Source organism: Xiphias gladius, chromosome 11, assembly GCF_016859285.1.
Source record: "Xiphias gladius isolate SHS-SW01 ecotype Sanya breed wild chromosome 11, ASM1685928v1, whole genome shotgun sequence".
NCBI classification, from domain to species: Eukaryota; Metazoa; Chordata; class Actinopteri; order Istiophoriformes; family Xiphiidae; genus Xiphias; species Xiphias gladius.
The window spans coordinates 24858346-24983057 of NC_053410.1; the positions used below are offsets into that span (position 1 = coordinate 24858346).

At 40.6% G+C, this 124712-nt stretch overlaps 7 protein-coding genes and 1 non-coding gene across 17 annotated transcripts in view; 1 reads left to right on the forward strand and 7 right to left on the reverse strand.

Annotated features, from left to right (window-relative positions):
• Positions 1-4448: 4448 nt before the first annotated feature.
• Positions 4449-4530, reverse strand: trnas-cga. Its single transcript has one exon. It is a non-coding gene; the product is annotated as a tRNA-Ser (tRNA).
• Positions 4531-8673: 4143 nt separating this feature from the next.
• On the reverse strand, positions 8674-37940 carry ncapd3 (non-SMC condensin II complex, subunit D3). Its single transcript, XM_040139880.1, has 35 exons — positions 37847-37940; positions 35140-35312; positions 34319-34481; positions 33238-33404; positions 32661-32825; positions 32525-32586; positions 32352-32439; positions 30824-30957; positions 29815-29887; positions 29468-29593; positions 27326-27578; positions 26984-27022; positions 25777-25869; positions 25533-25606; positions 25210-25344; positions 24750-24970; positions 24417-24608; positions 24229-24326; positions 24033-24142; positions 21616-21723; positions 20952-21066; positions 19898-19996; positions 19505-19743; positions 18727-18806; positions 15798-15935; positions 15497-15630; positions 15009-15217; positions 14204-14314; positions 12871-13038; positions 11786-11898; positions 11276-11340; positions 10415-10462; positions 9999-10061; positions 9823-9871; positions 8674-8930 (listed from the first exon to the last, which is right to left on the reverse strand). Exons 1-35 carry the CDS (start codon positions 37896-37898, stop codon positions 8861-8863), a joined length of 4227 nt encoding a protein of 1408 aa, XP_039995814.1. The 5' UTR covers positions 37899-37940; the 3' UTR covers positions 8674-8860.
• A 643-nt stretch (positions 37941-38583) lies between these two features.
• LOC120796802 (calcium homeostasis modulator protein 2-like) lies at positions 38584-44389 on the reverse strand. The gene is made up of 3 exons (XM_040139881.1): positions 44226-44389; positions 43309-43921; positions 38584-39674 (listed from the first exon to the last, which is right to left on the reverse strand). The coding sequence occupies exons 2-3, from the start codon at positions 43858-43860 to the stop codon at positions 39261-39263; spliced, it is 966 nt and encodes a 321-aa protein (XP_039995815.1). The 5' UTR covers positions 43861-43921; positions 44226-44389; the 3' UTR covers positions 38584-39260.
• Positions 44390-49869: 5480 nt separating this feature from the next.
• On the reverse strand, positions 49870-53870 carry calhm3 (calcium homeostasis modulator 3). Of its 2 annotated transcripts, XM_040139603.1 has the most exons (5): positions 53774-53859; positions 53264-53599; positions 52801-52928; positions 52537-52664; positions 49870-50950 (listed from the first exon to the last, which is right to left on the reverse strand). In XM_040139603.1, the coding sequence occupies exons 2-5, from the start codon at positions 53548-53550 to the stop codon at positions 50501-50503; spliced, it is 993 nt and encodes a 330-aa protein (XP_039995537.1). In that variant the 5' UTR covers positions 53551-53599; positions 53774-53859; the 3' UTR covers positions 49870-50500. The 2 variants fall into 2 exon arrangements, with proteins under 2 accessions (XP_039995537.1, XP_039995536.1); XM_040139602.1 differs by having other exon boundaries at positions 53264-53870.
• A 769-nt stretch (positions 53871-54639) lies between these two features.
• On the reverse strand, positions 54640-81523 carry hells (helicase, lymphoid specific). 4 transcript variants are annotated; one of them, XM_040139574.1, is made up of 24 exons: positions 75309-75815; positions 74869-74886; positions 74686-74783; positions 74239-74357; positions 73223-73345; positions 73060-73101; positions 72939-72972; positions 72694-72752; positions 72563-72604; positions 72237-72464; positions 70711-70893; positions 67376-67519; positions 66129-66325; positions 64505-64598; positions 64129-64290; positions 63324-63466; positions 62841-62985; positions 62443-62526; positions 61095-61214; positions 60246-60362; positions 59983-60142; positions 59735-59831; positions 59532-59608; positions 54641-55746 (listed from the first exon to the last, which is right to left on the reverse strand). In XM_040139574.1, exons 3-24 carry the CDS (start codon positions 74705-74707, stop codon positions 55658-55660), a joined length of 2481 nt encoding a protein of 826 aa, XP_039995508.1. In that variant the 5' UTR covers positions 74708-74783; positions 74869-74886; positions 75309-75815; the 3' UTR covers positions 54641-55657. The 4 variants fall into 4 exon arrangements, with proteins under 4 accessions (XP_039995505.1, XP_039995508.1, XP_039995507.1 ...); XM_040139573.1 differs by lacking the exon at positions 74869-74886 and adding an exon at positions 74936-74966; XM_040139571.1 differs by lacking the exons at positions 74869-74886; positions 75309-75815 and adding an exon at positions 81407-81523 and having other exon boundaries at positions 54640-55746.
• Positions 80336-91257, forward strand: LOC120796580 (ras-related protein ORAB-1-like). The gene is made up of 6 exons (XM_040139575.1): positions 80336-80793; positions 84283-84355; positions 84758-84853; positions 85990-86085; positions 87417-87548; positions 90245-91257. Exons 1-6 carry the CDS (start codon positions 80780-80782, stop codon positions 90443-90445), a joined length of 612 nt encoding a protein of 203 aa, XP_039995509.1. The 5' UTR covers positions 80336-80779; the 3' UTR covers positions 90446-91257.
• A 16577-nt stretch (positions 91258-107834) lies between these two features.
• On the reverse strand, positions 107835-122301 carry cep68 (centrosomal protein 68). Of its 6 annotated transcripts, XM_040140191.1 has the most exons (10): positions 122006-122301; positions 117129-117220; positions 116683-116993; positions 113612-113978; positions 112935-113494; positions 110158-110356; positions 109689-109888; positions 109366-109488; positions 108892-108988; positions 107835-108780 (listed from the first exon to the last, which is right to left on the reverse strand). In XM_040140191.1, the coding sequence occupies exons 3-10, from the start codon at positions 116959-116961 to the stop codon at positions 108599-108601; spliced, it is 2007 nt and encodes a 668-aa protein (XP_039996125.1). In that variant the 5' UTR covers positions 116962-116993; positions 117129-117220; positions 122006-122301; the 3' UTR covers positions 107835-108598. The 6 variants fall into 6 exon arrangements, with proteins under 6 accessions (XP_039996125.1, XP_039996123.1, XP_039996122.1 ...); XM_040140189.1 differs by having other exon boundaries at positions 112935-113978; positions 116695-116993; XM_040140188.1 differs by having other exon boundaries at positions 109689-109885; positions 112935-113978.
• Positions 122302-123178: 877 nt separating this feature from the next.
• The window catches only part of sdhaf4 (succinate dehydrogenase complex assembly factor 4), a 1867-nt gene continuing 333 nt past the window's right edge, over positions 123179-124712 (reverse strand). The window contains exons 2-3 of the mRNA XM_040139418.1: positions 124546-124659; positions 123179-123679 (exon numbers count right to left, since the gene is read on the reverse strand). Of these exons, the coding sequence (XP_039995352.1) occupies positions 123570-123679; positions 124546-124659 (224 nt within the window). The 3' untranslated portion in view covers positions 123179-123569. The remainder of the gene's footprint in view (positions 123680-124545; positions 124660-124712) is intronic.

Here is a 124712-nt window from a genome sequence, read left to right on the forward strand (position 1 = left end):
AGGGAAAACCAACACAATGTGACTGAGGTGATGGGCCACCACGTGCCACCAGAACAGCTTCAGTGCACCTTGGCTTTGATTCTACAAGTCTCTGGAACTCTACTGGAAGGATCGGACACCATTCTTCCAAAAGATATTCCCTCATTTGGTGTTTTGATGCTGGTGGTGGAGAGCGCTGTCTAACACGTCAGTCCAAAATCTCCCGTGAGTGTCCAGCTGGGTTTAGATCTGGTGGCTTGAAGGCCACAGCGTATGATTCACATTCTTTCACTATTCATCAAACTATTCAGTGACCTCTCGTGGCCTGTGTGGAGGCATCTGCCTTTGCTATTTTTCTCCACTCATTTATTAAGATTATCCTTTAATTTGTCACCCGTTCGTACATGCTGACAGTGATATACCCTCATACCCTTACACACACATTCTCATGTTATGCATGCATGTGAATGGATGTATGTTTATGTATACGTACTGTATATACTGTACGGGCATGCCTGTATGCATGAATGTGAAAGTGGAGTGTTAAGTTGGGCCTAGATGGCTTCTCATAACTCAGCTCTGTTCTCTTCTGAGGAAAAGTCTTAACGAAACAGCTGACATTTTTCAGAGTTTACCCCTTTCCCTCTACCATCCTGCCTGTAAAATGTGACACTGTTACAACATTAAATGTCCAATGTGGCTAATCTTCAGCAATTAGGCCCTTACCAGGGAATTTTAACCGCCACAATCATGAATCAGAGAGTACAATGAGCCGAAAGGAGCTGAAACACGAGGGAAACTGCAGAGTCACGTGACAATTCTCTGTGAGTTCATCACTGCAAGCAACCCCCTTCACATACGTATCGTCATTTGGCTTACTGATAATATACAGTATGTTTAGCTGCTTCCCTCTGCTGCCTTTTCTTTTCATCTTCACAGATACGGTGAATTTTTGGGTAAGTGAAGAAGAGTCATCATTTGTCAAGATCATATAACCTGCATTCAAACGCACACAATTGCCTGTGATTTCCTGTTTGTTTGTTTGTTTCTTTTTTACAGAGCAACCTGTCCTGGTTGTCTATGAAGAAGTGATCTCTGGGAAAGAGTTTTACCAGTCCTCTGCTTTCTAGTAAGAAATACTCACTTATCAGTCCAAAAATACTGAATTGACCTTTAATGAACAAAATAAAGAAAATGAATATTTTTCTAATGAAATCCCTTTAAACCAGGCAGCCACTGTTACCGGTTTGAAGTTTTCTTTTTTTATAGTTTAAATGTCTCATATTGAAATGAATCTCCCAAGTTTGTCCCTAACCCCGAAGTCTTTATTTCCTAGCAGGAGAAAAGATCGCTCACCTGTTGTTCTGAAGATTCTCAAGAAAAAAGCTGACTGTCTCTGCATGCCATGGCCCATGATGATAGACTAGTGAGATTTTTTTTAAATCTAATTTACTTGTATACACATAGCAAAAACAAAACACAGAAACACAAAGGGACAAGACTAATGTAAAAAAAAAAATAATAATAATAATTATAATAATAATAATAAAATCCCTGGGTTAGGTAGTTACAAAAAGTTTTAGCTTCAACCTACACCTTTTCAGTCTGAAGAAAGAAATCTTTCTGCTATGTTGCATTTTTTTCTACTGTTCTACTGTACAGTTTTGTCCCTAATAATTTTTACTTTTTTGTTTGTTTCATTTTATCCCAAAGTGTTTGTGAAATTATTTACAATCATTTACAATCATTTCACTTATTGGATTATTATTAATGATTCATTAATATTAAAGCAGCATTTTAATGTTGGTTGCTGGTGGAGTTGAAGCTAATAAAAGCTACTGCTGAGCAGTTTTATGTGTATTTATACGTCATATTTTGTAAATTAATAGTATTTTTGTATGTGAAATCGTAATTAACAAGTAGCTTCATGTCATGGTTTATGGGGATGACTGAATAGGACAGAGCCACTGTTAATGTCATTAATAATCCCTGTGGTTTTCCTACCATAACAAGTCAAAAAGCCCTCAAACACTCGCTGCATTCACAGTGAGACAGCCCCGGACCCTCATGGACATCAAAGTCACAGTCTGTGAATGTGCAAGAGCGGACACTGGGGCTGGGTCATAGTTTGTAACAAGAGGGAGAAGGTGTCACCAGTTATCAGTTACAACACCTGCGGTAATTGAGCACCTGTAGTAAGGTCCAACACACTCCAATCTGGTAGCTCATGGTCAGATCTTTTATCATGTGGCGACAGTGCAGTGTTGGTGCTGTATTTGATGTTTGGGCTCCGACCTCAACAGTCCCCAGCGAGGAGACACAGAGATCCTGCAGCGAAAAAGCCAGAAAAAGGGGACATGTACATGTAAAGTCGGCCCTGCAAAGACAGATCTATTTTCACCCGTAAATCACCTTTCCTTTAGTGCTACTGTGATACTTAAATGCCCTCTTTGTCCACATGAATGATTAAAATCCAAGGGGAAGATTGTCAAGAAATTCTCTGATCCCTTTTCCGCTCTCCAAAGGATGAACCCATTTTAATGACCTTTCCTTTAGCACCACTCTCTGGATAAATGTTACATTTTTAGCTTCACTACTTCTAAGGATTTAAGAACAAGTAAATCACCAATACATTGTTCTGTTCATCACTTTCATCTTGTGGCTCTATTTAACATTGTAGCTTCTAGCGGACTCTAGCGAGACTCCGCAGATTGATAGTCTGGCTGGTTTTTGGCTGAAATGAAAATATTCCTCTTAGAAATTAAACTGAAGCACTTGATGTGTCGTGTGACTTTGAACACAGTGTTTCTTTGCCTCCAGGAGGAGCCAGCGGCTCAATGTGTTAGTGCGTTTGAGTTCCGCTGATCCTGGGGATAAGACTGTGGGAGCTCTGGCTATTTTTGTAGTCTGGTATGTGTATATTGCAAGGGTTGATTATGGGAGCCGTTTAGGCCAATAGTGAATTCATCACTTGCACAAGTCATGCATATACAGCAATACATACGTATATACATGCATATACAAGCGTGCAGGCATGCTAATACAGTATATACAGTATATATACATTAACACTACCATATATACCAGAGGCGTCCGGTGACTCAAAAAATTGGGGAGGACAAGAGGTAAAACAACCAACAGTGTCATGTTAATTTACACTAGTTGTCTACTTATCTCTACTTTCTTACGTATAATGAAAAATTAAGCAGTAAAAAAAATGGCTTACAAGATTTCTTAAAAACACTCACTGTGGGCTCTAGATGGGAATGAACCTCATATGTGTGTAATGTGTCACTAGAACCCTTTAAGTCCAGCGAGGGGTGACACGGCACCCAGTATGTAACAGTGGGGATTTTACCCAACACTCTCTGATTTAAAAAGGTGAAACTAAAACAATGAAAATCAGGAAATTTTAAAAACAAAGCAAAAATTAAGTGTGTTATGAGTTCTGTCTGTGGGAGGGTTCCAATAACTTTGCATTTTTTTTCATAGCTGCTGTGAGGCCTGTTGTTGCAATCCAGTCGGTCAAGAGCAAGTGAGAGGTAAAGGCTGGCTGTCGTCTTTGGTTGTTTTTAAGGCTCACTTGACTCACTTGAACATCCCCCGTGCCATGCAGCCCCTGCAGCAGTCTACCACCCATACTGGGATCGAGTCTCAGGTGAGCAGAGCGCACCGGCACGTCAGACTGCTGCTGCATGCCACCACGGCCTTACCGTGGTTGCAGGGAAACGTAAATCCGAAAAAGTAATTTTGGACTCTGTTGAAAAGACTTAAATAAAAATAATATTTTATAGTTATGTGCTTAAAAGCAGTTCATAATTTGCACATTATACTTTCTTTTGTAATGTGCTACTCCTATGAATCGAGCATCATTTGGCGTGTTTTGGATAATAAGAGATTAACATGAAAGAATATGAAGTACATTAAATTGGTATAAGAGATCCTGCCCTAAGGAGGACAGCAGCCCGTCCTCCTCTGCCCCCCGCCAACATTTCACACAGACTGCCCTTTCCCCTCTTGCCTGCCCTGCAGGTGTCACTGTTGAATCATTTTAATCAAAATATTTTATAAATTATACTGATATTTGGTAATGGTTTATTTCAACCAATGACGATGATTTTTATATATTTTGATTTCTCTCTTCCCTCTCAAAACTCGAGGGCAACCTCCTCTGCCTCTATGTACCAGCCTCCTCTGATACTTCCATACGCATGCATAGTATGACAATACGTGTGTATGAATTTGAGTATGTATGTATGGGGCTTAGTATGTGTGTGTACATAAGTATGAACTGTATGTATATGTGCGGTTGAGTACGTATGTATCCAGAAGGCATCCGGAAGTTGAGAGAGGTCAGGATCCTCGTAGTGGAGGATCCTGACAGCTGTGCCTTTAAGATTAATACAGGGTTGGGTGGCGTGTAGACTTCCAAAGTGTTGACTTGCAAAGTCAAAGGTAACCTAACCACACGTTGTCGGCAGGATTCGAACCTGCGCGGGGAGACCCCAACGGATTTCGAGTCCATCGCCTTCACCACTCGGCCACAACAACCACATGCAATGCCACTGTTGCATGTTATGATATTTGTGGACCACTTTCACTCCTGATCAAGACGCAGTACAGAGAAAGCTGCACTTTTCTGAATGGTTACAAGATTGAAGAATAGCCGCCTCTTTCCAGAGTAAGAATGTAAATAAAGCTCTTACTGTCCTGATTTTAAACTGTCACGAGTCAAAAAAATTGTAAAGCTGTAGTTATCAGTAACAAAGCAAAGGGGACCAAGAGTTTTACGTCTCTTGTGCTGCATGTAGCAGGGTAGTGGAATGAAGGAGCTGGATTTCTTCCATTTCCACATTCAGCAAATTTCTTCAACTGTATTCACCCTCCAAACATTCTGCTGATCCTTTCTAAAAAAAAAAACACTTAGAGGTAGCCCGTAGTACCTGTGCAATTCAAGGCAATTTAAAAGAAGAGAACAACACAAAGCCCCCTCTGGAAAATTAGATGAAAAATCTGTTTCAAGACCGACACACACACAACTCTGACGTGACCTAAGAAACAGGACACAACTACGATGGCCAGAAATCCACCCCGGGTCAACTTCTTCTTCTACCGTACAAGCAGAGTGACCTATCACCAGCCCCATCCCTTGCCTGCTACTTATACAAGCAGAGTCACTTACCAACGCCCTAATCTCCTGCCTCATCCTCGTACCAGCAGAGCCACCTACCACCAGCCCCGTATCCGGGCTGGCCTTTGCAGCCGCAACCACCTCCCTCTCAGCAATACTACCCTTCAGCCTTGTATTATCAGTACAACATACCACTATCACCAGTATCTCAACCAACAGCAACAGCGCCGTTGTCAGATCAGTCATCAGTCCACTTGAATCGTCACCAACAACGGAGGCAGCAACAGGCAGCAACTGAAGACCAGGAGTGTGTGGCAAGAGGGGAGCCACCAAAGAAGCAGCACAGCAAAGAGGGCCCACCGTTATCAGTGTAGAACATGTGGTCGGTCCAACAGCATAAGCACTGGCCAGGGAGAACTCAATGGATTTCTAGTCCGTCCATTACGTCAGTTTAAGACTGGGGGATGAGGAGAGTGAGAAAGAATGACGCAGGGGCAGAGTAGAAGAAAAAGGAGGTACACAAATGAGAAGAGAAGACACGAGAAGACAAGAGAAGGATGCAGTACAACATGTATTTAACTAATAGGAATACTACTGCTGACTTTAGAACCTGTACTGCAAAGTCTAGATGATTGAAGCACTAACAGATTGAATACTTAGAGTATATAAAGGCAAGAAAGATGTAACGGTCAAGGTTATAGAATATTTAGAGGTACTAAGTAAAAGGCTGCTGGACTTGCTGTTTGAAGACATTTCACTGAACACACGAAGTTTAAATATTTTTGGAATTTTTTAACTCTACCTTTTAGATTTTTTCCACTGGCTCAATCAGTTTCTAAAACTTGAATCTTAGTTTCTCATTAAGATACTTGCTGGGCCAGGTTGCATATGATTACCTGAGATTCGTCATCCTACACAGTTACTGTCAACATAAGAACTGCTAAAGATGCCCGGGTTTGAATCCTGGGCCTCATACATGCAAAGCATGCACTCTACCGATGAACTACTTCCCCCATGTGTCAAAATGAGGTATAAGACACTACTAGTGTGGGGGGGGTGTGGGAAGAGAGAATGTCTGTCTCTAAAAATTATTTTAGAAAACAATTAAAGTTGAATCTAAAACGCAGTTCCATTATTAATGTGTCTTTGTTATAATTACTATTTTTTAATTGATTAATTACAAAGGAAGCATTCAGTGCAACAACTTAGTGGCACAACAATGCCACTGATATAGAAAAGCAAACTGATCAGTTACATAAACTGACAACTCCATGTTATAGTCCTACTGACAGACGGAATTTATTTTAATATTGCAGAAAACAGTCCTTTGGAGAATTTAAAGTAAAAGCATAGACGGTCATTTACTGTCAGTTTGAATAATTATTGATTCACCGCTGTGCAAATCATGCAGAAAATTAGACAGAGCGCATTACAATGCATATATTCCTGTCAATGATGGCTGAAGGGTTTTGACTGTAAAAAAAATAAATAAATAAAAAATGTCAGTGGTTTCAATTGTTATCTTATTCAAAATCTGCTCTACATAAAAATGTAGGTCGATAAGACTGAAAGTAAACTTTAAATGTAATGAAATGTCAGTGAATACACTGGTAAATGCTGAAAAAAATGCATAAATAATTATTTGTATTTTAAAATGAAAGAGTAAACAAATACATAAATCCTGAAAATAATATACAAATAATTACATTAATGAATAAAAGTTGGTAATTAATCCAGAAATAGGCCTAAATAAGTCATTCTTTCAGGTATTACTACATTTCTACAAATTTACATGTATTTATACTACATAACTAACCTCGCTAAAGGACTGGTCACAGGGCCTATTCCAAAGCTGAGATGACTGGTTACCTGCTAACTGTAGGATCTGCTAGGATCTTAAGCTTTTGACTGGTTTGCCCAGCTGAACGTGTCAAAGAGAAGACTCTGCACACCCTTTCACCCAGTTAGGCTCTTACAGTGAGGTTGGAATCACCTACCTCTCTAACGTACAATCACAGAATTACAGAATTAAACATAGAAATACACAACTACTCATAAGCTCTGCTGTCCTGCTGAATGGAACGGGCTACTGAATATCAGTATCAGACTGCTGATGTCCACGGTCTCACAGCCAGTCTTGCATGAAATAACAGGAAATATTTCATGATAACCAACATGCATTTACTGAAAAGTTACATTTTTTTTCACAGCGTTGTCTGCACAAAAAGGATGATTATAAAAGAGACAGAGTTGTGGTGAGTCGTTGAATTCAAGTTTTGTCCTCAGTACAAGTCCTGTTGTAATCTTGAAAGACTGACTCACTGATTGCAGGCTAATGCCATTGTGATACTGATTTACTGCACATAACCTTCACCTTAAAGACTGGGGATTGAGCCTGGGGCCTCATACATACAAAGCATACACTTTACCACTGAACTGGACCCCCCCCCCTGCACGAGATACATTGGACAACACATATCCATAATATCAACTATAGCTGGTACATAAGCCGAACGTGGAAGTTTTATTAGATTTACTATGTAGTTTTTATTTCTAAAACTTATGATATATGATTTAAACCCCTTCTTTCTAGAGTAAGAATTTAACTGGCGAAGGTCTTTATTGTCCTGGTTTCAAACTGGCAGAGAGAGGCTGAATGATTTTCTCTTTAGAATAGTGAAGCTGCAGAATTATGTGTGCACGTTTAGAGATATCCACTGTGACAGAAAAAGCAGGTCAGAGTTCAGTCAGTAAGACTGAAGGTTTCCTACATGGAGCTGGTTTGATAGGCAGCGTAGCCACGCCTCATTAGAGAAGTCCGTTTCAATGAAGACATCATCACATTGATGGGAAGATTCCGACCCAATTGTCTCAACCACTAGAACAGCCTGGATACTCTGATGCCCAATCAGAAGATTCAGCTGCTATGGTGGCTGGCCACCTCACACTACTTTTGTCATTAAAGGAAACATCTTCATTTAGTGTTTACAGAGGTGGTAAATGAGAAGTTAAGGTTTTGTTGTCTCCACCCTACTGCCTAGGACAGACACCCTTCCCCATGTCATCAATGACATTAATATGGAGTTTGGAAGAGGATGTGCCACCTTACCCAATGTCCACCTGGCCCTCCACACTTGTGAGTCATGTGACCTCAACGACTCACCTGATGGCAGGGTGGGTCAACAACTCACTTGTAATCCTAATAACCCTCAAGGTGTTAGAACCCGTCCACACCTTGACCCATAGGATCCTAACGACTCACGTGATGACCAGGAGGGTCAACGACTCAAGTGTTGCTGATCTCACCAGAGGATGTTTACCGGGAACTCCCCACTAGTCAGTTAGAACTGAAGAAGCCTTTCGGATGAGAGGTGAAGCGTTCTCAAGAACTTCAAGCTATTTTAGTTGCCTTTGCATTGCACTTATAGAATACCACGACTTGGATGACTGAGAATCTTCACAGACAGTAGAAATAATAATTTGCCACATAAGTAGGAAATTCCCCAGACACAAAAGATTTTGTATTAACAGTGTAGTGAATCTGGCCAAAAAAAAAAACAATCTGAGGTCAAGGACACATTTATTACTAAGAAAATAAACAACAAACAGTCACACAAACAGATTCAAAATAAACATGTCAGAATATCAATCAACATCACATAGATGAAAATAAAGATATAACAACTACCAAGGCTGGTAGATGTAGTACAGACATAAACAGAAACAAAAACATAAAGCTGTATATATCAGCTAAACTTTAGATGATCTTTTCTTCTGGCGGAGAGGAGACTGCACGTTCCACTGCCGCAGTCGAGGAGCTCTGAAACACAGAACAGACCGAATTCTAAACCACACCTTCTCCACAGCATGACCAAGGGTCCAAACATACAGCCAGAGTCATAAAGAACTATCTTCAGAGAAGAAGAATAAGGAGTCAGATGATCTGGCCCCCACAGAGCCCTGATCTCAACATCATGGAGTCAGCATGGGATCACATGAAGAGACAGGAGACACGGATCCGCGGATCAACTGTGGCAAATTCTCCAAGATGCTTGGAACAATCTACCTGCCTAGCCCTTTTTGTTTACTTCACTTTGTGTGAAGTTCATAAAAACAACTTATGACATCATTTTTGAAAAAATCCCAACTATACTTTTAGTATCTAAAACTTTCACACAGTATTGTATACATTTTATATGTGATTTGGGTGACCCGACTGTTTAAAGGATAAGGATGATTATATTCCATATTTTTCTTAATTGTCAACAATCCCATATTAACAGCCAAATAAACAATGTGTTAGGCGCTCCGTGCGTGTTTATGGTAAAGAATGAACATGTTACCCAGTACAATGGTACGGCTCAATGTTGTGTTTTAGCAGTTATTCAGCAAAAATCTAGCTCTATGGCACAGAGGAATAGACTATATAAAGCTTTGATACATGCGCAGTACTTGCTACTGAGAGACACTCAGTGCTGTCCTTTAAGGATGACATTAGAAGTTTTCAATATACCATAATGGAAAAGAAAATCTCTGATCTACAGTAAATGCTATATGAATGTGTTGTATTTTTATTCAGGAATGCAGGTTTACATGACTGAAAGGATCTAATTAGATGAAACTGCGGTTACTGTGCACCCAGTCGAACTACATGTGAAAGCTTGACTGAAACATGGACCATGTGGAACCAAAGACAAAAGTAGCTGACTTACTGCTGCTCATTTGACTGAAAGTGAAGAACACTGCTCTCCCCAACAAGACCTGTGAGAACACAACAGATTAGTTCTTGAGGAATTGAGGTTGATTTCTAACTAGAACAGAGGTTCTCATACTCTGATTATTCTGATGCCCGATTAGTCAAACTGAGTGAGAAGTCCGACTAGCTTACTTGTTCCTCGGTCACTGAAGATTGCGCTGACTCCCTCATCAAAAGTTAAGTTGATGTTGACACCTGGATAACGGGGTGGAGGACAGATGGACAGGTGGGGTTGAGGGTTAGTGTTGGGCAGGAGGGAATAAAGTCAGTTAAAGATAATGTAAAAAATAATTCAAGAAATACGTCCAGCACATAACTCCACCTAAGACCATAGATTGCCATTTTTACATTTCTGTTTGTGTACAGATTAAACAAACAAGAGACAACATGTTCATCAGTGAGCTTTAGTGGTGCCGTTGAGTGTATTTTTGACAGAGCCAGTCTACCTCTCTCCCCCTGCCCCAAGTCTCCATGCACAGATAAGCTAACCATGTCCTGACAACACTTCTGTGCTTAAAGCACACAGACAGGGTCGGGACAGGTCGTACCTTTTGGTGTGCTGATGGCTCTGCTATTCACAGCTCCTTTAGTCATCACTGGAAACACACACAATACAAGTCATTCAGGACAGAGCGCTGTTGCTGCCTAAGATACTAATTTTTCTGATAGAGAAACAATACAGAAAATATCATTCCCAAACAAACAACATATGCTGCGTAATGTACAGTTGTATTCATGCCCCACCCCATTTCTCAAATGGATTTTGGAGGATTGCAGAAAATGTCTGGATTTAAAAACTGATTTAACTCCTTCAGAAGTGCTCTATACCCCATACATGTAAATTAAACCTGCAATGACTGATATTTTTGCCACTCGGTGCCAGCAGAAACAAGTATTGAACACAACACTGATATATCACCACCTTTGATCTGGTAGCAATTACCCCTTTACACATCCCGCTGACGAGGTGCATTATAGTACAGGTTAGTATCCATTTGGAGTGGTGTTTGTGTCCACCTGATGAATCTAAGTCCAATATTCACTCTCCTTTATCTCTGTTTTTGGCCTCTCACAGCTCCTGAGGGAAATATCAGGCTCTTTAGCTGCTAAATGCTCCACTGTGTTCACCAGCTGGTTTCTAACTGTGCCTGTCTGCTGTTTGCTGCTGAGCAGGTAGTGGACTTTTTACAGCTTTTTCTCTGAAAGAAGCTGCCTGCTTTTTGTTGGAAACCATGTTGGTGAGATTTGTGCGACTGAGTCAAAACAGTAAAAAGAGGCTACAAATTTCTGTAGAACCAAGGGGAACTGCAGAGCTGGCAACAATTCTCTTCACCACTACCAGTGACACCTAAGCTTCAGCTGAGTTTCCTTACACATTTAAATCAGTTTTAATTTCAGGGATGTCATACCTGTTCCTTCCAGGGTGATTGACTTAGATTCGACATGTTGCTCCTGCTTTGATCTGTATGTACGTCTGATAAAAAAAATAAAAAACACACACACAAACACAAAATTGTCTCTTTTTCTCACTGATACAACGAGGATGAAATTGTGCATGCATACTGTGCTGAAATAAAGTAAAGAAAGGAAGGAAGAAACCATTAAAAACAACACTGGGCATCTGCGGACATAGTGGAGATGCCTACCATACAACTGCAATTTCTCTGAATCAGTCTCTCTCCCTTGCTCTCCTTCCCAGTGTTTCCAATGTGTTAGCATTCTGAACTATCTAATAAATGTCACAAAAAAAAATAAATAAATAAATAACTGCAGCTGAATACACTATTTTAGACTGCCCCAGTCTGAGCTATGAACTGATTATTGCACAGATGAAGATACTGGACGTTATCAATGAAAAGAAAACAACGGTGTGCCTTGTGAGTCCCTGGTGTTGATGAGCTGTTGTGATGGAAACCTACCTGTCAGTCTGTGACAGTCTCACAGACAGGTGGTTTGGACGTGGCGGCTGCGGGGTTGCAAAGCTAAATGGGTGGAGCGGCCTGGACCTCGTAGGAGAATTCTGGACTGAACCCTGAGGAAAGACCAGGATCACCATGACACCTTGACTCACTATGGGGAACTCAGAGACACTGTCCTGCACATTATTAATTTAAGAAAATAATTTTATTACAACAATTTCTTTAAAAAAAAAAAATAAAAATAAAAAATATAAAAAAATCAAAGTCAATAATTATGAAACGTTACAAAATACTGTTAACAAAAACAAATTACAACAGTAATGATAATATTTTTATGTATTGTATTTCTTTTTTAATCTATTTAAAGTTGAGAAATACATTTTTGCATTAATAGTTAACAAACTGAAAAGCCAGGACAGACTGGTTGATATTCTTACTAGAACATTTACAACATTTAAAAAACGATTTTTTCCAGTCTCAAACTATTTTAGGCTTTCCAGGCCCTACAGAAACCCTGTCACTGCACACTTAGACCTGTTAGCACTGGCCATTGGTCATTTTGGGTCATTTTTCCAGAGTCCAGTGATGTCTGTCAAACAGCTCTATTTTAATAAAACTTACTTAAATACTTTAGTCAAGTCAAACATTAAATATTGTTTAAAATTAGAATAACATGATTAAGAAAAATCTTTTTTTTTTTTTTTTAGTATTTACAACAGTTTTTTACATATTCATCGTAATACAGTCCATATCTGATATTATATTCCATTTTTATTAATTCAAATTTTGAAAAACATTTTTAGGATTTCCTTTCAAGCCCTTTGCAAATTTTAAAATTGTATTTAATTGCAATGAAAAATATGTTTGGTTGTTTTAAACTGTCAATTCAATCACCACATTCATGCTAAAAAGAATTTAAATATTGTTGAATAACTGAAGACAACCCTAACCTTAATTTTGTCAATTTTTGTCAATTTTTTTTAATCAATATTATTTTGATTATGTTTATTATATACATATTTGTATTTAAGCTGCACTCAGTATCCTAACTGTCTGTGTTTTTTGGGCATGTAGTGTATCCTGACCTGTGGTGTTCGAGTCCTAGCGCCTCCTGTCAGGGTGCAGTTGACCATCTTTTGCTCCATCTCTCTCTCCCTCTCAGCCGTCTTCAGAGCAAACTCCACCTCAGCTGCCAGCTGTTCGTCTCCAGAGAAAAACTCCTTCACCTCATTGCGGTACTCCTGCATTGTCACCTGATGGGAACAACAGCGTCATGTCATACATGGACTAGTGTCACTCAGAGGTTTGATGTTCTTACCTCAGGGCCATGCATAACTCTTTCCTTTTTTTTTTAAGTGACTCCATTCTCCCTCAACCTGTATTTGCAATAACTGCTAAAGAAGCAGGGTTTGGGCCGACCTCAGCAGAATTAGGGTTACAGTCAAACACTGCAGAAGTGGGTTATAGATTAGAGGTTAGGGTTAGAGTTATGGGGTAAAAACTCCTTCCGGTACCCTACCGGACTTGAATAACTTTTGATAGGAAGGTCCTAGGTTAATGGGAGTCGGTGCATTGGACTCATGGGACCATTGAAGTGTGATTTGGCGGGCTTTGGTTTTAAAAAAAAAAAACAAAACAAAAAAAAATGAAATTTATCCCTTTAATAATAAGGGATAATAACCAGTATGAAGTGAGCCTTTCTTGAATAACAATTTTTCTGCAGTACTTAGAGACTCCGAAGCAAGTCCTTGGGTTTCAGGTACCCCCGGAGCTTTTGGTGGCACCCCTGACCTTCTGCAACCACTGGAAGGGGGCTGAATCCACAAAATGCACAATGACCCAAGAACTTCTTTTGGAATAATTACCCGGGGGGTGTTCCCAGGGGGGTGTAATCTGGTGTCTCTGTGTGTCGGGGAACCCTTCACACTTCCTAGAAGTTTCAAGTTGCTAGATGCTTGCTTTCCAGAATTTTTCAAAAAGGCAAAAATTAAATATTGCAGTATTTTGGATCCAAAAAGGGAAAATTGGGCTACCCCCAATGGCACAGGTTCAGGCACCAGGAAGGGAGTAGTTGAGGTCAGGGATAGGGTTGGAGCCAGTCTGCAGTAGGTATTCGAGGTGAACATTTGGGTTAGAGGGTTAGGGTTTACTGGTTTGTTTCTTAAGAACTGAATGAGTGGAAATGTGAACATAATCTATTTTGTTGCTGCATCACATTGTGCTCTTCAGGAGCTGGACCCAATAACATCTAATGCAACCCAGTACAGAAGTCCTACAATAATTACTCCTTACTCTCTGTAAAATGTACAACGTTTGATATTTTTCGATGATGCATTTCAGCACACGGCTTACCGATTCTCCCTTGATTAATCAAATGAATATGCAGAGAGCCTCCACATGTCCATGTTGTGGTCTCACCTGAAGGTAGGCCATGAGGTCCCTTTGGACAGGAGAACGTTTCTGCTCCAGCACACTCTTCAGGCTGATGATGAGAGGAACCGTGTTCTCTATGAAGGCCTTCTTCTGGACCTGTGGATCAAAGCAGGAAGCTGAATGGAGCTCACCTGACTGCACACTTTCAAGTTTATGATGGTATTTAACAGCTGCTACTTTCTAATCGGAAACCTTCATCATCAGACTCATATTGTACCTTTGGTGAAATATTGACTCCACCCATCCACCTGCAGTGTTGGGCAGTAATTAATTACTTAGTAACATGTTACAGTAATGTGATTACTTTTTTCAGTTATGAGCAGTGTAAGGGATTAATAATACAATTAATGACATTACACTCACTAGTCCCACTAACACTCACACTTACTTTGACATTTGGGGGTCGGCTTGTTTGCTGTCTTAGTTAGATGGAAGATTAATATTAGTTTGGTCTCTCCATGTTCAATGGGCAGACTGGTCTAGGACATGCTAATGTTAGGCTAAGCTAGCTGCTGGATGGTCAGTAAATCCCTCTAAATTGTAGGTGGGCTGCTCTTTAAAATTCAATGTGTCATTTTCTGTTTTTACACATAAAAGAAGATGTGACATGTGTGTGAAGAGGAGTTGGAGTTGTTTAAAGGCACCTTTGACGGAGCCCGACTGAGAAAAAAAAACGTAAAGTAACGAATAATGTAACACATTACTTTTGCTGCTGCGTAAAGGAATGTAATCATTTTTTCGGCTGAATAACTGATTAGAGTGTTCAGGTAACTTGGCCAGCATTGCTTACCTGGGACACCACCTTCTTCTGAGCGGCCTGCAGGACAGCCTTAGCCATGGTGGCCATGTTCTCCTCCTCTGGTTCCTCCCCTGCCATGACTCCTGTTGGACTAGATATGGCCTGCAGCTTCATCTCCTTCAGGCTCATGATTTTGAAGGTCTCCGACAAAATTTCCGCACCGTCGGCATCCAGAGGCAGCTCTTCATCCGCAAAGCATGCTGGGATAGGGTAAGTGATTACAAGGGGTTTTTTTCAAGTTTAAACTACTCTAGGCCCACATTGGTGCTTACCAGCAGTCCAGAATTCACAAAGAAAATCTGTTCCCCAAAGATGTTTAATATTCATAAAAAACCCTTTCATGAAGAAGAGCTAGAGTTAATTTTATCATACAAGTCATCACTAGAGAAAGAAAAACATTTAGACTAGACAGATATGTGGTTCTGTGTACAAGTGGTTTCTGTCTTTGGTTGTACCTCCCAATTCAAACACATGCTCACCTAAGACGGTCTGGTTGATCTTGTTGGTGATGTTGAAGCGCTGGGCGTCTGTGAAGTGCTCTAACATGAAGCGGTAGATCCGAAAACGCTTCTCACGGTACTGGGCTCCTTTCAGGGAGAATCTGACCTTTTCACTGTATAGATATTAAAAAAACAAATCCATGAATGAAAAAAAAATACCTTAATTAACTTTACACATAAATCTTGCATTAATTGTAACACAATACATACTGTACTGTTTCAGTGTGCCATCTCTGAAAATATCAAAAGAGACAGAAATTATATCCCCACAGCTTCCTACCTCTCAGTTTGAGGGAACTTGTTGTAGGACTTGTGTTTGCTGTAGGAGTTGAAGTGGAAGATGCACTCGATGAAGTGCTGGCTGAACATTTCTGGGTTCTTTTTCAGCAGCAGGTGGAGCAGGCAATATTCACACAGACTGGGACAGGAAACAAGAGGCAGTTAGGTTTGATATTATGGTGGACTCCTTTATTAGTTTCCAAGGTCTATGTCTTTGTTCATTTGTTCATGTGCAAATGTGCAATGCATGGTGAGACCACATCATGCACTCATATAGCTGGTAATTTTCTAAGACTGATATGGAGAAAAAATGTGGGCAACATAATGTATAACCTTCATCTGGGACATTATAATAGTGATACAAAGATTTAGGTATACAGAGTCTCTTTGTACTTGTACATGCAACCTACATCCAAAAATAATATCGTATGTATTCCCTATTATCATGTCATGAATACTCACAAAAAGTGCCACTGTAATTGTGATATTACAGCCCTTTGCTGTGTTTATTTTGTAAAATCATACATACATCATGCAGCCCTGGTAGAACTAGATACTAAAGATCGACACATCCTTGCTGCTGATTTCCCAACACTGCTAGCCCTTTTGTGCCGACAGATTTGTGATACAATCGGCTGGCCTGCATTATCATCCTCTTCAACTCCTGTACAGAGTAGGACACAGCCATGGACAGCTGTGAAAGGGAGGACTAGCAACAAACCTACCGAACGACCAAGTTTGCAACTAGAGAACAGATTTGCTCCACTACTGCAGGATCCTGTATCTCCGTCTGATGACCTGGATAATCTTTCCTCCTCACAGAGAAGGGAAAGGACTGAGAGTAAATCAGAAAGTAACAGGCTAAAGGAAAAGCCAAAGACTTGGGCTCAAACTCTGACTGTGGGTGACGTTGCTGTAAAAGATGTGAGAGGCATGTGCAGTAAAAACACCCAAATTCTCTGTTTTCCCAAGAATATGGTCCCTGACATGAACGAAAACATCCTGCATATTGTGGCTGCACATCCCATTGTCAAAAACATCATTCTGCACACAGGGGAAAATGATGTTGTATAGCAGCAGCCTGAAATGCTGAAATGATACTTTATCAATCTGTTGAACACAGTCAGCTCTCTGAATGTCTCCATGGAGAAATGCTACGCTGGTCAGAATAGAATAAAGAGTGTCAAAAAGCTAAAACGCAGGTGGCGAAAAACAAATCTCCAGGTTCAATATGATTATATCTATAAAGAGGGACTTCGCATTTATAATTTGGAACGGAGAAATGCAAAGCGGGCCTTTTTCTCTGACATCATTGCCAAAAACAATAATCGTACACGTGCTTTGTTTGCTACCATTGACAGGCTAGCAAACCCTCCTGTGTCAGTAGCCTCTGAACTTCTATCCAGCAGGGCATGCAATGAACTTGTTTCTTTATTCACTGACAAGATTCAGAAAATTAGACAAGTAGTCAGTGGTATTAGGTACAGGATATGTGTTGCCTGTGTCCACTTAAAATAAATTCAAGTAGCATGACACAATTTGATCCTATCAACTAAAAAAACTTGAAAGACATTATACAACATCTGGAATGCTCCTCCTGCTGCCTTGATATTCTGCCAACATACCAACAGGGTTTTTTCTACTTTCATGGACTCAGATCTTCTACAAATTGTCAACATGTCTCATCTCTCAGGTGTGTTCCCACAGGGCCTGAAAACTGCTGTCATCAAGCCACTCTTAAAAAAAAACAATGTAGATACATCAATAATGAAAAATTAAAGGCCAACATAAAATCGTCCATTTTTGAGTAAAATCCTTGAAAAAGCTGCTTTTCAACAGCTGAATAACTACTTGGCACTGAAGAACTGTTTTGATTTCTACCAATCAGGATTTCGACCACACCACAGCACTGAGACTGCTCTTGTTTAAGGTCTTCAATGACATCCACTTAAACAAAGACAGTGGCAGAATTTCAGTGTTAGTATTACTTGAGCTCAGTGCTGTGTTCGACACAGTCAACCACAACATATTACTAGTCCAACTGGAATACTGGGTGGGACTTTCTGGCATAGTACTAAACTGGTTTGAATCCCACTTCAAGGACAGGAACTACTTTGTGTCTTTAGGTAATTACACATCTGAGCGGACAAAAATAACATGCAGTTCCCCAAGGCTCCATTCTAGTGCCTCTACTGTTCAACATCTACATGCTCCCACCAGCTCAGATTATGTAAAACAACAAAATATGTTACCGCAAATATGCAGATGACACTCATATTTTACATAACCATATCACCAGGGGACTATAATCCCATACATATCACATCACTCTAGTTCTCAGATCTTTACACTGGCTTCCTGTCTGTCAAAAAATGTGTGCTTTATAAAGCACTGAATACTTTAGGGCTAAAATACTTTTATGATCTGCTGCTACATTATGAACCATCCAGACCCCTCAGGTCATCAGGGACAGGTCTGCTTTCTGTCCCCAGAGTCAAAACTAAACATGAAGAAGCTTTGTTCAGCTTTTATACTCCACATATCTGGAACGAACACCCAGAAAACTGTGGGTCTGCTGCAACTCTCTTTTATATCAACGCAGAAGACTTTCCTCTTAGCCACTGCTTTTTATTAAATCAAATAATTACTCATACCTTACACTGCACTGTAACTTTTACTCTTGTATTTCTTATTTTTATTTTTTATTTAACTCTTTTAAACTTCCACCTAAATGGGTTTTTTTTTACTGTTTTATGTTGCTTTTACATTTTGTCTTGATGCCTTTTATGTAAACCACCTTGAATTACCTTGTCGTTGAAATGTGCCATACAAATAAACTTGCCTTGCCTTACGAATATCTTATACTCAACATAGTTTTATCAGATGTTTATTAGATTCAGTCATCTTTCTATCTATACAGTGTGATTTACCTGGCGATGGCAGGGACTGGGTCAACCAGCGCCACCATGAAGCGGAAGAAGAGGGACCCCTTCCATTTCACAAATTCCTCCTAGAAAAAAGAACAAAGGTTACAAGAAATAGACATTACAAACCTTGCTTAAAGATTCCCAGAGAACAGCTTAGATACAAAGAAGGAACAGAAGGTCAATTGGTATAGAATCTTCCACCAAGTCAAACAAGATTAAGTGAATAAAATTAGAATTACAATTAAAATGAAAACCTTTCTATTTCTAATCAGTCAACTTGGACGACTAAAAGCTGATTCCTGGTTGAGCGTTTAATGAGCAATCAGATATTACTCAAGCCATTATTTTCATTCTTAGGTAAACTGTTGGAAGAAAAACTGCATAGTGCTCATAATAAAACCATTGTCTCGTGGTGGGTTTTTTTTATATTGATGTAAAATTTCAAGTCCAGTCCATTTAAACTGAAGGTGGACAAAAGGCTAGTAAGCTGAAAATGCCTTTAATATGTGAAACTGAATCTAGTTTTACATGCCCATACAGTTTAACATTACCCTGTAATTTACAATTTGATATTTTTTCAAATAGCTTTTGTTGCTTTTAGATTAACTCAACTGGAGAGAGAAGAAAGAACCTGGTCGTTATTTCAGGCAGCAAAAATTGGCTTGGACTTTTACATGTGTTGATATCTTCCTATTTCTTTTTTATTAAACAAAAATACTTTTATTATTTTAATTCAATTTTCAACCTGTGTATCATGTAGAATGTATAGAACAATCCCCACCTGGAGCAGGTTGGTCAGCATGATGAGAGTCTGCTCCCTAATGACAGCTTCATTGTCACGCAGACAGGCGGAGATGTTGGGTATGTAGTGATCCACGATGTTCGTGTATCGAACACACAAATCACACATAATCACCACCACATTGTTGCGCACGGCAACCTCTGTGCCGACCTCCAGCTCCCTGGCAAAAACTGGCAGGTACTTCTGGACTAGTTCCTCATGCTGTAGACACAGTTTACCTGAACCAGACAGATACCAAAAGAGAGGAAACATTACATGTATAATAAGACAGCAGGAATTCATGGAGGTCAAGACTAAAATTTCCCATCATGAACAATGTTTCTCAGACATTACTGAGAGAGACACAGAAACTGAAAGAAACTCACGCATTACCTAAAGTAATGACTCCATGGGCTCTGACTCTGGTAGGCAGAGAGTTTGCTTTGAACTGAGACAGCAGAGGCAGCGAGGCTGGCAGCTCCTCCTGGCACTCTGTCAACAACCAACATAAAGAACAAGTCAGCCATGTAAACCATGTTAGCACAGAATACAATGATTCCTTTCTTATGTTATGTACATTGTTAAAGTCTCTCAGAGTAGAGTTTGAGTTTAATTTTTTTTTTTAATTATGGCTACTACTAGGGGTAGTATCAAAAAAGACAGTGTGGCACAGATGCACTCCTCCTAAGCAATATACTTTTCAATATCAGTTTCGTATATAACACTTACTGTATGCAGAAATTAGAACTTTTGGTCAAGAACTAGGTCTGAACTAGGTCAAAAAAGGAAGAGATCGAGTTGAATCTTTAATGTATGCATGATTCACAATGTTAGATTTGACTATTTAATCAATTCTGTGGCTTTTTAATGCCAATTAAACTAGGAAAGAAAAAATAAAAAAATCAAAGTAACTCTTCAACATCAGATTAAAGTTTGCATTAGAGCTAAACCAATAAATCGTCCAGGCCGATATAGTGGCTGATAGTAGCTTATGTCACATATGGTGGTATCAGTGTTTAAGGCAGACGATCAGTAACAGTCAATGTACAGAAATGTTAAATTAGGTTTGAGGTTTCCACTACATAGTTTGTCCCCCTATTGATTTTAAAAAAAATACATAAATCAGAGGGGTCCATATCAAGATTGTTTATGTTATGTGTTTATGTTTTGAAAAATTTTAGTTAAAAAATGATCAGTCGGGCTATAATCTGTAACAGGCTGAGGACCTCAAAAACTGCTTCTACAAAGTAAAGACTGGCAGGCTTTTTAAGTACAAGACCGCCATCAGACAAACAGAATCCGTAAGTGAAAAAATGCAGCCCTCTTAATCGTTTGAATGAGTCAGTCCCCTGATGTACATGTGTGCGTGGGTGGTTGTGTGGGTTCAACTTTTGCTGCAGCACAACATCCTCCGACAAGGTGCTGCCTTGCCAACCATCCTCCGTACCTGCCAGTTTCTCAGAATGTGCTGTGAGGACAGATTCCACTAGCAGCACCGTCCTTTTGCCAACCTTGGCAGGACAGTGGAGTGAAACCACACCCAGAGTGTGGAGGTGTTTTATCTAGAAGGGAGAACAGTTTGAGTTATATGAAAAGCACAGCTATACAGGTACAGACCTGGGATGGTGGTGCATATTAGGTCTTTGATTTTGACAAATAAAAACAGTAATGTGACACTTTGAGTACTTTCAAATTAAGCCTGTTCTTTTTTTTCCCCTCGTTTTAGACCACTGTCCAGACCAAAACAGCGTTTTTTCCCCAGATCCCCAGTTTTTTTTCCAAAATGACCTCCAGAGTGTATGAAGGTAAACTGAGACTTTAATAAACAATGCTGTAAGCTGCTCAGTGGGGGTCGGAGCTGTGTGACAGTAACGTTAAGAAGACAACCTTTAGTCCTCTCTAACTTCCTCATTCTTTTTAAGTATCATTATACCTGAATACACAGCAGAGCTGTTGTCCTTAACCTGGATTCATGTTGATTTTATCGGACACCACAACATTTGAAAATAATGAACAGCAATAGCAGCTTACAGCTGAATCCTGTCTTTAACCTGCATGGTAAACAAAGTGTTTGGGTAAGAAGGAAAAGCCAACAAAGGGTTAGGTCTCACCATCAGCTCTTCATTGAGGTTTTGGGCTCCCTTGTCACTCAGGATAATGGCGGCTAAATAAGCCTCACAGACAGACACCAGCTCACCACAGTGCTGGTTCAGAAAAGCCTGAAGAGAGCAGGAGAAATGCCATATAACATGAAAGAAACTACAAGTTGGAAAAGGGGATAAGTCATGTTTTGATTAAATCATGTGATGGACAGACGTTGATGTGATGGACATCATATCGGGAGAATATGTTTAACATTGGAATTTTACGAGTTCACACTCTGTAGAACATCCAAAATTATAAAAAAGTAAAGCCACAGAAAACATTTGAGGAGCATGAAAACAATAAAATTTAAAACACACAAAACAAACAAGAGCATAATTTTAAAATCTATACCTATCAATATCATATTGACACAGGTCAAGCCCCAGACCATGAAAATTTAAAGTCTGCCACAATCTTCATTTGTTTCTTTTTATTAAAGGCCCAAAAAGTCATTTTAACAATGCACATTTACACTCACTGAGCACTTTATTAGGAACACCTGCACACCTGCTTTATTCATGCAATTATCCAATCAGCCAATCGTGTGGCAGCAGTGCAAAGCATAAAATCATGCAGATACAGGTCAAGGGCTTCAGTTAATTTTCACATTAAACATCAGAGTGGGGAAACAATGTGATCTCAATGACTTTGACATGACCATGATTGTTGCTGCCAGACGGGCCAGTTTGAGTATTTCTGAAACTGCTGCTCTCCTGGGATTTTCACACAGTTTACTCAGGATGGTGTCAAAAACAAAAAATATCCAGTGAGTGGCAGTTCTGCAGATGGAAACGCCTTATTGATGAGAGAGGTCAGAGGAGAATGGCCACTCTGGTAGGAGCTGACAGAAAGGCTACAGTAACTCAGATAATCACTCTTTTTCTTTGCACAAGATGTTGAACCGTGTGGAAGATGGGCTACAGCAGCAGAAGACCACATCATTTATCACTCCTGTCAGCCAAGTACAGAAATCTGAAGCTGCAGTGGGCACAGGCTCATCAACACTTGGCAGTCAAAGGCTGGAAATACACAGCCTGGACTGATGAATCTGGATTTCTGCTGAGGCACGAAAATGGTAGGGTCAGATTTTGGCATCTGAATCAATGGACCCAAACTGCTTTGTGTCAACAGTCCAGGTTGGTGTTGGCGGTATAGTGGTGTGGAGACTGTTTTCCTGGCACACTTTGGGCCTCTTAATAACAAGCAGTCATTGTTTCAATGCCACAGCCTATCCAAGTATTGTCGCTGACCATGTGCATCTCTTTATGGCCACAATTTACCATCTTGTAATGGATACTTCCAGCATGATAATGCACGTGGTCACAAAGCAAAAGTCATCTCAAACTGGTTTCATTAACATGACAATGAGTTCAATGTACTTCAGTGGCCTCCCTAGTCACCAGATCAGATATGGTAGAACAGGAGAGCATTAATGTGCATCTGACAAATCTGCAAAAATCACTTAACACAATCATGTCAACAATGACCAGAATCTCAAAGGAATGTTTCCAACATCTTGTGGAATCCATGACATAAAGAACTGAGGTACGTCCTCACTTACCTTGGGAGGTAAGTGAGGACGTACCCAGTATTATTGTGGTGTTCCTATTGAAGTGCTCACTGAGTAACTTTATTGCTTATACAAGGCTTTCTTATTTAGGAATGTTTTCTTTTGTATTCTTGATAAGTTAAAGCTACAGTATATAACTTTTAAAAAAATATTTTTTAGTTGAAATATGCTCCATAAAACGTATCTTAATGTGGAGAGGTACTGTCAAAGGCCTCTGAGACCCAGACTCAATGTACAGCCTGGCAGCAGTGCAGAAACATTCCCTCCTAAAGTTTTTGAGCGAGCTTTGCCTTTCTAACCAATTAGAAAAGGCCAAAGTCAGGGATCGGAGCTCACGGCTGTCAATCAATAGGTGAGGGAGCTTCTGGTCTATTACTTCTCTTGCAGAGTGGCTTCAAGCTAGTATTAGTTGCTGATAGACGTCCTTGTGGCTGATTCACAGGCAAGCAAGCTCCCAATTCCTGCATTAGCTGAGACAGCGAACAAGACCAGGATGTAGGTTAAGGTCTAGGCGAGCATAGCGAACAGGAGGAGGGAGGGGTGGGAGGAGCAGCATGGTTTGCTTTCAGGTACACACAGGGTTCTCTGATTTTGTATTTCCCATCTTCTTAAAAATAACCATTTAGGTCTCACACTCCTATGAGTATAAATTATTGAAACAACAGCATCAGTAAACATGAAAAACTTTAAATGTCACACATCTACTAACAGAGCTGAAGTTTGAAGTTTGGCGAGGGGGGTACCTCTGGTTTACATTTTGCTCCCTAACATTTCTAATTACGAAACACTGCGTGAGAAAGCAAGATCTCCCACCTGAGTCTGTTTGATGTCTTCACTGCGGCCGAGTTGATAAAGAGTCTCCACAGCAGCACTGATCACATCCAGAGACAAACTAAAAGTCTTCAACCAAGACATGAGATCACCTGGAGAGAGAGAAAATTGACAAATTACGACAGTTCCAGACTCTTCCCTTTGTGTTTTCCCATTATCTCATACCACAATCACTTACTAACTATCCTGTCTTTAGTATCTTCATTCAAATGTGCAGCGATGTCTCCTATCACACACAGGACATGACAGCAGGTTGCCACACTTACGTCCTTTGAACTAAGAGCAAAAATAAACAAATAATAAATCTATGTACCCGAAAACATGAGCTCAAAGCATATGTAAATAAATATTGTGTGTCCCCCACACCTGACCATGCTGTCCCAGGCATCCAGGATCTTGCCGTAGGGCAGTTTGGGAGAGGAAGCGACAACCTTGGAGAGCAGCAGCCAGGCCCCGGCAGCGTGATCTGCCTCGGTGTGTGAGATCAGGTTGGTGATGAACGTCGCTGTGAACTTGTTCTGTTTGGACCAGATGGCGAAAGCCCTGCTGAAATATCGGCTGGAGACCCAGGACAAAAAAGAAAAAAGAGAAAAAAAAATGACTTAAATGAAAGTATTTGGTATTTCAAACAATTACTGCTGTATGACATGTTCTTCTTTTGCATGAAACATAAACTGGACTGAATGTAGTAGGTCCAACCTGAGGTTCTGGCAGTCATGACAGAGCAGGCCCAGCAGGTCCCAGGTCAGCCTCTGACTAGCATCCACGTGGCGGCTGGCAGTGTACGGCTTGACCTGGCTGAGCAGCACCTGGTCCAGAGCCTCCAGGGCCTTGTCCTGCACAGAGTTCTCAGAGTCCATCACAGCCGGCACCACACCCTGCAGCCACGCCTTCTGCACCACACTGCACCCTGGTTTGGCCTGACGGTCAGAGCAAAAAACACTTTTAAAATATGTCAGGCAAAATCTATTACATTTTCCTTGTCACTAGATTTCTTTGGACAAGCAATCAGCATGCAAATTGTTACTTTATGCTGCAGTAGAAAAAATATACAGTTTTATTTGTCTTTTTCACACTGTTACTGACAGCCCCATCAGTGTTTTTTTCAGTTTTCCTCTGTCTTTTTTACTGTCTCTCAGAGCTGCTGGTTGAGACTCACGGTGAGCAGCTCTCCCATGCACTGCAGGGCCTTCTTCTTCACAGACACAGCCGGGTCTCTGCAACGCTCCGACAAAATAGCCAAGTTCTCCCAGCTCGTGGGGATCACGTCATGTTTCAGGAGACCCACCAAGGCCTGTGCAGGGACGGCAGAGCATAGAGGTTAGAGGTCATCTGTGCCTCTTTTGGTTTACCACAAGCATACCGCACAGAGAGCCAATGAAGGGGTGAAAACACATATAGTGGTGACTGATCATTTGTTATACTCATCATTATGATTGGATTTAAAACATGAAGCATCTGAGAAAGCTCAGTTCCAGATACCTGCAGTGCCGATTTCCTCACGTTAGGCTTAGAGTCTTTTACACGCCGCAGGAGAAGAGCCAAGTTTTCTTTCACTGCATTGAAAATATATATTAACTCACAACTCAGATTTTGAGTTTATAAATAGAATATAAAAGAACAAATGTGTAAACAGTGCTTGCACATCTATTTACAATAGCTGCCCAATAGCCAATGTGGGTCATAAAAGTCGTCTGAGTGACACGCTGAGGGTGGTTTGTCTCACCGTCACAGCCAGAGCTGTCCGTGCTGCTGATCTCCACAGTCCTGAACGGCAGAGTGCGGTAGGTTTTCTGAGTCTGCTGGGAACTTAGACTTCCTGAAACACCAAGTCAGATCTATTAAAACACAAACACTTCAAACAACGTGCACTACAGTGAACCAAGCATCGGTATCAAACTCCACTTCATTTGAAGGCTACTGACTGAACTGTATCCGTAGAACACTGTCAAGAACCAAGAGCTAGAAAAGAAAAAAAAAGCAAATTTTCGTCTCGTTTCGTCAGGTCAAGAAACATGAGCAGTCAGACTAGGGCTGCAACTAATGATTATTTTCATCATCAATTGATCGGCAGATTACTTTGTCGATTAATCAATTAAAAAGTCCAAGGTGATCATCAAATATCTTTGTTTTGTCTGACCAACAGTCCAAAATATGATTTAAAACACAGACCTGTTTCGGACTCATCAGGTGTTCATCAGGACGGAAATAGTAAAAACTGATTATTTATCAGTAATAATCAGGTTCAACAAATTGATAACATCATAAAATCTAATTGGGCTATACTCCAGAGCGACCCTGTGCTCAGGGAAGTCTTTTCTGAACCTCCAAAAATATCCTACAGGCATGCCTCTACCATCAGAGACAAATTGGTTCACAGTTATCTGCCACCTGAATGGGGAAAGAAATGTTTAGAAAGCGCCAAACATAAACATCGCCCCAATGAACTGCAGAAGAAAGATTTAAAGACAGCTAAAACATACAAAAACAAAACCCTTCTTTAATTGCAACACCAAATATGTAATGCATTACCTCTCTTGTCCCTGTAAATGTTTCCTGTTTCTGGTCATTCTCTCTTTTGAATAATTTTGTTTTTGTGTTTCCAACCTCTCTGGTCTTCTGACCGTTGTGTTTCTTGAGCCATCAGACTTCTTTTAACCAATCTCACCTTGTTGACAGACCTCAGATTTTTTACTTGTTGAGTACAAAGTGATTATTACACATAGGAGTGGTGGCCAAAACTTCAGAAATAAAACTGAAGTTGTAATAAACCAGAATTATCCTTTAAAAGGCAAGGTGACAAGAAATATGTCTGTTAAAATAAATCTTTTCCACCCCCTGTGGAAGGTCTCCATCCAAACTCCTATTTTGAGAAACAGTCGGTTTGGTAAGTCAAACAAAAAACTCTGTAATAAAGAAACAAAAGAGTGTACCTTCTGTGATTTCACCGTCCAATACTGTCTGGGTTCCAGCTAAACAGAAGAGTAGACAGGTTACTTTAGGGGGAATGTTCCCACAAAAACAGGTTATGATGTTAACACAGCAGTTCTTAAAATATATTTTCTAACAGTTCAAAGCATTATGTGATCTCCCCCCACATGTTTTGATGCTTCAGCTCTACTGAGTGCATTGTCAACTGAAACAGTTCCTAGATTCAGATCCAAAATCAGCCCAAATACTTCAAATCTAAATAACAAAACACCTTTTTCCTGTGAAGTTTAAGTGTTTTCCTCATTAGGTCCAGTGCGTGTGTGCATGTGTGCGTGTTTTCTCACTGGCAGAGAAGAGGTTGTGGACTGCCCGGGTGACGTTGAGTGACGGCAGCTCCAGACAATGGGCTAGACAGGCAAGGGCGTGGCCTTGGACTGTGGGCGATTCGTCCATCCGCCGAGCGAACAGCAGGTTCTGGATCAGGAACTTGTGGGGCAGGAAGCAGGCAAGCTCCGGGTCCTGACAGTCCTCCGGCCTCCTCTCTGGCTGCTCCAGGAGAACCATCACCACGTCCACAGAGAAGAGCCGGCACACCATCTACAGAAGCCAGCATAACAGACTGTACACTCTGGGATTTCACTGATAGGAGATAATGAAGCCTGATATTTAGACTATAGCTACTGATTAATAACATTCACTTTCCAATATATGCAGCCCTTCTATAGGATTTAAACTGTCCCATTTTGTTTGTCCATATGTACTAAAAGGCTGCGCTGAGGAAGCTGAACTTGCAGTTATTTTTCTGTTTTCCCCAGTGGCCTCCTGCTTGGATACATATTTTCCTGTCTCTTAATGGCTTAATTATAAGCATGCATGTTATATTTTTGTTTGTGGCAATAATCAAGTCAGAGACCTCCAGTGGCTCAGTGGTAAACTGGTGTTTGTGGCCAATATTGCCGTAGTTGCGTGCGTGCATTCTCTGGTTTGTGCTGGCACACACTGGCAGGCCGGGTGTGGTGATAATGCGGACGAGCTGTTTTTCTGCCTCCTCTGTTCAGCGCTGACCGCTGCAGTATCATGTGACAGACAGCCCTCCCTTTTATCTGGAGAGCCCGTGACAGGATGTACAGACTGACACTCTCTACAGTAACTGTACTGAGAAAAATATTCTAAACTCACTGCTGAGTAGCTGAATGCATGTTTCTATCATATGACAAAGTAGAACTAGGGTAAATTTGAATTGAGTCAGAAAATACTAAACTGAGCAGAGAAATATCATAACTAAGATTTAAAACATTTTTAAGATTTTATTTATATTGATGTTAGAAATTACAAAGAATAATGTAAAGTGTCTTAAATCACTAAACCTACAGACCTGCTCCAAGTCCCATTATGTTCTTTTTTGTTGTTCTTTTTTTTAACCTTTATTTATTTAGGGTAGTTTCACAGGAACGCCTTGATCACATTCACAGTTGCACAAAGTCACACCTAGAAGCTGCCCACTCTGACCTGTCTGCCACTGAGCAGCTCTACTGGAGCAGTCGGGCTAAGGGCTTTGCTCAAGGGCAACACAGGGGTGTTGATGAGCGAGGGGGTTAGCGCCGCCAGACTTAATCCTGCCGGTCCAGGGATAGAAGCGGCGAGGTTTATGACAAAGCAAGGGAACTAGGACTCCAGGTTTTTCTTTTATGTTTCACTTGGTATCATTTCCCCACCTGCATACTGCTTTCATTTTTCATGCAGTCCTGCTGAATAATATAACACATCTCCTGCTGCCTTCACAAAATGTATGCAACATAATCACTGACAATATTCAAGTTTAGGCTCATTTCTTTTACACACATGGATTACATTTGAATAAATGAGCAACTGGTTATTCTTAGCTGCTGGACGTAAATATCAGTTTGTCTGATGGATCTCCGGGGTGAACTGAAACGTTACAGATGAACGAATGTTTAAACTGTGACGACGTTCATGATACCGATAGCTGAGATGGGACAGCTCAGTATTTTTAAGGAGCTCCATCTTTTCAGGCTTGATATGTCCGATGCCCTGAGTTTTCAGAACTCCCAGATTCATCCACATCGATTTTGCATGACTTCTGGAAGCTTTTTAAAGTCAGTCACTGATCTTTTTGTTGGTCTGACAGCACTAAGCTATTTGTCTATTATTTCCTTACATAAAGCCTTCCTGTTGTAAGACCAATATTCAACTGGAGCTCCAAAATTGTCTTCTCTTACACCAGTATTTTAAGGCCAGTAGCAGAAAACGCTTTGCTCTCCATTGCTTTCCAGAAAAATGTGTCTTCAACTGCCCAGAATCAGATGGTTTTATCAGCACGTCATGCAAATCAGGTGAAACAAGCAAAGTTAAACAAGTACTGAATCCCGCAATCATCAAATATTTGTGTCTGAATCACGACAGAAATATAAAATACAGAATACATCAATATTTAACGTTAAGAGGTGACCACTGGGATGCCTTACCTTTGAGTGTCTGGAGAAATTAAACAGCCACTTGATGAAACAGGCGTAGTCTATCCCTATCATCTGAGACGTCAGCATACCCACAGCCTGGGCTCCGTGGCTTCGAAACTCGCTTTTCTCCACCATCTAAATATCCACGGCACAAACACTATATCACAGCTATGCTAATGCATCATTAAACAACAATGTAACAGCAAACTGTACTAGTAAAACGATCCAATGTGACTGCCCTCATAACCTTAAGACTGAAACCGCTCAGGCTGACTCTCTGAACTTTAACACAAACAGTCCTCATTTTTATCTTCCCAGGGAGTGTGCCACTGCTGAGTGCCTGCTGGAGGATTCACCTGGAAGCAGATATGCTGCAGGAGGATATGCAGGAAAGGTTGCGCCAGCTCCTTCAGCTCATCCACAAGATGACTGTAAACATAAATAGCAGGTGCAAAGTAATACATAGTTTTGTGAAATGTCTGCAGTTAAACGGCTAGGCATACCCCAAATATTCAACAATCAAGACATCCTGATGTGAGGCGTTAGCACCAATCTTTATACTCCATCCACCAACAGAAAATTAAGGAACTATTAGGAAATGGGGTTGCCTCATTTCACCATCTTACATTATGCTCATGACAGTTGCAATGTATGATGCAATTGATTAAATAAAGACAGGCATGAGTTCCACAAAGACATTATGTAGTGGTGGCTTGTATAATACAAGCAATGACACAATTCTGTAGATTTGTAACATTTGAAAATTGTTTTCAGCCTATATCAGATTTTTATGTGGGGGAGATACCGATCAAATCCAAGATGGATAAAATCCAGCTACACATCTTTGTATATCCAGCAGGTGGCAGTCAACGATTTAATAAAACAACATAATGATTAATTATGTAACTGTCGTAAAAATCATTTTTCCCCCCGTTTAACTGTTTTTGAGTTTGTTCTAAATTATTTTCTTTAATTAGTGAAGCATAGATTTTTCTTCTCATTGTGACAAGTGTCACACTTTTTTAACAAAGCATCGCATTTTTAAGTTAAGTATTGACCCGCACTGAATCTCTCATAGATATAGATCTTCTGATCTGGCTCCAACAAGTGAACAAAGGATGATGATTTTACGCCAATCACACATCAAGCATCTGATGCTATAATGTGTGTCCCAACTTTCCTTCATTCTCTGCAGTCTGGTGGAGTCAAAGTATAGTACCAGTTTAGTGGAAAAACCGTGAAATGAATTAAAATATTTTAACTTTTTCACTCGGTTCAACTGTCGACAAAATTGCTGTATACCACATTCAAATTTAGATGGTTCTACAGTTTGCTTTGTCATTTGATCAAAACATAGCTGTTTACCACACAAAATGGATGGCCTGGTCACGCGTGGAGAGGATGGCCTGGCTGGGTACAAGAAGGGAGGGCTTCCCTCTGTTGCCTTTAGTCATCATCAGGATCACGTAGAGAAGCCGGTGGAAAACCGTCCGCAGGGACTGAACAGACACATCAGTTTAGATTAGAAAAATCCCTCTGTTACGGATAAATAAGGACAAATAACACTGTAGATATCGCTCTTGCTTTATGTTTAAACAGAATAAGATCACAATATTTTGCAATTTTGAAAGCTGTTAGAATATTTTATTTAGACATAATGGTTTTAATTGTGTTGACTTCTAAAGTTTGTGTGACATCAATGTTGGGGCCTATATTTTTTTATATTCTACTTAACCTGTCTCCAAACTGTGAATTCAACCAAAAAATGTTTCCTTCACACATTGTTTCACTTGAATAGTTTTAGAGGCCTGAGGAGGTAAAACTCTCCAGTATTTGACAATAAAAAGCAAAGACTACAGAAACATCAGGAAAAAGAAATTTCCTGTCTTGTTAATGATGTCAGTTTTTCTTGGGGCCCCTTTTTACCCCAGGTTACCTCCAGGTTGGGAACCCCTGATCTACTGGTATCTAACAAGGCAGATATGTGTTATGTGGAGGTTTGGAGATATTCACGTCTGAGATTTCTGCTGCCTCTCAGTACAGTTGAGGTCTTTAAGTCTTGCTTGAAGAAATAGTCAGACACTTAAGAAAGAATCTCAAAGAAAACTGTTGATAGTGAGGTCTGTGAATTATCCAGAGTAGCTTGGACATATTTTGCGGACAGCTGTGCTTGAGTTCTTCCCGAATGTAGGAAAAAAACAGGCAGATATCTCAAAACCTGGGCAAAATAAAACTTTTTGCATGGCTAGTTACAGTACTGCAGGTAATGAGTATTTAGGCAGAAAAATATGTTTGTCTTTTTCTTTGTAATTTTGGTGTCCCTCATCCCTTTAACTCTGGACTCTCTTCTTTACCATCAACAATAAGATTTGTTATTTACCCACAGCCCGAACAAATAACTGTTCAAGCAAGAGGGAAGATTTTTTTGGTCATATACAATATAAACCAAGCGTATTCTCTAAGCCATTAGAAGCACATGACAGTGTTTTTAGCTGTAGTTGGCTTGAACAGTGCCTGTACACCCGGACTAGCACGTTCTTCCCCCACTGTCTGGACCATCATCTTGGTCAATTCAGGCTTGATAGAAACAGGAGTCGCAGGCACAGAAAAAGGGACTGTACCACTTAAAGCTTTTGTATCTATGTCGGTATGAGCCACTATTACAGTGTGTGCAAAGTGCCGTCTAGTCCAAGTCTTTGGGAAGGATGTGTGGTTTCTATGTGTCACTACAAAGAGAGAGAAGGCAGGGAGATTCCGGCCACTGTGGTGCATGCAGAGAAAATGTTTCTCATTTCTGCAGGTTGAAGATGGTATTTAATGAGATTAGGTAACACAGTAATCCAACAAGTCTGCATAATGTTGGCCCCCATGGGCCATGATTATTGAATCTTACTTCTCTCTGGTCTCCATGTTTTGGCGAGCAGAGCAGCTGCAGGCCGTAGAAAGCCATCTCGGGAACACTCCTCAGCTTGCTGATCTCTCTGTGCAGAAATAACATAACTGTCTTTTCTTTCATGTCCTGGATAGATTTCTCAACATGACAGAGCAAGACATCAGAAAACTCACTGTTCAGTGGCAAAGGTCAGCTCTCCAACGACGGGCTCAAAGTAAAGGAGCTTAGTGAAGATCTGCAGAGAAAAAAGAAACATGTCACCTGCTTAGTGTAGTATGAAGTGAGCGTGATGGTAGAATTAGTAGTTACCTGTGTGCAGTTGCTGGCAATCTGTGGTCTATCTTTGAGTGTAAATGTCTGCAGGAGTCTGAGGAGGCTTTGAACCAGGAGAACCACAGCGTCTCTGATCTTCATCAAATCCTGGCCAGAGAAATGAAGCTCCTCTTCCTCCTCCTCTGCCTCCTCCATTTCCATCTGAGGAAAACAACGACAGGCACCTCTGAGGTCATTTCAAGAATTCATTATTTTGTACATCTCCATCTGTGTTAGATACAGTATAATGAAGCTAAACAGATGTAGCTAATCCATCACAGTGATTTTATTTCCTCAAAGATACATTATGGTTGCATACCAAAAAGTCCCAGTAAAGGGCTAATTTGAAAATCTGTCCTTGGTGGTGCATTCATGATTAACGGTCGCATCATGGCAATTCATTCAGAAATTTTTCAGACATTTTAATCTGAATCTAAAAAAAAAAAAAAAAAAAAATCAACCTGCCAGGTAACACTAGATGTAAAGTCAGTGTATGAAAGTCTGCAGCAAACGTTGTGCCATTATATCTTGTAACGGTCCATGGTTTTGAGTGATTTCTGACAGAGGACCTTACCTCTGGAGTGTCTCTCCGCTGCGGTTTGGAGCGTTTGCCCTCTGCCTGAGAACTCTTCAGGCCGTCCTTCTTGCGCTTTTTTCCAGCGTACTGAGGCCAGCAGTGAGAGGTCAAGTCGGAACACGTGTCCAACAAAACCTCATGGAAAACCTTGTTGGCAATGCTCCCTGGAGGCAATAAACACACATAAAGGAAGTCATCTAAAAAAAAAAAAAAAAAAAACTGCAGACAAACACACAAAACACTCAACTGTACATCACTGCCAACCTTATATGGAAACGGTCAAAGAATATGCTTTGTATTTTACAGGTGGACTGTGCTAAAGCACCCAGCAGGCACGCCAAACTTAACACATCATCAACAGAAGAGTCTTATGTCACCTTGGGGAACTAGACATAAGCAAAACAATACTACAAAAAAAAAAAACAACTCAGCGCTTCGATGGAAGGATGTAGATGATGACATTAGAGTGAATGATGTTCTTACTGGCTGTGTTATGGGGATAACTAAGGTGAGCAGTAAAATTATGACCCCTTAACTGTCCATTATAAACCTTAATTTTATAGACCCACTTTCTCCTGTTGATTTGTTTCCAAATTTTCTGAGTGCCTGGCTGCTTGCATTTCTTGACCTCTTGTACTTTGTTGTAGTGTTGTCAACGTATTCCCAGATCTCACTTTGTGAGTACAGAGGTTACCATAACGAACAGAAATGGTGACCAGAGCTACAATAGTCACTGTAATGAACCAGAATTATCTGTTAACTGTTAAATCCAACCCGCGTTCTGTGAAAACGTCACAGGCACTAATCGCACACTTTCCCTCCCTAAAATGAACTTCTTTTGTAGTTGTAGTATTTTCCATCAATCAATTATACATCTTCGATAGAGCAGGTACTGATTCACACACAAGCGGAAGCGCAAGTGAGAAGACAAGCTATACAGTATTTACTGTTTCAATAGTCCAAAGGAAATACATGTTGAAACCTTACTGCCACAGTTTTAACAAATGCTACTTTGTGGCTGCACTGAAACTACATGAAGATCTTCTAAGGTATATGTATATTTCTCAGATTTCTTCACCTGGGATTCCCAGCAGCAGCAGGTAGAGTGAGGCAGCGTGCAAGCTGCTCACTCTCTGCTGGACATTGGCCGCCTTGGCTTTTCCCCCCAGGACAAAGAAGGACAGAACGGCCACCAGAGACTTGACTGACACTCTGTTCTCCCCCAGAATCGCCCAGATACTCTGCAATGCAACATGGGATACACTCAGCGCTTACTGTTGCTAATAGACAGGAAAAAAACAAAGATACCCAGCAGAGCAATGTTTGGCATCATTAATGCAAAAAAAAGATTTAGATTGATTACCTTCCTCTCAGGGAGCCAATAGTTTCAGTACATTTCAATACACTAATCAATGTTATTTTTTTATTTGTTTATTTTTCTGCAACTATTATGAAAGACACACTTGCACGTACATATATTCTCACATATACAGTACGTGAAAGTAAACAAAACCCCTTTCAGGAGAGATAATGAGCTGAAAGCTTTTAGAAATACCTCTCCTAAAAACTCAAGCCAAGAGAGACGAGATTACATTCAATTAAAATGATCAGCTGCAAAAACCAGTGTTTGTTGTAGTCAGTGTTATGTGAGAGTATAGTGCCCACTAAAGTTTTAAGTCTTTGCACATTAATTTTTTTGCAGAAAAGTGAAACCAACGACAGGCTGTAAAGTAGGAAGTTAGTCTAGGAACTTACAGGCTGATTTGGAAAATGAGCAACAGGAAAGTAAAATATACATATTTTCAAGTTCACAGAGTAAAAAATGCTAAACTGCCTGTATAGCCCTGTAAATAATTCTTGTATTAGAGTTCCCTGAAGCAGAGGACAGATCAGTTTTACCTGTGAAGCTCCACCTCGTTCTGCAGACTGCTGTTGCTCAGCAGCATGGGCCAGTAAACACTGATACAGGTTCCTGAAGGCCTGGTCTCCACTGGCTGTCAATTTTTCTTCTACAGTATCATCCAGTGGTTGTCTTTCTGTGAACTCTAGGTCCCATACTGAATCCACCCAGGCTGAAATCACAACAGTTATCACATTACCTGCAGTTTTTCAACACAACAACAGACGAGATTTCAGAACTTGGAGAACTCTGTTGGTAAATGTGTGAGGGCAGAAACTCCAATTCCTTATTTCTTCCATGTAAGAATGTATCTTCATTTAAAGCCACATTATTTTCTTCACGACAATGATGATTGAGCCTTGTGAATTAAACTACTTTGGAGCTGTAGGGAGAGCTAGTAATATTTAAAAGGACCATACCATTGATTTTCCATGTTTAAGCCGAATAAACTACACTTAACTTTCAAAATGAAATGTTCAGTTGATACACCCATTTTAAGATTCAGTGATCTGCATTACAGAACACATGTCCACAATTATAACTCACGGTAATCATGATTTCACTCATAAAACAATCTTTTAAACCGGGTCTAGTTTCCATGGCGGAGGTATACATTCCTTCTGTGTAGTTCCGTGTTCGATCGGTTAGCAGGACAGATGTCACATTGATGAGTAGGTCTGATAGGACAGACTCTGCTCTGTGAAGCAAACCACGTTTTCTGACCAAAACATTCTAGCTCATGGCAGGACGCACAACTGTGTCAACCTTACCGTGAGCTTGGTAAGAGAATGCTCATGAAACCATGAGGTGTGAGGTTCCTGGGTATGAATAACGATATTGTCGCTACACATTAAAAGAACATTTTCACTGTTTTCCCACTAATCCAGAGCAGCGCGGGTTATGGCTCATTGCAGTCCAACATCCAGAATATTGCAGCAGGTAACACGTGCTACATGTGTGAAGTGACCATTTCACTGTAAATGACTACTTAAGAAAGAAATCCCAATACCAATCGGGATGGCTGGTCATACATGCATCACTGCCTCACCCCAACTCCTCCAGCAGTGGTTACAATGGTCCCTTTCATGGCAGAAAAAAAAAAACACTGTTTGGTATGTGTTACAGCTCAACCGTCACCACTATCAACGGCTATTTATGTGCTATCTTGTATCTAAAACTGTCCTCCACTCTGAGATCAACAAAGTAACTTTCATACATCATTCATTCATCATACATCATTAGTTTCCTAACATCACAGCTTCTGGATGGAGAAGCTCTGTCATCCGACCTTCACTTCCGCACATGAATGCTCCGCCAGGAAGGACTCGAAGATCTCTCTACCATTTTAACACCGTTCAAACTCTAAAATTAAGTAACTTTAACAGAAACCAGTGCAGGCATGTGTTTCATTATGATGCGTCAGCTGTATTGAGCAAGTTTCAAGTCTCTGTGATTTGATTTTGATGATTTTGAGTGCACTGAAATGAAACCAATGAGCCCCTGGAAGGTAGGAAAACTCATTTAAAAACGATGGTGCTGCTTGCTGTCGGTAACACCACCAAAAAACACCGTCAGCACACTCTCAATGACATCTGTCTAAATGCTGTTTAAGTAGGGTGGCATCCAGTGATTATTTCCACGATCTAGTAGTTTGCCTATTATTTTCTAGATATATTAATTACTTGTTTGGTTGCTAAATGTCAGCAAAGCCGACTGCAGTTTCTCAGACAACAACGTTTCATATTGAATGTCTTTTTTTTCTCCCCAACAGTGTGAAATGTTTGGTATTTTGCTTGAAAAATGACTGAAACAGTTAATCAGTTATCAGTTGCCAATTAATTCTGTGACAACTGACTAATTGGTTAATTGTTTCTGCTCCTTAGAACCATTGAACTCAGACGAGGAAAAACACCACGGTAGATCCTTCCAAGACAGATGGACATGTAATAGACAGTGTATGTACAGATAAGGCAGAAATGTCAAGAGTGAAATTGAAATTCGGATTAATACAATAACTATATTTAGGTATATAAAGTACAGACAAAAAGTAATTACGTAAAAGTTAAGTGTATCAAGGATATATTCAGGTCATTGTGATCAAGTAAGTAGGGCTGCAATTCTGATTTGTCTTTATATGTTGGGTTCATCCCACCAATGCTGCATACTGAATTACTTTCTGGAATTTCTGTATTTGTATTGTTTACTGTTCATATTCAGTGTGCATTCGTGCGGCTCTATATTGAGAAGTAAAGTTACGCGGGGAACCTTGAACCAAACTCCCTTTTACGAACTTGTCAGTTTAACGTTGCATAGTTTCCGCGTTCTTTATGCGTAACAACAAACCTCAGATAACTGATGCCAGGGCTAGCTTAGCTAAAAATCATACTTCATAAATCGGTTCGCGACATTTTTTCTGTGACCCAGAACGCAATGGGTCACCACGGTGACAATTTGTTAGGTATAAAGGTCTGACGTTTGGATTTAACTGCGTTTTGCTTTCAAACCGGGCGACAGTGACTAACTTGGAAGATGTGTGAATGGGATTTGGATGCTGTTCTCCCTGTAGACCAGAGCAGGGCACATAACCCGGGAATTAGCGATGTTGGCGGCCGGGGGCGGCCAAAAGTATCCCAATTTGATCAATCCGCGTTATTCAATATAATAGAAAAGGTACGCGGACAACATACACGAAACACAAAATTTTACCTCCTGGGATTTCTTGTAAGTTCAGAAACTGCAGCGCAGAGATCAACTCCATCTTGTTTATGTTTTGAATCAGCCCGCCAGAAAACGCAGACTTTTACACATGCGCAGTGAAAATGTCTTCATCCCTTACTCCTTTTTTTAAAGTTAATTCTTTCAGCTTTCATTGCCGCCATCTTCTGGTCTGGAGGACCAACTAATAATATATGCATTATATTGACACCAGTAATGAAAATCTTTGAACCATACCCAGGCCCGAGTGAGACCATGTGAATTTAATACCGCATGACCAAAGTCCATGCTCATTTGTAATCAAGTTAATGAAAGAGATGAAAGGGCCTGAGGTGGTTTCAGGGACCTGGCTTGCACAGCAGATGTTAGAGTTGGAAGTTATCACCCTCATATAACCCATTGCTTATACAAAGGGTGCTTATTTGACTTAATCAGGGATGGATGTGGACTGGGCCCATACACGGAGTACTGACGGACTCTTGTTTCTGACTGCTTTGTGATCGCAGTCAGTATGCAAATTAGGAGAACAGAGCTGGTGGACTTGTCAGCAAACATGGTAAACATATCAAGAATACAAAGTGTAAATGGGATCTACAGTATATCTATTTTAGTCACAGTTCTTCATCAGTGAGAATCTGCTGAAAGATGACCTTCCATTTTGTTTTGTTTTTTAAATTTTATTACATTTATTTATTTATTTATTGTATCATCTTGCAAAGTCAAAAAAAGGTGGTAAATTTTGCAATTATTCTTCCAGAGAATATTAATGACAAAGCAACTGAGATATACTGATATGAAAGCGGGATATTTCTGTCATATCCCGAGAAGTAACATTTAGATTACTGTCAACCTCTTGAACCCAAATTTTCTCCCTAAAATTCTTTAAAGCTAAAACATACATTTGGAACAGAAATCATTTCCCACACTATATGCAGGACAACATCTGACAGTATAGACTCCATATTTGCTCTTTCCAATGCTGAAATAAGACATGACTTTAAAACAGTGGTGGGAAATAGTGGGCACCATAAAATCAAAATTTTCTACTGATGGTAAAGTCCTACTAATAAATTAATTACATTTCTGATATCCTTTGTCTGCTCTTCCATCCAAGTTATACTGATGACTTAATGGTTCAGTATCTTCAAATGAAACATTTCTTATGAAGTCTCCTCCAAACACGTCACAATGCAAAGTGGCAAAAATACTGTGCATGATTTTCAGATTGTTAGTTTCAGAAAGTTAAATAAATAAAGAAAATACTATTGTCAGACAAAGCCCACTCAGTTCTGAAATGGTAAAGGAGTTGAGGGAGGGGGCTGTGGACGCTTTTTGACGATCCACCAAGCACTCCATTTGAAGCATAGTGGTCGCAGTCACTTGGCCACTTTACTGAGGAACGCAGTCAAGCGAGCACGTCCATCTCTTTCTCCATGGCTTCCACATTATTCTCCAGACTGTACGTGGCCCATTTGTTGAGCCTGCTGTACAAAGGCAGTCCATTCTTTTCCCTGTAGAGGTAGACACCAGTCACTCTGTTCCAGTTGGTGCTGCAGATCGGACTAGCACCCTGGTGTTCAGCCAGCTGCTCCTTCTCTTCCTGCTCCAATGCCACAAAGCCAAAGAAGTTCTTGATGTTCTCTGCAGCCAGGAGGCGGGCATGGACTGCTGCTGTGCGTTGGAAGAGGGTCTTTTCATTAGAGCGGTACTGGGACCAGTAGTCCTCCTGCTGGTAGCCAAGTGGAGAGGAGCAGCGCTTCAAACACAGCAACAGGAACACCATCAGAGACATTCCGGCCACCAGCAGCCAGCCTATCAGCTGAAAACAACGGACAGTTGTAGAGTCAACACTTTGTTTAGGCTCGAAGGCACTTGATCAGTTAAGTCCACCAACAACAGCAGAGCGGCTGTCATCAAACATGACTATTATGCATGGCTGCGGCTTTTTAAAGCACCTGTTATTATCAATAATTCATCACATGTACTGTACCTGTTTACCATCGTCATCAAATGTCAGAAAGGTAATTGATGACTACAGCTAATTCATAACCTTTGTTGCACCTGTCTTTGTCTTTTGCCATCACACTCATCTCTTCTGCCATTCGCTCCCTGTCCAGCTGTGTCCCAAGTGTTTTCCAGCCTTTCTGCATCACCTGTGCTCTACATCAACCTGCACACCGGCTCCCAATTCCCTCCTCATCTCCGCAATACCTGTCCCTTGGCCACAGTTCTTTGCTAGATCATCTATTTTGCCCAGCCCAACTGTAGAGATCCAGTCGTCCTGTCCTGTTATCCTACCTGCCTTGTTTTTTTAATCCTTGTCTGCCATTTTGGATTTTACCTGCTTAGTTTGCCTTGTTTTTCACCATGTACACCTTGTTTTTACTGCACCTGTGCAGTCTGTGAGTTCTGGTTTTGAGTTTACACCCTGACTGAGCTGTCACAGATCATTTATACATCTGTCCCTTTCATCTGTCCTCCTTAATAACAGAGCCCATGTGAGCATCAGCTGGACCCAAACCAAGTTAGTCCATCTCTCAACACTTTCTGACTCGTCTACTCTGTGGTTCTCATCTCCAAGCCCATTGGTTTCTACTGAAGACATAAATATTTTAAAATAGCTCACAAATATACAGCTTAATTTATAAAAGGCTCAGTCATTTCCTAAAAACAGCTGCTCACTGTATTTTTTAGTCAAATAAACAAAAGAGCGTTGGTTTGAGTCTGAACATGGGATTCGTTGACATTAAGAAAATTATAGAATATCACCAGACTTATTATTCAAAGGAACATGTTTGTTAGCTGTCTTACACAGAGTCAGATTGAGAACATCACTACCACTTTTATAAAGTGTGACTGTAAAAAATGGACGCATATCAAGTCAAGTCAGTATGTTTTCCTTTGAAAAAATATGCCTTCCAAAAGCTCTAAAGTTGTATTGTTTGTACAGCTTATCTTTGTCATCATCATGCTTTGTAATGTGAAAGGAATGTTTCTTCACTAGCTTTGTGCAATATATTCACAGCATCATATCCTCATAATGAGGCTGCCACATCCTAACTACACTTGACCCAGTTCGGTTCATCTTATTCTCTCAAGTGTCTTCTTCATAGAAGTGACTTGTTTTTAATGTGTTTCATCTACAGCATGCTTAATAAGTCATTGCTTCCCTAACAAGTAACACCAATGGAAAAACAGTGTCACATTTGTTGGAAGTTGTTTGTTTACCTTCTGACTGAGCTACGCTTCCTACTGCTTCTAGGCTAAACATATCCTGGACCAACTGGACCCAGTGGACCTTTAATTGGGGTAAAACTAATGGATTGATCTTCTCAATGTGGATTTCAGAGACATCATGAGCAGACGTCTGAAGACACCTGTGTGGGTGTGAAAACCCTTTAAAGAAAGTTCCCTAACCAAAACTTTCTACAGACGGAGATGCTGCGCAGAAGAGCTGGGTGGATGAATACGCTGTTGTTAATCAAAAAGTAGTTCCAGCACAGCACATAACTACACCTAATACTACAAACTGTCATTTTTTCATTGCTGTTTGTCCATCCATCTGTCTATTAACTATACTGCTTTTCCTTTTGAGGGTTGCAGGGGGCTCGAGGCAATCCCAGCTGACAATGGGCGAGAGGCAGGGTACACCCTCGACAGTTTTCCATTCTATCGCAAGACTGACACACAGAGAAAAAAAACCATTCACACCGACAGGCAATTTAGAGTTGCCAATTAACCTGCATGTCTTTGGACTGTGGGGGGAAGCTGGAGCACCCGCATGAAACCCACGCAGGCACCAGGAGAACATGGAAACTCCACACAGAATGGCCCCCGCCAGCTGGCAGGTTCGAACCCAGACCTTTCTTGCGGTCCACTGCAGTACTGTGCAGATTAGAAAACAATATACAAAAAGTTAGCAAGTTAATCAGTGAGCTTTAGAGATGCTGGGAGGTGTATATTTGAACTTTGAACAGAGCCAGGCTAGCTGTTTCTCCCTGCTTCCAGTCTTTATGCTAGGCTAAGTTAACTATGTCCTGACTCCAGCTCTGTTCTTAACAAACAGACACAAGAGTGGTGTTTTTCTTCTCACTTAACTTTTGGGAAGAAACACATAGGCATATATTTTCCAGAATGTTGAAGCATTCCTTTTATGGGTTTTGACGGCAGATAATATAGCTAGCACTTATTTTCTTAGTATTTTATATTTCCTGTTTATGCACAGCTATGGCAACTATAATCGGGGCAAATTTTAAACCAAGGTCCACCACAGGCTGTGGGGGTTGTGAAGAAACTATTAGAATTTATTACTATTTGAAATTGTAATAAATGTAACTTCAACAAATAATTGGATTCAAATTGTCTATTTTAATTTCTATATTCATTTCACAATAGTAACAATATAAGTGGCAGTGTTGCAGTATTATTTGATTGTTTATTACCTCTCCCAAGGAGTTTTGTCTTACCCATGTCTGTTTGTTGATTTGTTTTATTGGTTTATTCATCAGCAGGTTTATGCAAAAAGTACTGAACCGATTTGCACCAAGCTTAATGGAGGGATGGGGCATGGGCCAAGGAAGAACCCATGAAATTTTGTGGCAGATAAAGCAAACCCATTAAAAACTTGGCGCAGATATGCCATGCTAGTTTTGTAATGTGACAGTAATAAGGAATCACATCCTGTTTGGTAGTTCAACACCCTTTAAAACTGAATTGACATACAGAGATACATGGCCCATGACCCATCCCTCCACCAAGTTTGCTGAAAATCGGTTCAGTACTATTTGTGTAATCCCACTGACAAATAAACGAACCGACAAACAAACTAACAAACAGACAAAGGTGAAAACATAACCTCTTTAGCGGAGGTACCCAGGGAGCCTGAGATGTGATCAATGCTTAAGACATCAGATTAGATCCTCGTTGTTCTGTTATTGTTTTATTATTTGAACTATCTAACAAGCAACTAAGAGTCATAAATTGGGGTCAAAGCTGATTGACTTCAGACAGATGCAGATCAGCCGGACGCAGATTTCTAAAAACCCTTTCAAATGGATGGAAAGTCTGACTATTAACTCTGCATGCCTACACATGTGTTTAAAGCATTACTTGAATTCAAGACGTTACTGATTCATATGATGTTTTCTCTTCAAACCTTCCTGTGTCCCTGACAGCATCAGAGGCATGTGGAAATCTTTTCTTGATTTTGACACTATAGCGCAGTTTTATTTGCTAGTTTCATTACAGTTGTCCCAGAACTTGATACCCATAGGGTCTACCAAAATTGCTTTCATTCTCAGAAACAAACAAGACCAGAGCAACCTGTAAAAGTTACCAAGGTCCAGACCTCAGTCATAGCTACAGCAGTAACAATGTTTAACAATGTCTATTGAACAATAAAAAGGAAAAAACAAGACAGTCCTGCAAACACAAAGCATAAAGCACTCCACTACCTGAGATTCATATTTCAGTCGACGCTCAATTTCAGCCCAGGAGCCTTGAAGGTCCGTTGGAAAACTTCCTTCACACGGGAATTTAGCCATGACCTCTGTCCCCTGACCTGAGGGGAAGCTCTCCAGCGTACTGGGGTCAACAAATTCACTGAGGGCACATGTGTACGCCTGGCCCCGCAACAAAGAGATAACCACCCATGTCAGCGAAGCCACAATAGCTCGACCAATGATGGTTCCCAGTAGTGCAAAGGCGGTGACTCCCGACAGCTTCCGGCACTTTCTGAGCCGACACTCAGAGACCAGGTCCCAGGTGCTCTTGTTCATCATTATTCCTACGAGGAAAAATGCCAGCGCTGGAACACCAATGGCAGCCAAGCCGTAGAGGTAGTTCCTCCCAGAGGAACATGGACAGTCAAAGGCAAAAACGTTGTACGCAGTCTGGCCAGCCACAGTTCCCAGAGCAATCAGACCATTGAAGATCATCACATCTTTACTCTTGAAGAAGAGGGACACAAACTTAAAGTTCTCTTTGACGAGTGCAGCAGCAGCCATGTTTGGTCTTTACTGAGAATAATACTGAAGAGTTGCAAGTTTGGTTTACAACAATGTCAGACTGCAGAGAGACAAAGAGAAGGAAAATAAATAAGAAACTTAGAGTTTAAGAGAGATTTCTGTTTCAAATAAACACCCTGCTTTGAGTCTTACAGGAGTCTGAAGTTTTGCAGCATCTGTTTTGCAATGAATGGATTCAGTTTACTAACAGAATATAAGTATTACACTTAAGTCATGCTTATGAAATCAATCAACAAAGATGCCAGTTCAGACTGAAGTTGTTTTTTTTGTTTTGTTTTTTTTTCAAAACAAATCCTGACATCGAAAACAAAGAGTCACTATGAAATGCAGTCATGCAAACTTACTCTAGCAGTTTCCTGAGGCGGTACATGTGACTCAGCCTTTATAATCTATCATAAACATCCAGTCCAATGACATCTCATGAAAAACTATTGGTTCAAAAACATAAAAATCAACTTTTGTCTGTAAGGCTGAAAAGAGAGGTCCCTCGTTTTTGCAAGCAGCTTTGAATCTGTGTTAGCAGCCTGGGCAACAGAGATGACTCATAGTCAGGAACTACCCTCCAGTTTTCTCCCAGTGGAAAAAAAGAAAAAAAATGTGGCGTGTAAGTAAAAACATGTGTTGGAGATCACAGAGCAATATGGTGGCAAAGCGGGAAAGCCCAGGAACCGAGAAGCCTGTATGAATCACACATCAGTGTTATAGACAAGCAATCAACCAGCCACTATACTGGCTTTAGTTTGAGAATAGTGACTGATCCAGATTAAGTTTCATTCAGAATTTCAATTAAAGTTTGGGGATTTTCTTTAAAGCCATTTTAGGATATATGGAGACAAGTGAAAATGAGTGGAGAAACATTAGAAATACAGGAAAATGCTTGAGCAACTGCTACGTTTTGGAAGGCGAGTTACTTCAAACTTCGTGGGTGTATTGCTGACGACTCAAGGAAGTGCAGTGTTGACTGTGAAATTTTTCGGCCAAGCAGTTCTCGGGAAAAGTTTCACAAATCACTTTTCTAGATGTTACTTGAACGTGAAAAAAAAAAGGTACAACTACACTGAACTACAGTGCACAAATGCCAGGGTTTTAAGAGAGGCGGAACTCAACTGTGACGGCACTTTCTACGCCGTCAACGAGACACTATCGGAGCAGCGCAGTCAACTCCAAAAATGATGTCTTTACTCCAGCGTTCCAAGGGGACACAACTGTGTCATGGCAGGTGTATTGCTCGGGACCCAGGGAAGTGCAGTGTCAAGTTTGAACTTATTTGAAAGCTGCAAGGTGGATTAATGCGGGTCAAGCATTCAACTCCTACCAACATGGACATTTTCAATGGGCACTGCAGTAGTGATTATAAAAGACACCAACACTTTTTATAGTCACTCTTTGTAGTTGTATGGCATCTCTTTGTGGTCAGTTTGAGTCTCTTCGAGTTGTTTTTTTTTTTTTTTTTTTGGCATTTTGCTTTTATTTGACAGTCTAGAGAGGGACAGGAAACAAGGGCGGAGAGAGAGTGTTAGGACATCTACAATAGTAGATGTTAGTTCCCAAGGCCTAGGAGTAGTGACATCATGTCACATGACCAACCATCTTTTACGCCATGACTGCCCAGCCAGACATCGTCGTGCTTGTGATTTACTTTGCTTTATAGCATTCTTGCTCTTTTGGTTACGTTGCTATATTTTGTTGACCTGGAAATATGATTACATAGCTGTCACTGACTTTCTGGGATCTGAAATTATTTCAGGCTACTCATGTAAACTAGCTACATCTGATACTAGAGAAATGCCTACTTTTACTTGAATCTGTTGTCCTTTAACATAACATATATCTGACCATCAACTTACTGCACATCTAAAACTTGCGATTGCACATTAAGTTAGTTTTAAAGTTTTTTCTTTAAATCTGTGACAAATTTGTCAACTTCTTGGTGAGACTGACAGTTACAAATGCCGAACATCAGGGCCACTGCCTCTGCCATGAGTGCGATGCTGAATGCAGACCGTCGGTGCGGTCATGACGTAGACGCTGGTTGGTCATGTCAGGGTCACGACACTACTTCAGTGTTTTGGGAACTTACATCTACCCATGCAACAAAAATCCCCAAGCCAGGAAACGCATTATTGACATGAGGCTTCATGGTATGCACCTTAACCATTTGGTCACCAAATGCCCCATTTTGCATTTCTTTGTAATTGTATCGCATCTCTTGGTATTTTGCGATCCTTTGTAGTCGTTCCTTCTTTTGTGTCTCTGTGTGGTCATTTTGCATTTCTTTGTATTATTTGATTAACTTTCCATAAAGAAATTCTAGCACCCAGCAAACAAATTTTGGTACAGGAATGTTCGCTATGAGAGGGCCAGGAATGTTTACTTATGGTTATTCAGGAAACTTTTCTTAAGAAATCTAGAACATTTGTTTTTGGTTAAAAAAAATGCAGTTTGGGAACGTTGCCAAACTTCAAACTTGTAAGAGGCTCAGTGGGTTAGGGGGCCTGTGCCCGGTAGGCCCGTTCAGTAACCCTTCCATGAGCAACCTATTAGACAGCACTCTCCAGCACCATCATCAAAACACTAAATTAGGGAATATCTTTTGGAAGAATACTATTCGTCCCTCCAGTAGAGCACTGAAGCTGCTCTGGAGGCTCATGGTGGAACGACAACTTACTAAGACATTGCATTGTGTGTTTTTGCCATTATAGTGGCATGGCAATGTCGGTCTGTTGGTCAGTCCACCACATTGGTCCCGACTCAAATATCTCTTGAAATATAAGATGGATTTCTATGCAATCTTCATTGTCCCCTAGTGGATGGATCCTAGTGACTTTGGGGATCCTCTGACCTTTCTACTGCTTCTGGCGCCACCATGAGGTCAACATTTGTGGTTTTGGGTGAAATATCTCAACAACTGCTGGATGGATTTCCATGAAATTCGTTACACACATTCATATTCCTCTCAGGATGACGTGCAATAACTAATATTTGTAATAACTTTGGTATGCCTCTGACCTTTCATTTAGTGTCATCATCAGGTCAAAATCTCAATGTGTCCAGTACGTTGGTAAATGACCAAATACGTGCAAAACGGACATTCCCATCATCATTGTGTTTAATGATAATGTTAGCAGACTAGCACTCAAAACTAAGATGGTGATCACAGTAAACATTATACCTGCTTAGCAGTACTTAGCACTACTTGGTACAGCCACATTTGTCACCCATCTGTACATCCTGCTATACTTGAATGTGGTTGCTTCGTCATGCAACTCAATCAGCCTTTTAAGAAATAAATGGATATGCCTACTTTCAGAAGTAAGTGAAGAGCTTTTACAATGACAAAAACATTAATTGGTGGAAGCAGCAGGAAGCCAACAACGAAATCTCTCTAAACTAACATTATCTAACATAACAACAATTTCCACAGTACTGAGGGAAACTGCTGAGTTGGATATATTCCTCTGTAGATTCTTAACTGCAAGCAACAACTTACACATACATATTTGGTACATTGTTAATGTGAAACTATTTATTATTTCATGTTTCAAGTAGAAAACGGAATTACGTGTTAGTCTGTAAAGTTCGTTTGGTTCTAAATGTCCATTTGCATGTTTTCATCAATCTGTGAGGGTGAGCTCCATGTCAACAACCTGTATGCAAAACCAGCCAGCCCACACCCCTAACATACTCAAATGACCCTAACAACATGGTTTGGCACTTGGTTACTCTGAGCCAACAGCTATAAAGAATAAATGACTCAAATCCTGCCCTGTCATAAAGCTTGTACATGCTCCTGCACAAAGACAAAAAAGATTTGAACGGAGACATTTGTGTGGCTGTTTCTTTTATACTTGTAAATATTCTGAGTATAAAGTTTAAATGTTTTTTCTTTGTTTCCTATAAGTTTGACACTCAGGTTCACTTGACACCTTTGTTGAGATTTAGGAGAGTGTCAGTTTCTCTGTGGCCTACAGCTCCCCATAACACACTTATGTTCGTTAACCGACAGAGAAATTAACTTGCATCTCCTTAGAAGAATAATTTTGGCTTTAAGACCATGATGGACCTACCAGCTCAACAGAAGCATCCAGAACAACCCCTGACCACCTCTGTCAAACTATTGCTTTAATTAAGTAAGTGAAGAGCTTTTACAATGACAAAAACATTAATTGGTGGAAGCAGCAGGAAGCCAACAACGAAATCTCTCTAAACTAACATTATCTAACATAACAACAATTTCCACAGTACTGAGGGAAACTGCTGAGTTGGATATATTCCTCTGTAGATTCTTAACTGCAAGCAACAACTTACACATACATATTTGGTACATTGTTAATGTGAAACTATTTATTATTTCATGTTTCAAGTAGAAAACGGAATTACGTGTTAGTCTGTAAAGTTCGTTTGGTTCTAAATGTCCATTTGCATGTTTTCATCAATCTGTGAGGGTGAGCTCCATGTCAACAACCTGTATGCAAAACCAGCCAGCCCACACCCCTAACATACTCAAATGACCCTAACAACATGGTTTGGCACTTGGTTACTCTGAGCCAACAGCTATAAAGAATAAATGACTCAAATCCTGCCCTGTCATAAAGCTTGTACATGCTCCTGCACAAAGACAAAAAAGATTTGAACGGAGACATTTGTGTGGCTGTTTCTTTTATACTTGTAAATATTCTGAGTATAAAGTTTAAATGTTTTTTCTTTGTTTCCTATAAGTTTGACACTCAGGTTCACTTGACACCTTTGTTGAGATTTAGGAGAGTGTCAGTTTCTCTGTGGCCTACAGCTCCCCATAACACACTTATGTTCGTTAACCGACAGAGAAATTAACTTGCATCTCCTTAGAAGAATAATTTTGGCTTTAAGACCATGATGGACCTACCAGCTCAACAGAAGCATCCAGAACAACCCCTGACCACCTCTGTCAAACTATTGCTTTAATTAAGTAAGTGAAGATTTATTTCTGTTGCACCTCTCAAAACGAATGTAACAAAGTGCCTCACAAACAAGAGGTATCAAACAGACATAATAAACCCACAACCCCCATCCGATAAATGTGAACAATGACCCTGTTAATGAGTATGTGTTGGTTACTTATAGCTGCATTTTATCCTGAATGTCTAAAACCTTAGGTATTGTAGGTAGAAGCCTCTGGTGGAGTAGAAGTCGAACATATCTGGACTATGTGGTCATCCTCAAGGCCATCTAGAGCAGCAAATGTGTTGCTTAGCTGGAGTTTTTCTGGTGGAGGTCGTGAGGAATGTCCGACGTGTCAGTTCTCCCAAATTACAGTCCACTCACCTGTGGCCAAGGGACCCGAACAGGAGAGGGACTTTGGCTTTGGGCCACCTGTGAAACATGGACACTCAGGTACACCAGCATCCAAAGAGACTGGGTGGACTCATGGAATAGTAGTCTCCATTTCACCGATGTCAGGCTCAGCAGAACCGATCCCACCACATACCACCGAGAAGGACTGAGTGGGCTGTGAGTCTTGGCCCACATTTTTGTGACTGACAGGAGAGTTTAGGATCACAGTACACTTTGCCTGAGCAGCAGCAACATCAGTAAAACTGGTAAGCAGTTAATTCTTTTTTTAAAGCTCAGCTGTCAGTCTTGGTACATCTGCTTTTAAACAGGCAATTTCCTTGTTTGCTTTATCAAACATCCTGCATTTTCCGCAAGTGAGACTTCCTATCCTTTCCCATCCCTCAGTTAAACAAAAAACAAAGCAGGCACCCTCTGAACAGGGACAGGAATTTCATTTCATCAATCATAACTATAATCTTTCCCTAACTTTAACAATGCCATAATTACCGTGTGCAGTTTGCAGAAAGTGAGAATTTTTAAAAAATCTTTTAAATCTTTGTGTCTTTTCATTTTTCATGTCTTTGGAGTCATTTTGTATCTTTGAGTCTTTGTCGTTGTTTCACTTTTTTTGGCATTTTGCCTTTATTTAAATGAGACAGGAAACAAGGGCAGAGAGAGAGAGAGTTATGACATGCAACGAGGTAGATGTTAGTCCAAGGCTTTGGAGTAGTGATGTCGTGTCAAATGACCAACCATCATGTCCACAATTGAACATAATCTGGGGTTTTGTTTATTTGTCCAATATCAACATTCTCATGTGGCGATAGGTTTGGGGGGACATTACATCAGTGAAAAATCAAGAGACTGAATGAATACCAGGAACAGACAACATCAGCTGTCTATGAATACCACTCACGATGCTGTGACTGGATCAGGTGAATGGTCACTGAGCAGGAGTTAGTGGACGACAGCAGAAAGATTAGGGAGGACATTCACATCTGGCCCGACCGAGCAAAGAGACAGAGGTGGCTAATTCTACCCATAAACCGCCACCAATCATGTGACCAAAAGTTCCCAATTCGGTCCAGCGATGACACCTGTGCCAGCTCCATTTGCTGAATGAGGACTGTGCAATTGAAAACTCTGAATCGTGAGTATGTGGACCTTTGAGCTTAGACATCAGACTGATTTTAGCAAAGCTTACTGCTACACTGCAGTAACCTACATCCAACATGTTGCTGTAGCTTAATGTAAATAAACTGATGATCATGACATAATTCATGCTGCAATTACACACCTCAGTCTCCTAGACATCAGAGTATAAAGTCTTCCCTTCACAGTCCTCCCAGGTAACACATGTCCTGGGTCTGTGGGCAATCCTCGTCACGTCAAGTTCAGGTTTATTGTAGTACCACTTGTTGAGCAGCTGGTCCACCTGCTCCTGCTTTGTTAACCCATGAAGTCTCTCCTCTTCGTCATCCTCCCACTCCTCTTGGAAGTTGGTGATGAAGGGTGGGTGGGGAAGACAGAGTATGGTGTCCTCCCTCATATCCTCAAAGAACTGCACCACACATTTCCGGGCGAAGTCACGAGCATGTAGGACACAGGTTTCATCAAAGAGCTTCTGCTCCACATCGAGGTAGTTGCTCCAGTAACGTGTCTGCAGGAAGGTGGCATAGTCCTCGAAACAGGGCTTGATGAGGCGTCCCATTGCTCCCAGTACAATCAGGAAGAGAAGGATGGACCAGCCAACTGCCTAGACAGGGCAAGGAAAGTTAGCTACAAAAAAGGAAACAAGAGCTATCAGTCATGTGGTGCAGTGACTGTGACAAGCCCACAAAAGGCCGTCAGTCAGCGGCACCAATTGTTCCTGATACTCCTACATATGGAGGGCTTGTGTGTGTGTGTGTGTGTGTGTGTGTGTGTGTGTGTGGGTGTGTGTGTGTGTGTGTGTGTGTGTGTGCATGCAAACACCTTACAAAAGCCTGATCAGCTGTGACAATAATTCTTTTACAAATTACTCCATTATTGAAGTCAAAGTGCAGTCTCAAATGTTAAATACACAGGTTGTCATTTGATCTGAAAGGCATTGTTGGTAGGGTTGAGGATAGGCACTATGTGCAGTATATTGTGTGTTTGTGCGTATTTTCTCATACTTTTATCCTTTTGAGCACAACGTTAAGATTTAAGACCATCCCCAAGAACTAAAGGATAATCTGGTTGTTTATTTTAACGTATCTTCATTGCCTGGTTGTTGATTCCATAAATTATGACAACTTTGTACTCTTCAAGTTAAAGGATTAGTTTAGCATTTTTTCAAGTCTAATTTAAAACAATATTTGCATGCCCATATATACTAAAAGCCTTATTGGTTCCTGTACTTGATCGTCCTGTTCATACTGGCTGTGAGGAAATCCCTTCCTAATGCCGTGTCAATGTAACAAAGTTTAAAGTCCATCTTTAAAAATACCAATAGGACAGTTGGGCCTTGGTAGTGCTTCCTTAGGTGTGTTTTGGTCTGTACTGGACTCAGTCTTCACGCAACCTTGAAAAATTATATGTTGTTTGAAAGTTTTAAATCTTCTGATTCTATCCATGAAAAGCATTTTAGCATCCATGCATCACTGCAACAGCTGTTGATAAGTGCAGACTTGTGGTTGTGGCTGCTCAATAGTAATTTCCACACAAAAGGTCCTTCTACAGGCCTTATATTCCCTGATTCCATGACTGTAATCATTAGGGTTGAAGAGCAGTAATCTTTTTATTTTGGGTGTTGTTCACAAAAATGGGGGTGTCTGGTAACAGGTTAGTACAACAAGACAGGGACACCACTACAACGAAGTAAATTCAAAGGAAGCCCTTGCAGGATGTCAGGTTCCTGGGTTATGGCAGGACATCCTTCCGAATGTAATGTGAGCATTCAGTTTACAATGCTTATAATGTGGCCACACTGACTCCTCTTTTTCTCTGTCAGTCACAATGAAACACAGGCTGCCTAGAGCATTGTCTGTTTGTGTCTACAAAATAAATCAAACAAAAAAAACAAAACCAACTTCAACCAGTTATGCTCTTTTTTTTCTCTGAATGCTGAAGTGCCCTTTTTCAAACCTTTATCTATCTGGGGTAAGTTCTGGGACACCCCCAGGCTTCATGGACGTCTTAATCCTGTATCACACCATTGAAATGGCCCTCTGACCAGACCAGGTGTTTGGAAAAAATGAACCCTGAACCTGATCCGACTGACACAGCATTGATTTAAGTTCTTCATGAGGATAAAAGTACAAAGATGTATCTGTGCGTATGTACTGTATGTGTATGCATGGTGAGGGTGTAACAGCTTACTTGTGAATAGCAGCGAATATAACGAGAGACTGCTTTGCGGAAAGAGCTGTTTCTGAAGATAACGTCCTCCTTACAGGGCACTTTGGCCAGGATTTTGATCACATCCAGACCTGTGTTGTTGGGCAAACCTGAGGAAACATGCCACACGATAAATCATACTGACCGATGATGTGTCTGTTGTATTACAGTATGGATTGCTGTTAGAATACTTTAAAATTGAGTAAGTATTTCTCTGTGTAGAATGTTGGATATGTTTGCAGATACCTGAGAAGAGTGCAGGGTCTACACTCACACTGAAGGCACAGATGAAAATCTTTCCATCCAGCAAAGTGACCAGGACCCACACCATCGGGGCCAGCAGGGCCCGCTGGATCATGGCTGAGAACAGGTACCTAGAAGAAGACAGAGAACCAGTTTTCATCCTCATGTTTTCTTTAGTTTCATCCTCAAATATCTAAATAGTTTGGGATAGATTTATATATTTAGATTATAAATAATCTAAAAATTATAAATAATCTAAATAGATAAATATTTATGAAGGAAACACTGTAGCATATTATCAGCGGTATATGCAGGAAAAATACATTCAAAAATAGTTATTTTAGTCAGTGTGACCGGTTTATACAATGACAAATAACAGGGGCAGACATCAAGTTTAAGTTTGCGAAGGACATGTAATAGTAGGAACTGTCTGTCCTAGTAAAATAAAGAAGTAAAACTGACTCACTTCACCACAGCAGGATTTTTGGATCTGTTCCCAATGGGTCTCATCCACTCATCCATCATGACGCCCGTATGTCTGTTGACCAGGAACCCCAGGAAGAACAGTATGACAGGTGGGATAATCATCACCCCCAGAGAGTACAGTTTGTTGTACTGAGGAAGGCACGGACAGTTAAAGTCGAAGCTGGTGTAGAGCTTGACGCTGACCAAGGCCAGGATTATACAGATCCCATTGGAGATGGACTCAGAGTTGGACTGGAAGTACTGCAGGACTAACTTCAGACGCTCCATAGCTTAAATATACTGTAGGTGATGTTGAGGGTGGGCATAGAAACAGCTGCTGGGGTTTTTAATTCAACAAATGATGGAAACAGAAATTGTTCAAGTAGTAATTTCTAGTTTTACAGAATATTTAAGCCTCTGTGAAATGTGCTTTTAAGAAGAAAATCAATAATCAGCCTTGATCAGTAAATCGAGGCTGATTATTTACTTTAAATTAAACATTTCCCCCTACCTCACAATATGAACCAATCTTTTGTGAAGAAAAGTCTTAAATCCACAATTTAGCAGTATCCGCAAAAAACCTGAGCTTTTGTGGGAAGATAGCAGCTCTGGAGTGATTCCTGCAGTGATCCAATGAGGTGTCTGAGAATGCATGAATACACCTGAGCAGGTGACAGAGCTGTGTGGCCACACCCTGCCTCACTGCTGAAGGCTTAAAGGAGCCACAGCAGTAGGTTCCTGGAAGGCTGCGTTACAGTCATGACTGGGCCTCAAACTCAAATTCAAAGCATATGGCACTGTACAGTACATGCACTACCACACACTGCAGCCTTTACGGGCTGGTTGTGGTCTTATTTGGCCCACATGTGTAAGATTTCAAAAAATGGTTCTGGCAACTATTAGTGATAGCACCCAAAAAAAACATTTTGGTAGACCTGTTTCGTGATTTTTAGGATGTCTTCACTTTGCTCTTTCATAATGACACCAGAATGAGATAAGAGGAAAACAGATTGAATCTCGGAGGTTTAAACGAAAGGGACAGGATATTCTTTGTGATTTGTTGATAGGACAGGTGTTTTGGTTTATGAGTCCTTTGGTTCCCATATCTTTAAGTGATTATGTAGGTGTATTTTCAAATAAAGGTTCTGGCTAGTTTTTCATTGTCCGAGTCACTCAGAATTCACTGTTATATACCTACATGTGGTCAGATATAAGTATTTGGTAAATTAAACTTTGGAAAATGTGATAAATTTGTACTTCTGAGGGTGCAAGTCTTTAATGACAAATTACATCAAGTTACCAACTTATGGAAGAGTCCCTGCCTTGATAACACTACTGAAAACGACATATCCTCTGAAGACCATGTACACTCTACAAAACCAGACTCACATTTTCAAATTGACCCACTCTGATGAACATTTAGGGAGAAAAACTGTTTACATCTGTAAAGATGGTGTGGATAGAAGACAATTCTAGGAGAGAAAACGTATGTACATCATGGCATTAGGAACCAATGCAATTCAAAGGACACTGGCAATGGCCTAAATGTTACATTGCAGGTTTTGGAATGTAGCACAGGCTTAAAAAAAGAAAATTGTGAGCATTTGTACTCAGTATTATCAGAACCCAACAGTACAATGATTTTTTCAGTAACTGCTGGGAGAAAAAACAAGACAAAAGTTATCAAATTATAGTTTATTTATATAAAAAGACATGAAAGAACATGTATGCTTCACCTGCATGAAAGTGCTTTGATTACAACATTGTTAAAGATAAATCTTTTTTAAATGGCCAAATAGAAAACCAAGAGGACTAAACTGACTAGATCACATCACTACAGCTTTGTCTTGTTAAACGGATGTATGTTAACAGTTTGAGTGAAGGTAGGAGAAGACTTCCCTCTTAAAAAAAAAAAAAAAGCACCTATTTGAATGTGTCCCGAAAGTGAAGAAGTCAGGTCCTGGTGTCCTATGATAGTCTTAATGCCACTGCCAGGGAGAAAATGAACTCAAGAACCTAAGTAAACTCAATTTTTTTTTTAAATCTTTTGACATGAAAATGATCAAAATCTCACCAACAGCCTTCAAAAACCCAAGAGGCAGTCAAATCGTAAGAAGGATACAGTGGTTAAACACCATTGACTATGTTCAAGATCAAAACAGTACAACAAACAAAGCTCATTAAACGGAGTACTATCAAGCCAATTAACGTAAAAGACAAAAAACAAAAAAAAAAGTACACTCTTTAAAGTCTACAGACAGCAGTTTCAGGATATTTTCTTTAAGTTTCAGTCTCTACTACAAGTGTCAGCAGCTGTGAGCCATCTGGATGCAGCTTTTTTTTTCCCCGAAGGACCTTGGTCAGAAGTTCATATCTGAATATTTTTCAAGTGTTCTCAGGTCAGTGTGATCTCTGATGACTCTTTGGCATCGATCACTCTGAAGACTCCCACCTTTTCTTTCTTCATGCCCTCCTTTCCATTGTCTGAAAATACAAGTAAGACTTTACTTCAAGTCACTTGTTAAACAGTAAAAAAATAAAGCTGAAAACATGGTCACTACAGATATAAGTTGAATCACACTTTATACCTGCGATCAGTTATCAAATTATATTTACCTTGTAAAGTGTACTGTGACAAATTGTACTGCGTGAAATGTTAAAGTGACAACAAAGTCTACATAATACAAGTAAAGTTAAAAAGGTACACTTCACCCTAATGAAGTTCCTGCCACAAAAAACATCCCTAGCACCGGGGGCAGTTCTTTCTAATGGCCCAGTGACTATCAAGATGGGGTTTGCAGCACTGAATGGTGCTCTCTCAAGTCTTAAATTTGTCAGTGCAGTTTGACAGAGCTTAACGTTTCTTCAGATTCAGTGGAAATGCAGACAGAGAATGTGCTGGATAATAATCAAGTTTATTTATACGGTCCTTATCAAAACCAGTAATTACAAAAAAAGAGGAGAAAAAAAAGTAAAAATACACATTCCCACAGAAACACAATATAATTAAAAAAAAATATGAATAAATTAGTAAATGAAGACCGTAAGACAGCCTTACGATTAAAGTGAGTTTTAAGAAGCAACTGAAAAGATATTGAGGTTGCAAGTCAAAGATTCTCAGGAAAGTCCTTTCATAATAGTGGTGCCCTGATAGAAAAAAACTCTTAAATGTAATGATAGGGATTTTAAATTCAATTCTAAGATCAACTGGCAGGCAGAGCAAGGACTTTAAGAGATGACTGACTGTCCGTAAAAAAAAGTTACTGTCTAAAGACTGAAACATTAATTTTCATTAATTTGTTTACCTTTCAGGGCTTTTATTGGTTGTACCATGTCTTTGTCAGAATTTTTGCAATACATTGGTAATTTAAAAATTGGTCTATAGTTGTTGAGTCAGAAGGACAGAATTTTTTCTAAGTAGTTGAATGCAGGCAGTTTTCAGATGGTTAGGGACACAGCCAGAGGTTAAGGATAAATTAACCACAGCAAGCAACCAGGGGGCGGTAACATCAAACACAGCAACGAGAAATTTGGGAGAACAAGATATCCACAGGTCTTGATGAAAGTCTGAGGTGAGAGAGAGTCTCTAGGGTCCTTAGCAAATCGGCATAAACTGACACACGCAGACATTATTAGAGCAAGGGACATTGATAAAGACTTGGGTACCACAATCTTTGATCTTAACGCATTGACCTTGTCAATAAAAAAGTTTAAAAAGCTAAAACACTTATCATTGCAAGTGTCACAACAACAAAAAAAAGGTAGGGTTTAAAAGATGGTCAACTATTAAAAAGAGCATAGGGACTGTGTTTATTGGTCTGGATAAAAACAGAAAAGTACTTGATTCTCACATCTTTTAGTTGGACACAGAATAAACTTGTCATTTCTTTCAATTGTTGATAATGTATGTGGAGCCTTGTTTTCCTTCACCTACACTCCACCCTCCTGCATTCATAGAATGACATTTGTTTTATGTAACTTAAAATTCATAATTAAACCTAAGAGAACGACCACACAGATGATGGGGTTTGTACAGTGATCCCACGGGATGCAACCCAAAACTAGCCACATTGGTCACCGTCAATGGGTAGCTTTTAAAACGCGTATGAAAAAAAAGACAGCTACTCCTCCACCCCAACCATTTAATCTAGGCTGGCTAAAACAATCATGGGGTGAGGGGCGTACTTCACAGATTTGACAGTTTAAATTTTATTGTAACTATGATGCACCATAGTATGTGGTGTGCTTGAGCCGTCACGCTCGGGCTGTATGAAGTGAGTAAAGATTATTTTAAAGATAAGACAAGGGCTCAAAGTGCACTGGGATGGATGCCATCTTTAACGTAAAAGCGGTGCTGCCAAAACAAATTAAACCTGTCAATGAAAAAAAATGTTGCAACCACGTGCGGAGACTAAAGATTCTATTGAACCAATCAATTCCGCGACCCAATGTTGGGATGGGGCCAGAGATAAAAGCACACTTTTGACAGTGGCATGACTTGCCAAAGGCATGGCTTGGAGACGGGGTACAACCATCCTTCAGAGGAGCCGATTTTGTTGAACTGGAGCTTGAACAGGGAGCAGTGATTCTGTGCCTCTGCTGACTGCCTGATAGCACTGCAACTGCTGCCTGCCTCTCGACTCCCAGAGAAGATGGCAATGACCTATAACATTCGTTGGAGGCTGGCAACACAGAAGTAAAGGAGCGTTGGAAACTCCAGCCTGTCCAGTATATTCAATCTGTTTTCCAGCTAGCGTTTCAGAAGCATGTGGTCGAAGGCATCACATTCCTCCATGCTAACATCTGTTGACAGTTCGCCAAGGTTCCAGCTAATATGGCCCTGAGTTAATCAGCATCGTTGGTTTTGCAGCCTTAGTGTTTGCAGCATCCTGACAAAGGACAGTAGAACCAGCACCACAATGTCTGTGTTTGGGGCAGGGTGACCGGCAACTTGAGGAGCAGTTCATCCTACTGGATCTGATACAAGGATGATATCCTCCCTTCCAACTCAGATTTTCAGACTGAACTGAAAACATGTCATATTCAGATGCGGGGGCTAGAGGTGGCATGATGTCAGTACCGGTCAGTCAATTTGAAGACTACGGCCTAAAAAATAAAAGTTGGCTTAGGAGAAAAGGTGCCCAGATAGCCGCTAGGCTAAAAACAATATTAGTGGTCAGTAACACTACTAGGCTACGTAACGCAAATCAGTTTCAAATCTGGCCTTTTGTAGAGACTCTAGCATGTATTTTAACTCAAGAAAGTAAACTTTAACGGGGGAAAATGTCAGCAGACGGGGGAGGGAGACGGGTAGACTGTTTAGTAGACAACCAGCAGGCTAGTCTAGCTAGCGTATGTTAGAAGCGTATGCCAGTAGTCCCAGGGATCGTGGACTGCACATCGGGGCTCCAAACATCAAGATCAGGCTGACCAGAAACAGAGGATCCATTCACCATAGATATTTAATCGCAGTACATAAAGTTGAATCAAAACCAAACTGTGCTCGGCCCAATCTGCCGGTAGTCTACTTCAGAGTGTTTTCCCTATATAGTCTCTCTTTACTCGTCAGGGACTTTTAGTGTTTATTTTTGTACATTTTTGGCTTTTGTGATGGTGGATTGCTGCATGAAGACAACTCTTTGTTGGAATGATTATGGTTTCTGGTCCCTCAGTTTAGTTTCTGAGGCTCCACAGTAAATGGAACTATTTGGTTTAAAAGTGCTTTTAGAGACAACTATCTAATTTTGTCTGTACAATAAATCTTAACTGTCTGCTTGGATATATACAATTAAAGGCAAGTAAGAAAATGTTTTAGTGACTTGGGTGAATAAGTCCTTTAAAAGAATTCCTGTTATCCACTTTGTTAAATGAATTAAAACACGGGACGAAAATGGGACGAAGATGGGAATGTTTTGAGTGATTTTTGAACAGGAATGAGACCATTTATCCTCTCAGTGCAGTTGTACAGCTACATACAAAAGAGAAACAAACACAATATCTTTTAAACTTCATCATATAGTTCACTTTAGTGTATTTGGCCAAACAGCATGAAGACTGACATTGTGTGCATTGTAAACAGTGAGACCTTCTATTTAAAGACTGAATGTGGATTCTGTAAACTGAAGGGCCTTGAAGAGTTATAGAAAATACATTTTAGGTGCTTGTACAGTTAAACACAAAGCATGACTATTTGTTGATGATAACTGTACAAACTTTATTGATGCTTGGGGAGCCTAAATAACTGAAAAATGCAGAGTGGTTTTTCTCACCCAGCAAGTCACTGCGATCCAGCAAAATCTCCAGGTCCTTGTCACTGATCACCTTCCCCCTTGATGCTTTCACCTCCCTGAGTGGGACCAAAGTTACAGGCAAATGTTACTCTCTGCATGCTGTATGTTGTTTAAAGACCCATTTTAGTTCTGCTCTAAAGTCCATAACATTTCACTTGTTGGGGTAGAGGATCATATCTTACTTCTCTTTGCCTCTGGCTTTGAGCAGCTCCATCAGCTCATCCAGATCAATGCAGCTTTTACTTTGGTTCAGCTCTGCCCTTCCACCTTTGAACTTATCTGTAGGAAAGCAACAAAAGAAAAGAAAACAATCAAAATTGCAAGATAAGATCAACTTAGTAATAGAAAATAATACTAATCTACTGCTGCAGTGCATGAGGTGGGGGGAACCTAGTACATGGGGGTATCCCATTAAAGTGAAGCTACTCACTCTTGTGAATGACCATCTGCTCCAGCTTCCTCTTGGCTGAGGCCCTCTCCAAGATCTTCTGGTCGATAGTGTTGGCTGTGACCAGGCGATACACCACCACTGGTTTGGTTTGACCAATGCGGTGACAGCGGTCCTGGGCCTGCAAATCTGCCTGGGGGTTCTGAGAGAGGGAGGAAGTGTCACCACACACCAACTTAACACAATACATGTTACACGAAACATTTAAAATGTTTCAATATACATGATTTTTAATTTGCACCCACCCAGTCACTGTCAAAGATGATGACTGTATCCGCAGCTGTCAGGTTGATCCCAAGTCCTCCTGCTCTGGTGCTGAGCAGGAACAGGAACACCTCTGGATCTGTGGAAAACTTGGTCATCTGTGGGAGATAAAGAACGTGATGAGGCACCAGAATGGATGTGTTGTAGTCGTAACAAATGAGGAAACTCAAGTCTCTGGTTTGGGAGAAAGATGTTAGGAAAATACTGAAGAACAGCAATAGAGCAACACGGTTGGCATGCCTCTACTCGATAATTCCAAACACAATTCATCAACTATAAATTCCGCAGTGTATGCTACTGGACTCTAAGCAGAATGACTAGGCTAAAATGAAGATATAATGATTTATGTGAGTGTTGTCATTAAGAGGTTGAAGCAATGGTACACATGTTACATGACTGTGAAAAGGTTAAAATAAAATCTTTTATAACTGAACTATTGAACGTGTGCTTGCACACCCATATCACACCCATCAATGTAAACTTACTGTACCTGACTGATAAAGCCCACTGTCAATGCGTGCACATCATTTTTACTATTTATGGCCAGTTTTAATTAATTTTTTATCCATCCATCCATCCATCCATCTATCCATCCATCCATCCATCCATCCAATGTTGATTGTATGCTTGCGATCGTTTACCTGAAATTTACCACCACTTATTCATTTATCTGAGGGGTTGAGGAAATAATGGGTGTTCAAAAGTTACAAATGTTGTAAGGCTTGATACAAATATAAATTTTAAAAAAACCTGTTCACAATGCTCTCCATTATACAGAAAGTAACGCATTTCTGCACTTTTTTTTAATCAACTCTCTGTTTAAAACTTACATTTTCATCTCTGTCAGAGTAGGACATGCTGCCATCCAGTCGGCTGTACTGGAAGCCCCGCAGGTAGCAGTAATCCATCAAGATATCCAGGATGGACGTCATCTGACTGAAGATCAGAACCTGGATCATAACAATCAATCACGCATACAAGTCAGATATGTTTTGGCACACAATAAACCAAAGGCTACCGATCAATAATGGAAATTGGCCTAATATAGCTCTGCGGTTATTAGCTGTCCTGTACACCTGCTGGACGCTTTTACAGAATTCAGTGTGCATTTTCAACTGAATGTTTTTCTCTCATTGGTGCAAGTTTGGATTTTTTTTTGGACCCTACACTTCACTACCTCAGAGCAGAATCAGTTCCATAATTTACTCAAGTAATTTGAGTCAAACTGAATTAGAATCTGAATGTGCATTTGTCTCTTGATTGCATGAAATGCCCTGTGTGCTTTTTTGACTGCTGTACTGAAATATCCAGTGGAACTAATAATTATATTCAGAACAGTTGTCTATTGTGTGTGTTCCAATTGTAAAGCACTATTTATTTAAATGACATCTGGATCTCTTTTGAAATATTACTGTTTTGGTCTTTTTATGTTTATTGCCAAGGACCAGGTCTGACAATAACCTACAAGTATATTTAAACTCTGTTAAGTCCATCTTTTGTCAAACTGAAAAGGGTGAAAGCATACAGAGGAAACTGGATCTCTCTCTCTCATGTATATTCTTCATGCACCTTTGATTTGTCTTATCATTTTTCTTTTTTGTTTCTCATTAACATATTTATTCGCCGCTAATGTGTTAATAATTACATATATGCTTAATATTATAATATTTTAATGAGTCAGCAGAGGGGAGGGCATAAAGACAGAGCATTCTAACGTGTACTGTACCACTGGGTGTTTTAACCCGTAAGAGAGGAGCAGTAAGAGGTTAGAGGTGCAGTTGTATGCAAAAGTTTGGCCCAACTTTGGCTACAATTATTTTTTCTTTTTTTTCTATTTTTAAGTTGATTAAATTAAAAGTAACAGTGCATTAACAATGGAACAAAGGCATACAACTGAAAGTTAATAGTTTCTACCTTCAGACTAGAACAGACTACATTGTTGGGATAATCAATGACAACAACAAAGCTGTAGATGCACTCTCTGATGGGTCACAGCATATTAAAGCCCCACAGATTTGTCACTGATCGATTTCTACTATCGTACATATTGTCCTGAAACACTTGACCTACCAGAGGTCAAGTGTACTCTGGCCCCAACCCCGGGGGTGAGCTAGTCATATTAGATAGTTTGAAATCTGCTGAAGTGACATGTAGCTGTATACTTGTGTCCTGTTTCACCTTGTGTCCCCTTTTCTTCAGTGCAGGTAGCAGTCTGTCCAGTATGAGAAACTTCCCAGAGCTCTGCACCAGCTGCTCATCAATCTGTAGGACAGCAGTGAAGAGAATAGTGAGGACAGCAGGCAGGAGGGAAAAACAGAGAGCAGAGAGGACAATAAATCAAGAAGTCCCGGGGGGGGGTAAACTCTTCACTGGCAGTCACACCAACTTTACTTCTTTACTATCACTACTAAAAAACGTTCTCTTCCTGTTCTTCATTTACCTTTGTTCTGTTTGACTATAAACCAACATATTGTACTATTTCTGCTTCCAATTACAAACACAATGAAAGCTCCAAAGTTCAACAACACCTGTATCACTGTAACTGTACCAAAGAAGTGCAGGTGACTGTGCGTTACCTTGAACTCCTGTGTAGCAGGGTCAAGGGGGTACTCAACCAGGTAAGGGTGGTTGCAGCATCTCTTTAGCAGCATGAGGATGTTCTGTAGCTTTAGGTTGATCTGAGCATCCAGTGGGCTCTGAACATCCAGCACTGGAGGGGAGCTGGAGAATGCCAGAGGAAACGAAGTGTGAGCAGATTCAAGTTAGTCTGATACACAGCTATAGGTTGTCCCTCATGCAGTAATGAATTTGTAGAGGACATGCCTTTAAAACACGGCAAGATTTGTTAATCAACCAGTACATTCAAATAAAGGTTACAAAATATATTAACATCTGAGAACCAAAACAGACTTTTAAGATCAATTAAAATAAACAAAGAAGTATTACCAATAAGGTAGGAAATAAAACTCACAAGCAGAGTAATGGCCTCCCAAGCTTAGTATCAAAATTATATTCAATTATTTTAGTCTGCATCTGAGATGTGTGTAGGCAGTGCTGACCTTTGCTCGACCTCCTTGCGGACCCTCTCCAAATATTTCTCCAGGTCGTACGGTGTGTCGCCAACTGCTTCATTGTAGTCCACCACCTTTCGACTGCGACGCTTTGGCCTGCCACTCGATGTTAGCTCTACAGGAGCTTCTGTCTGAATAAACCCAGAGATCAGACCATTTCAATCACTTGGAACCTATTTTGATCATGATTAAATTGACAATCAGAAAATAACCCAAACTATTATTAAGCCCTCATGTCAACCCAGGGATACTGATGTAAGATGACAGAGGACAAGGCTGCACTGATAAGGCAGAGCACAGCCACCTACTGCTTCAACACTTTAAGCACTTTTCAAGTAAGGCAAGGCAGGTTTATTTGTACAGCATTGAATGACGAGACGATTCAAAGTGTTCTACGGTACACATAAAGAGACATTAAGAAAAAGAAAACAAGAGGCCATATATAAAGACATGTAAAACAAGAATAAGAATGATAATGGCAAAGTCTATTTTAGAGACCACCCAAAAAAACAAAAGTAAACATTTTTTGAAAAAGGAATTTTGACCAAGATTTGTACTGCGTGGGACTTTCACTTACCAGCTGACATATACATTGATACCCATATATCTGAACTAAGTTGATATCAGCTGCTGCATTGATCTAGCAAAAAGCTGAAAAGATGGGTAGACTGGCATTGTCACTGTAGCTCTAGCTGTGGGGACCACACTGTGTGACTGATGGAAAATTACCCCACAGAGACCAATTTACAGTCCACCCCTGGACACCACATCAATGAATGCAACAAGGTGTTACCTTTTCCTGGCCCAACATCTTGGTGATGGTCTTGTTGACCACAGCAGTGTAAAAGGCCTCCTGTTTGGCTGTCAGAGGAGCATAAACGATGATCTCCTTCTTAGGAGGAACTTCCAGCGTCACGTCTGATTTCAGCCTCCTCAGCAAGAATGGAGTCAGAATCTGAAACATCACAAAATTTTAAGGACATGCCTGTTTTTTCTGTATCCACAGAAACCTTAAGGGGGCCAATCCAGGTGTATTATTGACATGTATCTAAGTGTAAATGATATAATGAACAAATAAGAGCTACTGACGGTGAGAATCTAAAAAGAGCCATCACATTAAACACACTATGTTTATACATTATAGCCTGGTGGTGATTTGGAGGACTGACCTGGTGCAACATGCTCAGGATATTCTGCTCACGTTCAGCAGCAACCACATTCTCAGCCTCACCAAGGGTGTCAATGTCAAACCATGACTCAAAGCTGCAAAGTACAGATGTCAAAGAGAGGTTACACCCCACAAACAAGAGGTTACACCTGAGCCATGAATTTAACCTGAACAATTAGCAACATAAAGGAATCATGACTGCCAAATCTAACGACAGTACATATGTATACAATAGGTATGTGCAGGTGTGGCATTACTGAGATTGGTTTATACAAGAAGAAGAAGATTGCCGTGTCTGCAGGGTTGATTAGCTGTAGCACACTATCATCAGCCATGTTGCAGGTTAATGGCATGTCAGACTGTGATAGATGTGTTTATTGAAGACTTTGTCCCACTCTGTGTCACACTGTCAGTTTTATGCCATGTTAGACTGTGAGATGAATGTCTGGTTGATCATAATGTAGCACTTCCATGTAAATAGAGCTGGAACTGTTTTTTTTCTTTACAGTCATTCAAAGACGGTACTTAGCCAATGTGGCATGTACATAGTTCTGTGTAATTTCCTGCTGTATTCTGATTGTTTGGTTAGCAGACACGGGTCATAAGAGTAGTCACAATGTGAGAATCTGGTCCTAAATTTCTGATGGTCTCAAAAGCTTTGAATCAACCATCAGTGGACATGTGTCACAGTGAGATCCAGTAGCACTATTTGAACTGATGACACCAAACAAACTGTTTAATCAACAGAGTGCACTGGAGCTTAATTCCAGTAAAACAGAAGTAGTGATTATCTACTCTCTAGGACATTGCCATTGAGCCCGTCCGAATCAATTGTCAACCCGTCGAAAGTGGAGGTAAGTTTAAGTACCACAGAATATTCCTCCATGGCAAACTTTGTTTCTCTGTGAATGTTATCTTATGTCTTATTATTATATAAAAATACATAAATATTATATATTTAAGAGCTTTGGAGGAAGTTGGTACATTTGACCATAAGACTATAAATCTCTCATCATGAGCATAACTTCATTGGAGTGGTAACATGAGCAAGCTGGTGGGGGCTGTCCATAAGGCCACTTTCTACAGGATGTTACAGGATGTTTCTGATAACAAAATGTCATTTATCTCACAGGCTCTATTCTCAGAGGTACTACTTAAATCTGCTCTGAATATGTTTTCTTACATTTTGTGTTTTTTATTTTATTACTCATGAGTACTCACACTCTCAGTATGTGTGTATGGTTTAATGAACTGCCCAATGGGCAAAAGACAATTTTTCACTTTGGTGAACAATGAAGTTATATTCTATTCTATTTTCAACTCTTTGAATTAGTCTATACCCAACCCTGCATTTAGCTACAATTGGACATAGAAGTCCTGGCATATATTATTACTATTTTCCATTCATCATCATCATCATTTCTTGTTTTCTAGTTTTGCTGTATGTATAGTCAGTGCATAATTTGATCCATTAATGAATAAAAAGCAAACATATTGGTAGGTGATGCAGTTCTTTGTATGAAATTGTTCTGAAAGGCCCTAACTCTGTAGTCTGTGTTTAAACTGAGCAGCAGCAGCAGCACTATTATGATCTGCATTCGGTAATCGATATTTGCAAAAATCACCTCTTGAGGTCATCAAAGACCTCTGGCAGGAGGAAGTTGAGGAGGGACCAGAGCTCAGCCAGGTTGTTCTGCAGCGGTGTGCCTGTCAGCAGCAGCTTGTTGTCGGTGGGAAGCATCTTCAGCTCCCGCACCAGCCGACAGTTGAGGTTTTTGATCCGGTGACCTTCGTCCACTATCAGGTACTTCCACTGGAAGCGCTGTATAAGAAGACAGACATGTCCTGGCTTCATATACAATACTCATGACAACAGTCAAATATGACTATAACTAACAGTTAATTTCATTATTCATTAATCTGATGATTATTTTCTTGATTAATATATTCCCTATTTTATCTACAAAATAGTGAAAGGTGCCCGCTATAAATAGATGTTGTATTGAAATTGTTTGTTTCATACGACTCAAAGACCAAATATATAATCAGATGTGTCAAACTAAAGCAGCAAATCCCCACGCCTTTGAAGCTTTAACCAGTGTTAAATGTTTGGAATTTTCACTTGAAAAAAAGAGAAACGATTCATCAGTTATCTAAATAGTTGCTGAATAATTTTCTATCAATTGACTATTGGTTACAGCTCTACAGTCAAATGTTAAAGTATTGATTAGACTAAATGGTTATTTGAATGTGGCTGCAGGTCTTTGATTATCTCTCTGCTCTAATATGAAGTACTGTAAATTCTGTTTACCTCGGTCTCAAAGAGAAGCAAGCTCATATTTGAAACAGACTTATGTTACAGACAGGTCTTCATTCCTAATTTCCCTCTGTTTCCTGATCAATTCCAACTGTAAAACATCCTTCATGTTTACCTGTTGTTCTTGATCAATTCTGTGTAAATGAACATTTCCACAGAGCTAATTCATCGGTATACAACAGAGTCATATTATACTCACTACTCTCCTGCTTGTTTTTTAACAGTTGAAAAAAATACTGTTGTCATTCACTAATGCATCGCTCTGCGGTGGACTTCATGATCTCTGTGGCAGTGATATAGTTAAAGGAATCAATCACCAAAATTCATACAGTTTCAAATTTTACGGATAGTGGCACGAAGAGTTAGAATAATGCATCTTGATTTACATTTTTCAGGACCTCTAGACAACCTAACTGCATACAAAACCTGCTACGAATACAAAACTTCAATTATCTGACAAATATTTTGTCCCTGCAAGACCTGCATGTTTCAGTAACACGTGCGCTGCTATAATAACTGTTTACTTGTTTAATAAAGGATGAGCAGGGATCCCACCTGGAGTAATTTTCTGTCAATCATGGAGATCTCAAAGGAGGTGATGACCACCGGACACATGCTGAGGGGCCCCTGAGGCCTGCGGATCTGCTTCAGCAGTTTGGCCCTCTCTGACTGGGGGCCGTGGTAAAGCAGCACAGACACCTGGGACAAACACATCAAGTCAAGTCACACTTACTTTTAGCGCACATTTAAAAACAATGCAAGATGACCAAAGTGCTATACAGAATAAAATCAATAAACACTCAGGAAATAAAATCAGAATAAAAGAATAAAAACAACACAACCACATAACACACAGCACAAATCAACAAACATAGTCAAAGGAATAGAAAAAAAAAACAACATCAAATGGATCCAATCACTAAAGAATATAAGTGTTTTTTGAGCTTGGACTTGAGGAAATCAATGGAGGGGGTACATCTGATACAGAGGGGGAGGCTGTTACAAAGTCTAGGGGCAGCAACAGCAAAGGTATAGTCACCCCTGAGCTTAGATTTAGATACCAGGACAGTCAGGAGGCTTTAGTCAGAGCACTTGTGGGTCCTAGAAGTGGAATAAGGGGTTAAAAGGTCAGAGCTATAGAAGGGGGCCTGCCCATTTAGGGCTTTATAAACGAACGGTAGGACCTTGACATCAATCCTGAACTGCACTAGAAGCCAGCGGAGAGAGGCCAGAATAGGGCTAAAATGTTCTCTCTTCCAGGTGCCCGTTAGGAATCTGGCAGCAGCATTCTGGACCAATTGCAGGCGGTATAGGGACAATTGACCAATCCCAGTGTAGAGGGAATTTCAATAGTCTAATTGGGAAGAAATTAAGGCATGGGTGGCTTTCTCAAGGTCTTTGAATGAGAAAAAAGACCTGATTTTGGCAATAGTACAAAGCTGGAAAAAGCTAACTTTTACTACGTCATTGACCTGCTTGTCAAATTTTAGGGCAGAGTTTAGTATCACACCAAGGTTTTAAACATTGGGTTTAACAAGGGAGGACAGTTTGCATAGGCCGCTGGTAATCAATTTGATAAAGTCAGAGGCGCCAAGTTGAACAACTTCAGTCTTGCTTTCATTCAACTGCAAGAAATTTTGTGCCATCCAACACCTGATGTACTCAAAGCAGTCGGTAAGACTGAGTAGATTGTGCCTGTTGTTTGGTTTCAGGGTGAGATGCAGTTGCATGTAATCTGCATAGCAGTGGAAAGAAATGTTGTACTTTTGAATGATTTGAGCAAAGGGAAAGAGGACCAGGTCATTGGACACTCTCAGCAAGGCAGACCCTATGTTATGGTAGGCCCTAAAACGTGACCGGAATTTTTCGAAGATGTTATTTTGGTGTAAGTAGGGGAGGAATTGTCAGAGAATTACCTTTTCTAGAACTTTTGACAAGAATGGGAGTTTAGAGATTGGTCTGTAGGTACTAGGCCGGGTGGGGTCTAGGTTGGGTTTTTTCAGGAGGGGCTGGACCACTGTGTGCTTGAAGCAGGTTAGAACAGAACCAGTGGCCAGAGAGCTGTTGATTACGCTGGGATTGACTATGTCAAAGATATTCTTCAGAAGAGGAGTGTGAACAATAGCAAGGGGGAAGGTTGCAGGTTTCAGTGGGGAAATAATCTTATTGAGGGAGGGTAATGAGAGGGGTTGAAAGCTATCCAAAGTAGATGAGCAGACCAGTGAGACAGCTAGGTGACGGGTGGAGGGGGAAATATTCAATCCAATGTCATCTTTGGTGATGGAAATTTTTAAAAATTCCTCACACCTAGCTGAGGACAAATCTAATATGGTAGTGAGGTGCAGGACAGATGACAGTTAATGGTATTGAATAAGACCTTGGGATTATGGGAGTTGTTAGTGATGTGTTTTTAAAAAAAAAAAAAAGTATTTTGCTCTAGCTGCCTTTACTGCAACCTGATAATTGTGATGAATGACGCTCAAAGTTTCAAAATAAATTGGAAGTTCATTACGCTTCCACTTCTGCTCTGCTTTTCTGCACTCCTTCTTAAGGGTATTAGTGGTGACATTAAACTAAGGCAAGCTTTGAGGTTTAGCCTTATTTTACTTAAGGGGGGGAAACAGACTCCAGAATAGAAAGGATGGTGGTGTTAAATAAGGAAATAAGATCCTCCGTGCCAAGGTGGGGAGGTGAACCCTCAAATAGTGCAGGTATTATGAGGAGCTACGAGGGCATCAGAGAACTTACTGGCAGTCGAAGAACTAATGAAGTGAGGGGAGCGACCAGGAAGATAATGTTTAGTTGGAGAAAAAGGCAGAGGCATTGAAAAAAAAACTGGGCTATGATCTGACAGACAAGCATCAATTATTTCCATATAGAAAATGTAAAACTAAACGATACAACTAGGTCGTGTGTGATCTAGCTTGTTAGTAGGGCCAGAAGTAAGCTCCGTAAGGTTACAGGATTCAACCAGATGAATAAAAATGAGAAAAAGGTTTAGAGGGACAGCAAACATGAATATTAAAATCACTAAGAATCAGAACTGTCAAAGTTAGGTACGGTATTTCAGAGGAAGTCAAAAGCAAACTGTGGGATAATGTCTTTATGTATTCTTAGAACAACAGACAAGAGCCATTAAGAGGGGATTAATCAGGCCTACTTTAATTAGCTGGAGAAATAATCAGAGTTTAATAGACGGCAGTTAAAATGTTTTTTTAAACACAATGGCTAGACCCCCTCCGCTCACGGAGGATCTAGGCTTGCTAAAAAAGGTACAGTCATAAGGTAAGAGTTCAATAAGTGGAGCGAGCTCACCAACATTGAACCAGGTTTCTGCCAGCAGAGAGAAATCCAAACCATGGGCGATGAAAAAGTAATTAAGAATAAAAGTCTTATTTGATAGAGATCTCACGATCAGTGCCATTTTGGCCGAGGCAGGAGCAGATTAATGATCTGACACTAGCATCTGCACCAGAGGTTCTGGAAGTCGACATCACTACTGCGCTTCACAGATAGCTGAGCAGGGAGCACACAGCTAGGCAGCATCCTGGAGCCCCCGTCAGAAAACGGGATACTTGGTCGTTCCAAGTCTCCAGGGAACAATGAAAAATGGAGCAACATAGCCATCCAGGTCCAACATCGCGGAGCTGACAACGGTAGGCCAGTACCAAGAAAGAGCGGGAGCAGGCAAGGATCCTTTTCTTATCAAGGTTTGGATCAGAGAAATCACTTGAATGTGGTGTGAGATTAGATATGGTAAAATGTACAGTCAAATCTACAAGTATTTCATTACTCTGGTCTTCACTGGTGAATTGTATGTGTTCCAGGAACCACTCAGACCTCCGCAAGCCTGATGAGAAGAGGCTCATCTCAGTAACACATTGTCTTACCTCTGGTGTGAAGCGCTTGAATTCATTGATCCAGTTGGGTAGAGTGGAGAGAGGGGCAACCACCAGGAAGGGGCCCATCACTTTCTTTTCTATCATCATGGCGATGTGAGCGATGCACTGGATTGTCTTTCCTAGTCCCATCTCATCAGCCAGGATCCCATTGATGCCATTCTCCCACAACATCTGGCAGCACAGAGGGAACAAGACAGACAGGCTGCTTGTTTACACTCAGCATCTCTAAAGAACACCAGGCAGTCATTGGGTTTTACTGTTGAACACTGACAGGGCCTGTTCATTGTTTACGGTTGAGCAGCATGCCTGGCCACCATTATTTTAAATATTTTTTTCCTCTAATCCAGAACTATACAGGGAAAATAACAATTTTCTAGTATGTATATTTATCATGTGATAAAACCGCTACTTTTCTAGAACGCTGATGTGTGTCGACACTGGGAAACAGGGCTTTTGTTGTGCATCGTGACGGCTGTGGTTTGCAGGCTTACAAAAAAACAAACAAAAAAAAAAAAACACATCATACATTACTGGTGTTTTTTCCCCTTCAGAATGCACAGTACTCTGCATTTGTTATTTTATGTTTATCAGGCAGGGAGAGTGTAACCCTGTAGAAATAAATTATGGAAAGGGTAGGAACCAGTGGTTTTGGAGTTTGATGCATACTAGAAACTAAATGTCAGCAAGTCTCTGCTTCACAGATTTGAACCACATTTCTAATGTGTGCAGGGTTTCCTGTAAAGACAAAGACTACCTCCACTAACATCAGAAAAAATAAATATACTCTTCTGAAATAAAACATCATCCTTTCAGGAAAAAAGAAGGGACTAACTAGTTCCCACAGCAAAAGCCTTAGCTGTGCCCTCCAGATCCTATTTCTTGAGGGGACCCTTGCTTACTCTTAATGTCCGCTAACTTTATGGAAGTGCAATACTATATTGCTGGAGTAGCCCTTTAATATCAGTCTAATAACTGTTTTTTACTGCATTTAAATACACAGATAAAGACATTGTTGGAAATATACTTCACTGAATTTTGAACCTCAACCTTTAAGCCAACATCAGGGTTTTCCCTACCATTATAAGACTTAGGCACAGTGCCTAAGCCTTGAGGAGCATATGCTCAGTGAGCATATTTGTTTCGCTTTTTTTCTTGCTAATGTCTGAGTGTACAGTACTGGGAAAAACAAAAACCAGTGTTGCATATTTTCACAATTTACAATTGGTCAGGAATGAACAACTACAATACCATGAAACCTGTGAAAACTCTTCTTCTGAGGAAGATCATTTTATATGATTGAAAGCACCATCTACTAAATTAGCTTTAAGGTGAAACCGTTTTGCCAAGTATTCCAGGTCAAAAGTGAACTCTTAAACTCAACTTCATTCCAATCTGTTTAACTAACTGGACTAAAAACATTGTCTACATGGCAGAAGGACGGAGGGAATCAAACCAACAAATGAATTTCCAAATAATCAGGTTCCACAATTCCATGTTGATACAGCCCCACTCACCCTCAGCCACTCGATGCCTTCGATCTGGTACCACCTCATGATCCCTCCAGTGAAGAGCTGTGGTTGCTGGGTGGGGACTGGCTGGCCGTTCACCTTCCTGTGAGGATGAAGGAGATGCTTGGCGTTGTCTCGCACCGTCTCCGATAGACGGTTCTTGATGTCTTGGTTCGAGTCACTCATCTTCTCAATATCCTCAGCTTCTAGTTTTCTCTGGGCTGGTGCCTCACCCTAATGTCACATGTTTGATACATACATGAACAGCCTTTTTTTGATTATCAAAATGTACTGACATCTCATGTACCCAGAAAAATAAAATGAACCCTTACCGCTTCCTCCACCTTTGCTTTCTTAGCCTGTGACATGATTTCCTGGGGGGGGGGGGGGATCAAGCAGAACCAGCGTGAGATCAGTAAATGGCAAATGCACAGAACAGACAAAAAGTCAAATGTGACCTTACTTCTTTTGACATGACATCTGATATTTTGTAGTCTTCATCCCTCCTCCTCTTCTTTTTATCTAGTTCAAAAGGAAATGTTCAAATACATCAAACAAATTTTTACATAATTGTATTTGAAGTTTACATTTACCAGGGTTGAATATAAACTGTTAGGTTGTACATATAAGTATTATTAGAGAATTGCCTTTCATTAACAGTTTTTCATTCTGCATTTAATATGAGATGAAATGTCAGAATTTACACACCTTTGTCAGGTTCTGCACCATTTGTGCTCTGAATCTAAAAGACAAATAGCCCTCTATCAGTGAATAAAACAGTGTTTTAATGCTAAACTCAAATGTTTTTGTTCAGTAAAACGACCCTCACCTTCTTGGCCTTCTTTTCCAGTTTCTCCTTCCTGAGTTTCTCCTGAAATAGTTGACAGAAAAACAGAAAGCAGAAAAGTGTGAGTGTCTGCAGCCAGCAGATGCAAACACAGCATGGGTAGTGCCTGTAGGAGTTTCACGTGTGGTATTCGCACACACTCTACCTCATTCTGTTGTTGCTCCATTTTAGTCAGCAGGAATTTAGAGTAGATGTTGCTCTTCTGAAGCAGATGCTGCAGTCTCTTAAACCGCATGTCATGAGAATCCCTCTCCCATGATTCCCGGGCCTTAACAATCACACATTAATGACACAGACCACAGTGTTTGACAAGATTGGGGAAGGACATCATCTCACATTTGATACCATATGATATTTTGTACCTATACCAAAACACCCCCCCCCCATACTTCAAGCTACAGTATGTAACTTTTTCCTGATATTTTTTAGTTGAAATATGCTCCAAAACCTATCTTAATGTGGAGAGATGCTGTCAAAGGCCTCTGAGACCCAGACTCAATGAACAGCCTGGCAGCAGCACAGAGATTCCCCCTTTTTTTTTGTTTTTGAGCAAGCCACGCCCTTCTAACCAATCAGAAAAGGCCAAAGTCAGGGGTGGGAGCTCACGGCTGTCAATCATTATGTGAATGTGCTTCTGATCTACTACTACCCTTGCACTGAGGTGTCAAACTAGTATTAGCTGCTGGAAGACGTCAGCTTCCAATTCCTGCTGAGACAGCGAACACGACGAGGATGTAGGTGAAGTGTAGATGAAGTTTGGGTGAAAGGCTGGGTGGACTGTAATGGAGCAGGGAGATGGAAGGGTTGTAGGAGTGGATTGGTTTGCTTTCCACTCTCCTGCCAGCACCAGTTTGATTTCCATAATTTGCATAATGCAGCTTTTCCTTTGAGGAAGATATTTTCCTACAAAAACCTTGTTTATTTGTAATAGGAAGCCCAAGTTGTCAAATATTAAATGTTGTCAAAATACATGTATCCGTACAAGAACTTTGTCTAAATAACAAAAAGTTCGATTCAATCAGGAACTATTTAATCAAAGAATGAGTCAAAGAGATGATGAATCTGAGTAGACATTTCATGCCAGTTTAAGTAGTGGTAAGGAAAATTCAATACACAGGCCTTGGCACGATAGAAAAAGAAAAAAAAAACCAAAACACACACCTTTTCCATCATCTCCTTCTCTTTCCTTTCACCTTCTTCCATGAGCTGCTTCTCTTCTTCCTCCATTTCCTTTGTGATAACCACTTCAGATGTCACTTTCTCAGATTTCACACTAACATCTTCAAAGACAGAACAGTCAAAGTCACGATGGTGGCTGGTTCAACACCCCAACATCTCTCTAAGTATTTTTTCTCTGACAGAAACAGTTTCACTTCTTTCCTAAGTTGATCAACTTTCATAAGATAAATGTAGTTATAAAATGGTCCTGCTGGACTGCTGTTAATAATGTAGGTAATGAAAATCGTGGGATAAACTACATCATCATTTCTTACTAAAATGATACAAAACCAACAGTTTGTTAATTAAACTTGGATCAGCTGAAGGAAATCCCCCAGTGAGCTCCTCTGTGGCCCCTGGGGATCACAGACTGTGGTCCTTTTGACTCACCATTGGTACCTCCAGTCTCCATGGCTGTGCCCAGCGGTTCCTCAGATTCATCTGGTTTGGGGCAGTGAGGGGATGCACTGCGACTTTCTTCTTTCGCACTGTACACATGAAGAAGAAAAAAAATGAAATCCAGAGGGTGAATTTTCCCTGCTGGTTTTACAAGAGTAAGACAACTCGACTCACGTTTGAAATCTTTTAAATCTGTAAAAAAAAAAAAAAAAAAAAATCCAGTTTACACAACATGACTTACATTCAAGTGTATAACCTGGGGGAGTTACACTCTACAGTCAAAAAAACAAAAAAAACATTCACAACACATAGTGGTTATTTCATATCTATAGACACTATATATTTTAATATGCAGTGTAAAATATATATAATATTTTAATATGATAATAAATGATTCAGCGTTTCTCCAGCAGACTTTTACTTTATAACAATGTGAAGAAGGCTTTCAGCATTTACACCTTCATATTAGGAAGAGATGAACAGTTAATTATTGAATAAAACAAATATAAACAGGGACTTGAATCCTTCCCACATAAACTATTCCATTCTTTTAACAGATCAGTTAGCTCAGGCAATATTGTTACACGATATTGATTATTGATTATTTGACTTACCAGCTCATTGTTTCCAATAGCGAAGCAGACGATACAGCTAATGTGGCTAATTGAAGGTTTTTAGGTCGCTAGAACAAAAAGTATTTTTTTTTCTCAACAAAATAACGACTTGTCGCGAGTTACACAAGCGTGTTATTCAGGCAGTCATAGAGCTAACTCTGTGAAATATGTGACCAAACTAGTGACCCAAGATACGATTTTATTGAGATTTCTGGTTTCCAGCCGGCAGGACCGCAGGCGCCCCGATAAATTCCTAAAATATCGCCTTATCTAAAACTATACAGGCATGCAAAGTTAGACTGGTCTGCACTCCACACTAGCGACATGCAGTAAGTCCGAGTCTTCAGCAGCGGGAAGCTGGGACGAACAACAAATGTACGTCCGGACAACACCTTTCACAATAAAGCTGCTTTAGCCCAACGTTGCACTCGAGAGCTGCCTGGAGAGGGCGTTATTACTTCTTATTTTGAAGACAGCATCACTGTTCCGCCATTTTCTATATAAACTTGTCTGACATAACGCAGCTGAGAGTTTTATCGTGGGCGAGGCTACTCCATTTCGCGCCACAGCAGACGAAACCACTGCTAGTAAAACAGGGCTGTGTGTGATTTAAGAAGGTAGATAATGCAGTATCGTAGAGGTAAATATGACCATCATAATAATCCTAACTAGAATATGTATATTACAAATTAAGTGAAAGGCTTAGTTACAGTCTACAGACCTTTATATGTACAGACACAACAATTTAAGAGCACAGCTACCCCTCTGACAGCACGTACGTGCCACACCTGATCCAATATTTCCCGCGAGTCTCGGTTGCTGTAAAATGTTTGTCCGTATTTGTATATGGAGGGTTAATAAGGACCATTCTGGTTTTGTTATGCTTGTTATTTTTTTCCATGGGGTAAAAAAGTGCGGCAAACAATGATCCCACAGATAAATATTTTGTAAGGCCTGCATGTTTATCTCACAGGCCATCCTGTTCTTTGCAGGATGTCTGCAAAGAACAGTTGCATAACGCAAAAATCTAGTATGACAACGAACGTATGCAGTCTCAGTGGGCCCCCCTTCCCCTTTTAATACAGCCTGGTCAAATAACTGAATCAACAAGTAAACACCTGCACTTGTGGCGGTTGTTAAGATTTATACCAGAAGTCTTAACAATCCGAAATGTCATCATATTTTAGCCTCTTTTCTCAACAGGCTGTCATTAATGTATGAAGCTTTCACAGCGAGGTTCTACAAAGCAATACAGCATTGTTCCTACCACGGTTTGTTTTTTTTCATTATACACTGAGCATAAGACAAAGGTGGAAAGCCGTCTTACTCTGGCTCCTACACTGAAAAAGGATTACTGTATTACCATATTTCATAATAAAAGACAACAGAATAAGACTTCACTGGATTTAAGTTTTACTACCAAATTAAGATGAATGAGTTGTGCAGCCCTGGCTGTGGCAACATAAAAGTGGTATAATATCTTTAGAAACTTAAAGGCATAATCCAAATAAAACAGGGCTAGTATTAAAACTGAAAACTCAGGTTTAGACCTGGTATCACTGACTGGTTATAATATAGGAGTCATGTTAGATATTAACTCAGTCTGAGTTATACAGTCAATCATTAATGTTTGTGAACACAATGGTATAACTGATCAAAACAGTGTAATAAACTGATCGGATTTCAAAAGTTATTACTGGAGAAAAATTGTATATTACAAGCATCTTAAAACAGTATCATATTTTACAAGACTTATAATATACAATAAACCAAAGATGTGATGTTATTGTTGCAATTCTCCTTTTAGTGTAAAATGCTGAAAATGACCGCATGGGATGACTGACCACTTTATGAGCTCATCTTGACTGACATTCTCAGAACCATGAGAGGCTTTAGTATTGTTTGAGAGACAAGAAATAATAATTTAATGCACATAAAAATAAAATTCCAGTCTTTTTCAGGGCCCTCCCCATGTTGGCACCCTCTGTACTTAGTTGCACTGTTCCTCTCATCACAACGCAGCTGACAATGAATAAGCAAATGCATACATCCATAAAACTAAATGCATTTGATGCTCATAAGTCTGCTCGTATTGTGCACGGTTCTGACTGACTAAATCCAGGCTGGAGTAGTGGAGGAGGCATTCTGATCTGTTAATAGTTCAAATTTAACATTGCAGTAACTCAATGTAAAAAATACTCCACGCCAATTAAAACTCTTGTATTTAAAGCTTCACTTAAACCTGCTTTAACAGATTTTTTTCGTCCACTTGTTTTCAGCAGAAACAAGTAGTAAACGCAACTTTGACATGTGATCACTTTTTAAGTTGATATGTGAACTTTGTTTTTTGTTTCCATATCCAGCAGTTACAAAGCAACACGATCCTTGTGGAGTATTGTGTCCTTTTGATGAATCTAAGTCCAATATTCACTCTCCTTGGCTCTGTTTTTGGCCTCTCACGGCTCCTGAAGAAAATATCAGGCTCTTTAGCTGCTAAATGTCCCACTCTGTTCACCAGCTGGTCCCTAACTGTGTCTGTCTGCTGTTTGCTGCTGAGCAGGTAGTGTACAGTGGCTACTTAGAGTTTTCTCTTTGAAAACAGCTGCTCCTGCTGCGGCCAAAAACAACTCTATAAGAGTTGTGAGAGTGAAATGCAGTGAAGTTGTGGTCCGGACAGATAAACAATGAGCTGAGATTCACTATAAAGCTCCGTAAAGCCGAGCCGAGGCGAGGGGAGGGAACTTACAGATAGAGCTGATAAGTCTCTGTAGGTTTTTCACTACCAGGAACACATTTCACATTGTAACCCTGTCACAATGATAATACTAACTGTATGATCAATTTGCAGGCTGCAATTGGTCATGCTGTTGAACTGCATTGTGCAATTTTGACAGGTCTTGCTATTATTTTGTCCACCCCATTCAAATAAATGAGGGTGGGCTAAATAACAGACACACCTCTTTGTATAATGCAATGCAGTTCAATAGCCCCACAAACTACATCCTACAAAATTATCATAAAGTTGAATCAACACCTATTTGACACAGTTTCAACAAAAACTGAGCATTATTGCCTTCATGAAGGAGGATTTATTGCAGGATTGTTGTATTGTATTACACTGCATCAATCATAGCTAGGTGTTCCTAATAAACTGACACCTGAGTGAATATTACAAAGAATCTAAAAGTGAACTTCTTTGACAGAGTTATGAATACCATGTTTACGGGGTAGCAAAGCTTTCTCGTAATGTGTAGGCTGTGTGTTTGAAAGTAGTCATTTTAAATGTTTGGTGCAGAAATGGAAAAGTAGGAGTAATAACGAATTGTTCATATGAAAACTGAAAAATCCCTTGATTGTCAAATAAATCAGATATGAATAAAATTCAATTGTTGTATTATTGAAAACTGCCTTTCTTTTAATTGATACATCAGTCACTTCTCTAGTAATCAACAATGTGTCAATAGCAACATACAATTGCATAGACACTGTGCACTAATTTAGAGCAGTTGATAGACCATTGACCAAAATTGAGTCGGAAGTGTCTCCATATATGCGTTTAAAGAATGCCTGCCAGTCCATCAAAAAGAAGTGATTCCTTAGGCGAACATGAATCCAAAGGACAGATGCAGTTACAAAAACTCATAAGAAAAAAAAGCAATACCAAGCACAGAGAGCACTGGCTGTAAAATGTTCAGATGTTAATAAAAAAGACACGAGGTTGCTCAGTATTCAGTCTTGTCATTGTGTTAGGCAGGAATGACTTGCTGTCGTCCGTGTTTGGTGTCTATCACTCGTCTGTAGCGCCTCCTTGTGGGTAAAAGCTCAGAGTACGGGTGCAAAGATGGAGAAGTGAAAATCCCAGAGATTTTTTTTCCTCGCATGTAATTCCTATTTCTTGCTCGGTTGCAATTTTACTAGCTATATTTACTAATGTCTGGAGTTTTCCTGTGCCTTGAATTATCAGTCTGACAACATGCAGTAGAAATGTAGAAAAGGAGTCATGTTGAGATAAGGGCTCTGTGGGGGCCAGACCGTCTAATGCAGGACTCCTTGTTCTTATCTCAGACTATGAGATGAGAAAAACCCAATTACATTATTTAATTAAGTCTTTTCTATCTTCTTACTTGATTGTATTTTTACTGCAGAGTGAGGTGCATTCAGAATGCTGTGGAGTTTCCCAGCACATTTTGGAAGTCTGACAAAGTTTAAGTGGAGAAATGTATTAAGCATCCACATACACAGCACAGTGATGGCTGAGGTAGTAAACACTGATGATATACAGATGGATTTGAAGAGAATGATTTGAAATGATGGATGAGCCTTAAAAAGTTTTTCACCACAAAACTTTATAATAGTAAAAATGTTTACTGTGAAATGGAGCAAGATCCTCAGTGTCTCGGACAGTTACAGACTCTTTTGTCAGACATATACTACAGTACATCTAAGGCCAAAAAATCCAGTTCATTGCTACTGAAAGCAATGAATTTAAATGGGATGTTCAAGCACACTGATTCTTTACAAGTGTCACTGGAAATTAAAAAAAGCAACTTTTCATCTGCAACTTTTCAAATTTTCAACACAAATAATTCGTGTTATTTGTAGCCTACCTGTGCTGCAGGTGCTGACCTGAGTTACCAGTTTACACTTGTGTCCTAAGTGATGACACAGCATGACTCGCTCGTGAACTCAGGACAGAAATTTCTAGATTAACGGGAGTCGCCTGTGATACTATTACAGCATACTGATTATTTCTAATGTGGTATGTTATTTGCACTGATAAATCCTGTGAGGGTCTGCGGGCCAATAAACTGTCAGTCTGGGATGTGTCAACAGCAAAACAGCTGTGTCCACTGTTACTGGAAGGTAATGTGTCAAACTAGTCAGATGTAACTGGGATGTGACCGGAAATGTTGCTCACGTCTTTGTAAATAAAAGCCTCGCTGTAGCGCATAAGCAGATAGTACAGCAGAGATAGTCCAGGAGAGCGAGATTTATGTTGAAGTATTCGTCCGGAAGGTTTGTACAAAGTGTACTTGTGCACACGGGGCAGTGTGTGAGTCCTGTGTGCCACGTTTCACTAAATGACGTAATCCCTGTGAGGGCTGACAGTTCGCTGCTGCATTAACGTTAACGACACACCGACACACCGACACGCTCAGAGAGAACCGGCCTGTTTAGACACATCTGCTCTGTTTGTTCTCGTTAGTTTTACGACTGTAGAGACTGTCCACCGCCGTCTGTTTTTAAGATACCGGCCCCTCCGTTATTTCTGACTCGGCAAACCACCTGGCTAATGTTAGCTGTTTCCTGGTCGGAGCTGCAGCCATTTTGGGTTTTTACTGAGACACAAGTAGCCGGCCGCGGTTTGGGGAGCAGAGAAAGCTAAGGCATATTCATCACTAAACAGCTCTGCGTATCTGATTAAAAAGAGACATTTTTCGAGAGGGGACAGATCAAACATCGAGTCAACAATGAATCCAGAATAGTAAGTATCATGCTGAACAACTATGTGTTACATTTTGGACCTCAGAGCTAACGTTAGCTTAAGGTTGCCTCTGTGCTAATTCGTTAGTCAGCTTGGGAAATAACTTGATATTAGCAGTTGAGCTATGCTAGCGGCTAACATCAGCTGACGTTAATGTCCACCTGTGCCTGCCTCGGATACGACGATTGTTCTCTAGCGGGAAGTGGACTGGTATACATATTTACAAATGAAAACAAAGAAGTGTTAGTTTTGGCCTCATTAATGTGGTTATCCAGCCGTTGGTTTTTCCAGTGGCAGCAGCTTAATTGACTCCACTTTAAGTTCTCTGAAGTAAATACAGGACAAGGCTGTGTCTGCTCCTTGTAAGGTAGAGGGTCAACGATTAGTGTCATTTAGCTATCCGACACTGAGAGTTAGCTCATTAAAGTTATAATGACTCGACATTAGATGTCTCCTCCATCATATTTTCAGGCAGACGACCTCTCTGACGCTGATGGTTATAACCATCAGGCAGAGTCTGTGTGTGAAGTTGTAATAGCCCACTTATCTAACCTTGATACTGTGGCTGCCGTCGTCTGGTTTTTACGTCCAGGTAACTGGTTGTGTGCTTTACCTGGTGTTGATCATGACTCAGTTTTCGGTCAGATGGTCTATTAGCGCAGAAGCAGTCATGTGTGGGTCACATGCCACAGGACAAGCCCCTTGTTTCACCACAGCAGTGTTGAGCAATCACTTATTTCAGCCTTTTCTCGCTCAGTACTTGGTTTTCCATTCAGAAATGTTCTCATGGGTGGACTGCAGAATTTTTGGACTGCAGTTTTTGGCAAGCTGCTACATAGTGCTACTGTTAAATTAAAAAATTGTATAGTGGTTTTTATGTTATCATTAAAATAAATAGTAAAATTTGATCCCCCCCCCCCATAGACTGTTTAATCTTGTATTAATTATAACCCAGTATGGTTTACCGTATAATTCAGTATGCTGAATACCAATGACAAGCAATTATGGGACAGCAGGAATTTTTAAATTGCACGGCTTGGTACTTATCAATAGCACATTTGGATTTTTCCATTGAGAACGATACCATGGTGAATGGACCAATGATGGTATTTGGACTTTGTAGGTCTGATGTCAGATAAAAACGTCGTATTGAGTAAGTCAACAAATTGGACTCTTTACCTAGTTTGAACCTTAGATTTTGTCACACCCTTGTACGTGAACATGGTGTAATCAGCGGAGTTGTGTTGAGCAGTGAGTGGTGAGCCTTGCATAGGGACAGCCATTGTCCAAAGTCACAGGCTTAATGAAGAGGGAATGTTTGGTTTATATTACAGTGAGAAGGAGTGGAACTGCAATGGTCTTGGGAGCTGATGTGTGAGAACCTGCTTTACCTAGGTTTTCTGCCAAGTGCCAATTACGACTTCTACTAAAATACTTAGTTTTGGGGCTTTACCAGTAACAGAAATGTTTTATCATTAGGCTGTATGTGAATAAGACATACTATCAAGTTTTTTTGCTGGGATTTATGTGTAAACATGATACTAGCATTGTATTTAAACCAGAAGGAAGCATCATCATTTACTAAAACTCAAGAAGTCCATGTTCTTTCTTGCGGTTTCACACCTTTGGATCATAACATGCAGGGAGAAGTCTTTGAAATTGAAAGAAAAGTGTAGTGTTTTTTATTTTGCCACACCACTGGATGTCTGCTTAGGCTTCTTTCTTAGGCTAATTAGGAGTGTGGTGCTGCAAAGGGTCAGCGGGAAAAGTAAGAAACAGAAAAAAGGCTGAATACTAAGAGGTCTCAGACAAACCAGATATAAGACAGGCAAAGAATTTGTTTGAAGTGTGTGTATCTGCACGCACAGATATTTGTCTGTGTGTGTGCATTTGTTATGGAGATGAAAGATTATCATTATATTGCCTAATTTTATATTGGTGTAATTGTAAGTGGTGCAGGATGTAGTTTAGACCTGTATGTTGGCTGCAGGCTGCCTAGACCTGCCTTGCTGCATGATAGCATTAAGGTGGATTGTTGGACAGGATTAATATAATAGCAGAATGCCCTACCCTTAGTATGCAAGATGTCTGTCAACAATACTCTGAGAATGAAAACTGAGCGTCTGTCTGGCACATCACACAGTAGACTACAAAAACAGACTACATAATCCCAGGAATTGAGAGTTCTTTCACTCTCATTATTAAGAACTGTGAAGATTAAGTATATTAGACTTTAACTTATTAAAACAAAGCAGCTTGGTAGAAAGCGAGACCCCACACCACCTTTTGCGCATCTGATATTTAGATCAACGTCGAAATGTTTTAGTAAGAAACAATTTAGAAACTATCAGCAAAGTAAGTTTTGGTTTAGTTTTTTCTCTTCTATTGATGAGTCATATCAGGCTTCCTTGCTGTTCAGTACTACTAACTCCACCTTGATACAGCTATGTGTGGGTCATTGGAAGGTACCACATTAGGAGTGGGGACGTTCGGGGGGGGCAGGATCCCAAAAATGGAAAGGGTTTCTGTAGTTAAAATCCAGGTGAAGTTTCTACTCAATAGCAGGAATTATTGAGCTGTTTTATCAAATATGGACAGATTATAAGAAAATGGGCCCCTGGGCAGGTAAAAGGTCATCAGCTCCTCCTATATAGGACCCCTAAACTGAAATGGTAAATGGACTGCACCTATATAGTGCTTTTCTAGTCTTATTGACAACTCAAAGCGGTTTACCCTCCTGCCACACTCATCCATTCACACCGCGCTTTTTTTTATACAAACAGCGCTTTCTATATGTACACACATTCACACACCCATGATACATTGGCAGCACTTTGGTTCAGTATCTTGGCCAAGGACACTTTTACATGCGGACATGCGCCACTGGGGGATTGATCCACCGACCTTCTGGTTAGTGGACCCGCTCTACCACATGAGCCACATATGCCCACAAATTGTCCTGAGAGTTGTGGTTGTTTTGAATTTGTAGTTAACATGAATTAGACTAACCTCAGAAGTGGAGTAGAGAAGTACAACATGTGACTAAGAAAAGAGTACTCCTCTGCTCTGCTTTCCCTGGTCCTTTCAGTTGGATTCATATGTCCAATCACATGTTCAGCGAACTTCCTGCATGTCCTTCTGAAAATACTGCTGAGCTCAGCAGGGTTCATTGTGCTAAATGTTTCCTTTCCTTGTAAAATGCAGACCTTTCAGTCACTCTGCTAAATGATGTAATGACACTAATGCTGATGAGCATATTTATGTATAACTGAAACTGACATTAAATGAAAGAAGACAAATGTTTTCAAGGTAAATATCCCTTCACTGCTACGAAGAACCAGTGTGAGATCTTGATTCAGACTTGTGTGTTTCCAGGCCCTTACTATGACAGCCATTTGTTTATTTTAATAGGTAATCTGTAACTCATTTACTTGGTTAACCATTTCTGAATATCCTCTAACGAATGTGTTTTTTACCCGTCCCTCAAAGTGACTATTTATTCAAGCTGCTCCTGATTGGTGATTCTGGTGTTGGAAAGTCTTGCCTTCTTCTCCGATTCGCAGTAAGTTTCCTGAAAAATAGCATGTACTCTATCTTTATATTAACTCAATCTCCCTCTTGAGCAGGGATCAGTCTGACAGTATTTTTAACGTTACTATGCCGTGATTTCATGCAAACTGTTGAAAGATGTCTTCAGTTGTACATCAATGTATCTGAACTGTCTTAACTGGGTTGCTTATTAACTCAAAAAGAAAGTAGGTTATTGTAAACAGGATATGATGCTTACATGTGTCTGTAACTCGTTAATTCACAGTGTAATATGCTCTAGTCTGTATACTGTTGAAAAGTTCAACGTACCAACACCTTGTGTTTAGTAATGAACAATGGGTACTGTTTGTGTGTATAGTGAAACAGGAAGTGAACAGGATGTGTGAGCCATCTAACTGACTGTCTCTCTCTGCAGGATGACACATACACAGAAAGTTACATTAGCACTATTGGTGTGGACTTCAAAATACGAACCATAGAACTGGATGGAAAGACCATTAAACTTCAGATTGTAAGTAGCCTAATTCATATCAGTGTCTCTCATTAAACTTGGCTTACTCTGAAAGTCTGTTTTTCAGGACAAGAAAACATTTTTTTCCTTCTTTGGACATCTGTCTAGCTGAAAACATTAAAGGATAAATCTTGTGTTATTCTGTGTTTTTCTTACAGTCAACAAATCCCATGAAAAGAGCCAAATCAACAATGTGTCCATCTCTAAATACCTCCTGACCCTCCTACTCTCTAGCTCTCATCTCCAAGCCTATTAGTTCCTACTGAGGATGAATGTCTTTAAAAAAATTAATTCATTCAAATTATCGATTAATCTCAGTAATAGGTAAATTAAACCAAATACAGTGTCCCAAGCAAAAGAGCAGTCAATAATATTCAAGTAAAATCAGGAAAAGCTCTCCCATAAAAGTATGGTTTAAGAAGAGATTTAAAAGAGGTCACTGATACTGCTGACCTGATTTTCCTCAGGCAGCTCGTTCCATAGCTTTGTGGCGCTGACTGCGAATGCTTTGTCACCTCTTGGGAACAGGTAAAAGACCTCTGCCCAAGGATCTCAGCTACGTTCTGGCTCATATGCAACTAAGAAATCAGATATATAGCAAATAGAGGCCATGAAGAGCCTTAAAATTCAACAGTAAGATCTTAAAATCAATTATAAAACATATTGGAAGCCAGTGAAAGGAGGCTAAAACAGATGCGATGTGGTCACGTATTTTTAATCTTGTTAAAATCCGGGCAGCTGAGTTCAGTAGAGTCTGGAGCCCATTAATAGATAGTAGTCTCAATGAGATTGTGATCTCTTTTTCGAAAGAGACCTATGTACAAGAATAAACACATACATGTGGTACAGCTAATGTTAAATGTTAAAATGCATTAAGTTGTTATCATTGTTATATTTTGATGTCCCAGGAGACTTTGACTCTTACAGGAATAAAGTTCTGTTAGGAGGCACTAAATATTTTAAAGTTTTGCCCCATGAATGGTCAAATTTAAAGACATTTTAAAATGCTGAAAAACATGAGTTAGTGATAACATTTGTATGGACCATTAAAAGCTGTATGAAGTGTGTTACTTTAATCTTTGTTGTGTGTTGCTTTAGTCTTTAATCATTGGCTTTATTCATTTTTCCTTTGACAGTGGGATACAGCGGGTCAGGAGAGATTTCGTACAATCACATCCAGCTACTACAGAGGTGCTCATGGTATCATTGTAGTGTACGATGTCACAGACCAGGTCAGTATAACACCACACTTTTCATACCTATTACAACTCAGTTTTATTCATTTATACACTAGCAGATGAGATTTTGCCTCAGGGAGACATGTTAATTTGTTTATTAATGGTTGAACTTCCTGTCTAAGTGGTGAGGTTGACCATGACAAGTGAGAATCGGATTGGCTGGTTTCTAATGAACTGCAGTGCAGAAAAAATAACAATTTGTGATGTTACTGAGGTCTCTCTGGACTCCTCGTAGATGATAGTGTTAGATATTTTAACAACCCCCAATGAAGAGAATCCTGCTTGTTGCTTTCAGTCAAAGCTGGACATCTGAGCATAATGTATGTAGATGCAGAGGTACACAGCAAAGGCATTAATAAGTCTGGAGGACCAAGCACGTTCTTTGTATTTGAGTTCACCTTACTCAATAAGGTTGGGCTCTAAGCTCCATGTTTTCACAGGAAAGGGTCTTTCTGTTGCTTTCAACAGTTGGATATTGTTTTTTAGCCCATTATGTGTTCTAAATAAAATAAAGACCTGTAAAGCATGATGATTGATAACATTTAGATAGAAAGGACTGAAGTGTCCTGAGCCTGACCAACTTTGTGTCTCCCAGTGGTTTCTAAATATGGTCCACACATGCAGCCTTGTGGTAGCTCAGAAAGTACATTGTGTCCTCTGGGTCCCTGTGCCAAAACTCAACTGATGCTCTACCACAAGCAATCCTTAAACACCAGGAAATAATTCAGGTTCCCAGAGAGGATCCTCCTGAAACCCTGTGGTCGTGATGGTTCAGTTTAAACAAAATGACATACATTACCATCCCTCAGAGCTTACACTTTGGAAGTCCTAAGCAGGAATGTCTGAGTGGACTTGACACGTATAACCTGGTCTACCCATTTCAGTCTATTAGTAAATGAAAAATTTGTGCTTTTCTGTATGTAAACACCTGACAGTCACACTGTCCTCTGTATGTTCATAGGACAGACGCATGAAGAACTAGACTCACTTGTCTTAATTACATGTTGGAAGTTTGAACTCTAAAAATCAAATCTCTATTGTAGGACATGACCTTTGAATGGATCCATAGCTTCTGTGTAGTGCTTCAAGATCAAAAGCTGTAACATCATCCGCAGTTTTTTTCTAATTTGCTCTCCTGTATCGTGTTCTAGCTCTGCAATGTTTCAAACTGACTTCCTGTCAGTGAGGTGCGAAATCCAGTGCACGCTGGTCTTAAAAAAACATCCATATTGCATTAAGTCTTAAATTTGGCTCTGTCAAGGCTGCTGAGGTCCTGTAGTAGCAGATTTAGCTCAGTGCTAATGTTGATCTGTTTCCTGTCTCAGGAGTCCTTCAACAATGTCAAACAGTGGCTACAGGAGATTGATCGCTATGCCAGTGAAAATGTCAACAAGCTATTGGTCGGGAACAAGTGTGACCTGACGACAAAGAAAGTGGTAGATTACACAACAGCAAAGGTAAGGCACATGAGTATTTACTCCCACAAACATAAGCTGTTGCATGTTATTTCATGCTGCTGTGGCTATCTGCTGGCCGGGAATCAGTTTCTTTGTATGACATGTAGGAGAGTGTAGGTGGTGATTGAATGATTGACTGCAAAGACACAATGCAGAATGCGCACTGAGGTAAAAAACAAAACAAAACAAACAAACCCCAGAGTAACAGCTAAAGGCTTGAAAGAATCATTTGAGCTGGTTAACATCTCTGTTACATACACAAATCACTGAACAGGCAACGGTGTCTACAGCAGGACATCACAGATAAAGCTGCAAAAAAAAAAAAAAAAAAAAAAAATCAATGTGCACCTGAAGTTGCCAAAGACCACTTTGATACTCCACAAAAGTACTGGGAAAATGTTTTGTGGACTGATAAAACTTTTTTTTTTTTTTTGAGATTTTTTTTGAATTTTTTTGTCAAAAACATGCAGCACCTACATATGACGTAAAAAGGGCACTGCATGCCAACATGAAAACATCATCCCAGAGGAGAAGTACAGTGGAAGGAGTTGGGGTGGTTTATCAAGGGATCTTATAGGATAATGTTAGGGTGGCTGTTCGCCAGCTAAAGGTCAGTAGAAGATGGGGTGGTGCAGCAGGACAGTGATCCTGATCTAATCCTAATATACTACAGAATGACTTCAAACTAAGAAAATCCACCTTCGTAAGAGACCCAATCATAGCAGACATCCTAAGAATGGGGCTGAGCTGAAGCAGTTCTGTAGGTAGAACGGTCCAAAATTTCTCCTAAATGTTGTGCAAGTCTGATAGGCAGCTACCAGAAGCACTTGTTTGAGGTTACTGCTGTCAAAAGAGGTATGATCAGTGATTAAATCCAAGGTTTCACTTACTTTTTCCACCAGCACTGTGAATATTAAATAGGTGTGTTCACTAAAAACACTAAAGATTATAATTGTGTGCTTAAGCACATTGTGCTTCTCTGTACATGTTACTTGTATGAAGATCAAATCACATTTCATGACCAATTAATACAGAAAACCAGGTAAACCAGTGAAAACCTATTTAGAAATGTTTGCAAATTTATTAAAAATCCAAAACTAAAATCTCTCACTTACATAAGTATTCAAACTCTTTTATTCAGTGCTTCATAGAAGCCCATTTGGCAGCAATTACAGCTTTGAGTCTTCTTTGGTAAGTCTCTACAACCTTTGCACACCTGGATTTGGGCTGGTTATCTCATTCTTTATGGTAGATCTTCACAAGCTCTGTCAGATGGAAAGGGTCTGTGAACTGCCATCTTCACGTCTCTTTACAGATCTTATATGGGGGTTAAGTCTGGGTTTTGGCTGGGCCTCTCAAGAACAGTCAGACTTCTCCCGAAGCCACTCCAGCATCTTCTTAGCTGTATGCTTTTGGTCACCATTACCTTTAAGGGATGGAAATAGCCAGGTGATGAATAGTGCCTGTTGTTCACCAGATATAGTGTTTGGAGTTCTGCCTAAAGGGTTCAGTTTTTGTCTCATCAGATCAGGGAATCTTTTTCCTCATGCTCTTGAGGTCTTTAAATGCCATTTGGCAAACTCCAAGCGGGCTGTCATATGCCTCTTACTCAAAATGGCTTCTTTCTAGCAACTCTACCATAAAGGCCTTATTGATGGAGATGCTACTGAGATGCTCGTCCTCAAGACTTTAGAAATGGTTATATATGATTATATGGTATACGCTTGCCCCGATCTATGCCTCGCCACAATTTTATCATGGAGGTCGACAGAGAGTTCCTTGGACTTCATGGCTTGGTTTTTGTCCTGACATGAATTGTGGGACCTTATATACACAGATGTGTCCCTTTCTCTTTCTAAATTGCGTCCAATCAATTCAGTTTGCCACAGTTGGACTCCAATCAGGTTCTAGTCACACATCGAGCATAATTGAAGCAAACACGTTGCACTTCACCACAATTTGGAGACAACACTTTTCCTACTTCACTCAATAGTCCACATGACACTGGCACAGTTATACACTGGACATCCGTTGGCTCAAAACTAGGGCTGGTCAGTATCATCGAATAATCAATACACAATTACTTGTCACATTTACCTCAGTAATGATTAACAAACGGCATCTTATTACATACACCTAATGCACAAGATTCTCTGTTTTTGCAGACGAACTCTAATTAACTCTTTGTAATCAAAATAAATAGAAAATCATGGATTATTAAGTTTTAAATTCAGTAGTTAAGAGCACTTATTTTTATTTGCAAAAATTGGAAAATCAAACTAGACTATGCAATTTTTCACGTGCTGCAACTATCCAAAAAAAAAAAAAATTAAGATCTGAATATCACTTGTATGGCTAAAGTTATCTCATTATTCCATCAGCGGTATGTTTTGAATAGAGTGACATAATATTAACAAACGCTTGTTTTATTAACAGACTGATGTGTCTTAAACAGCTTGCCTCAGTCTCCAGACTGTGGTCAGGAATCTCAGGGGAGGCTCTTACTGCTGCAGGCAGAAGTTGTAGCTAACTTGAGGGTTAACCGCTGCACCATATCATCTTTTTGTGTACCAGCTCTTTCTCATCTACTTTTGCTGCATTTGCTTTGCAGTAATACAAAAATAAAAAAGCTTCACATCTGCAAAAAAAAAAAATTTGTAAACCCCTGTCCTATGTACCTCCTCTGCTTTATCCAGGAGTTTGCAGACTCTCTGGGTATCCCCTTTTTGGAAACCAGCGCCAAGAACGCCACCAATGTGGAGCAGGCCTTCATGACAATGGCTGCTGAAATCAAGAAGAGGATGGGGCCTGGGGCCACAGCTGGAGGAGGGGAGAAGCCCAACGTGAAGCTTACCCCCGGCACTACTGTCAAGACTTCATCAGGAGGATGCTGCTGAGAGAGAAACCACTTCCATTTTGAACCCCGAAACCCCACCCCCCACCCTATTCTAAACACCCCCCACCCCCACCCCCACACAGGACAGGGAAGACATGATTCACAACATGTGTACGTGAGAAAAAGATGAAGTTGCCTGTATTTGTACTGTACATACTGTAGCCGCACTACCAAAAACAAATAAAGCATCCTTCTTGTCATACTGTCCTGTTACTGGTGACTCAGCCCTGACCCCAACTCCAACCCATCTCAGACCTCTCAGAGACTACTTTTATTTGGTCCTCTGAATGCAGGTTCATGAGGTGTGTGTGTGTGTGTGTGTGTGTGTGTGTGTGTGTGTGTGTGTGTGTGTGTGTGTGTGTGTGTGTGTGTGTGTGTGTGTGTGTGTCTGTGTGTGTGTGTGTGTGTGTGTCTCTGCATTCCTACAGCGAGGTTGGTAAATGAATCAGTTTCATTAAGGTTTCTGTTTGTATAGATCTTTTCTGTTGTTTCTCTCTTCGCTCTGTGATTATGTTGCTGTTTTTATCACCATGTGTCCATCAGCCAGTCTGTCCTCATTTGAAGGTCTTTATTTTTCTCACCAACCTCTGCACAGCAGTGTCTCACTGTCAGCATCTAAAATCTAGTGCAACAGTATATGTACATAAACAATATGTATATATATGTAAGATCTGATTTGCAAGTTCTGTAGTGTTCAATACATTATTGGGATAGTCTTGACTCTTTCTCTGCATTAAATCTGTGGCTGAAAACAACTGTAAGTTTGTTGCTCAACATGTAACAATTCAACTTAAAATAAATATTGTACTACCAGACTGTATGAAATGGGAAGACCTTTCTGTGTAGAAAACCTGTTTGAATTATTTATTCTGCATTCATTTTGGCATATCTGTTGCCAGTTACATGGGGTCTGTTTGCAAATTGCTGTGTAATCTCAGTACAGAATTGCATATATAAAATACAATGTTCTCTTGTTTTCTTAATAAAGGCAACTGAATTCAGTTTGAAAGGAACTCTGGGACCTGTGTTTGCTGTATGGATAAGAACAGTGCTCCATTGTACAGCTGTATATGAAGGTCAGGTCACAACACAATGGCCATAGATTTACAGTCCTGGTTAATATTATTGGCAACCCTGAATTTTAAGAACAGAATTTAGAATATCTTCAGAAATAAATGCAAATGAACCAATACATATAACAAAAATATTTGAATAAAATGGCCAAGGATACTGAACAAAAGAAAAACAAAACGTGCATATCAGTGAAATACTACAAACACAATATTTGGTTGCAGAACAATTGGCAACAATGACAGCCTCTAAATGTTTCTTGTAGCCATCTAGAAGCTTCTTGCACCAGTCTGCTGGTAGTTTCTGCCAGTCTTCCATTGCTATACGTTCAAGCTCTTTTAGTTTTGCAGGAGCCCTTTTTGCAATGGCAGATTTCAGCTCTCTCCAAAGCTTTTCAATGGGTTAGGGTCAGGGCTCATTGCTGGCCAGTTTAAAACCGTCCATCTTTTCCTTTTCAACCATTCTTTCTTGCTGCTAGGTGTGTGCTTCAGGTCGTTGTTCTGCTGAAAGACCCAAGACCTTCACCTCAAATGTAGTTTTCTGACCCTGGCTAACAATGTATGGTACGGGCTGAAACCACCACTCCAGATCGCTAGAGGCCAGCCTGAAGTTCTTTAAGTTTCTTGTCTGGTGTTTTTCCCACAATTCGCATAAACCTTTCTCTAAATTAGTTTCTTCTTAGCACCACATCCATAACAGTTTTAGGACTGTAAAACTTCTTGATAACATTATGAACTGTTATAATAGGGATTTCAAGTTCTTTGGCAACTGCCTTGTCGCCTTCAGAATTGTTCTGTTTTTTGATAATAGCATTTCTGATGCACTCAGACAGCTATCTTGTCTTCGCTAGAGTGAAAAAGAAACTGGAATCAATCAGCCCCTTTTTATGCAGTCCATCATTCCTTGGTTAATTCAGGTCATGTGAACACTGAAAATTAAGCACAGATGAGTCTCATTTGTTTGTTTGAGGAACTAATTTAAATGTGCTAAGAGTGCCAGTAATTATGTCATTACACTTTATGTCTGTATTTTTTGTTTCACTATATATGATGAAAGCTTTTTTCTTGTTTAGTAACTTCTGACATTTTATTAAATATTCTTATTATACAAAATTGATTAATTTGCATTATTTTGGAACTTATTGTAAACTTTGTACATAAAATTAAGGGGTGTGAATTATTTCAACTAGGACTGTGTGTATTTGGACATACAAGCCACTCATAAGCCAGTTAACCTCAATCCGAAGCTGCTGGATTGTGGCCTAGTTTCTACTTAAATACAAGTCAGCAGATTTCACAGGAAATCCCACAAAGTTCAGCCCGCTGGTCTAATACAGTGACTGACCGGTAGAACAGCCTGAATCACTCAGCGTCAGTTAACGTCAGTAGAGAGGAAGCATCTGAGGCAGCACTTCTTTAAAACATGATGTCTTAAATGTTGCATCACCGAACAGAAACACACTGAACCCCATCCGATCAGGCTCCCCAGAAACTTTTAAAACAAGTGTGGTTTACCCACTGTTTAACTGTCCACTGAGATAATACTGGTGGAAGTAATCCTGTAATCATTTAGTCAATACAATATATGCTGAAAATCTTGTTTGCCAAGAGCTGAAACTTAAGTTGTGCTAAAAAGAATCTGAGGCAGCAGTATGATTTATATTATAAAAAGTGGGATTAGCCACCCTGTGGGCCCACCACCTGCAGGGATAGGCATTGGGGTCAGGTAAATTGTAAGCTTGGTGGCAGGGAAAGTCAGGGACAAGGGCGTGCTGACCTCTGGCATCGCAGACTGATTCTAGGGATGTGGAATGTCACTTCGCTTACGAGGAAGGAAACAGAGCTAGTGAGAGGCGGTACCCACTAGATATAGTTGGGCTCACCTCCACACATAGCACAGTGACTTGCTGAGAGGAAGGCTCTAATTGTTGTTTGTGCCTATTCACCAAACAGCAGTTGAGAGTATCCAGCCTTCTCGCAGTCTGTGTGGGTAATTGTTGGGTGAAAGAATACCACTAGGGACTCTAGTCCTGCTGGGAGACTTCAATGGTCACATGGGCATAGAAGGAGAAACCTGGAGGGAGCTAATTGGGAAGAACGGCCTACCTGATCTGCACCTGAGTGGTGCTTTGTTATTGGACTTGTGTGCTAGCGATGGATCGGCCATTAAAAACACCATGTACCAGCACACGGTGATTGATAAGTGTACTTGGTACCATAGCAGCTTAGGCCAAAGATTGATGATCGACTTTCTGGTTGTATAATCAGATCTGTGTCCATATGTCTTGAATGCTAAAATGAACTTCCACTCAAGGTAGAACTTCTCATTCAAGCAGCACACAGGTGCCAGGAGGCCAGAAGAGCCACGGCTGTTGTGGTTGCAGACGCAGAAAACCGAGTGTGGGAGGAGTTTGGGGAGGCTATTGAGAAGGACTTTCTGTTGTCCTCAAGGAAGTTCTGGCAAACCAACAGACAACTTAGGAAGGGAAAGTAGGGCTTGGCCCAAGCTGTGTTCAGTGGGAGAGGAGAGCTGCTGACCCTGACGGGGGATGTTGGTGCTGGTGGAGAGAGCACTTTAAGGAACTCCTGAACCTGACCAACACATCCTCTACGGAGAGGGCAGTGTTTAAAAACTTGGGGCAAGCCTTACTCATATATTTGGCAGAGGTCTCTGAGGTAGTTAAGAAGCTCCTCAGCAGCAAGAAGCCAGGTGTGGATTACATTCGTCCTGAGATGCTAAAGGCTCTAAGGCTGTAGTCTCCTGGTCGACTGGTTGATTGGTTGATCAATATGGTCTTGTCCAACCAAATTCTCATTGGCTGGACAATTGCTGGTGTTACTTTCATACGGAGAAAAGGTCTTCATCAACAGCCTTTCAGGATTAATCCATCATTTACTGTGGCAGTGGGAAGGACAGACTACCTGTGAAAATAGTGACAAAAACTGTTTTCAGTGTTTGTTTTTGCAACCTTAAACTCCGCCGACCTAATGGAGACCACTAGGTCTAACTTATTTAACTGAAAAACTGAACGACGTAACTTGGAGTCCGCTCCAAACTAATTTACACCATGTAAAAGAAGTCATTGGTGCAGCTTTATTTGTTGAAACGGATGACCAAAAAGTTGACTGTAAACTTTGCAAACAGTAGTTTGCATATCGCAGCTCAACAACCAACTTGGCATATCATCGTAAAAACGGTAGGCTAACTTGTCTGTTGTAGGATGCTCCATCAACTTTCGTGTTTAACACTTGAGGCTTTGAGTGAATACAGTATTCCTCAATAGTTCTTTTGCTGGGATAACCAGTTGATATAGTTCTATTTTTGAGAATCATATGGGCAGATACATGCTGATCAGCTCTGAGTCTGTTGTCATCATTTAATGGTTTAATATACTGCAACTAGCCTTTTATGTTTATTTATAATTCAATTAGATTAATAGGGTTACCATGTAGAGTGCACTCAGTGCACTGTGGCCGATTTAGTTAGTATAGAGATAACATTCAGATTTTTTTTCCCCACAACCAATCAATTGGTTGAAGAGTAGGTACAATTTTAGTCGACCAAGATGTTCTTTGGTTGACTGCAGCCCTAGAAGGCTCTGGACATTGTTGGGCTGTCTTGGCTGAAATGCCTCTTCGATGTTGCATGGAGGTCATGAACATTGCCTTGCAGACTAGGGTGGTGGTTCACAATTTTAGAAAGGGGGGCCAGAGAGTGTGCTCCAATTACCGGAGTATCACACTACTAAGCCTCCCTGGGAAAACTCATGCCAGGGTGCTGGAAAGGAGACTCTGATTGAACCTCAGATCCGGAAGGATTAATACAGATTCTGACCTGGTCATGTAAACTCTCAATTATACTCCCTTGCAGATGTGCACACAGACATCTTTGGAAACCACGGATGAAGTTTTTCCTCTTGGTGAGGAGCAAGAAAGCAACAGTGTAATCTTCAGGCTCCTCAACGATGGTGCTCAATCAATTACGTCCTCTGTAAGAGAAACAGTAAGGAACCGGGTTGTTCATGAAACAGCATGTAACACCACTTCCCTTATTAAAATGGCATGTAGAAATCAGTCTACAATCAATCTGGAACGACCAGAGTGGAAAGAAATAGCGTGTTGACAGGTGTGTGAAAAGAGCACTGCTCGGGCAACTGGGGAACCTGAGGGACCAGTTTAGAAGGCTTCATAAAGAGAGGGTGCCCTAGGCTCCCTGGCTAAGCAACTATTGAGTTGTACAAATCAGAAGTTAGCCTGGAAGGCTAGTTTCTATGGATGCCTGCATGGCTTTTACCATAGATTATTTTTCTTTCAGACTGAGGAACATACTTTAAGGCTTGCTAATCTGCACTGGTGCCACTGCTCCACCAAAGAGCCTTAAGACAGAAACCAGAGAAATTTGCTCCTTGTCCTGAATTACAAGCCATTTGTAAACTAAGTCCTATTCCACAGCAGGAGGCTCACTCCTCCCATTAGCTTTGGCATAGTGCCAACTACAAATGTGAGATCAGTGGTTGTCAGGCAGCCCAGTTGGGACGAGACCCTCTGTCACACATAGCAACATATCATAAACTCATTGTCTTGCCATCAATCTGGGGACCTAACCATCTCAACAGCAGATGGAGGCTAAGCGAGAAGACTGGGGCAGACAGTAACAGGGGCCACAACTTTAGGGGAGCTCCATACCCTAGACTGGTCCTCCTGTGTATACACCTCTGGATGAAGTCCTAATGTTGTCCATTATTAAATAGGGACAAATGTAAGTACACCATTACTGCTGTGTAAGAACATAGGCTTGCTCCCATTATATAATTATTTAAAAGTTTCAATCACAGACAGTCGCCTATACATTACAGTCTCTCATTTATGTCAGCAGTTACTTTTACATCACAACTAGATCTCTCAGTAAATATATAAAGGTCTAAAACATGCATAAACCAACAAGCGTAAACCTCTCTCCCAAATTTAGGAGTGAAAATAGCTATAAATATGGTCTGCAAGGGATAAGATATCTTGCCACCCTGACTTGGGATATGTAATGATATTCTAAAAGAGACCACTTACTGGGAAAACAGGAAAAACTGTTCCTTAGCAGCAACAAACACGTTTTTACAAGCTACATCTTGGGAAATTTTGACCAGATTGGGATGCAAACAACAGAAAACCTTTAACTAAGCCATTTTATCTGGCACAAATCTGCCCTCCAACTAATGATACACACTGCATATCAAAAAAACAAAACAAAAAACAACAACAAAAACAAAAAAAATACAAGCAAGTTTGTAGTATGTTGCTAAGCTAAATATCAACCATTTTTAGTTCAGTTCAGAATGTCATATGAGTGATCACAAAGCATATAATTAATGTTCCAAAATCCATCAAAGCTAAAGACCAAGTCTTATTTTTCACACAAAAGTACCTTTTAAGCTCTTTTAAAAAATTACATGACAATTGTCCATGTTATTGTACATTGGATACTCTTTGTATTTCAAAGGTCATAAAACAGTCAAACCTGCTATCTATTTAGTTGTTCTCCCTCCAGAAACCACTTCACAGTGTCAGTTGATGAAAAAACTGCAATCTCTCAGGTGCACTTAAAAAGTCTTATGTCCATGTAATGTAATGTTCCTGTTCACAACTTTGTATCGTGAGATTCCTGAATGTCAGAAATGTTACGTTTAGTGAAGAAAAAATCACAAACCCAACAATGAGGGTGGAAATCGATTCAAAATTAAGGAAATGTTGCATTCTGTTATATTCTCCTCTGAGGATGTTATGTACATCTTTTATGGGGGACTGTATGATGCAAAACCATACTACACACTCTTTAACGCATGAGGTCCATCTTGCTGTCAGCACTATATTACATGCAGTTACTTAGTCTAACGGTGTTAGATTGAGTGTGATTTTTGTGGTACTCAAAGCTCAAGTATATTTGCTATTATCCTCTTCATCAAAAAAGCCTAAAAACAATTACCATTCAATAATAAGTGATGTTGGTTTCGCCGTCATTATCTTTAAAGCTGGTGGGTTTTGTGTATTGAGTTGGTTCCTGCTCAGGTCTGAGCTTCTTAGAGGAAGTTTCTGAATATGGAGAACAAAGTCTCTTTGTGGCATGTGGAATCATGGAGGGTTAAGTGGGTTTGCTGGGTCTGGACACTTGAACAGATGAGCCTTTTGTCAAAGACACTGATTACTGTAGAGAACAAGGAAAATGTTTTTGATTCTCTTTAATTGTAATACCTCAGCAAGGGCTCAGTTATTACAATTAGTTTTGAATAATATCTTAACACAGGTACTAGGCATGTTCAAGAATTCGTTTTGGAAAATATACTTATTAACTTTCTTGCTAAGAGTTAGATAAGAAGATAAGAAGATTATGCAAGAGGCCGCTCTTACATCTGTAGGAATGGAGGAATGGAGGAAACCGCTAGCCTGGCTCTGTCCAAGGGTTATCCGACCAAAAATGTTTTAATACGCAAGTATTTTAAATAAATAATCAATAAACGTACAAATGTTACGTTGGGGTTTTACAGAGGTTAAGTGCTGGACTCCTTCTTGGCTGGGCACAGTAACTTCCTGGAGTCTTGTCACTATGAGGTTGGATTTGAGGCCAGGAAACAGTCCCAGTGTAAAACCACAATGTGTCATTTTTTCAATTTTTTTGGTGTACAGATTAAACAAATGAGATAGAAATTAAACAAAAAACAAAAACATAAGCAGCTGCTGGCTGTGGCTTCAAATGTAATGTACAGAAGTAAGAGTGGTAGTCATCTTTTCATCTAACACTAAGCAAGAAAGCAAATAAGCATAATGGTGAACTATTCCTTTAAAATGACAACACTAAGATTTGAGGTATTTTCACCCCATGGAATGGTTTGGCAAACCTTGTCAGCTTTCATCCTCTCGGCTGGTGTCTCAGATTGAGGCCAGCCTTTCCTCTTTGTGACTCATTGGCCCACGCTGACAGCTGTTGTGTGACCAGGTTTGGACTGTAGCAGAGGTCTGATGGCTCACTGCAGGCTTCGGTTTTGGACCGAAAACCTTTTTGCGTGTGCCAGTAGGCATCGCCCAGCTGAGATTTTCCCTCTTCACGTATGTGGCTGATATGGTCATCCCCTTTTCATATGTATTACAGCTCTCTGCTTGGCTGTAGACTGTAACAGCACGAAATAATTAAAAAAAATGGTTAAATTTCAACTAGATTTAAAAAAGAAAAAGAAAAAAACATAGTAGTACCAGTGAAGGAAAGGATGTCAGAGGTCAGGTCAATTTTTTGGTTTTTAGACCCCTTTGTATTAAAGACAATTCCAATCAGCCACATTGTGCTCACGACTCACTGAAACAGACAGAAATAAAGGCCAATGAGTTGACAAAGTACAACATCTAACGACTAAAATAAGAAGTAAGCTTTAATGCTTTTTTACTGCAAACTGAGAGTAAATATATAGCATAAGAACAACAAATAGGAATGAGTTGAAATATAACCATAAAATCCCATCTTTATATGTAACTGTCCTTCGTGGGCCCAGGGAAGGGCTGTAGATAAAGATGAGCCAGGGAAACATGCACATTTCTCCCCAGTATCCCCATCAGTAGTCTGAATGTAGACTCCACCAGGCCAACCCGGATGCAGTGAACAAAACATAATTTTCAGAAAGAGGAAATCACTGGAGTAGCTGCAAACAAAATATTAAAACTGTTTTCCTCTCTCAAAGAGAAGAATCGACATGAATCAAGACGTCTTTTCACACAAAGATACATTCCATCAAGATTTACTTACATTTGGCTCCAAATTTTCTTTGTTCTGTGTACTAACCATTCAAGATGCTGATTCTCTGTGGCAGAAGTTGCTCGCATCACAGGCTGCCCAGAAACTCAATAAGAAAGTTCAGACACAACAATGAAGTTAAGTCTAACAAAAAAAAATCATCAAATATAAAGCTCTGCCTACTTTGAAGGCACAATTTAAGTGGGAAGAAAGAAGAAGAAAGTCTTCCGGATTTTATCAGAAAGAGGTATATGAGGTATATGTTAAAAATATCAAAATGATAAATAATTTAAAACAATTAAAAACAGGAGGAAATATCTATATTTTAGAAAGCAGCATGTATGTGAGTGTATTTTGTACATGGCAATCCTTATTTTTATCTTTAGGTAGCTCAGTACATACTGGTACTTCTCAAAAAAGTTTGGTGTTTCAAAGAGTTTGGAGCAGTTTGCTTTTTTCCTGCTGTATTTCTTGAGCAATGGCGTGGCCTGTGTCTAAGTAAAACAAAAATTCCATCACTTTGTTTACAAAATAAAATCCCTGAAGAATCCTTGGAGTTATGAGCTTAACATGGTTTGACTAAACTGAGCAGGCTTAGTCCAAGATTACAGCACAGTAACTGAAGTTGCCTTTACCTGACCAAGTCCTTTAGCAGTAACGCAAACAGAAAAGTTCAGAGATTGTGTTACAGTTTCGGTGCGCATTTGGTGGTTGTCAGCTAAGTGACTACATACACTGTCTGATCTCTTCTGTTATGATGGCTAAAATGGAGGGAGAGACATTGAATGACGTGTTCTGCTGTGCGGATGCTTAGGTAATGATGGGCAATATCTGGCAGCGGTCACTTAGATTCAAGTGGAAATGGAGAAGAACACAGATTTTCAATTTACCTGTGTCTATAATTTGAAAATTCACTAACTGACACGATTCTATGTTTGTAGCCTAAAATCTTAATAAAAATCCTGCTGGGGCCCTACCCTGGGATCCCAAAAAGAAGGGCTGTAGTAGCAGCCCTCTACTACCCGCAAGATAATTGGGACAGGCCACAGCCTGACACAAGACACAATCATTTTGAATCAACTGATTCTCATCTACAACTTTTACAAAGCATTAATATGCAGCTTTCAGAGTGATAGAGCAGTCACAATTTAAAAAGCCCTACACCGAATATTTTCTTTTCCAGTTGCCTCAAAAATTGAGAAAGGCTCACTTTAACAGAAAAGCACCAAGTGATGTGAACTGCTATTTTAAAACCAATCACACATTAACTACAACAACAACAACACATAGTGTTTTAGAAATTGGTTCGTGTAGTAAGTGCATACTGTTTATTAAATATGGAGACCAAGAGATAAGCTCAAATGGGCAGTCTGTTTTTACATTTACATTTACATTCACTCATTTGGCAGATGCTTTTATCCCATGCGACCTACAAGTGAGCGACAGCACTAAAGCTTCAGTACAGTAGGAGACCTTGAAGTAAGTGTTAAGTACTAGATCTATTCAAAAGACAAAATACAAAGAGATCAGGTAAAGAAGTGCACCAAAAGTGCACAATAATTGCGACTTAGGCATGCTAGGCATTTAGAGGTGTTAGGAGAGGAGGTGCTCTCTGAAGAAAGGAGTTTTGAGGAGAAAGGGACTGCCCTACTCTGATATCATGTGGTAGCTTGTTTCACCACTGGGGAGCCACAGATAAGGACAGTCTGGACTGCGACTGCCTTGTGTGCAGGGATGGCAATGCTAGACCACGTTCCTTGGAAGAACACAGTGGCAGAGATGGAGCATAAGTCTTTATGATTGGGTTCAATCAGATGGGTGCAGACCCAGAAGTGTACACAAGTATTAGTGACTTGAATTTGATTCGGGCGGCCATGGGTAGCCGGCGGAGGTCATTGCGCAGCGGAGTGACGTGTGCCCTTTAAGGCTGATCGAAAACCAGACGCGGTGCCGCATTGTGGACCATCTGTAAGGGGTTTCACTGTGCATGAAGGGAGGCCCGCTAGAAGTGCATTGCAGTAAGAAGGGCACTGCAGTAGTAGCTTTTCAATGGAAACAAGCCTCATGGTCAAGTCAGGTGACCCTGACTACAGTGGATCACAGTGCCGCGTGACTTTTAGTAAACCCAATCTGATGGGTTTTTTTTGGAACAACTCACCACATGGAGTAGACCTTGAAAAATGTGATCACCAGGGTGGATTCTGCCAACCATTATGGCCTATGATATACTGCCCAAGAAGCCCAGCATGTTAGAGTAAATGTTTAGCCCTGAAGGGAAATAAAAGGAAGAGAAAAAAGATTAAGACCTCTAGTGCACAATGTTACCTAACAATGGCCTGCTCTAATTTGCTACACCCCACACCAGATTGAGATTTTTCATGTAAGTATTAAATATTGGATATCTCTATTTTATTTCCCATTATCATTGCTTCCAACTGCTATCACTAAAATTTCAATTTTTGCTCAAAAATGATGTAAAATTGGATAAAACATACAAATGTTGTCACAGCTATTTAGTTAAGTAAACCTGTGTTCATTTCTGCAAAATAGAGACTGGGCTGTTCTTGTCTGGGAGCAAATGTCGACAAAACAAACAAAATGTTAGTTCAACCCACGTTTGGCCCACAGCTAGGCACAAGACTGAGGATGTCTTCTGTAAGTCCATAGCCTATAAAAACAGCATGAAAGCAAAGATTAGAATAGAAACAGTCACATTAAAAATGGGAAAACCACAAATAAACAAATTACAATGTACACTGTCATACATCAAAGAAGGAGACTAGGTCAAAACCTAGTATATGGCTGGACTGCCCTTTATCTGTTTGCTTCTCTCCTACTCTCTGTGTTCACATATACAGTATTTTAATACACATGAATTCCCAATAAAGCTGTTCTCATTTACATTTTTCTGTCTCTGTTGTCAGACAAGGGAACAAATATGAAATACTGACTGAAAGCAGCCCATTGAGACTAAATGTTAACCAGCAGTCACTTCCAAGCCATTTCCAAGGTGCTGCTCTCCACTGTTAAAAAATCCTGAATTTATAAACACAGCGTTATCTGACAAAATCACCATACACATAAGTTGAAGATGACAGCTGTGCTGTGATTTCGCCTGTATTTACTTGTAAAATGATCACTCAGAGAGAAAGTTAGAAGTTCATTCACGTCCATATCAGCTGCCGTGCGGTCAGCTGAATGAGACAAGAGGTTTGTCTGTGGAGGGGAAGCCCGACCGCGTGCTTGCGGGGCAACACTGGTGATTCTCTAGATTTTTCGTTTCTGTGAAGAAAGGTTGCTAAAAGGATGTGAAAAGCCCGTAAATCTAGTGACAAAGGTGCTAAGTTGGCAACACTCTCTGTAAACACCCCCAATAGAAACTGTTTGCGCCGATTCATTTTGATCGAGCAATGGCCAATAAAGGAACCCCAACACTTGGCTGGCTGACCAGTGGTGTAACTTTATCACTCAGTGTTTCAGTCAGTCAGTCATACACATTTGCGTTTAAAGGGCTGGCCCCGCTGTTGCAGTCCAGCCAAAAATGACTACGGCTGTCAGGTAATACTGCAGGATTTCTGAGCAGTTTTTTTCTTTCATCTGATGCTTACTATTGAGACTCCTGATGCCATGCTTATCCATCTTCTTCAACATCTTGCCGTCAAAAGGGTTCCGATTTTCAGGAATGCACTTTTATGCCACCCGGGCAAAAACTAAGTTAATCTAAAAAATGACAGAAACACAAATACAAAGATTAAGGCACATGCATACTGCAGACAGCAGGGTTTTTTACTTATTTCTGTTAAGGACAACAATATTGTCAGTCACTTGTAATAGGGAGAAAAATGTCCTTTGACTTGTACGCAATAAATCACTTATATGACTAACCCTTATGTCTTTGAAATCCTCCTGGGCTTTCAGCTTCTCATAGAATGAGGTGAAAAAGTCCTTTCTCTCCAGAAATCCAGGTCCGATACAAGGGCATCAATATCAGCACCTGTAAAAGCAACACAGATTCATATGAGAGGTAAGTCTGTATTTCAATAGACCATTATCTTCACCGTCTACTCTCAGAGGTGGTAAACCGCCACTGAAAGAACCTATGCGCACATCCCTTGAATAGAAAGTGTCAATTGTAAAACTGATGGCTGGCAAATTTATCACACAGCAGCTTCACATAAACTATCCTGCTGTGAAGCTACCTATATTTTGTCAGCCTTAATTCATATAAATGGGATGGACAAAATGGAATATCACAAGGTAAGCTACAGCAAATTCAACAAGTATGAACTGAAGATGTCCCATACTGCTCATTGACCTGTTTCACTTTAGCTAAATCTGTGAATAAAGAAGAAAAAACAGACATAAGTACTTACCGAGACATCGTTGCGACAGTTCCGCACTTCTTTGTTTATATTGAGTCAGAAATATCTTGTTTTCACTTTGTAAAACACAGTGAAATTAGTGTAGGTCACACACTCTGGGTGGCAAAACGTACACTGAATTTTCAAATGCTCTCCATCACTGTGGCCTCGGTTCTCGAATCCAATCAAAGGACGATGACACGTGAGCCCGAACTGTCTGGTTTTAATGCTGCGTTCAAATGTTACCGTCACAGTTTCTTTTAATAAAATGCATAGATGTTACCCAGTGAAATATTTTTCTCTAAATATGATTTTGACTTTCATTCTATGTGTGCTGTATTTGTAAAATATATCAAATAACCTTAGTCCATTTGTTTTGGGACTAAACTTAGAGTAAAATATTTTGGAATGATATGAATAACTTTTTTTTTGAAAGAAAAAGTATATCTGTTGATTTAAAATATAATGTTTGGTGTAGGAAGGGATGATTTCAAAGACATTCATACCAAAAAAATTCAAAACCAGTCCAAAATGAGCACATTTATACCTATGGTTTACATACATTTTTAAAAATGGCTTGGAAATAGACTTTTAATCACAAGAAAAATATTTTTTTTCTCTAAACAATTGAACCATTATAAAATATTTTATAATTTGTGATATGACATGATACAAAAAAGTGATTCCAACCGAATAACACACAGCTGAATAATAATAATGGTGTATTTTGCACTAGAAGGCCACCATACAGAGTCCAAATAGCATCATAAGAATAATGTGGGTCACTCGATTAGTGTAACATTTTGTGTGTATGAATGGAATTATAGTTCTTATTATGTGGCATTTAGTCTCAAAACCTGCGTACGTAAAAAACAGGTGCGTGCAGGAGATACGAGCGTACAGAACGGTATCCGCCAACGAAAAAGCATCCTCGCATCCAGGTAAGGGATGGCGATGGTAAGTCAGGCTTTTATCTCACCCCGTCTTTACTATTTTCTTGAGTTTCTTGAGTGAATATTGGACGAGTTTACATATCAACTTCAAAGGTAATGATGTGTCAGTGCTGTGTTCACTACTTGATTCTGCTGAAACCAAGTGGACAAGAACATTAGTTTGTGCAGGTTTAAGGCTTTTATCATGTCAGTCAATATTGTGCTTTAGTCCATGATATGTTCCCATATTTCCAATTTTTTTTGAAAATATGGGCATATGCAAGAATCCAGCCTTGGTCTTGTTGAACTGTCAATCATACTTTTTTTTTAACCTATGCCGAGGTACAATAATTCTGACCTTAACCTTTTTGATGTGACTTTTGTTCCCACTCTTTAACAGATGCAATGTACAATACTTGAAATAAAAATACTTAAGTACAAGTAAAATAACTGATTTTAAAAAATACTCATGAGGTACAAATAAACAAAAAATGACTTTTTTACAGTAACAAGAGTAAATGTAACTTTTTAGTTCCAGACTGCACACAGATATGCTCACACTCACACAGACACACACAATCAATAAGCTGCGGTTTGCTTTTGAAAGTGGATAAGGTTATGACAGATCCCAGGTCGTCAGAAAGAACAAATGCATCTTCAGTAAATATCTAGTTAGTAAACCATCACCTGATGACCTGAGAGCTGTGACTTAGCTGGAGTCAGTGAGCAACTCGGAAATGAACCGGAGAACAGAACTTTAAGTAGAAGTTTGAAGGCGATGTGTATTGCCCTGGAGGCAGAGGGAATAATCCACGTTTGGTGCTGTGAGCGTTGGCTGCAGGAAAGTGTATGTAGGGTTGAGTCAATATAAACCGGTGTCATTCAGAACTTCCTGTTATGTAAGCTACAGCCTTCCCTCTCTGGGTTTTAATCAGCCAGGCAGAAGAACCTTCTTATGCAGGATCCAACAGTGTGCACTTTCCACACTCCATGACCTGGTCCTGAATCTCACTGCCTCCTGGAGAGCCCACTGGAGAGAGGAGAGAAATGTCTTTTTTTTTGTAATTTGGGTGAACTGATCCTTTAACATAACCTGACATCAGTGAGAACAGAACAAAAATGTGTTTTAAGGCTGTGTGTGTAGGTTGGAACCCCTGTCCTGTACACTTGAGTACTTTGTCAAAGCTGTACGACCTTTTAAGAAACTCAGGTCATAGAGCAAGTAGCCATGCCCTACAGTACAGTGCAAGGTGTGTGACTGTAACTCCACCAGCTGATCACAGATCAGACTCAGAAAAAAAAAAAAAAAACCCATGACTGGAGTGTATGGAGGCCGGACACAGAGCTGTTCATGTCCTCAAACACTGATTCAACTGTCTGACGTCAGATACTGGTTCATTTAATTCATAGATCATGTATTAGTAAACTTGAAGTAAAAAATATATAAATTCTTAATTCTATACCCTTTTTTGTCTTTAAATGATGAGCTAAGGATTCAGTCACAAAATGGATGTTAAAAAGGCTTTGAAAAGTTGCTGTTTGCTATTACTGTGGAGCTCTGAGCCCCACACACAGCTCCTGGCAACATGTTTCAACTGCTGATCTGTGGACTTCACTTCAGGTGCCTACAGAGCCCCGGGGATTGCTTTTATGAAATTCTTCTGCGTTTGTTACCTCGCAATATCTTTTGCACTCTCCCTGATCCATAGAGAAAGGCTGAGCTGTGTTATGATATATTATTAGCATAGTAACAGCATTATGCCGAGGCTGACTGACACAGACCGCAGCTGTGATTATGACAATAACTAAAGGATGACCCTGTCTCTATGATTGTTACGATGCTGACATGTTAGTTTATAATGAATGTAACACAGACTACATGCAGGGGATGTGTGTGTGTGCGGTGGATCGACATGGTTGTGATGGCTGACCATTATATTGAAGTCTCTGTATTCCTCTACTCATGGTGGTAACACATCTTTTATGTCTGATAGAAACACCGCGGGTTCACATAAGCTTAACAGTGCTAAACGAGACGCCGCATCCATAGCCTCAGAGATCCCACCACGGCAGCAGCCAGAGCAATAACCATATCCACCACCACAGCCTCAGCCGAGCAGCTGCAGCTGGTCGCAGCTGGTGGCTGCATGTCACAGCTCAGTCTTTAAAAGGAGAAATGAGAAATAAATGCGTCATGTAAAATGATACATGATCTTTCCTTTCTGTAGCCTCTGCAGAGTGTTTTCCTAAACTGGTGGTGTATCATAAGTGGACTGGACCAACACACTAACTGCTCCTGTGAATCAGAGGGAAAGCAAAAGTAGGTGAGAAAAACAATTCTGACCAGGCACCTTCGGGAGGCTCCGTAGGTTAAGGTGGCATACTGCTTTACACATCTTTAAAGGAAGGAGAGCATTCTGAAAATGAAAGCAATCCCAAAATGAAAAGTGTGGCTGTAAACACACAGGAGACAATCTATGAGATGGAATATGAAAGACAGTTGCCATTAAAGGCTTGATTCATTTTGAACAATCTGTTATTCATTTATCATCATACACCCAGAATCATTAAATATATATTACCAATTTAATGACCTTTATACTCTTTGAACTTTTTATTAAAATTCAGTGAATCCATTTAAAATAGCCTTTTGGCTGGACTGCAACAGCGGGGCCCACCGTACGAATGCAAATGTCCCTGACTGACTGGCTGACTGATAAAGTCACACCACTGGCCGTTGCTCATTCAAAATGAATTGGCGCAAACAATTTCTATTTATCAGGGGGGCACTAACAGGTAGTGTTGCCAATTTCGTGCCTTTGTCACTAGATTTACCGACTTTTCACACCCTTATAGCAAGTTTTCTTCACAAAAACACCTATTGACAAATCTAGTGACTTTTCAAACAGACCGTAGCCATTTTCTGTAGCAGGAACGAGGTCAGGCTTTCCCTCCACAGACACACCTCTCTCTGAATCTCATTCAGCTGACGTGAATAAGCTTCTAACTTTCTCTCTGAGTGATCAATTTACAAGTAGATACAGCCGAAATCACAGCACAGCCGTTTTCTTCAACTTATGTGTATGGTGATTTTGTCAGACGACGTTGCGGTTATAAAATCAGGATTTAACAGAGCAGAGCAGCATCTTGGAAATCGCTGGGAAGTGACTGCTGGTTAACATTTAGTCTCAATGGGCCGCGTTTCAGTCAGTATTTCATATTTGTTCCCTTTTCTGACAACAGAAACAGAAAAATGTAAATCAGAACAGCTTTATTGGGAATTGGTCTGTATAAAAATGCTATATATGTAAGCACAAAGAGTAGGAGAGAAGCAAACAGATAAAGGACGGTCCAGGCATGTACTAGGTTTTGAACTAGTCTTGTTTAAATTGATGGCACACGGGCTTCATTGCTCACAGTCAGATTAAGATTTTAGCTGTTAGCTTTATTCATCCTGTCTTATTCCACAGACCTGTACTGACAGACATAGTGTAGTACTCTGACCACCCTTCATCGTGTCTGTTTTGTTTCTAGCATTCTGGCTACAGAGTCACTTCTCTGTAATTGGTTGAGAGACTGAATGCATTACAAGTGATCGGAGGAGCATTAAGTCTTGAAAAACTCAAGTGTAAGTAAGTATAAGTAGAAAAAGTAGTGCAATATTATGACATATAAACATGTAATCCTTCAGACAGAGTTTTAGGAGCACTTTGATGTCCTATATTATTCAGTATGATCAGTCCACTTTTGACACTAAACTTGTCCCTCAAAATTTCCTTCAGTAAACTTCTGTGAAATCTCTGGACATTACAATGATAAACGAACAGCATGTTATGCCATTCACAGCCAAATGAATGGCATAACATACTAACATGTATAAAAAAGTCAGTTGTGATTTTTGTGAATCCTAAATGAGAAGCTTGTATTAAAAAGCAGAATTGATGGAAGTAAATGAGAAAACAAAGACAAAAAAAGGGAAATAAATCACGTCCTTGTACACAGACGTGTCCTACAGTCTGTTTACAAAGTGGACCTCTGGTCGCCCACAGGTGGGTCCTCCTCTCTGCACCACTGGAGTGAACTGGGGTGACTGGGCTGGGTTAGGCTGTCCATGGCAGACAGGATGGAGGAGAACAAGGGTTCTGTGTTGGTCTGCAGAGCTTCACACTGTCTCTCGACCAGCAGCAGGGTATTTCTTAGAACTGAAAATCAGGAGACAGAATACAAACAGACTTAGTGAAAAGATGATGAGATTAATGTTTTGCTTTTTCCATCTGAGCTTTTGTTGATAATGTTACAATTGACAGACTGACGTGGAGACGTGGTGTTGATGCAGCTGAGCAGAAGCTGTCCGGCATGCAGAACACAGGAGGTCAGGGGCTGATGGCTGCTCACCTCTCTCTGGAAACTCTGAAAACAAATTGTCACATTATGTTGCCAGCATAACACAACGTTTATATCAAGTGGTAACCACTGAGTGTTTGAAAAAATGTTTAGTATTTCTGTTTTTTCTTTTTTTTGAAGGCATCCAAATGGGAAACAAGAAGTCTGTTATTTTGTTTAGTTTCTCCACCGTGCTGCAAAGTGCATGAACCTCGTGGAAGCATGCAGAGTCAAAGAGAACGACCGAAAACTGAAAATGAATCGAATTTCAAATATGACGTGACAGCCCTATCATATACATTTTAACATGTCCACCCAGCCAGTGTAGTGGAAAGAGAACAACAGGAAAGTCTGCTGTCTGCACCACTCTGGAGTATAAGAGGATGTCGAGGCGCAGTCCTTACCTGATACTCAGCCAAAGACGACTTCACACTGTCAATGTCCACAGTGGGTGCAGCCAGCAGCTCCATCTTCTCTGACACTGTGTACAGCTGCTGGATGAGCTGCTCCAGGTGTGAACAGAAGACCTGAAACATGCACAATATCTGTTGGTCACATCGCAATGTGCACGGAAAGAAAAACCCTGCAGATCTTAGATTTCAAATGCAGTCAGAACGCTGTGTCACTACGAGGACAGTGTTCCACTGTATCATCCTATCATTTATAGGAATACTGCACTCTGACTTACAGTCAGACTCTTGTATGACAGGTCAGATCATGTCTCTACCTGGATGTGCTGCATCAGGGAATGACTTTGCTCTTGGCCCTCCTGGCTGCTCCTCTGGCTGCCAGGCAGGGTGAGGCCACACAGCTGCTCAACCAAAGCCTCCACCTCCCTGAGACTGGACCGACTCAGTCCCCCTCTAACAGGCTCCTGCCAGGCTCCAGAAGTCCTCCTCGCTGCCTCATAGCCCCTGTGGCCAGCTGCTGACGGACAGGAGTTGGTTTTTGAAAGTTTTGAGATGTAATTTTTCACAAACTAAATGCTATTCCCCATTTTTCTGGTGCAGAGGCAGGAGTCTCAGGGACAGATATCTCAGAACCTGGACAAATAAAACAATAACTATCTGCATGGAGAGATACCACTAGAGAGGAAGAGAGAAAAATATGTATAGTTGTAATTTGGGTGCACTGAACCTTTAAGAGTGTATAGGCCCAAAATCTGAACATCCAGCTAATACTTATATAATATATACCCGTCTGAGTGGCGTTCCTCTCCTCTCTGCCCAGCTCATCTTTTCCCTCCTCTGTGCCTTGACTGTTGCCGTCCTTTTCTTCGTCTTCGGCCTCCTGCTTTCCTGGCAGGGCGATGGAGGAGAGGATGGAAGGGGTGCCTGGCTCCAGAGACTCCCAGCTGGCTGTGATAGGCCTGAGCCGGGCTGTCACCTCCCTCACCTGCACATAGGGGGCATACTGTCAGTCTTTAGCTGAGGAACATTAAAGCTGAAAAACACTGATCCACTGTCTGTGTCTCCTTCCATCGTCTTTAATCTTCGATGAGGCGTACTTTTGTTGAAGAGCTGCTGATGCATCCGCATGACCCAGATTTTTGGTCTTTTAGATTATAGATATGTTCATCTGTTTAGTCAATAGAATCAAGAAGGCATGTTTTTGACCTCCATGTTACTGAGTTCTGAATAGGAATTTTCCATCCGTTCAGTAGGAGCTGATGTGGTTGCATCCTAAAACTACTGCATTTCGATGCAGCTCCAAATGAACACAGCTCTACTTTTTGAAATGAGTAGGTCGGTTTAAAGTGTCAGTCTCAAAGATTTCAGTCCTGGTCGATTTGGCAACACCTGTGGTTACTGGTGCTAACAGCAAAAGGGTTTAATACCAGAGGTCACAGAATTCTTGGGGCAGCAAAACAAACTATCGTTGTTTTAATAAAGAAGTCAGGTTATAATTGGCCTTCTTCCATCATTCTGTGAGCAACCGTGATATTATTTTATGACGCGCAAGGCGTGAGTCTGCGAACAGCAGGGCACAGTGAAAGGAGCTGGTTACCTCGCTGAGGACTCGGAGGTGTGCAGCCTGTCGCCTGCAGCTCTTCATCTAACGGATCACTGTGGCTGCTCCTTCCTGTCCCATTACTTCCTGCAATATTTCAAACTGATCTGCTGACCAACAACGCAGGAAATGACTGTTGTTTTGTTGGTGCACTTTTGATGACCTATAGCGGTAATTACTAAGCCGACTGTAAAAAGTCGACTCGGGCTTCGCAAGTTAAATGCTTTTAATGTGAGGCTGCATTAGTAGGAGACGTTCGGTTTGCATTGGCAGTAACTTAATACAGCACTTTTTTCTTTGAATGTCGCCACAGACGCCCAGTTCGTAAAACTGCAGATATATAAATATTGCAATACTTTCATCAGTGGACCATAAGCTCAATCGTGATCCTGTTACCTCATTCAGCGACAGAGAGTGACTTAACAGACATTGGTTTTAAATGAAAATCTTAGAGATTACATATTTAGCTAATAATTAGCTGTACTTAAGTTTTCAGGCCCCAGAAAGCTGTAGTGTTCTCTCCTGCCCAGTTTATACAACTGGTGAGGACAACTCTCAACATGCTTCTCTTAATATAAAGTGGAACAAATAATGAACGTTTGCTCTGCCAATGTCATTTCTTTTATCCAGATATGAGCCAGATTGTTGAATTACTGAGTTTAAAATTCTGAATTTCTCCTGTTTGTTATACTCAAGATAAATAATCATTCAATTCAGATTAGTAAAACAGAAAATAAGGAATCCTATGTGTTAGGTAAAACACAAAGGACTCATTATTCGTGTTTAGTATGTTTAACTGACACCGTGAAGTCTAACATTTAGGTTTCAGAGTCTTTCCTGTTACTCGCTGAAACACAATCCTCAACAGGTATTGGAAATTATTGGTAATATGTTTTATTCTATACGACGATGATGATGATGATGATGATGATGATGATGATGGAGCAATCTGGAGTGGCAGTTTCAGCCCGTACCATACGTCACATATTAAACCATGTAGGGTTCCATGGGCAAAGGTCAAGGAGGACACCACTATTGAAAGAAAGGCATAAAAAACACTAATGTTTGCAAAAACCACAGTGCCACAGTCTTTCTGGGATAATGTTCTATGGACAGATGAAAGCAAAGTAGAGCTCTTTGGGAATGCAGTGCTTCAGTTTGTTGATAGGTGACGAAAATTAATTCCATAAGGAAAAGAACACGCTACCTACAGTATAACATGGTGGAGGTTCTATCATGCTGTGGGGCTCCTTTGCTGCCTCTGGTACTGGAGGCAATGAATGTATCAAAGGAATGATGAGATCAGAAGATTACCAAGGCATTTTAGTGCGAAATGTGTTACCCAGGTTCAGAAAACTACATTTGAGGGGAAGGTCCTGGGTCTTTCAACGGGGCCATCGACCCAAAGCTACATTCCAGCAGCACAAATGAATGGTTGAAAATGAAAAGAAGCTTCTAGATGGCTACAAGAAACATTTAGAGGCTGTCATTGTTGCCAATGGTTCTGCAACCAAATATTAGTGAAGGGTGCCAATAATTGTGTCCTGGGTACATTTTGTGTTTGTGTTATTTCTCTGTTTTCCAAGTTTTTTTTTCTTTTATTCAGTAACCATGGACATTTTATTAAAATATCCTGGTTATACAAAATTGGTTTATTTGCATTTATTTCTGAAAATATTCTGAATTATGTACTTGAAATTCAGGGGTGCCAATAATTTTGATGAGGACTGTATTTGAATTTCAAAGTTGGCCATATATTTCATTCTGTAACCCAGCCTTTTAAGGTCATTCTGACTGACATTAAAAGTTCATAAAAAATGTAACTGAAGGCAATAAAGTGTTCCAAACTGTGTAGAATCAGCTACTTTAACCAGTTTTAAGTGATTTGTAGTAATGGGTTTCAAAATGCAAAAGCACCATTGTGGTCCTTGAGTAAAAGTTCACGAGTGTCCACAGCACTGACCTGTCTGGACAGCAGCTGCAGCTCCTCCAGCCTCTCTGGAAGAGGCCAAAACTCCTCATCCACCTCCCCACATACACACCTAGGTTGAGGAAAGACACTGGTGGAGCGGATAAAAGCAGTGGAGGAGGAGGAGGACAGTACATGGTGCTGATGTTGGTGATCATCATCACTCTTGTAACAATTCAGTCCACCTCTGTCCTTACTGCAGTCCAATGCCAAACCCACGGGATCTGTTTGGGAGAGCAGGGTACTGGAGGGCAGACCGTCTGAGGATCTGGTAAACTCTGGCAGGTCAGGGGACCTATAACCCGCGCCAAGAGGACCTGTTTCTCTGGACTGCCCTGTGCCGTTCAAAGAAAAGTCCAACCCTGACAGGCTGGTGGAGCTACAAAGGCGGTCCAGTTCAATCCCTGAGTCCTGCAGGTCTGTTTGCAGGAGAGAGCCTCCCTTGAGCGCGGAGCTATCCCACTCATTGATCACCTGTCTTGGTCTCAGAGGGTAGGTGTAGTCCAGCAAATCCTGGTACTCCCTGTTTGGATCCCAGCTGGCAGAGTGCCTGTCTGGAGATGGAGGCAAAGCTTTAGGGATGGCACAGGCCCAGTAGTTTGCCTGATAGGGAGACATGGGGTCACCACTTGTGTGTCCTCCAGAAGAGCATAGTTTGGTCCCCCCCCTACCTCTTCTCTCTGTCTTGCCTGGCCTTGAGTACTCTGAGCGAGGGGTGTATGTAGGATTCAGGACAGTGGAGGTCAGTTGCGGTCTCAGAGGAGGGTTTAGTCTCTGGGCCTCCAGGATGGAGCTTGAGAGGTTCCGCTGAGCTGATCTGCTGGCAGAGAAAGGTGATCCAAAAATGGGTTCTTCATGGTACAGCCTGCTCCTGAGATCTGAGACACCCAAGGGTGAGCCGAGGTCTTCGCTAGAGGCCGAGGGTGGTGAGATGTCTCTGTGAGTGAGGCTGAAGCTCTGTGGGGTCAGCTCTTCTCTCGGTCTGGTCAAGAAGTTCATGTCAGTGTGTCCTCTACTGCTAACACCTGCCTGTTTCTCCTACAAGGCAGAAAACTGACAGAATTAAACAATGATATTGTAACATTGCTGGCTTATCTATTAAAGTAAAAGCTTTCTGGCATTCAGACAGACAACATAAATATCCTGTAATGGCTCTAGTCAGACATGATAGAATGGTTACAGATAGAGATGCAATGCTTCTGTGATATTGAGTGTGTGGTCCACAGAGGGAGTGCTGTCACTGTTGCAGAGCAGCACAGTTGAGTATGAATGAAGAAGAGTGTCCTCACTTCTCTCTCAGGCTACACAACTGATGGATTTTAAAACTGACTTTGCTGTTGAAGTCTTATTTAGTGACCATCGAGAGTGTGAGGGAGACCTGCTCCCTCTTCTCACAGTGAATCCACTGATACTTTTTCTCATTAATATAATCATTTATTAGAGGATCCTGCTGCCTGTCTTATTACCTCCGACAGCACCAAGGACAGTTTACAGTGCCAAGGCAATAGGTTGTGAAATTCCTATTAGGTCAGATGCTGTAAATAAAGTGTTTTATATAAACACTGTAAGCAGTTGACGTGAATGAAACTAGAATTTTTAGAGAAACTGATTTCTTTTTACAACAGAACATTAGTGTTCCTGCATATTAAAAACAGATATATAAAAATGATTTTATGAATAAATTTGAAATATTTTAGTTAGAGTTTTAATCAAAGTTGTTTCATACGCTATTACAAGAAAAAATTGAAGTTTTGATATGAAAAAGCACAACATTATTAAATAAAACTGTAATTTTATGAGATTAGTCAATCTCAAGATTAGTAATTTTAGTATATATATATGGACAGTTAAAGAATAGCCAAACGTGCGCACGTAATCTCATCAGTACATCCACAATTCTTGAAAACTATATGAGATCAACCTTTTTCTCATGTTGCAGACTCTTCTCATTGTACAATGACTTCTCTCATAGTATCATGACTGAAGGCTGCCATGATTATAAGGCTGTGTTATTATGTATTGCAGTGACAGGAGTTATGTGAGAGTAGCAGCAGACTTGACCTGGGCTGCTCGAACTAGCTGGGGGGCTTTGAATCATTCAGTCACCCAATTCATGTGGAATACATTATTATGTAAATGAAGAATATGTAAACTATTAGTATGTGACATCTCGGCTCTGACTGTCTCGATCCCCGCAAGGAAACATCTTGCAACAATACCAAACCTACCGCCACAACCACATTAGAGTAAGAGGCCACTATTAGGAATCTATTAATCTGCTACTGGCATCAGCTACTGTGCTGCCATTCTCCTACGGTACCTTGACCAAGAGGGGATTATACTATGTAGCGACACTGCTTCGTGTGGCCATGGCACCATCCCCCTTGATGCTGTTCCTCTGCTTTAGCACCTCGGACCATCACGGGAACATGATATCTAGTGAATTGAGATGGACGAATCTAAACCCAGCATTCCATGTGACATGCAACAGCAGGCTAAGACAAGCTACTGTGTAGCAAATAATCAAAATCCTAAATTAATAAATCAACTTGATTGATATAGGAATACTCTCCCAATCACAAGCTTCATCCAGATTGAATTGTATGCAAGATAATTTTAATTGTACTCATAATACTCTGCAATATTCAAAAGGTGAGTACTCATATCACCAGTTAACCACAATTTACGCATCATAATGCACATGCTAGACAAACCAGGAATGAGCTCACCCGCCACAAGACACTTAAGTCAAAGAAATGCCAAGGGGAAGATCAGCGCAGTAGCAGCCATCAGGGCGCCAGAGCCAACCAAATGCTGATACTTAGCCAATTCCTGTATCAAAAACTCAAAGTCACACGCACCGACGCGCCCCAGCATCTGCTTACGCACTCATTTGCACCTGCATATGCAGAATACTCGCACCGTGAAGCCTCGTATGAAGCCGATTGCCAGGCAAGCTCAGATTGAACATAGATAAAACACCCACGCTAACCCTGCATATATAAACGTGCACACGCAAGCACAAGCACCAAAAACGGAGCTTTGACCACAGAGCGCCGATTCCCGGCAACTCAGCGGAGAGCCAACACTTTGAAAGCCGAACCTGAACCACCACAGCATGGGTGGGAAAATTCTGGCCTCAGCCCCACTCTGTGCGTCTGTTTCCCGCAGCCAAATGTACGCTGCCGGCAGCAACAGCCGAGGGGAACGTGACGCAAACACAGTAAGTAATTCACTCCTTAAACCCCCAGAAGTGACATAATTAATCTGATGTGGCAGTTGCTTTTAATATGATATAATAAAGTTGTTATGGTGCTTTTGAAACGCTGTCAGCGGCGGCAGCAACAGTAGCAAGCAGTGGCATAGCGTTTGGGTGAGCGGTGTCCGCAGGCATGCGTCGACAGAATGAGCAGAACACTGATGGCTTAAGTTCACCGCCATGATTAATGGGCTGTGTTGGATGTGTGTTGCAGGGACAAGAGTCTGCCATGTGACCGTAGCAGCAGACTCGAGTTGGGCTGCTTGAAATAGTAGGCATGGCTTCATTTCATTCTTGACATTTTTAGCAGTGTGGGAAGTGTTGTGGAAATATTATTAGGTCCCACTTGGTCAGATTGTTGTTACGACTTTTACAGGAAAGTGACTCTGGGACTGGGATTCACATAAAATCACATTCACATTTATATCTCAAATGGTCAAAACATGCAGTGTCATTTTCTCTAGGAACCTAATAAATACTCACTGTGCTCCTCACCTGTGTGTGCCTCTGTGGATGTGTCTTCTTTAAGATAGACGTATGCTGTTCTGCAGAGAAGAGAGGCTTTCTCATCACGTACTGTCTGTCTGTCAGATACCTGGAAGTAGGCGCCAGAGAAACACTTTTGTGTGGCCCTCCTCTGTCTCCCTCTCTCTGTTTCTTGTCTCTTTCACTGTCTTTTGTAGTCAAACTCGAGCATCTTCTACTGTGTTTAAATTCTGGGAGATGCATCTTCCATCGCTGGCTGCATCCCTTGGCTTCCATTGGTGAGAGGAGACTAAGGAAGGTCCTGTCAACTAAAGGAATATAAAGACTTTCAGTGGTATGAAATAAGACTTTGTTTTCTAAGAAAGGTTAAGATGTCCTGTATGTGTATAATGACAATTTTTAATTATATTTATTATTCGATTTCTTTGGTTTCATTCATTTACCTTGGAGGAGCTGCAACGTTGTGGCAGAGTTTTCTATCCAGTTTTTTCTCAACAACAAACTTCATGCTGCTGTGTTAAGGCACATAGGAGCCCTATGATGACACAGGAAAGAAGTAGAGTACATAAAGATAAAAAGTAACACACTCACAGACACTTTGAGAAGTAAAAATAGCAGAAAACTTGTCTCATTTCTCTAAAAACAAAAACTCATCAGAATAATTATAAATTATACTATAATTAACAATTAATTAATTACTACAATAACACTTAGTTAAACTTTAATGCAGCTGTAATATAGATTTTTTGGCCACTTGGGGGCAGCAGAACAAGCTGAAAACACTACACGTGGCATGTTTTCATGGTATAAAGTTCTTAAGGCAAACAGAGTTCCCAACAGAATTCTGTAAAGGTCTGAAACTGAGACCCATACCCGTGTCTTTAAGACCAACCGGACAAAACCCGACTGTCGATCTGAAACTCAAACCTGACCCAAGACCCAAAGCTGTTAGAGCCAAAAATGAAATCCCAACAGTTCTGAAAAAATGATTAATGTTTAAGTCATGTTTAAATGTCTGGGATTTTATAGACTGAACAATTAATTAAAAAATTGAAAGACTGATATTGAAAATAACTAAAAGATAAATAACATTTTAATATACCCAGACCTTGAATCTGGCCCAAGCCTGAAACTTTACTCAACAAAACAACCCAAACCCTGATATTTTGACCTCTACAGCAGACATAGAAATACATGATCATTCATTTGGAGTGGTGTTTGTCCAACTGATGAATATAAGCCCATTAATCACTCTCTTTTAGCTCTGTTGTTGGTCTCTACCAGGTGTTGAGGGAAACATCTGTTTTTTTAGCTGCTAAGTGCTCCACTACAGCCAGCTGCCATCACACTGTTCAATGCACACAAATAATTATTTTGGTGTATATACAGTACACTTTTGCATGTATAACTTATATATTTATGTATTGTTATGTTATACATTGTATACTGTGTGTGTATATATTTAATCTATAATATATATATATATATATATATATATATATATATATACACACACACAGTATACACAGGTCTGAGAATGCAGTCTTAATGAGATCAGTCAGGTGAGGAGCAATGTATCATTACATTGCCCGGACCCAACTGAAGGCTTATCAGGCCTGCTGCTTAGTGATCCCACAACAAAAGGTAGAGACCTTCCACTCACTATGCCACTAGAAGTGTGTATGTGTATGTGTATGTGTACACACACACACATATATGTACACTTTAATTACTAGAAATTGTACTCCTTGCAATCCATAGGATTAACAACAAATGGAGATTACAGTTTTAAATCAGTAATGCACTCCTTGTAAACGTGTTTCACATAAACACACACTTCCAGTTACATAGTGAGTCGAAGGCCTCTACTTTTTGTTGTGGGATCACTAAGCAGCAGGCCTGATAAGCCTGCAGTTGGGTCCAGGCAATGTAATGATACGTTGCTCCTCACCTGACTGATCTCATTAAGACTGCATGCTCAGACCTGCCAGCGCTCACTGCACCAACAAGGGAGAATACTGTCTGTCCAGTGGGACCATGTGCTCAGAGCCTTGGACAAATCATGAGGACAACTCTCACACCACTGTGCACTGTTACTGCTTTGTCGGAAAACAGCTGGCTCAGCTGCATTCTGTGCTGAGAACAATGGCAGGGTTGGTCTGTCTGCTACACACCAGTGGCTGTCCAACAAAGTGCAAATATGGAACTCCTACTGGGTGAAATAAAAATGTTTGAAATGTTTCTATGACAGAGTCCATTCAATACTGGACTTTCAGTAACGTTGCACCACTGCACCAATCCAACCTTTTCTCTCCTGATACGGATCTCTCCATATAGTACCTACACTCTCAGGACCACAAGTGTCTGGAAATGTTGAGAAAACATTTCACTTTCATTAACTGATATCCAACTGGACACTAAAAACAGAAATTATAAAAATATTTTAAAAAAAAAGAATGGATTCATCATTTAATAAATAGACTAAATGATTAAGCTGTTAGAATTCCCCCTGTGTAGCATTACTAAGCTAACTAACATCTGGCTGGAGCTCACTGAAACTTTTGTCAACATTTTAGAGATTTATTTTATGATAGGGTTAGTGATAATTTTCCTCCTATGACAAGTCAAAATGCCTTATGTGAAAAAGCAGGTTGTGAAAGATGGGTTAATGACTGGGTTTCATAGTCATTAACCCATTTGACATAGTCGGCCGTGTCCAATAGCCAAGTCTTGGAATGAAAATTTGACCTCATGATCAAAGACAGTTATAGATTTAATGTGATTAAGCAGCAGGAATGAAATAATCTAAAATTGGCAAAATCTGGACTGAAATCAGGTACTGTCTGATCAAAGAATAAATCAATCTGAGCACACATTAGATATCTTGGGTTTTCGGTACTCGGTGTAACAGACACGTTTAGGTTAGTACCAAAAACCCACTGAAGTTTGATACCCAGCCTTGGTGATGGCCTGATGTCTAAAGCGAGTACAACTAATTAACTGTGGGGGATTCTCTGCTTCTTTAACAGAGAAGACTGTGTGAAAGTCTTCATGGGTTCAAAATGTAATATGCTTCAGGAAATTTACCAAGCTCGATGTGCAAAAATCAATCTTAAAAAAAAAAGAGACCCAAGGACAATTAGTCTTGATCGAAAACAGATCACCATCACTAACAGCAGATGATGCTCCATTATCAATTCATCTGTCAATTATTTCCATTACTAATGTCTGTTGACAAAAAGGTTGCAGCAGTCATATGAGGGTATACATGTGCACCATTATACCACTACTGTAAACATTGCGAGAAAAGCAACCCGCCATGTACATAAACAGAGAACACCCTGTAATGATCCTGCTGACAGGTTGGATCATCCAGAGAAAACGAGGTTTGGAGATTCGCCTAAAGTCAAAATAGTCACTTCAAATAATCTCACTGTACAAACTTCAACTGTGTAGATAAAGCACAGGTCAGGTAACCATCTGGTACTGTGTGTAAATAACTAATGACGTTGTGCCAGCTGTGTGTCAAATGCCGCACCGTACTTTCAAAAACTGGAGACTGCAGATGTACCTCACATCCTTCTGCTGCTGCAGGTTACAGGTGTTTCACTGAAAATAAACTTGATGCATTCTAACGACAGGTGTGAGTTCCGTTATTACCGGCTTCTCAAAGTGACTATGACTAGACTCAACCGAAAGGATGTTTTTTGAATTTCGAGAAGTGTGTGCCTCAGCCAACACGCTGAGAATTGTTAGCGAGGATGTCCTAGAAAACCAAAACACAAGTAGATACAATTTGCTGACAACATCAAGGGGGCTTTTGCCTCCATAAGTTGCGGGTATCACTACCTCGTTTCCCCCCCACATCCCTGTCCACGTCGTGCACCCCTTCAGCAACATCTTCCTGTACTGTACTGTGCTAGTGGGACACACAAAGACAGAAATGTGGGGGAGAGATGAGCGAGGCAGTGCGAAGCGGCAGGAGGTCCGTCAGAGCAGGCGGAAACGCTCTGATTTTAGACGAATCTGATGACATGTCAAACGGCTGGGTATGTGTCAAGACAGAGACTGGATGCTTTGAAGGGCCCTAAGCGCTGCTTTCAGTGTGCACTGACACTGCTGCCTTCAGCTGGCTGTTTGAATATGATAAAACAGGCGGCCGGGGGCTTTGTTTTCTATCACTTCCCCTTAACTGGCAACAAGAGGAAACGACTGTATTTGAATATCAGTCCAGAGCGTGCGATGTCACCAAACCAGCCAGACGGTGTTTCACACCAGACGACACCAAAGGTTAAACAAAGCCAGAATATCTCACGTGGGGACGAATGCAGACACGCGTGCACGGCCACGGTAACGGCTGCGGTGCATGTCGCAGAGAAGGAGGGATCTCAGCACTGTCACCATGAAGGGTGTTAGGCTCTTCACGTCAATAACATTGCATCTCCAGAGAGATACAGTACCTGGTTATATTCCACTTTAGTGAGCACACTTCACTCGCTGTGCGGAGACACACAGACTCCTCAAACAGCACCAGAAGTTTGGGGTTTTTCCAGTTTACAACTCTAGGAAAACAGAGAGAAGCAGCAAATCCTCACACTGGACCAGCTGCAGATTACTGGACGACTGGTGTTTTGGCTTGTTAAATGTCTTGATTGATTAATCACTTGTCAATCAACCTATCAATTACCCAACTACTTGTTCCTGCTCTAGGTTTGTTGACATCCACTAGGCCAGTGGGGTTTTTTTTTCCTTTTGGACCTCCTGCTGGCTTCAGAGCACTGTTGACTCAGATTCACAGCAGACACCGGGTCCCGTCAGAGCAAGGAAAGCGCAGAGAGGAACACTGGACGTTCACCCCGTTTCCGGTGTTGTCAGGACTGGGAAATGTGTGGGCCAGTCACGCGGAGCAGTTGGCTGGTTACAACACACTCACAGTTGTTTAAGGTCAGCCATTGACACTGAGCCGACGCTGACATCCAGTGGGTCCGGCACAGGGGGTCACCATGGCAACACGCGCACAGGTGACCCACACGGGGAGCCTACCGTGTAAGGTTCAGAGTCCTGGGCTTACTCACGTCCTCGCCACAGCCAGTTAAAAGCTCTTTTTTATTCCTATGTGTGTGTTCAGCTGCTGACTAGAGAAGTCTGGATGTGAAGACGAGAGTTAAGAGACTAAACAAAACATGAAACCTACACAATGCTACAAGGCGGAAAGTTGAAGCAGCAGTGACAGTCCTGGCTTTGTGGTTTCACTCCTATGAAAGATGCATGACACGTATTAAACTCGTTTCAAACATCTCGCGGTTGGATGTGTACAAACCGGATGGAAGAGCCACTAGGCGTGTCACCCTTCTTTGGGATCTTCTCGTAAATTCGGCGCCAGCACGACCCTCTGAGCCGTGCTTCCTCTCGCTAAAGCCGTCCCACTTATGGTACCCGACTCTTTCCCGGCGCCTGCCGCCGAGCGTTCGGCCTCGCGGAGGTGCCGAGGCAGCTTCACAGTCGCGGCGAGACAAAGGAGGGAAGTGTGGGTCTTTGCGACAAGCGGCGCCGTGGCTTGGCTCGCTGCGTCCCGTTGTCGTAGCTGGGAGCGGCGGCTTCGTGTAGTCGCAGCCTCCTTCCTCCGACCGCGCTGCCTTCACGAGCTTCCCCTCAGATCCGGTCGCGTAGCACAGCTCCCGCCCTGAAGGCTCCGCTCGGTTCTAATAAATAAGTACTTTTCTTTTTATACAGTGTGCGTAACGTGAACAGTGTGCGGGATGTAGCTACATTTAAAAGGACACAAAAGTAATGATGCGCACAAATGTTCACAGTCTTGGCGCAAGTGTCTTTTGTTGGGTAGGGAAACGTCGTAATTCCAATATCGCTGAGGGCCTTGAAGGCAACGTAGCATGCCGCTGAGATGAGCGTTCAACTGCGGGATTGTGCTGATGTGGCGCTTTAGTCCCCTTTAGCGGGAGAAGGAAGAACTGCATGCATCGTTATCATACATCACTGATAAGACACTTGCAGCAAGTACTTCTACTAATACCAGCACTAGCAGTACTGCCTCTGCCACTACAATGATGATGATAATAAATAAAGCTTTTACAACAAACCTACTGAAACGTTTAACCTCTCAATAGAGGATTGATTCGATTTTTCTCTGGAAACACACAAACAGGAGGCACTTATGATCCATTACAAACCAAAGGCACATCCTGTCTGGAACGACTGGTGTCAACTTGGACCGGTGTTACCGGTAGGAATATGGTTTAGAGATTGTTTTGAAAATGAGGCAGCAGAAGTGTTTTCTAAACTGTCCAGCATTGTCTCGGTGTGACCACAAAGGGAAAACAGGGTCAGTTTATCCTGTCCTTCTAAAACGGCTTGTTCTAACTTACAGCTTGACCTAATCGATGAATTTGGCAAGCCTACATGGTCGGATATTTTCAGCTAAAAAGTTATCGGTCTGACGGACATATATAGCTGAAAAATATGTGGTGAAGACTTGTACATAGAATCACTTTTCCTTTTATTGATCTTAACGTTGAGGACACAGGAACAGTCTCACGTGCAACACAAAAACATCCGTGTGCAAAATGTCTCAGAGCTTCACTTATTAGATTTCTGATGACATTTTTTTCCCCAAACAAAATGCATAACATTAACAGCCAGGACACGCTTCAAGTACACTTGTGCTAAACTAGTTTCGTTGTCCAACATGTATGTTTATAAGTATTAACAAAGTCATAGTCAGAAACAGTTTACATCTTCCTCTCACCTTCTGATCTGAAACACTTTTTCTGACCTTTACAGCAAAAACAATCAATGGTTTAAAAACTGGTAACTGACTCTACATCTCCATAATGCAGCTGAGTTACATCAGATTTATGGGTAGAGAACTAGAAGTCGACACAGCGGCCCTTTCTTTCCCAGTCTCCGTAGCGGGTGGGTTCTGGACCCCGAGGCCCCCCCTTCTCCTTGGTTACAGGGTTCACGTCATCAGGGAACTCTGGAGGACAACAAGACACTGGTTCAGTCGGAAAGGTGCTGCTTCAGTTCAGATGGTTTACATTCTGTAAAGCACCAGTTTATTAGCTCCGCCAAGCTGAAACTCATGCGGTCAGCTCTAAGCCCAACCCTTCATATACAATTTCTTGACTCAATGCCCACCTACTAGCGCCTTCCTGAGCTTTCAACCACAGTGCACGGTCTTCCCTAACCAATAAGAGCTGTAACTTCCTAAGCTCAACACTGTCACATGACGACTGAGAAAATGAAACCTAGGGAGGTGTGGTTGAAAGTTCTGGAAAATACTAGTAAGTGGACCTTGAGTTTAGCATTGTTTTACTGAAGTACTGTCTCCAAAGTCACGAATGAACTTTGACAGGTGCTGATTTCACTTTAATGTCATTAAGCAGGCTGCAGGTTGTACTGCTGAGGACCGGTATTCTGGTAGTGTTTACACTGTATAAAACCATGGAAACACATCTTCTTATATTGCATTACAGTTCAGAAGAACGTCGACTACAGCCCCTGAAACAGATTCAGCACAAACCAAACCTTGGAGCCTCCACGGAGGAGGGCTGCTGGATTAGGTTGACTTAGTTCGGGCTGGGTGGAGCTGATAAACTGGACACTGAGCGTGTTTACTGTAAAAACGATCGCTTCATGTTTATCTAATGGACGATGTGAACGTTATGTGATTTCTAAATTAGACAAGGCTGATCCGATTCTTCAGAAGCCAATACACGGGACTCCGTTTTGATTACAGGCGCGCTGATGTGCACGATGTACTTCTTTGGTGTTTCTTCCGACCCCTGAGTGCAGTTTGTGTCCAGAGCAGAGACACAAAGTCTCCCGCTGCATCATCCTCACTTTCTAGGACATCTCTGCTCTTCTCCTCGGTGCTGTCAAACCGACCCTGCGGGGTTTTCGCTTTCTTCAGCGGCTCCTTGTCCGTCGCCGCTCCGCCGGCTGCTCGTGAACACCCTGCGGGGGACACAGTTTGGGAATGAAGCCCCGAGAGACAACACGGCAGTCCG

Excerpts from the sequence above, each read along its gene's own strand:
- ncapd3 (XM_040139880.1), bottom strand. The coding sequence starts at position 37,898 with ATGGAGTTGATCTCTGCGCTGCAGTTTCTGAACTTACAAGAAATCCCA. Across the intron at positions 34,482-35,139 it reads AACGAGGTGGAGCTTCACAG|AGTATCTGGGCGATTCTGGG; the intron begins GTAAAACTGATC and ends GTTGCATTGCAG. Across the intron at positions 10,062-10,414 it reads AGCCATCAGCACACCAAAAG|GTGTCAACATCAACTTAACT; the intron begins GTACGACCTGTC and ends CCCGTTATCCAG.
- LOC120796802 (XM_040139881.1), bottom strand. The coding sequence starts at position 43,860 with ATGGCTGCTGCTGCACTCGTCAAAGAGAACTTTAAGTTTGTGTCCCTC. Across the intron at positions 39,675-43,308 it reads GACTGAAATATGAATCTCAG|CTGATAGGCTGGCTGCTGGT; the intron begins GTAGTGGAGTGC and ends CGTTGTTTTCAG.
- calhm3 (XM_040139602.1), bottom strand. The coding sequence starts at position 53,550 with ATGGAGCGTCTGAAGTTAGTCCTGCAGTACTTCCAGTCCAACTCTGAG. Across the intron at positions 52,929-53,263 it reads AAAAATCCTGCTGTGGTGAA|GTACCTGTTCTCAGCCATGA; the intron begins GTGAGTCAGTTT and ends GTCTTCTTCTAG. Across the intron at positions 52,665-52,800 it reads AGACCCTGCACTCTTCTCAG|GTTTGCCCAACAACACAGGT; the intron begins GTATCTGCAAAC and ends ATGTTTCCTCAG.
- LOC120796580 (XM_040139575.1), top strand. Across the intron at positions 84,854-85,989 it reads AGACCATTAAACTTCAGATT|TGGGATACAGCGGGTCAGGA; the intron begins GTAAGTAGCCTA and ends TTCCTTTGACAG. Across the intron at positions 86,086-87,416 it reads TGTACGATGTCACAGACCAG|GAGTCCTTCAACAATGTCAA; the intron begins GTCAGTATAACA and ends TTCCTGTCTCAG.
- hells (XM_040139571.1), bottom strand. Across the intron at positions 63,467-64,128 it reads AGATGTTGGGCCAGGAAAAG|ACAGAAGCTCCTGTAGAGCT; the intron begins GTAACACCTTGT and ends GGGTTTATTCAG. Across the intron at positions 62,986-63,323 it reads CGCAAGGAGGTCGAGCAAAG|CTCCCCTCCAGTGCTGGATG; the intron begins GTCAGCACTGCC and ends GGCATTCTCCAG.
- cep68 (XM_040140187.1), bottom strand. The coding sequence starts at position 116,961 with ATGGAAGCCAAGGGATGCAGCCAGCGATGGAAGATGCATCTCCCAGAA. Across the intron at positions 113,979-116,682 it reads ACACACAGGTGAGGAGCACA|GAGAAACAGGCAGGTGTTAG; the intron begins GTGAGTATTTAT and ends TCTGCCTTGTAG. Across the intron at positions 109,889-110,157 it reads GAGGAACGCCACTCAGACGG|CAGCTGGCCACAGGGGCTAT; the intron begins GTATATATTATA and ends CCTGTCCGTCAG.